This window comes from Muntiacus reevesi, chromosome 13, assembly GCF_963930625.1.
Source record: "Muntiacus reevesi chromosome 13, mMunRee1.1, whole genome shotgun sequence".
In the NCBI taxonomy this organism is placed as follows: domain Eukaryota; kingdom Metazoa; phylum Chordata; class Mammalia; order Artiodactyla; family Cervidae; genus Muntiacus; species Muntiacus reevesi.
The window spans coordinates 4534507-4652576 of record NC_089261.1 but is presented as its reverse complement, the minus strand read 5'-3'; the positions used below and the strand labels follow the sequence as shown (position 1 = coordinate 4652576).

General features: G+C 57.0%; 4 protein-coding genes and 1 long non-coding RNA gene across 8 annotated transcripts; 1 reads left to right on the top strand and 4 right to left on the bottom strand.

The window, feature by feature from the left end:
• Positions 1–34584: 34584 nt before the first annotated feature.
• LIF (LIF interleukin 6 family cytokine) lies at positions 34585–51495 on the bottom strand. Of its 3 annotated transcripts, none has more exons than XM_065904717.1 (4): positions 51476–51495; positions 40751–40871; positions 38848–39026; positions 34585–38091 (listed from the first exon to the last, which is right to left on the bottom strand). In XM_065904717.1, the coding sequence occupies exons 2-4, from the start codon at positions 40767–40769 to the stop codon at positions 37681–37683; spliced, it is 609 nt and encodes a 202-aa protein (XP_065760789.1). In that variant the 5' UTR covers positions 40770–40871; positions 51476–51495; the 3' UTR covers positions 34585–37680. The 3 variants fall into 3 exon arrangements, with proteins under 3 accessions (XP_065760789.1, XP_065760788.1, XP_065760790.1); XM_065904716.1 differs by lacking the exon at positions 51476–51495 and adding an exon at positions 43028–43111; XM_065904718.1 differs by lacking the exons at positions 40751–40871; positions 51476–51495 and adding an exon at positions 40224–40719.
• A 5415-nt stretch (positions 51496–56910) lies between these two features.
• OSM (oncostatin M) lies at positions 56911–60096 on the bottom strand. Its single transcript, XM_065904715.1, has 3 exons — positions 59959–60096; positions 58222–58355; positions 56911–57653 (listed from the first exon to the last, which is right to left on the bottom strand). The coding sequence occupies exons 1-3, from the start codon at positions 59990–59992 to the stop codon at positions 57099–57101; spliced, it is 723 nt and encodes a 240-aa protein (XP_065760787.1). The 5' UTR covers positions 59993–60096; the 3' UTR covers positions 56911–57098.
• LOC136145934 (uncharacterized) lies at positions 59852–60916 on the top strand. Its single transcript, XR_010658869.1, has 3 exons — positions 59852–60107; positions 60187–60310; positions 60688–60916. It is a non-coding gene; the product is annotated as an uncharacterized lncRNA (long non-coding RNA).
• A 13198-nt stretch (positions 60917–74114) lies between these two features.
• Positions 74115–78818, bottom strand: CASTOR1 (cytosolic arginine sensor for mTORC1 subunit 1). 2 transcript variants are annotated; one of them, XM_065904146.1, is made up of 9 exons: positions 78555–78818; positions 77914–77984; positions 76528–76715; positions 76291–76423; positions 75898–76024; positions 75336–75449; positions 75085–75167; positions 74886–74980; positions 74115–74635 (listed from the first exon to the last, which is right to left on the bottom strand). In XM_065904146.1, exons 1-9 carry the CDS (start codon positions 78665–78667, stop codon positions 74567–74569), a joined length of 993 nt encoding a protein of 330 aa, XP_065760218.1. In that variant the 5' UTR covers positions 78668–78818; the 3' UTR covers positions 74115–74566. The 2 variants fall into 2 exon arrangements, with proteins under 2 accessions (XP_065760218.1, XP_065760219.1); XM_065904147.1 differs by having other exon boundaries at positions 75898–76021; positions 78555–78815.
• Positions 78819–81063: 2245 nt separating this feature from the next.
• On the bottom strand, positions 81064–109833 carry TBC1D10A (TBC1 domain family member 10A). The gene is made up of 9 exons (XM_065904505.1): positions 109525–109833; positions 91901–92000; positions 87763–87870; positions 84316–84422; positions 83605–83719; positions 83460–83525; positions 82649–82838; positions 82374–82528; positions 81064–81885 (listed from the first exon to the last, which is right to left on the bottom strand). The coding sequence occupies exons 1-9, from the start codon at positions 109731–109733 to the stop codon at positions 81439–81441; spliced, it is 1497 nt and encodes a 498-aa protein (XP_065760577.1). The 5' UTR covers positions 109734–109833; the 3' UTR covers positions 81064–81438.
• Between the last annotated feature and the right edge of the window lie 8237 nt (positions 109834–118070).

Genomic DNA, 118070 nt, shown 5'->3' with positions numbered 1-118070 from the left:
CCCACTGCAGTGGCAAAGGAAGTACTCAGTTACAATTACTTTCCTGTTGGCCTGTGAGCTTGGATAATTGCTTTGCGATGTGTGTGTGTGAGAGAGAGCGCGAGCCTCATAAAGTAAGCCAAGAAACAGAAGGGCCAGGTCTGGCCTAAAGGGAAGTGTCAGGAGAGGGAGGGAGGCTGGTGATGCAAGCCTGCCTTTGAAGTCACTTTGTTTGTGAAAAGTCTGCTGTGCGCCTCTCTTAAGGAAACTCCGCTGGAATGAGGTTTCTGTGCATGTGGGGTTTAGGGCTATTGTTTTTGGCTCCGATGTTCACCTCAAGCCCTAGCTAGGACATGTATAAATCCCATAACAACAGCCTGACATGAAATTGCTCACCCTCGCATTGCATCAGGGGACTTTTACTCAGGCGGAGTTTGAATGCCTCATTGTTTAATGGGACAGGAAGTTTACTCTTGATGCAAATGAAGAATCTTTTTTTTTTCTCCTTACCTCCTTGGAAGATTTTCACAGAGGCCTGTCTTGTCATCCCTCGCTCCTTCCATGGGAGCAGCTGCACCCAAGTTCCTTCTCAGAGTCGGGTTTTCTTAGGACCGGAGGACCAGTGTGAGGCAGGCTTCTCCGTGAAGGGGACACTGGGAGATGGGCCAAGGGCCCCCCAAGAACACAGAAGGGTGGGGTATCCTGAAAAGGGCTGGATTTTTCTCTTTTCAGTTTCTTTAATCCTGATCTCAACCTCGGTTGGCTTCTTCTACACAGAGAGAGGGAAGCCCCATCCCCAAACCTTTTTAGGTTTGTTTTTTTGTCTTAAGCTACACCACCTGGTGACCAGCTCACACTGGGGTCATGGGGCTAGGACTCTGGCATTCACAAGAAGATGCCTCATTCAGAACCATGATCCCATCTTCCACTGGAGCAAATCCCTTAGAAACTTCTAGAAAAAGCCTTTGGGGGTTCCCCATCTCTGCACACTCTCTAGGCAAATTCTCCAAAGAGCATTAGAGGAACCCTCTTAACCTTCTGCTGATGCCCCCTGACCAAGAGACCGGCCAAGAGAGACCCTCGAAGAAAGAAAGGGTTCACTACTTTCAGTCAAAGGAAACCAGATCAGGATCATGAGGGGTGACTGGCAGGAACGCTGACCCAAAGCCCTAATTTACTTGGTTCTGTATTTCCAGAATCTTTTTTTCCCCTATACATCCAAAAAGAAATCATTCATGGGAAGGAGGGAGGGAGGAAAGAAGGGAGAGAGAAAAAGAAAAAACTCACAGGCTATGGGCATATGCCCTAGGGAATAGCCTAAGGTTGCAATTCCATTGCAATTGTCTTCTGCCCCCCAACTTCATCAGCATGTTCCCAATAGTCACAATGCTACCTGACAACATATATCCTAGATTTTGTTTGTTCGAAATGACAGGATTTTCACATGTCTATATACATGTATGTGGGTATGTTTTCACTGTACCACGTCAAGTGCAATTAAGCAAGAAGGAACCACCTCCCTCCTGGCCCAGCTCTTGTTCTCTCGCTGACTTTCACCTTGGTGTCGCCTGCAGATCATCTCCCTTAGAGATTCTGATTTAATCAGGCAGTGCTGGGATCTGGAGGCAGATTTTTTTTTAGGCTCCCCAGGTCACTGTAAGGTGCATCCAGGGTGACCATCCACTGACCGCAGCCAGCCCCTGCACAGCCTCCCTGCACGGGCCCACAGTCAGCCACACGCCTTGCACAACTTCCCTCTTACTCAGGCACTGGCACTTCTGTGGTCCTCACCCTGGCTTCACCCCATCGGGGATCTGGCATCCCCTGTGACCATCAACCATGGCAAAAAAAAAAAAAAAAAGTTCTTCTGGAAATGCCCGCAAGCATAATTTCACATTCGAAGTTACTCCTTCACACTCAATAAAAACGACTGCGTTTGTAACACATCTGGTCATTCTTACATGATGAGGTGGGAAGCACCAAGCTATGTTCGGTGGCACTTGACTGCCTGGCTGCATCCTTCCTTGGCGAGTCCATGCCCCAGCTTCCTCAGTGGGCAGTGAGACTCCATCCCATGTAAGGCATACATCATGATCTGCTGCCAGCCTTCCAGGCTCAGGGCCTGGCACATCAAAAGGCTCAGCAAACTTCTGATGAAACAGAGACGACTGGGTCTGCAGATTCTGGGTGCTTCCCCAACCTAATTTAGGTCTGGAAATTCAAACAACTGGGTTGAGAAAAAGATGTCCTGGTGATTACAAAACCCCATCTCTGAGAACACAGTGAGGGATAGAACTAGCCAAGGAAATGCAGCAATGATCAGCAGATATGCATAGATTTCACCCTCCCTGCCTCTCCCCCTTTCCAGCTTTTTTTTTGGGGGGGGGGCCGGGGGCAGGGGGAGGAAGAGCCTCTCCTGTCTTCACAAGGCCTTCTTCCCCATGAGTGCATCTGCACGTCTCCAAATCTCTTTGTAAGGATGCCAGTCACTGAATCTGGGGCCCACCCTACCCCAATATGGGCTTCCCTGGTGGCTCAGACGGTAAAGAATCCACTTGCAATGCAGGAGACCCAGGTTCAATCCCTGGGTCGGGAAGATCCCCTGGAGAAGGGCATGGCAACCCACCCCAGTATTCTTGCCTGGAGAATCAGAGGAGCGTGGTGGGCTACAGTCCATGGGGTCACAAAGAGTTGGACCCAACCGAGTGACTAACACTACTCCAACATGGCCATCTTGACTGGATGACATCTGCAAAACCCCTACCAGGTCACACTTACAGGTGCCAGGGGTTAGGACTTTAACCTCCCACAACATCCAGAGTGCTGGTCTCTGATCAGGCTACACCTACAATTTTGGGTCCAGCTCATGAGCCATATTTTAAGATGTCCAGTGTAAAAACTGCTTACATTTGTGTGATATGAGGAGCAGTTATGGGATCTATATTCAGTTTAGATCCAGGAAGCATTAAGAAGAGTACATGTCTAGAAAACCATAATTTGAAAAGATACAGGCACCCCAATGTTCATTGCAGCATTATTTACAATAGCCAGGACTCGAAAGTAACCTAAATGTCCATTGACAGAGGAATGGATACAGAATATGTGGTATATAATGGAATATTACACAGTCATGAAAAGAATGATTAATGCCATTAGCAGCAACATGGATGGACCTAGAAATTATCACACTAAGTCAAAGACAAATATCATATATTGCTTATATGTGCAATTTTTTAAAACAGTAGCAATGAACTTATCTAAAGAACAGATAGAATTACAGATGTAGAAAATTTATGGTTGCCAAAGGGTAACAGGTGGGGGGGGGATAAATTGGGAAATTGGGATTACTACTACCCATATAGTAGGTAACGTGTAAGAACCTACTATATAACACAGGGAACTCTACCCAACACTCTCTAGTGGACTATATGGGAAAAGAATGTTAAAAAGAGTGTATATACGTACACGTATAACTGATTCACTTTGCTGTACACTTGAAACTAACATTATAAATCAACTGTACTCCAACAAAAATTTTAAAAAGGAAAAAAAATAAAAGAGTAAATGTTTGTGATCAAACCAGTCAATCCTAAAAGAAATCAACCCTGAATATTCACTGGAAGGATCGAAGCTGAAGCGCCAATACTCTAGCCACCTGATGCGAAGAGCCGACTCACTGGAAAGACCCTGATGCCGGGAAAGATTGAAGGCAAAAGGAAAAGAGGGCCACAGAGGATGAGATGGTTGGCTGGCATCACCCACTCAATGGACTTGAGTTTGAGCAAGCTCCAGGAGATAGTGGAGGACGGAGGAGCCTGGTGTGCTGCAGTCCATGGGGCCACAAAGAGCCGGACTCAGCAACTCAACAACAGTATGTTTGCCTTCACTTAGCTCTGGCCTTTGTGGTACACCTAATCTGTACTGATTCAGAGAGACACACATTTTGGCTTAACAGAATTTTACTCAAATATCCCAATGATCTCTGGATGAAGGCCATCTACCAAGGGCTGTCTACCCAGCCGTGGGTTAGCTCATCCTTCACTCCCCCGATAAACGTGTACCAAGGCCCAGTATGCAGCCAGGCGGCAGGCTCCTGGCCAGACGTCGGGGGCAGCGACAGGTCTTGCTCGCAGTAGGCTCACCGACTAGCGACTCCAAAACGGTCCGGGCCAGCTGGGTGGGCAGATGCTTTCGGTGTTACCCAGGACGTTCTCTGCAGAGAGGGTGTGGACCACCGCATCCCCTCAGAGCTAAGGCACTGCAGTGTTCATGATCCCTGAGAGGCGAAATAGAGAGGAATTGGAGGTTTGGAGCCGGCAGCGCAGGGGCAGAATGATTGAAGAAAACATTTTAAAGGGTTTCAATGAGCCCAGAGTGGTTTTCCCTGGTGGAACACGTGCAGAGAAGCGGGTTCCCTCACACCATCACGCAGAGGAGGGCTTTTATCTGACAAGCCGGAGGCTCCTCTCCCCACCGACCCTGCGGAGCAGACAGACACTCAACAAACGGCTCGAAGCCACCAGGGCTGCCAGAGCTCCGCGGCGGGGAAAGGAACCGGCTCCCCACTCTCAGCAGACAAAACAGCCGGGCCTGCCTGCTTCCCCTGCTGCCGGGACTCCCGGCCCCGAGGAGCAGAGCGAGAAGCTCCGAATCAAGTGTTTTTCAGCAAAACCAGGGCCCCGGGTGGAAGGGAGAGGCCTGCACTCTCTACGGCTGCTCCTCCATAATGAGCCCGAACAAAGCCGGTGCCAGGGGGGTTAATCTGCGGTGAGATAGGGGAGCCACGCCCGGGCTGGAGCGGGAGCCCCGGCCGGGCATGGCGGCCCGGGAAGCTGGGCCCGCAGAGCCCAGCCGCTGGCCAAGGTAAACCTTCCTCTGCGATGCCCAGGGTGGGCGGGCCCAGCCCTCCAGGGAGAGAAACCCCCTCTTTGCCTGAATGCTGCCCTTTGACCACGTGAGAAGATAAATACATTTTTTTTTTTTTAAGAAAAGAAAAAAAGAGATCTGTCCTCGGTGCTAGGAAGCGCCCGGTACAAAACACCAAGGAGGTCTCGCAAAACAAGGAAACCATCTGGTCGCCATCACAGCGCCCCGCCCCGCACGGTCCATCCGCGCCCGGCGTTCCACGCACGCGCAGCCGCACTCGGGAGCACACGTCCGCACACGTGTGTGCATACGTACACAGGGGCGCGCACACCACCGCGCCAGCGATCACCCTGTTTCACCCTGCCACACACATTCCCCACACATCTCCTCACACATACAGACGCATGCCTTCACACAAAGATGCATATACACCCACACCCGTGTACACACACCCACCCTCACACAGGACACACATGTGCACCGTCATATACAAACGCGTGCACGCACACCTTTGAACACAAGGCCCACGTGGCCTCATCATGCAGTGTATTCTCACACATACCTGCATCCACAAACATCCACTGTGCACACACAAACACGGGCCCTCCATCCTCATGCATGTATGCACGCTTATACGTGCACACACACACTCCCACATAAATGCACCTTTACACAGAAACGCACATGGGGGTACACATTTTCATACCACAACATGTCCTCACGTGCAGCAAAGGTTCGCACCCATATGCGCATCCCCCCCAATATAAACACACATCCTCTAATGTACAGCACAGAGAACTCTGCTCAGTGTCACGAGGCAGCTGCACGGGAGGGGAGTTTGGCGGGGAATGGACACATGGGTATGTATGGCTGAGTCCCTCTGTGGTGCACCTGAAACTATCACAATGCGGTTAATTATGCACGCATGCTCAGTCACTCAGCCCTATGCGACTTTGTGACCCCACGGACTGGAGTCCGCCAGGCTCCTCTGTCCATGGGACTTCCCAGGCAAGAATACTGGAGTGGGTTGCCATGCCCTTCTCCAGGGGATCTTTCCTATTCAAGGATCATATCCATGTCTCCTGCATTGGCAGGTGGATTCTTTACCACTGAGCAACCTGGGAAGCCTGTTAATCCGCTATTCTCCAATATAGAATAAAAAGTTTAAAAAGAAAAAAGAAGAAGAAACTAATAAACTGTGAAACAAGTTAACAAAAACAAAGAAAACACACCTTCACACCTGGACGCACACTCACCCTCATGTGCACACACCCATCCTTTGCTGCTGCTTCCCCGGGCTTCCAGCACATCCAGGGGAGAACCAATGAAATCCTGGTACTGAAAGCAGGTCATGTTGTTGCTGGTAAAAGGGGGTATTTTATGAGGTATCTGGCTCTACCCCCGGGGGCCCTCCCTTTGTGAAGTCTGGCCAGTTGGAGGAAAGAGAAGCTGCAGGAAAGCAGGTCCAAAGGAACGGAACCTGAAAGAGCTCCACGGCTGCTGCCTGAAACATCTGGAAATACGGGAACGGGCATGAGGAAGACAGCCCGGCGCCAAGCCACCTCCTGGCAGGGGCGCCAAGAGCCGCCCCGGGAGCTGGAGCTCCTCTCTGAAGCCGGCCCAGCGCAGAGGCTGAAACACCAAAACGTGCTCTGAATTCTCTTCCCACCAACCAACACCACCTGGCCCCAGGGTCTCAGTCTCTAAGGCGAGAAGCTCAGGGACTGCGACCAAGCCCTTACTTCTGGGGAAAAAACTGTAATGTCGCGAGTGCCAGGCACCTCGCTGTGTTCTACACACGCGTCATCTGGTGCTTGTTAGCATGCCCATTTTACAGGAAGGATAACTGCTCAGAGAGGGTGTCCGCCTTGCCAAAGATCACAGAGCTGGCGGGGAACAGGGTGAGCCACTTGTCACCTAACCTCCATGCTCTCCTGCCAAAGAGGAACAAGTGTTCATCTGGCCAGCTCTCCCCCACCCACAGGAGCCAGGAAACCCTGGGACTGAGCCGCCGGAAATGGATGACCTCAGCCAGCCTCCTTGTTTCACAGACGATGGGGAAAGTGGAAAGGGCCAGGGACTGGCCCAAGGTCTCGTCCTGCGCGTCCCATCCTCATTCCCGGACTTCACTCTCCCCAGCAGCCCCCAGGAGGAGCTGGGGAAAAACCTTCAGAGACATCCCTGGGGAAGACAGCTGGAAGGCAGGGGCGGCAGGGCTGTAATGGTGTGGTGATGAGGTGGTGACGATGGGACTGCTTCCCCCTTTTGAGAAATGCTCTGGCGTCAGACAAGTCCTGGGGGGTGGAGGTAAGAGGAATTTGGCAGGATCTGGTTAGAAGCCATCTGGAGGCCGACGTGAGTACCAGAAAAGCCTCTGCGGGGCCAGTGTGGGCTCATTCTTGAGTGTGTGCACAGCCCTCTGCTCCCAGAGGCTCTGCAGGGACCAGGGAGAGTCAGAGAGTGGTGGCTCTACCCATGATCCCAGGCCAGGCAGGGACACACTCCCCACCTGTCCCGCAGCCTTTGTCCTGGAGGACCAAGCCGGGCCGCCTTACACACTTGCCTGCTCGCCTGGAAACAATCTCACGTCATTGCCTCGAAGGTGGGGGAGGGGGGTGATCCTAGCACAAGTCACCATTGTTAAGCAATTCTGTGCCGCGACTGTGATCAGCGTCTTACCCACATTCTTGCTTCATCCTCACCACTGCGCGGTGGAGGTGGAACCAACACTGCCCTCCCACCCCCATCCCATTCCCACTCCAGGACGCTGAGACCCAGAGAAGTTTGATGAGGTCTCCCAAAGTGATAACGATGGAGCCAGAACTCAAATCCTGAGGTAGCCGAGGTCCTGGCCCACGTTCCCGGCCACGACGTCGCGCTGCACCTGTTTCACTATTTCCTGGCGCCTCGAGGGACACCTGAGCATCCCTTAAGCCAAAAAAAAAAAAAAAAAAAAAGCCTGAATCCGGGCCATCACCTCTCCCCATCCCCACCCCCGGCCCACTTTCCCTTCTGAATTGGGGGGGCGGGGCTGGTCAGAGGCAGACCCCAGGAGATTCCACCCGTCCCCTCGTGTTGGCCTCGCTCATCCACGGATGAGTCAGCTGGAATTTTTGGACACCCCGGGCTCACAGCCGCGGTACCAGGAGCTGTCAGGGGGCTGGAATGCGCGGAATGCGGCTCCCTGGGCTCCCGCGTGCCCCCGCCCCACCCCGCCCCGCCCCCAGGTTGGGAAGGTGAATGACACAGTGTTTGTCAAGGGCTTGGGACAACAGGTGCACGCGAACAGGAGGACAAAGACCGATTCTTTCCCGCGGGGCTGCAGCCACAGTTTCACGTCCCTCCCACGCACGTCCGCGTTCCAGGCCCGGATGCTCCGCGCCCCGGGCTCCGGCGAAGGGCAAGAAGCCACTGATTAGGAAGCAAAAAGTAAAAGAAAAAAAAAAAACACGTCCCGGCTTCTCGAAAGACTGAATGTTCGACCTCTGCCCAAGTCTGACTCGGCCCTTCAACGCCACCGTCCCCAAATATACGACTTGGAGTTTGTCGCCTACCTGCTCACAGGCCTTGACAAGGGCTTTTCAGCACCTTCTCAGCGCGCGTGAAGGTGGGGGAGAAGGCGGCCGCAGCCCTTCCCTCTCCAGCTTGCTCTCTAGAGGAAGGCTGTGAGCGTGAAATTACAGAATGGGCTCAGGTGAGGAAGGAGACAAACCAGGTGCAGGGTGCAAATGGGCAGGCGGTTCCTTTAAAATGAAATCTAACCCTCCAGGGCTGCGCTGTCTACATTTGTCACGTGTGTCTGAGGCCTTAGCTCAAGTCAGCCACCCAGAGCCCTTGTGACCTGCCTGTCACTTTGCCGGTGGATCCTGGGTCACCTTCTGAACTCTGCCTGCCTGGTGAGCCCCTCGGGGGCCAGGAAGCCTGGTTGTATTGCACACTCAAGGCTCATGGGAATTCCGTCTAAGACACGAGGCCCAGATCCCTTTGATTTCGAAGCCAGGCACTGGGGAGACACATAAAGAATAATTCTTTAGAGGATGGGCACCCCCACGCTCCAGCTGACTGTAGGAAGGTCAGGAGGAAGAGGGGCTGTGAGCAAAGAAACCATGTTCAGGAAACCCTCCATGCCGGAAGTCAGCCCGGGAGCCCCACTGGACTCAGAAAGGCCACATCACACACACAGGCTGGTTAGGAGAGAGGAAGGGTTGAGGGCAAAAAATCTGACTGATCAGCCTCTCCTCCGGAAGTTCGGGCCCACAGATGTTGCCTCGATTACCTATCGCAAGGAACAAATGCCAGAATTCACCCAGGCCCTTGCTGACGCAGGGTGCTGGAGAGAGAGAAACCGCTGGGCTGATTATCTTGGCTTTATCCTCCACATCTGTTTCAGCTCAACATCTCTGCTTCTCGTCTTTAAAGAGATGGCTGCAAGGCTAGAGAATCTCAGAGCTGGAAAGGGTCTGAGAGACCTCACATCTCACCTCCTTCTTTCGGAGATAAGAGCTGTGTCACTTGAGAGGCCGTGACTCACTCAAGGCCACACGGCGTGCGGGGTGGGGGTGGGGGCTGGGATTTCAGCTCTTCCTTCCCAGGCCAGAGCTTTTCCCGGTTCTCCAAGCTGCCTCTTGGATCCCGCCAAGTCGTTCCCACGCTGGCCTGGTTTAGGCCTCATTAGTAAGAAAAGCTGGCTGTGGTCCTTTCTCATTCCCCTCCCACCACCTCTCAAAAAAGGAAGGAGATGCTCTTCCAGAACAGAGCCAGGATGGTTTTGCTTGTCATCTGATGTCTGGGAGTGCCCATGCCAGGCTCCACTCCAGGGCTGCAGCTCCTTGCCCTCACATGGTGTCAAAAAGAATTCACCCTCCTGCCAACCCTGAGCATAGGAGGCCATTTCTCAGCTGGGAATCAAGCCACCTTGAGGGCCAAGACATCAGAAAACTGTGCTCGGCTCTTACAAGCTGTGTGCTCCTTGGCCAAGGCCTCCCCTTGGAAGGCAGGTGCGCCCCAAGGAGTCCCAACCCCATTTCCTGGCTGCTCACCTCCACCCAAGCCGAGAGTCTCTCTGGAAGGTGAGCCACATCCATTCTGGAAGGGAGGATTATTCCTACCTCCAGTCCTTTATTTATTTCCGGCCACACTTCCAGTAGTCATGTACGGATATGAGAGTTGGACTATAAGGAAAACTGAGCGCCGAAGAATTGATGCTTTTGAACTGTGGTGTTGGAGAAGGCTCTTGAGAGTCCCTTGGACTGCAAGGAGATCCAGCCGGTCAGTCCTAGAGGAAATCGGTCCTGAATATTCATTGGAAGGACTGATGCTAAAGCTGAAACTCCAATACTTTGGCCACCTGATGCGAATAACTGACTCCTTGGGAAAGACCCTGATGCTGGGAAAAATTGAAGGCGGGAGGAGAAGGGGACAACAGAGGATGAGATGGTTGCATGGCATCACCAACTCGATGGACGTGAGTTTGAGTAAGCTCCAGGAGTTGGTGATGGACAGGGAGACCTGGCGTGCTGCAGTCGGTGGGGTCGCAAAGAGTCGGACACGACTGAGTGACTGAACTGACTGACGCTACATGGTTTATGGGACCTTCGTCCCCTGCTTGCAGGCGGAGTTGCTTCAGTCAGTCAACTCTGCGACCCTACGGACCATTGCCTGCTGGGCCCCTCTGTCCATGGGATTCTCCAGGCAGGAATACTGGAGTGAGTTGCTATGCCCTCCTCCAGATACTCTTCCCACTCGGGATGGAACTCCCATCCCTTGCATCTCCTGCACTGGCAGGTGGATTCTTTACCACTAGCGCCACCTGGGAAACCCCTTAGTTTCCCTCCCAGGGGTCAAACCTGGGCTCTTGGCAGTGAAAGCACTGACCACTGGACCACCAGGGAACTCCCCTTCCCCATTTTTTTTTTAACAGATGTGGAAATCCAGGCTCAGAGAGGTTAAGTTACCTGCCCATGGTCACCCAGCTAGTGAGGAGCAGAGTAAGAATTTGAACTCTGGTCTGACTCTCAAGCCCATCTCTTTCTGTAGCACCCCTCCATGTGCCCCAAAGGAGCTGGAGGCATCTCAAGACGCTCTTCCCGTGCTCAGAAGTAGATCCCCCTGGCTTGCCTGAAACCCCCCCACTGGAGTCATCCGCTGTTGACCCCAGCCTTTTTAGCAGGAAAGGCCAGGGATGGGCAGAGAGAGGATATACAAAGGTTTGATCATGGTAGGACCAACCTGGGCCCCAGGGGCAAGGGCTTGGGGGGGCAGGGGAAGTGGCCCGAGGGAGAAAAGGCTGACTAGGGGGGCCCAGAGGCTGGCAGGACAGGGCATGAGGGAGCACCGGTGGGGATGAGGGAGGCTCCCTCCAAACCCCACAGGGCCGGCTCTGGGGCAGGGACTGGCTTTGGGGTGGCAGGGCCCAGCGTGACTGGGAGGCATTAGTCAGCGGTGGAGGTTTATGAAAGGAGGAATTGTCCAGAGCCTCCTTACTCACCAGGCCAACTGGGCTGTCCCCAGAGACCGGGAGCAAGGCCGGTATCAGAAGGGGACCGGGAACTCCGAGCTGCTCACTGCCCCGGTTGAATGGCCCCAGCATCGGGGGGCCACGCGCGTGGGGGCCCTGCCTCACAGCCTATGAGTCACAGCCCTCGGCTGGCGGGCTGAGTACCTTCATTGTCCTCTCGGCCAGGGGACAGCGGGGCCCAACTCCCTCCTCTTAGGAGAAGGGACACCCAGGGCTGACTCACCAGCTTATCACCCTGCTGCCCCCCCCCCCCCAATCCGAGGCCCCCGGTATATTCACCTACCATCCCTTCTTCAGTCTTTCATACAGTCATTCTTTTTCTTATTGTTGTTTTGGATCGATCTTTATTTTTCCAATTGCAAAAGTAATCTATTGACTGTTATTCAGCCTTAAAAGGGAATGAAATACTGACCTATGCTACAGCAGGGATGAACCTTTAGGGCACTATGCTAAATGAATAAGCCGGCTGCGAAAGGACAAATTCTATGAGTCCATGTATGTGAGGTTCCTAGAATAGTCAAAATCTTCAGGACAGAAGTTAGAGTAAAGGTTGACGGGGTCAAGAAGAGAAGGCACCAGACTTTGTGCTTTAAAGGTGCAGAGTTTGAGTAGGTAAAGTGGAAAGTGTTCTGGAGATGGATGGTATTGATGGTTGCAAAACAAATCTGATGTACCGATACTGTGTATGTTCATTTTTAAGTGAACACACACTTAAAAATGACTAAAAAAACCCATAAAAGTTTATATTTTGTATATTTTATCACAAAAGCAAAAATAACCTATTATTCAAACGATACAGAAAAGTAAAAAAAGTAGAGACTTCCCTGTCGGCTAAGACTCCGAGCTCCCGGTGTAGGAGGCCTGGGTTCGATCCCTCGTCAGGGAACTAGATCCCACATGCTGCAACTAGGAGTCTGCCTGCTACAACAAAGACTGAAGATCCTGAGTGCTGAAACTAAGACCTGGCTCAGCCAAATAAGTAAATGAATCAAAATTTTTAAAAAATGTTTTTAAAGTAAAAGGCAAACGTCCTCACCCCCAGCCTCTGGAATATTTCAGACCTACTTCTGTTCCTGTAGAGTCATGGATGTCAGTTTAACAAAAGTCAGTCTGTGATGGGAAGGGCGCCCACCACACTCCTGGTCTCTCTCCCTTTGAAGGACACGCGCATCTCACTAGCCCCAGGTGCCGGCCCAGGGCCAGGTGGCCAGGTCGATAAGCTCCCTCCGGGGAGAGCTCAGCTGTGTCTCCCGTGGTGCTTAAACCCTCACACGCATGAACTCAGTTCATTCTTCCACCAGGGTGCTGAGGAAGGGGTCGTTCACGCCCTCCTCAAAACCCAGTTCATAAATGAAGACTCAGAGGCTTTCACAGTTGAGGGATGTGCCCAGATCGCATCACTAGATGGAGGCAAAGCAGGAGGTACTTCCCCTGTGAGCCATTAGATTTTACTACAGACAGAAGGGCCACGAGCAGAGTGATCGTTTACAGCAGGGGTCCCCAGCCTCCAGGATGAACTGGGGTGGGGCTGATGTCATGACAATAGAAATAAAGTGCGCGGTAAATGTACCTGAATCATCCCGAAACCTTCCTTCCCCCCACCCCGAGTACAAATTGTCTTCCACGAAACCGGTCCCTGGTGCCAAAAAGGCTGGGGCCGCCGGATTTACAGAACATTTGCTCACTTCATAGTAATCCTTTAATTTCTGGCTTCCCTGGGGTAGGGCTCCTGTGGTCTTGCTCACTGACTGGTCCTCCTCAAGCCCTCGAACACAGTAGGTGTTCAACAAATATTTGCAGAGAGAATAGTTCTCATTCATGTCTCTGTCTGATCATCCCCCACGGTCCTGTGAAGTAGATAATTAGGAAATCTGATGGCTCCGGTCTTAGTCATCCAGCTAGCGGGCGAGATGGTCACACGGCCTGGCTGGGCCACTGAGGTGGAGCCCTGGGCTTCTGGCTCACTTCCCAGGCCTTTCCAATTCTGCTGTCGAGGCCTGGGCCCCTGATATTACAGAACAAAGATAATTAATTGGGAGCAGGAATGCTTTGAGTCATAACCAGCAATAATAATAATAATAATTGCAGTCATACTCATTGCAATCTTTAACTCATGTAAACCTGTAGCAATAGCACTGATGAGGCACTAATGTTATCTCAGGGCTTCAGTTAGGCCTGAAAGTTCAATTGTAAGTGCCTCAACATCACACATAGCTCAGAGGCGGCAGAGCTGGGATTCAGGCTCCATCCGGCTCCAGAGCCCAGAGGCCACACATCACTAAACACTTGAGGACCGATTAGCATCGTTGGCTGGACCCATGGCACAGCCAGGCTGAACTTTGGTGAGAGATAGGGCCGAATCCCACCCTCATTCATTCTATTGGTCAGCTAAGCCACACCCGTGTGCTCGACCAAGTGTCTGTCCCCAGGAAGGAGGCTCGCCCTGCCCCAGCAGAGCCTTTGGCCTGGTGGGAGAGGCCGATGTCATAATTACATGGCTAATTGTCTCATTAGAGCAAAGATGAGTACCACTCGAAGGGTTTGGGTTCCGCCAACCTCTTAGGGCACAGGCCTGGCCTGGGGGCTGGGAACAGCTGCCCTCGGGAAGCTGACATCTCTGCTGACATTTGAAGGGTGGGCCAGGATCAGGTGAGCAAGGTGGGAGAGCTTTCCTAGCAGAGGGCAGTGGCGTGGCTCTGACTCAAACAATGCCGGTGTGGCTGGAGCTGGTGAGGGGATGGAAAGGAGCAGGGGGGTGTGGGGGCTGGCACCTGAGTGCTCCCCTAGCAACCAGGGCTCCTGTAATCAGCTCACTGGCACTATTATCCTTCGAGAGCAAGGGTGAAAGGGAACATTAAAAATTCCCATTCCTTAGGTCTTCCCTGGCAGTCCAGTGGTTAAGACTCTGCATGTCTACTGCAGGGAGCACAGGTTCGATCCCTGGTCAGGGAACTAAGATCTCACCAAAAAAGAAAACTACCTTTCCTCCCCCGTTGGTGGGGCTGATGGGTCCTCCCATAAGCATTGACTCCACTCCCCACCGTGGGTCCCTACAGCTGTTTGCACCAGACACCACGCTCTTGGTCCTGTTTGACCCTCCTGACCATGTGGAGGGAGCAAAGGTGAGCAGGGGTCAGCCCCCCACACCACCCCCCACAGCAGAGGAAATCTGGGCAGGAAGAAGGGCCCTGCCTCTGAGTGAGTGAGGCAGGGCAAACCCAGGGAGGATGGGATCTGAGCTGCACTTGGACCAAAGCTTGGCCCTCGGGAAGGGGGAGCAGGTTGAGGACTTGGGGAACACCTCAGATGGTTAGCGGTGAGTGTCCCCTGGGGGCTGGGGCTGATGGAGCTGAGGCTGGCGCGTTAGTGAAGGGATGGTGACCGGGTGTGCAGGGGGATCAGGTCTAAGGACCACTGCCTGGACGATCACGGTCAACATAGCCACGACAGACACACACCGCATCCTTCAATGAGCCCAGCGGAGCAGATCCTTCTGACGATAGCATTTGTTTGGAATTCTGTTCTAATTATACACACAAATGATGTACAATATGGGAAAGACTGGACGCAAACACACACAACGGGGAAAGTGTCCAAATCACTTGTAGCACACACACCCCCATCCCCACCCACCCAGATAGCCCTGGTCAGCCCATCAGAGCACATGCTCCAAGGCCAGTGCTGGGAGGGGGAAGCCTGGGGAGGTAACAGGCCTGGGGACAGACGCCCGGAGGGCTTTGAGAAGTGGGTGAGGTTCAGACAGGGCCTGCAGGAGGGGCAGGGTCTGGAAAGACCAGAGGGCTTCCAGGCAAGGGGACGGCACTGCTGAAGCCCAGGGCTGAGGGGGTGGGTAAGGCGCATGAATTAATGGCACCTTCGCATGTGCCAGCCTCTGCTCTCACGAGTATCACGTGTGACCTCACTGGATCTTCCCACACCCTGTGGGGAGGAGACAAGGGAAACCCCATTTTTAGGGCGAGCAGATAGAGACGTGGCCGTGGTCCTAACCCAGGGCTGGCTTGGTGTCGAGCCCAAGGAGCCAGGAAGCTGGGGGGTGGGCGTTGTGCTGTGGGACGCGATCCCTCTGAGCTCCACCCTGGGACCCTGGGGTGCTGGCCGTCCTCGAGGGGAAGGCGAGGGAGCTGAAGCACCCGGGCCAGTTGAGGCCGGTGAAGGCAGGGGGGGCTGCCTTGGGTTGTCCGGTCCCGTGCTGCGGCAGCTTTATCAGGGCGCTGCAGGCCCAGACTATCACCCAGCGCATCTTCAGTCCGGCTTCCCGAGCAGGGCCTGCGACCCTGGAGGAGATAAGGCAGCCCTGATCACGGGGCTCTAACCGTTGAAGCTACTGCAGAGCCGTCGGCTGGCTGGAAGGGAAGCCCCTCCAGGGTCTTCTGACCGCCTACCCAGGCGACCCTCCCGGCCCCTGGGGACTAGGGCAGAACCCAAGGAGGAAAACCGCAGTGAGAAGGATCCTCTAAACCTCCGCTGAGCGTGCCTTTTGGTTCACAAAGCGCTTCTACATTCCATTGTCAGCACAAAACAGAAAGGTGGGCCCGGGCGCCAGGCGGGGGTGATCCAGGCCTCAGGTCTCCCCTCTTTGCTGGCCTGTGACCCCGGACCTCACCTCTGAGCCTCAGTTTCCCCCTCTGTCCGGTGAAGGCAGCAGCGCCATTTCTCCTTTCCTGTGGCTCACGCTGCGTGTCCGGCCAGCTGTGGCTGCCTCGATCCTGGCCCTGCTGCCTCCTCACCCCCTCCCGCCAGGGTGCTACCTTTGTGCCGTACCAGACACCCGGCCTTTGCCAGGCGGGGAGCTGACTCAGACCTCGGTCCACCAACATGCTGCTGGGGTGGACGGGCCCAGACAGCCAGGGGATTCTTGTCCCGACTCCCCTGCGGCAGCCAGGCAGCGTTTGGCAGGCCCGGCTGGGGCCTGGGTGAGAAAGAGGGAGCGGGGAGGGGAGCCCCCGATGAGAAGGCTCGGATTTAGCCAGCGCAGGCTTTTGTGCTCTGAAATGCCAGGCCAGGGCGGTGAGCTCTGCCAACAAGGAGATTGGCCTCCAACAATAATGTTTTTCCCCGGGTTTCCAGAAAGCATCAGCTGCTTTCTAATTCAAACCATCAGGAAGAGGTTCACATGTGCTGAGTCTCAAAACCCCCGAGAAAGAACACGGCTCCCCCTTGGCAGACAAGTGCTGGCCCGGATGGGACGGGGCGGGGTGGGCTGGGCACGGCCAAGGGGTCCCTGGAGCGAGACTGAGTGCCTCCCTGGGCCTCCGTGTGTCCAGCCCAGGCCTGCAGCTGGGATGTCCCCAGGGCTAGCTTGTTGCTGGCCACTCTACCCACGTCCACAGGGGTCACTCCCCGCTTGTGCCGGAAACTGCCAGGCATTGGGGTGGTCGCCGTAGCTGTTAACTGCAGTCCACACTGACCGAGCACAATTCTGCCAGCATTTGTGCCAAGCGCTCTGCAGCCACAGTCTCTGGGCCACCTGCTATTCTTCCATTCTACAGGCTAGAAAGATGTTGGTCTCAGCCAGGTGAAGCTCCCCAGCAGAAGTGAAGAGCCAGGCTTCCAGCCCTGGGTCTGCCTCCAGCAGTCCCCTGCCAGGCCTTGCTGCTCGGCACATAAAAGATGTAAGACTCGCCACTTCACAACTACTAAGTTGGCAAGAATCAGAAAGTCAGATAATAACAAGTGATGGCCAAGATGTGGAGAAATCCATCATTATACACTGCTGGTGGGAATGGAAAATGGTTCAGCCGCTTTGGAACACAGTCTGGCGGTTCCTCAAACAACTAAACATAGAGTTACCATATGACCCAGCAGTGCCACTCCTGGGTATCTACCTAGGAGAAACCAAAACATATGTCCACACAAAGACTCATATGGGAATACTCATAGCAGCATTATTCATAAAAGCCAAAATGTGGAAACAAGCCAAAGGGATAAACACACTGCGGTCTGTCTGTACAATGGAATATTATTCAGCCATACAAAGGAGTGAAGTGCTGAAACGCGTTACAACATGGATGAACCTTGAAAACATGATGCTGGGTGAAAGGATCCAGTCATAAGACCACATGTTGTATGATTCCATTCATATGAAGCATCTACACTAGGGAAATCCACAGAGACACAGAGGAGGTTAGCGTTTGCTCAGCGGCAGGGATTGGGGGTTAGGGGGACCATGTGGGGTGGGTGATGACAGCCAAAGTTTCAGGCTTTCTTTTTTTTTGGTGGGGTGGGGTGGGTGGGTGGTTGTTGATCAAAATATCCTAAAATGGACTGTGATGGTGGTTGCCCAGCTCTGTGAATACACTAAAAATCATTTCAATGGGTGAATTGCATGGTATGGAAATTCCATCTCAGTAAAAATGTTTAAGAAAGAAAGGATTTAAGGTGACGCCTTTAAGGAGCTCACAGGTGAGAGAGGACAGCAATGAGAGAAGCGCCAACAATTCCATTCATGACCCTAAAAAGCACAGGTCATTCCACCTCAGACCCTGAGGACATAGCGCTCTGGGAAGAGGGGAGGAATGTCTCTCACCCCAGGGAGCTGGAGCAAAGGGGGAGGCAATCCAGGGAAGCTTCCTGGAGTAGGTGGCACTGGACTGCATCTTGAAGAATGAGTCAGACAATAAAGTGAGGGGGTGGGAAACGAAGTCCCAGGTGAAGGGGGCAGAAGCATACCCAGAAAACGTCCTGCGGGGCGGCAGTGGGGGATGAGCTGAGAGAGGGTTTGGGCCTGGCACGGTGGGAAAGGCAGGGTCTCCCACCTGCCCCCTCCCCGTCCAGTGTTCCCTCAGACAAGCCCTTGTCTGTCTCTGGGCCTGGACTCCAACAGACACGCTCCTATCTCTGAGGCTGTGAGTGGGTCTCAGAGCTGGAGATTGACGAGGGCAGACTGATGAGAGAGAGGAGTCAGAGGGGGAGGTGGCCGGATATCAGGGCCTGGAAACCGGGGGACCGCGCTTCCCAGCCTGATGGGAAGCCCGCGGGCCACGGCCCCCACCCCCGCCCTGACCTCCCCGGGAAGCCTGAGAAACACGGGGCCTGAGGGGAAATCGAAACAGAAACGCAGGTGTCTCTCCCTGGGCAGATTCCAAGAAAGAAGAGAAAAGGGGCTGGTAAGGGAGAGACCCTGTGAGCTTTGAAGTGGGGAAGGAAGCAGGCCTTGGAGAGGAGGCGGAAGAGGGGGGTGTGTGAAAGGCGGGCAGGTGCCCTGGGTTTGGGTGCCCTCCACCCGGCGTGCGGGTGACCCCGGCTCCGGGAAGCTTCAACGGGGAACCAGAAACCGTGCGAGGGAGGCGCTTCCCAGAGGCGGTGCCCGCAGCCTGGTGACTTCTCACACCAACGGGCGCCTCTGCCGCCCTCGGCCGCTGGCTCTGCCCCTCGGGGTGCTAAACTCGGGCCCGAGGGTCTGGGCTCAGCTGCAGCACTAAGGCGTTTTTTAATGGAGATGTAGCTGATGTGCAAGATTGTACACGTTTCCGGTGTACAGCACAGCGATTCACAATTTTTAAAGGTTATGCTTCATTTGTAATCATTATAAACTATGGGCTATACTCTTCATGTGGAACAATATAGCCTCGTAGCTTAATTTATTTTTCAAAATATTTATTTCTCTGGTTGTGCCGGTCTTAGTCACGGCCTTCAGGAGGAGAGTTGAAGCATGTGGGATCTAGCTCCACAATCCGGCATCAAACGCAGGCCCCCTGCATTGGAACCTCAGAGTCTTAGCCACTGAGCCGCCAGGGAAGTCCCTATTGTAGCTTATTTTATATATAACTGTTTGTACCTCTTTATCTCCTACACCTATCTTGCCCTTCCTCCCTTTTGTCTCAACACTGGTAACCACTAATTTATTCTCTGTGAGTCTGTTTCGTTTCTCTATATTCACTAGTTTATTTTTTAGGGTCCACATAGAAGTGATATCATAGAGTATTTATCCTCATCTGACTTATTTCACTTAGTGTAATACCCTCCAAGCCCATCCATGTTTTTGCAAATGGCAAGTTTTCATTTTTTTTTAGGGCTAATTATTGAACAGTATTCCACTGTATGGCTCTACTACATCTTCTTTATCCACTCATCTGTTGATGGATCCTTAGGTTCCTGCCAGGTCTTAATTGCGGTCTCTGCCCCCTCGGATTACTCCTCTGTGAAATGGGATGATGACAGCTGCTCTCCCTCTGCTATCAGGGGATAGGAAGACAGTCACATACGTGAAAATACCCGGCCCACAGTCGTAACCTCTTATCCTGTTCTGCGCAGCGTCTTCTCCTTTCTAAACCTTCCCATCTACTGTCACCTTTGTGCATCATGGCACTAAGCAAAAAAAAGGCCAGGCTGTCTTCCTACCCACTTGACGGGAGACAAAACTGAGGCTCAGAGAAGCCACGTGACCAGGAGCATCACGTGGCAGCAGGAGAGCCCAGGGACACGGGGCTCCTCGGGTCTGACCTCACCGCTAGCGGGCCCTGCTGTCTGCCAGCCCCTCTGGCTCCCGAGCTGGGGTGCTGAGATCCTTCTGCTTTTCACAGAGACAGGAGACCACCCCACACCCCAGGTCAAGCTTCGTGATCACGTGGAGGGGCCTGAAACTGGGAAGATTCACAAACATTTGAAGGCGTCTCAAGCTGATGCTGGCTTCCCAGGAGGCTCAGTGATGAAGAATCCACCCACCTGCCAAGAAGGACACCTGGGCTCGATCCCCGAGAAGATACCCTGGACAGGGGGAGGAAGACTCTAGTCTTCTTGCCTGGGAAACCCTATGGACAGAGGAGCCTGGCGGGCTACAGTCCACAGGGTCACAACAGAATCAGACACGACTGAGGGACTGAACATCGACAGCGGCAGCAAGCCGACGCTCAGTTTAGCCTAGTTCCCAGGCCGGAACTAGAGCAAATACTTGCAGGTCATGGGAACGTGAGCAGGGGTTTCAAATCATGGTGAAAAGGAACACTGCGAATACACTGAGCTTACGGGCGGGAGCAGGCTACCTGGCCGGGAGCTCCCCGGCCCTGGGGAGCTCAAGGGAAGACCTGACAGTCAGTTGGTGGAGCTGGTTCAGAGAGCAGGGAATTCTGAGGGAGGTGAGCTTGCAGCTGGTCTTCTCAACCTTGGCGCGGTTGACATTCTTTGAGGTGAGGACCGTATGGTGGGTGCTAAGGGCCTTAGTACCCGTAAAATGTTTAGCAACGTCTCTGCCCTTCATCCCTAATGCCAGCAGCACCGCCCTCCCCGATTTTTATGACAATCCAAAATGTCTCCAGACATTGCCAAATGTCCCCTGGGGCAAAATCATGCCCCCCATTTCCTCCTTTCCTGGTTGAGATGCATTGGCTTAATTATTTTTACTTTTTTCTGGCCACATCACGCAGCATGTGGGATCTTATTTCCCCTGCCAAGGACTGAACTCACGCCCCTGCAGTAGAAGCACAGAATCTTAACCACTGGACCACCAGGCATGTTCTCTGAGAAGCACTGGCTTAGATGACCTTTAAGATCCCCCAAGAGCCCATGATTCCGTCATTCTGGACAAGGAGCCGCAAGAGTCACTCATTTTCAGGCCCCCCCACCCCCGTGGCTGCATTATTATGAGCATCTTACACGCATCATCATGTCGTAATCAGCCTTGGTCATTCCGTCTTCTTACACCATTCTCCCCCACTCCTCTGCCTGGCTGACTCCTGTTCCTCCCAGATCCAACGTCACTCTCCCTGGAGTCCCTCCCTGCCCCCTCATCTCATTTATGTCCCTGTTGAGTGTTTCAGCCCAGCTCCCCACTGCTCTCCTAAATAACAGAGCATCTGAGCGCCTCCACCTCTGTCTTCCCACTGGATGGGGGCTCCTGGAGGGTCACTGAGTCTTGCTCACCTCTGAGACCCCCCATGGTATGGACTCCACACACACACACACACACACACACACACACACACACACACACACACACACACACCCCCCTAAGGAGAGAGGCTGAGTGTTCAACTCACTGCACCACTAAGCCAATCCCATCAGTGGTCAGTGGGGCTTCTGTGACTACCCTGCGCTGCTCTCAGGAGGCCCGAACTCCCGCTCAGGAAACTACCAGGTCCTTTTCTTCAAAGCTGGAGGGAGGTCCGTCTGGGATACCCAGGGAAGCCAAGCTAAGTCCTATCCAGGGGGTGGGCAGGGCAGGGCAGAGGGTATTCCGATTAGGTGGAAGTCAAGGTGCAGGGTGGTGGGAAGCCCACTGCCCTTCATGGGCTCAGGCTGGGCCTGGGGGTCCGGTGATCAGACTTCAGTTGGCCAGGTGGCCTCTGCCAAGGTGCTTAGGGCCCCAGAGGTGTCCTTTGTCAAGTGAGGAAGATTTGAACTATGTTGGTGGTTTCTGACCTTTTACGGATGTTTTCATTTTGTTTTTAGCAAAAGAAGCCCCTGTCCCTAAGGAAAAATCTCACAAAATGGCCCAATAGAGCTCTGCCTTCTCAGTGCTCCCAGTCCCCGCCCCCCGCCGAAATAGCCCTGGGTCACTTCCCCACCCCCCCCCCAGGGCTACTCGGGGCCCAGTTTGAAACCCACTAGGGTTTCTCTGAGGTCTTTCTAGCTCCCATGGTCTGTGGTTCTATAACCGGCCCCACCAAATGGTGAAACACAATCAAACGTGCCAGGGACGGGTGGGGGGGAACGTGCATGTGATGGCCCCTCGGGGTGTCTCAGGGCCCAGGGGATGGCCTGGGACCGGCGTTATCCTCCAACTTGCTGAGATGGAAAATTCCGGTCATCTGAGTACGGTGTTTACTTCTGTGGGTCTCGGGATAAACAGGAATGCACAGTACCCAGCAAAGATAAACGTATGGAACTCATTACCCCAGAGAGGGTGACAGGCCGAGGACGTGAGCACACCCAGGCAGGCCCCGCTGTCTCTGGATGACAGACACCCAGCACTGGCCCCAGCCCGGCAGCGGCCACGGTCCCCAGACAACAGCTGTCAGGAGGCCAGGAGGCTGCAACTCTGAGATGCTGCACAAGCACTTTCTCATCCCTTTGAGGTTTGCCGTACATTCTCCCCACCCCACCCCCATTTGTTTTAAACTGATTAAGAAACCAAGGTTCAGGGAAGTAGCATCACTTGCAAGTGGCTGAAGCCAGAAGTAGCATCACTTGCAACTGGCTTCTCTGGCACGTTGAGGGGCTCCTCCAAGTGCCCCTGAGCAAACCCAGACTCGATCTCCTAACCTGGACGCTGCGGGTGTTTGATGGGAAGGTGTTTGCGTTCCCATGAGCACAAGTGGTTGCTCAGGGGTGGGGATTGAGTGAGGCGCTAATGACAGAGAAATGGATAAAGACGTGGCCCCTGCTTCATCAGAAGGAAGAGGGGCTGAGGCTTTACTGTGCCAGGCGGCTGGGGGTGGGGGGTTGGGGAGGGCAGTGAGGGTTTGGAGAAGGTTTCATGAAGAAAGGGGTGTTGAGCTCATCAAGAGAGTGAACAGTCAAGCGGGAGATGGAGACGGTCGGGACAGTATGCCCCCGCTGGACCGCCACAGAGGTCCCTTAATGCAACTATTACTTAGCACAGGCCGGATACTGTTATATGTTGTACATCTGTAGGAGAGGGGAGAGGCACAGAGGTCCGGGAACTTGCCCAAAGCACACAGCCACTCTGCGGTCCTGCACTCCCCTGCTGGGGACGCCATGTGGCCCCCATACACGCGAGTCGGTTCACATTTGTGAGTGCCGGTCATGGAATAGTCCTATGTGCACCTCTGATAGCGCCAAGGTAGAACGGCGCCTCAGAGACACACATGAGTGTTGAGGAGGGCTTCCCTGGCGGCTCAGTGGGAAAGAATCTCCCTCCCAATGCACCAGACACGGTTCGATCCCTCATCCAGGAAGATACCACGTGCGGCAGCGCGGTGAAGCCCTGCATCGCACCTACTGACGCGCATGCGCCCTAGAGCCCCTGGTCCGGAATTAGGGAGCACCGCCCCCGTCCACAGCTGAGAAAAGCCCAGACACAGCCGCGAAGACTCAGCACAGCCCAAAATAAATAATAAATAAAAATTTGAAAATAGAATGTTGGGGAGACGCCAGCCTGGGGGTACAGGGGAAATGCTCACAGGAGAAGAGGCCCGCGTAGGAGTCCAGGTCAGGGGGATGGAGTCATAAAGAGAGAGAAGAACGCGAAGGATGCTCCAGGCGTGGAGCACGGAATGCTGGATGCACAGGAGCAGGGAAGCGCGGATAAGCGCGGCGGGTCCTGGAAGCACAGGCAGTTTGGTTTTGCCGGAGCGTAAAGCAGGAGGTGATGGGGAACGAGCCTTGGGGTGGGCGAGCGCAAGCTGAGGCCGTGGACTTGATCCTGAGGCTACCGGGGAGCCACCGAGGGCTTTAAGCAGAAGCCGCGTGGGCCGATTTGTGTTTCAGGATTACTGGGGCCCCAGCCTTGAATCAGGGCCCCGGGGCCGGGCCTAGTGTGTCGGGGGCATCTCTACAGGGACCGTTCCAAGGGCGCCTTGTGCCTGGCCTGGAGGTCAGCTGCGGCCCCTGGCTTAACAGGTGGGAGACCAAACTGCGCTTTGGGGCAGGAGGACCTGCGCCTGGTTGGCTCCGCTCTGTCGCCCCTTCTGTTCGGGAAGCCCAGGTCGTGGGAAGTCTGGGGAAGTGGAAGAAGAGAGTCTGCAGACAGAACTCAAGTGGGGTAGGCAGACGGAGGCCTCTGGGAAAGATGCCTTACAGGACACTCAAGGAAGCAGGCGGCTCAGTGCTCCCCACCGTGTCCACGGAATACGTTCTAGAAGATCTATGGAATGCTGCACGCACCCCTCCCACCTGACCTAAAGGCTCTGAGAAGTCCCGCAATGAAGACATCTTTTCGATTTTGTTTAATACAGTGTTTCCCAAAGTTTTTGATGTGACATCCTTTCATTCTCTGAACACCAGTGAACTTCCCCTGAGGGTGAAGAGCACTAGGTTTCGACGGTCCTCCTCCTCCCCGGGGCCACACTGGTCCTTTGCAGGGACACCCGCCATATCTCTGTGCCTCCGTTTCCTCCTCATTGTCTCCTTTTAAGGAGTTATCATCTGTATTATGGGTTTCCCAGGTGGCGCTAGTGGTAAAGAACCCATCTGCCAATGTGAGAGACGCGGGTTCCATCCCTGAGTCGGGAAGATGCCCTGGAGGAGGGCATGGCAACCCACTCCAGTATTCTTGCCTGGAGAATCCCGTGGACAGAGGAGCCTGGCGGGCTACAGTCCATGGGGTCGCACAGAGTCAGGTACGACTAAAGTGACTTAGCACACACGCACACTTCTCTGCTATGGCGTGTGGCATGTCTTCTGTACTACACGGCCTCCTTTTAAAAGGGATCTTGTTTTTATTTGTTTGTTTTTAGTGCCGTCTATGGGGTCGCACAGAGTTGGACACGACTGAAGTGACTTAGCAGTGTTTGTTTGGCTGCAGTTGGTCTGAGTTCTGGCATGTAGGCTCCAGCTCCCCAACCGGGGCTCGAACCCGGGTCCCCTGCGTTGGGAGCTCGGAGTCACAGCCCCTGGACCCCCAGGGGAGTCCCTAAAAGGGGTCCTGTGTTTTCACCACCCCACCCCACCCCCAGGGGTTCTAGTCCCCGACACAGAGCCAGGCACTGAATAAGTACATGAATGAGAGTTTCTCAAATGAGACCTGACTCTTCAATCGGGTTATTAGGAAATTAAGCAAATGAATGCCTATGAGATGAGTTTTACATTAGTAAACTTTATAACCCTGCTCACCTGTAAGGAACTAGTTTTTCATATACACTGTAATCCAAGGGTCTCACCCCCCACGAACTTGCCATGCGTCTAAAATTCCACCATTAGTCACTCATTTGCCTTAGGGCGCTGGAGACCCCAATTAAAATGTAAATGTGTGACTTAGCGGTGTCTCCACTGGGCTGCCAGCACCCCTGGCACAGCATCGTGCCATCATCATTAGTAATTTGTGCAACAGATCGATCCAGCAGAAAACCAATCCAGGTGAAAGAATTAAGAGCTGAGAGGCTCCTCAGTGGGAGAGGGAATAAAACCATGTTTCCGGGGGTTCTGGGGCACAGGGAGCATTAGCGGGGCTACACGGCAGGCCTGACGGCCGTCACACACCCCCATCAAACACCGCTCCCCTCCAGACAGGGCTGGGCCGGGTTCCTTACCTCCTAGGGTGTCCAGGCCAGGCCCTTGGAGGGGGACAAGCCAAGACTGGGAGGAGCCTCTGGCCCACTCTGCCCGGGGCTGCGGGTCGGCCCAGGGGGTCTGAGCTACGCTCTGCAGGAAGCCCCCTAGCGAAGCCCTGCTGGTCCCCTGGGCTGGCCACACGGCTGAGCCCAGCTTGGCCAGCTACTGGTTTGGGACAGGACACTCCTGGGAGTGGGCACAGGAAAACAGGAAAGGGGCAACGGCTGGCCACGGTCAGAATTCGGGCCTTCCTCCCTGCTCCCAGCTCCCCGCCTCACCCCACTCCCCCGAGGTGGCAGCCCTGCTGGCCAGCGGCTTCTCTCTAGACCAGAGGAGAAAATGACAGGCCCACCTCTTAGGGTCTGATGCAAAGGGGCTTGAGAAAACGCTCCCTCTTGGCCAGAGCCGACCCCTTCCTGCCCTCAGCGGCCCCAGGAGGCGGCAGGTGGGGAATCAGAGGTCCTTCCCCATCACGGTCTGGCTCACGCGTCTCTTCCCGTCCCCAGGTCCGCCACAGCCTCCTGGTACTTGCCTCTTCTGCTGACACCAGCCTGCGGACACGTGGTTGTGATCATCCTCTCTTACCCCCGGGACAGCAGGGATGCAGCATCTGTACATGTAGGCAGTTCATGTTTAGTGACCATCCTCGGAGCAAATGAAGGAAGTAAGAACTGGGCCCAGTAGGCTACCCTGGCGGTCCAGTGCTTAGGACTCGGAGCGTCCAAGGCAAGGGGGCAGTGATTTGCCCACTGGTTGGGAAACCAAGATCCCGCAAGCCGTGAGGCTTGGGCCTGGGTCCAGAGCAGGGGAGGGCCTTTGCCAAGGTCACTTGAAAGTCAGCAGAGAAAAACAAAATTTTTTAATTAAAAAAAAAAGAAAGTCAGCAGAGGGCCAGGTACAGAACCCTGGCCTCCGTTCTCTGAGACCAAGGCTCTTTCTGATTTCTTGCAGGTTGTGGCCACAGGATAAATGCAAGGCCCCACCTTCCTTTGCACGTACTTTCCCACACTGCCCAGAAAGGGGAGCAGTTCTTTCATGGGCTCTAGACACACTCCCACCACCCTGAAGCAATCGTTTCCCAACTTAGGCCAGGGTTCAGCATGCTTTTTCATTAAAGGATCAGATACTATTTTAGGCTTTGCAGAACAGTCAGATCTCTGACTCTTGTTATAGCACAAAAAGCAGCCCGAGACAATGTGTCAACAAACAGGCAAGGCTGTGTCCCAATAAAGATTTATTTGCAAAAGCAGGCAGTGGGCCAGAGTTAGCAAATAAGAATACAGGACATCCAGTTAAGTTTGAATTTCAGTGAGGTGTATTTTATCTGCAGCCCCAAGCTGGTGGGTTGCAGCGTGCTGGCCCCGGCAGAGATTCTGGGTCGGTGTGAACCTCGGAAGTGACAGGGAAGGGCGCCATCAAGGAGTGCCTGCCCCGTGGCAGCACTGGGCTGGGAGGCGCCTCCTGTGTACCATCTCCTTTCATCTTCCCAGCTACCCTCTGAGGCAGGATGTGGGGTCCCCAGTTTACGTACGAGGAAATGGGACTCAGAAGAAAAGTAAGGAGCCCAGGTTCCCATACCTGGTGAGGAAGAGAGCCAGGATCCGATCTCGGGGCAGTCTGGCTGAAAGCCTGCGCTCCCCTAAACCAATCCCTCTGATGCAAAAGCCAAGGCTCAGAGAGGAAAGGGGGCGGGTCTGGGGCACACAGAACCAGGACGAAGGCCTCCTGGCCCCCCATCCTCGGAGCTGCCCACCACTTCTGTGCGTGAACTCACCTTGTTGTTGACCTCTCAGATCACTTCCTACATGTGCGTGTACCTGCCTGTGCTCACACAACACGAGGCCTGAAGCCATGACCAGTTTTGGGGGGCTGCATCTTGTCCGGGAGCAGATTAGATGCTGAGAGATGAGGGGTTTGTTTCATGGAGTCATTTTGAACTGGGCGGAGCCTCTGCGTGATTGACACCGGGGCCCGTGAGTCCTCGCGAGGGGGGCCGTCCTGTGGTTTATAGGATGTTTAGCCGCAAGCCTGGCCTCTACTCTCGATGTCAGTGAGGGGCACACCCACCAGCTCCGTGTGACAACCGGCAGTGTCTCCAGGTGTTGCCGATCGTCCTGCGGCCGTGGGGAGGGGAGGGTTGGGATGAAATCGTCCCAGCTGAGAATTACTGATCTTGACTAACTCTGAGATATGTGTGTGCATGCTAAGTCGCTTCAGCAGTCATGTCAGACCCTGTGACCCTATGGACTGTAGTCCGCCAGGCCCCTCTGTCCGTGGGATTCTCTAGGCAAGAATACTGGAGTACGTTGCCAGTTCCTCCCCCAGAGGATCTTTCTGACCCAGGGATCGAACCCACGTCTCTTGCATCTCTTGCATCATCAGGTGGATTCTTTACCACTAGCGCCACCTGGGAAGCTCCAACTCTGAGATTTGAACCTCCTTGAAAATCTCCTGAGGTTACCCGTGCTCACCCATCCTTCAGGGGCCCGCAAACCTCCCCAGGTCTTTGGCAGAAACATTCTGGCTATCCCGACCAGTGTGATGGGGAAAGTTAAAAGGTGGGAGAAAGACTTTATCTTGGCCAAGCTGTGGGCACAGAATCAGCCCAGCCAATGCAGGCCGGGTTCTGGAGGCAGCAAATGATGCCTGGAGCTGGAGGCTCTGGGCCCGGTCTGTACCCCGAGCACCCTAGGCTTGTTCAGAGGCCCACTCTGGGCCTGTCCTCATGGACCCACTCAGACGCTGAAAGGTGGTCCGGAAGGGGGTCTGTCTGTCCCATGTGTTTCCACTCGGCCCACCCAGGTCCATGCCTCCAACAGGTGTTTGGGGGTCGCTCCTGCGGGCCCCTCGGAGGGCGGGGAGTGGAGGGAGTGGGGGGCCCAGGGCTGCTGCCGGGGGAGGAGGCCTGGATGTGGGACGGGGGTGTGGGAGTCCTGCCACGTGGGTGGTGCTTCTTCTCTGCCTCGGGCTGGTCTGGTGGAGAGAATGACCTCACCTGCTTGGAAGAGGCCTCGGTGGTTGCTTGGATCTGGGGTCGGGGAGGGGTCCTCAGGGCGAGACGGAGAGGAGCTGGGGGCTGAGAACGCCTCCCCCAGGCCTGGCAGTGGCCCAGCGTGGCTGCCTGTGGTCTGGCCCTGGAGTGGGGACAGACCTCCGCCAGGGCTGGCACCCACTCAGCGGCCTCTTCCAGGGAAAGTGAGTGGGGCTGACGTGGGGGCTGACCTCATGCCCAGCCCCCACCCCCTCCTCCAGGCTTCCCTGGGGGTTCACTGCTGCTAGCAAGCGGGACCTCCCCGGGGGAGGGGGGTCCCTAGTGGGAGGGGCAGTGACTAGAGGATGCAGCAGGCTGAGCTGAGTGGGGGGTCCTGGGGTCCCCAGCCCTGGCCAGGGGTAGGAGGGGAAAGATGAAAAGGCCCCCCTTGCACCCCAGTGCCACCTCTGCAGCCTCCAGGAGAGCTGAAGGAGAGCTGAGGTTTCCCTCAGGAGGGTCGCCGTGGCGGGGGGCTTTCGGAAGGTCTGGAAATCAATCTGGAACAGTTGGTCCTTGTGCTCAGGGTAGGAGGAGGCAGCTAGGACTAGGATAATCAGATGCTACCTGACTGGCCCACCCTGTGTGTCGGGCATTATGGCCTCTACTCGCAAAGGCCATCGGCGAGTCACGAGACAGAGGAGGAAAGTGAGGCCCCGCGGATGGCAGAAACGTGCCTGAGCTCCCCCAGCTGGAAAGGGCTGAGCCAGGATTCAAACCCAGGGTGTCTGAGCCGTGGCCCCGTGCTGGGCGCTGCAGGCCAGCCCTGGAAGACTCCAGTGGACAGGATCCTCGGAGCCCCACACTGAAACGCAGCTTCCAGCGGGCTTGTCCGAGGCGGGGCCACGGCTCTGTGTGGTGGTTGTTCGTCTGGCCGCGCTGGGTCTTCGTTTTGGCATGAGACATCTTTAGTTGCGACGTGTGGGATCTGGTTCCCTGACCAGGGATCGATCCTGGGCCACCTGCATTGGGAGCACAGAGTCTCAACCACTGGGCCACCAGGGAAGTTCCAAGATTCTGTATTTCTTTGCTCCCAAGAGCTGTGGACGGGGCTGGTCTCATTTTTCATCGTGTAATGTGGTTAAGTGCCCAGCACGGGCCTGTTGTTATTATTATCCATATAAAGTGCCTACTGCATGCTCTGTGCATAGTAGGTACACAACCAACAGTAGATATCATTATCCTTGTGAAACATGATCATATAAAGGAAGAGCTTGGTGAATTCTAGAGCCCTGTGTGAATATACTATTGGAGCTAAAATGGACTTAGGACGGTCAAACAGAAGGGAGTCGAGGAAGACTTCATGGAAGAGGTGACATTTGAGCTGGGCCTTGAAGGACCAGAATTTCCCACATAGCAAAGGAGGAAAGGCGTTCTCGACAAAGGCAAGAGCCCGAGCAAAGGTGTCACGCAGTGATCAGATGGGACCTTTAACAGAGCACCACGCCACATGGCCAGAGGAAGGGAGGCGGCCGCGTCCGGGAGGTCAGCGGAGAAGGTGAAGTTGGGCAGGGCCGGCAGCATGATTTGCAAAATGAAAACGCAGGGCTCCTTCGAGGGGTAGACGGGTGTGTGAGTGTGCTGGGGCGGCTATAACATTCCCACAAACTGGGTGGCTTGAACAGTTTCCTCTCTCACAGTTCTGGAGGCTGGAAGTCCTAAATCAAGGGGTTGGCAAGCCTGTGCTCCCTCTCAAGGCTCCAGCGGAGGATCCGCCCCACCTCCTCCAGCTTCTGGTGGCCCCAGGCATTCCTTGGAGTGTGGCTGCATCTGCCTTCGCCTGGCCCATCTCCTCTCCTATCCCCTGTGTGTCTCTTATAAGGACACTTGTCCTTGCGCTGCGGGCTATCTCGAAAACTCCCGAGATGAGCTCACCTCAAGATATCCCTAACTCAGTGACATCCACAAAGATTCTTTTCCCAAATACGGACATGACTGCCCAGGTTCCAGGGATTCCGACGTGGACGTGTGTGTTCCCGGGGGTGGGTTGGGGGGGCACCGTTACACCCCTGCAGCGGGCGATGCCCCCTCTCCAAGGCGGTGGAGGGGGAGCAGAGCAGGTGGAGATGGAGGGCTGCCCGCGTCTGCTCTTGGCGGGTGAATCACCCCTCTTTGAAGAGCCGTCCTCCTGGGGAGCTGGGAGTATTCCAGCTGGCCTGGTGGGGCTGGAGAGGTGGGGCCCCGGTGAGCAGTGGGGCCAGGAGAAAACCTGCTGACAGGTAGGGCCCTCCCCGGCTTTGATTCATTGACCGTCTGGGCAGGAGCTGGACGGAGCCTCTTGGAATTGCAAGAATGCCTCACACATATTTTCCTCCCAGCCAGCGGTTTTGTTCTCAGCCAGCGGAGAGGGCCTGTCTGCTCAGCCTCTCATCCCCTCTCCCGTCTGCGACTCCCCCCGCACGCCGCCCACCGCTCCCACCGGGGACATCCTCTCCTCGCCGCCGTCACTGAGGCTGGAGTGGGCAGGGTCTGACCGCGTCCTCATAATTGAAATATTTGGCCCCTGAAGCCCGGCCAGGGCAGGGCGGTGCTTCCCCCAAGTCAAAGCGACAGATTCAAGCTGGGCTCTGCTCGGGCTGGAGGGCGCACGGGAAGTGTCCTGGACGCAGAAGCTGGGGGCCCCAGGGGACCCGAGTAGCCTCGGAAAGAAGTGGGGAGAGAGGCTGGAGGTCCACGGACCCCCTGAATCCCCGTCTTCATCACAGCGCCTCCATCCCACCCCGTCTCCTCATGCACACCTGGCATCACTCTGGCCTCACAGAATCTTCCAGGAGGAAGGAATTCATCTGATGTCCATTAGATGATGTAGGCATGTTATACATCAATAAAAATGTTTTTGGAAATTCTGGGGATGGGGGAACTTCTGAGGCACACTCAGCACTCTCAGGACTTGGAAGTTCACTCCTGGTGTCAGGCCAGGGCCTTGGTCTGTAACTGTGTCACCTGGGGCTCTCACTGAGCCCCGTCCCTGGAGTTGTGGTAGATATGGAGCCTTTGCTTTTGCAAAGACCGAAGCTGAAACGGCCCCCAGACATTCACTCGCTGCGGGTGGGACCCATCACATCACCCTCTTCCCCTGTGGGTCTCCAGGGAGGAAGCCCCTTCAGAACCCAGTCCCAGGGCAGGCTGTTTTCCATGAGGCTCAAGAAAACCTCCTTCTTTCTAACGATGGGAATTGCATAATAGATCACATTTCCCTTTTTCCTTCAGCTCCCAGGAATCTCAGAGCCAGCTCTGACACGCAGCCATGGCCATCATGAAGCCCCTGTGACGGGAAACATGCATTTTCTTTGTCTCTGTGGACTTAGTTTTCTCTTTGCTTCTGTCTTCTCCAACGCTGATCCTCTTTATCAGTGTTTTTATGACGTGCCTTCTGGTGGAAGATGCTCTCTGTGCTCTTTAGGACAAAGAGGACTATAAATAAGGAAATAAATATTAACTGTTTCCATTATGATGTTAATTTTACGGCTGAAAATGTGGTTCCTTAGCATGAGAACACGATTCCCCTTACCGTCTAGTCTGAATTTAGGGCAGAGGTGACAGAGGAAAGTCTTTTTTTTTTTTTAATTGTGGTAAAAGTCACAGAATATAGAACATACTATATTAACCATATTTAACTGTACATGTCAGTGGCCCCGAGTCCATTCACATTGTTGGGCAACCGTCACCATCATCCATCTGACCTGGGAAAGTCTTTCTTCCACCCGTAACCCTCGAGCTCCTTGAGTATATAGCCTGGCCTGTAGAGTCTTGACCAGGTGAGTGGACAGATGATGATCATAAGGATGAGCAAATATAAAGAGCCTCTCTCAACAAGCTGTCTTCTCTGTCCCTTTGCCTCCTGGGGCCTCAGTTTCCCCATCTGCAAAATGGACTTGTTGGGGGTATCTCTTGACGAGTAAGAGAAGGCACTGTAAGCCTGGAAGTGCAGGGCCATCACAGGGCCTGTGGGACTGCGGCCCCAGCAGCCTCTTGGGATGAGAGGGGAGGGTCTCTGCTGTTGACCTGCTGAGAGCCAGGGTGGGAGAAGCTCAGCTGGGTACCCAGGCTGCCCTGGCTCCTCTCTGGGCTGGCCTCCTCCAGGCCTGCAGCTCAGGGTAGCATCAGAGGAATGATCCCACGAAAGTTTGTCTGCCAAGCTCCCCCCGCTTCCTCAACCTGGCCCCCCAGCCTGGGACTCAGCGTTATCACTCACTCCTGCCCTCCCTGGGGTGAGGACCCCCTCTCCCCTGCAGAGATGGCCCCAGGATCTGAGCTGGGTTCTCCTTTCGCCATCTCCTCCCACGGATTCATCAGATTCATCACAGTGCCTCTAGCTGCCTGCCTGCGGGTGCCTTTTGGCAGCCTGCAAAGTCGATAGAGAGACGACATCGGTCGCTGTCCCTCTTGCAGTTTCACAGATAAGAAAGCTGAGCTCACCCGGGAGGTCACAGGACTGCACTCACCGCAGCAGGAGGACCCGGGCCTCGAGGGCACGGCCTTCCCAGGAGAGCGAGGATCAGGGAGGGGGTGCTTTCTTTCTCCCCTCCACCAGCTGTTTCATCTTTTACGGGAGGGTCACCCATGACCAATTAACCCTCTTTGGTTCCTCTGGCCAGGATGGAGCACGGCAGGGCAGAGAACAGAAAAGCTTCCCTCTCCCGGGGTGAGAACTCCCCTCGGAGGTGAGGACAGACCCCAGGGCCGGGCCCAGCCAGCCCCCAAGACGGCACCAAGGACCTGACGCCACTGCACCTCCATCCTGTCTGGGCTCTGGCGTTCACTGCGTTTCTCTCTAGTAAAGTTTTCTTTCCCAAAGCGTCAACCTCGTCTCCCATGAGAGAAGGAGAGCTGGGGGACGCTGAGGGCTGTGGCCTGGGGAAGGGATTCAACCAATCCCCTCGCCCCTACCAGGACTTTCAGAGGGAAGCCCGCAAACAGCATGGGTTTGGGGGCTCCCAGGGGGCCCCCAGCCTCTCCCTCCCGGGCAGGCGCCTCCCTCAGAGACCTGGCGTCTTGCGTCCTGGCGGGCTCAGGAGGACGGAGAGGTGGAGGAGGGGCAGGCGGCCCTTCTTGGCCTCTAAGGTACACTCGTATCTCATGGGCAGATTTCAATCCGGCAAGATTCCGCCCCCTCCCCACCCAGATGTGCCGAATTGAAACCTGCCCTTTAACAAGGTGGAGAAGGCAATGGCAGCCCACTCCAGCGCTCTTGCCTGGAGAATCCCAGGACGGCGGAGCCTGGTGGGCTGCTGTCTATGGGGCCACAGAGTCGGACACGACTGAAGCGACTTAGCAGCAGCAGCTTTAACAAGGCGTGGAGACGAGGCCTCCGTGATCCCCGCCAGGCGAGGCCAGTGCTGCTACGAGTCCAGGCCCTTCACTGCACAGACAGCAGCCGCGAGCAGAGGGTCTCGGCCCGCTGGGCAGCGGGGGCGGCTCTCCACCTTGGCGCAGGACCTCCTCTGTGCCGTTTCCATCAGTGAGCACAGACACACACACGCACACACTCAGTCACTGTCCCACTGGGCTGGGAGCTTCCAGGGACATGAACTCTATCCTATGCACCTTTGGAAGCCTACACGCGACCTGTCATTGACAAACGTTCCTGAAAGAGCACGTAGGTGGGTCTCAGAAAACTGCCCAGATCCCTAAAGGAATCTCAGCTGGGGGAGCCCCGGACCCAAACCCCAGAGCAGAGGACCTAGAGACACTGGGGACTGCTCCGGAGCCCCTAAATCTGTGGCCATCCGGTTCCAGACTCTCCTGTTCCCCAAGGAAGGGGTCCCAGGCAGCTGGGAAGGTTACAGGGAAAGGAGGTCCCCAGGTGTGAGGCAGGAACACGGGTGCCAGTGGGAGAGCCGGCAGGGCCTCCCGGCGACACCCGCCTTGTCTGAACGCGCCCACGTCCTACCCACCCTGCCCCCAGCCACGCGGACACCCTGGCCCAGTGGAAGCTCCCCCTCTTCCCACCGGCCACTCCGGCCCCATCTCCCCACAAGAATACAATCCAGAAAGCTTGCCAAGAGCAGATTCTTTATTAATTTTTTTTCTTTAAAAAAAAAAAGTATTCCTTCAGTATAAAAAATAAATATCTTAAATATGGACATTGAATAAATAAAAATAATCTGTCAGTATGAAACATTCCCACAGGGTACATTCATCAAAGAGGAATTTGTCCCCCAAGGCCAAGTCCTCTCCAGTGGAAAGGAGGGAGGGAAACAGTGAAGAACGCACAGAGCTCGCCATGTGGATGGGAGCGATGCCCAGGTATGGGGTGGGTGGGGGGGAGCGGAAGGGGGGAGGTGGGGGGGATCCAGAAGTGAAAGGCGTCTGTACCATCTGAAGGGAAGCTGATTTCTCGCTTGGTTCTGGCCTCCAGCCCCACGCGCGATGTCTGTCGTGGAGAGCCCAAGGCAGAGCTGGACTTCTGTCTGGGGGCACGTCCCCAGGGAGGGGACAAGAAGAGGGGGCAAGGACGAGGAGGAGAGACAAATAAATAGTGGTGCTTCCTCATTTTACATTTCTTTTTAAATAAATAAGGTCCCCAATACCGCTCTTTCAATCAACTGCAAAAAAGAAAAAAAAAACAAAACGACAGTCCCACCCTGCTGCCCTCTCCTCCACGGGCCAGGGGGTCATGACCCAGGATGCAGGTGGGGGTCAAAACCAGCAGATGAAATAAAGGAGGAAGTGGACAGCTTCCTGCCCTGCCAAGCTTTTCCCACACAAAGGCTCCAAAATTCAGAGATGCTGTGCAAAGTGGGTGCCCATCTGCCAGACGGGGTCTGCAAAGAGCACTGAGGCGGGGGGCCGGGGTGGGAGGCAGAGCCGGGGCCGGGCCTGGGGAGGGGTGGAAGTGGGGTGAATCGCTGGTCCCCCATGCCTTGGAGGCTGCCCAGGTGGGCCTGGCACTGGAGTCTGTGTCCAGGGGTGATGAGATGACGGGAGGCCAGGCGGCCCCAAGCCTTCCGAGCTGCATTCACGGGAGGAGCAGAGTGATGGGGGGGACAGCAGGCTGAGAATCTGGACAAGGCTGGGGGTGACCCTCATTAAGACGGTGTCGGAAAGCATGTAACCCATGGTGGTCTGCTCTGCCACCCGCCGCAAAAGTCTCGCCAATGGGACGGGCAGCTCCCACCTCCAGCCCCAACCCCGGGTCTTGGGTCCTGCCTGCCACCTGCCCACCTTGCCATCCCGATGGACACTTGGTACAGGTAAAGTGCTTATAGGAGACAGAGAGGTGCAAAGTGAGTGCAAAAGTACCATCACCGCACTGGCTGAACGGCAAGGCTCACCGCCCCGCTCAGGGTTTGAGAAGAAGCCAGAACCCTGATCTGAGCAGCTGCCCCAGCTCCCAGACCGGAGGGCGTTGCTCGGCTCGCCTGGCCCCAGCACAAAGGAACAGGATCGGGTTCCCTGCCTGGGAACCCAGACATGGGTGGGGGTGTGGGGGGAGGTGGGGCAGGAGGGACCACAGCTTCCTGGTCTGCGTCCCGGGGCCTCCTCGTCCTCCTACCCGGAGCAGGGGCCTCCTCCCCGGGGCCGCCCCGGCTTCCCGCGAGGCAGCCAGGCCCCCTCGCCCTCTGCGGGTGTTCGGGCCACCGGAGAAGGTGCCTCCCACTGGGTGCGGGTCAGGACAGTTCCGGGGCCCCTCGACTGCTGGTCTAGAGGTGGCCGGGGCAAAAGAAACAGCGGCAGCTTGCCTTGCCCAAGGCTTCGTCTCTGCCATGAAGGTTGCCTCCAGCAGCACAGTCCTGGGGGCACCCAGAACACAGTGTTGAGTGAGCCCCTTTGAGCCAAGGAACATGACGGCCCCCAGAGCCGGTCACAGTTGCAGTGGGGGTTGGCGTCGGGTCCCCTGCCCCTCACCCAGACTGACCAGTTCTCTCAGCTCCTAACCCTTCTCTGAGCTTCACCCGTAAGGCTCACCCTACCTTGTAACATCTTTGACTTCCAGACCAGGTCCTTGCAAAGGCTTGGCCCCCAGCTCCCATAGGAGGAACCATCATATTATTTCCGTTGGAGAGAGGGGAGCAGGGAAAGCCGGGTGAACTTTTGCCATTTGAAGCACCAATAAGTTAATATAAATAGGGCATCAAAATAAATAGACAATCATGCTGAGTCAGGCACACGGCACTCTCGGCTCTCAGGCTTCCTGAGACCCTGGCCTCAACTCCCGCCGTCCCCCTGCTCCAGGGACCAGCGACGGATGGCCTCTGGTGCCCCTGGCGAGACCTCACGGGGCCTCGGTGGGCCTCAGAGGGGAGCTGCCACTCTGACCTACTCCATCCGCCCGCCCTTGCCCACAAGACTCTGGATCCCCTCAGAACCTCCTCACCTGACTTTGCAGCCTGCCTGCCCCGAAGCATCCCACCTCCAGGTCCAGCCCCTAGATCCCGCGGCCAGCGAGGATGGCAGGACAGACTTTGGGCTCAAGCAAGGGGAGCCCGTCAAGCCTTTCAAGGGCCTCTCTTCCTTCCCTGGCCTGCATGTGGCCTCTCTCTGCCTCCCCGGGAGCCTGGAGGGCCAAGTGGGCCTCCTTCTGGAACCTTCCACCTGACAGCTGAAGGCCTGAACTCCCCAGCCACACCCAAGCAAGACAGCATCTCAAACCAGAGCTCCAATTCTAGACTTCCAACTCGCCATACCTGTAGGGGCCAAGAATCCTTCTAGATCCCAGCCCCTCTGGGCTGCCTGAGCTCCAACCAGACCTTTCAAGGTCAGCCGAGGCACTGATGGTGGCCATTCTGCTGGGGGGGTGGTGCCCCCGACCCCTGCTGTCTCGCCCTGTGGCCAGGGTCATCAGAGACAACTTGTGCGGTTTGCTCACGAAGACCCTGGCCGAGGGGACGAGTCGGGGGCCGAAGTCTAGCCCGACACCGAGCACCCGGCTGCAGTCTCCCAGAAGAAGGGGTGCCTTCCTTTCCAATTGGCACCACATATAGGTTCTGCTTCTGGGAGTTCTGCCTCTGCTCGGCTTCATGGCGGCCCACCCCGAAGGGGAGTGGACCGGCCAGGAACCCCCCTCGGGGGTCTGCCAGCGGGCCCCACTCGGGTCTGGCGGTGCTCCGGGCCACGGCCGCAGCTGGAGAGTCCCCTACTATCTAAGACCTCCCGTCTAGAAGGCCTGGGCCAGCACGGCGATGACCTGCTTGTACTTCCCCAGGAGCTGACAGCCCAGCTTCTTCTTCTGGAAGACGTCCTTGCCCGAGGTGTCGGGGCCGTAGGTCACGTCCACGTGGCTCACGTGGTACTTGCTGCAGAGGCGGCAGAGCACGTTGCTGAGCAGGCCCCGCAGGACGTCGGCCGTGGCGTTCAGCCTGCTGTGCAGGCCGTGGGCGTAGGGGTTGAGGACCTTCTGGTCCCGAGTGATGTTGCCCAGGGAGGCGCCCAGGTACGCGATGATGCGGTACAGCTCCACCAGGCGGGCCTTCTCTGTGCCGTTGGCGTGGAAGGGCGGGAAGTCGGTCACGTTGGGGCCGCACAGCTTGTCCAGGTTGTTGGGGAAGGGCTCCCCCTGGGCCGTGTACTGCGGAGCAGAGGGGAGAGGGGCGGTGACGTGGGAGGCAGGGGCGGCTGCTCCGGCCCTGCCGCCAGCCTGCGCTCAGACTCTGGGCGTCGGTGCCACGCCCCCCTATACACACACACACACACACACACACATACACACACACACACACACACACACACACGGGCTTGAGAACCCAATCACTTGCCCTGCAGGCATCTCGGGACTGTCCCGAGAGCCAGAAGTAGCGGTGGGCGTGAATGCACTTGGTAAAGCCTCCAGCCTCTATCCCACGCAAGGAGGCACCCTCCTCATCACCCGAATCAGGACCACAAGGGAGAGAAGGGAAAACACCAGGTCTCACCTCCAGCGCGAGTGCACCACACACACTTGCCCTTTCACCCACCGCATTCACCCTCTTCCTGGGCGGCTCCGCACCCCGTCACCCACAGCACCTCCCCAGTCCCTTCCACCGCCTCCCTCTGTCTCTCATCCGCCTCTCCCTCCACCAGGTGGATAAATCCCAACGCTAGAAGTGCCAGCCCTGCCTGCTGCCCCTTCTCCGGGCGTCTCTGCCCCCCTCCATTGACCTAGGCACCCTGGGAAAGAGGCCGGGCCTCGCTGGGGGGACGGGGAGGATGCTGGTGGGGGGGTCTGGGTGCGGTGGGACAAAACCCCACGCCCTTCCCTTCTCTGACCAGCCGAGCCAGCCCAGGTGCCTGCTTGCAGACCCCAGCCCGTCCCTGCCTCAGTCCTCGGCCCCGAGGGGAGACTTACATAGAGGATAAAGAGGCTGTTGGCGCTGCTGTTGAGCTGCCCCAGCTGGTTCCTGATCTGGTTCATGAGGTTGCTGGGACACGGATGCCGGGTGGCACAGGTGGCGTTGACCGGGGTGATGGGGAGGGGGCTCCCGGCCCCCTGTTTCCAGTGCAGAACCAGCAGCAGGGGCACGACTCCTGCGAACAAGTGGGGGGAGCCATGAGCAGGGCGTGGGGGCGGGCGGGGCGGGCAAGCCGGCTTAGGGGAGAGGTTGCGACTGGTCCTGCGGGGATGTTCCCCTCTCAGGCTCCAGCTCTCTCCTCCCCAGACCTGGCGGTTTCTGATTTTCACGATGTCCCTGCATCTGCCTCTCCAGATCGCTAGCTCTCCCTGTTTATCACTCCCTGCTCTCTCCTGAGGGGACCAAGGGGGACAGGACGTGAGCTGTTCCTATCAGTTGGGAACTGGGTTCAGAGCGATACCAACCCTCCAGGCCTCTGGCTGGAGGGGACGATGCCCCAGGTCTCAAGGAAAAGATCAGTCCTTAACTCCCCAGGAAGGTCCAGATTCCTAAGTGTTACTTCATGCTCCTGTCTCCCAGAGGGGGCTCCCACGAGGCCCACGGGGAGCGGGAGTTTCTACTGACCCTCATCTCCCCAACTTGTCTCATGATGTGGGCTGACTGGTCCCTTTGTCCCCTGATCCTGTCACCTTCCCCAGCTTCTCTGTGGTCCTCCTCCTCCAAATGTGGCCAGTCCCCTATCTGGGACCCTGGACTCCACCCCAGGGCTGCAACTCTGCCCCCTTCTCCAGCGCCAGGGCATCCTTCAGAACCTCCCTCTCTTGCTCCTGGCTGCTCCTGGCCTCCACACTCCACCCCCCGCCCCCCCCACTCACACTCTTGTTCACTGGTCCCCGTCCCAGGTTGCAGGTTAGGACAGGAGAATCCTGGGGTTCCACAGACGCCCCCAGAGCCTTCGAGAGGGAGAGGGAATGGTGCAACCAGGAAAGAAACAAAGGGAAAAGGTCGCAGGCAGCCAGGTGGGCAGGGGAGGGAGGGAAGTGAAAGGTGAGAGGGAGAGGGGAGAGCTGTCCAGGCCTGTCCAGGAGTGCCCCTCCCCGCCGGGGAGGGGAGGGGGCTCCTACTTGCCACCCACCCACCTCTGCGTGCCAGGTGACCCTTCAGCAAAGGCTGAGGTCAGGGGACCTGTGAGAGCTGGAGAAGCGAGGAGATTGGAGGAAGGGGAGGCGCTCTGGAGTCCGTTCCTCGGCTGGGACAGTGCAGCCTCGACTTCTCTTCTGGGTGCCCTGTGCCTCCCAGCATCTCCAGGCAGGGCTCAGGTCCCAGGATGGCTGGCGGGGGGTGCGGGGGGTGCCCCACACCCCAGGCTCACCTAGCACAGACCACAGCTTTCCGGGCTCTAGCAGATGGAGGCGGCACCTGCTCCCGTCCCGGGCCGGAGTTTGCGAGCTGCTCCGGCGGCCGGCGCCCCTCCCAGGGAGCAGCCGGGGACGCGGTTGGAAAAGAAAGCGGAAAGAAAGAAAGAGAAAGAAAAGAGAGAGGGTGAATCCCGGAGAAAGCTGAGCGGGAAGAGCAGCGGCAAGAGTGGCAGGAGCAAGGAGGAGGAGGAGGAGGAGGAAGGCAGCGGCGCCCCCTGCCTGGCCCGCCAACCTGCGGGGCCCGGGGCGGGCTGGGCGCGCGGTGCCGGGACCATGTGCCTGCGCTCGCTCCCGGCGGCCGCCGCCACCCGGCGCCTCCGGCGGCCCCGGGCTCCCGGCTGCGCGGGCGCCCCAAGTGTCCGTGTGTCTGCGGCGGGTGGGTGTCCCGCTCGCGATCGCCAGGGGCCCCAAGTTTGCCGCGGCGCCCGCGGCTGGGGCTCCCGGCGGAAGCCAGCCCGGGGCGGGGGGCGGGTGGATTTACCTGCCGCCAAGACCTTCATTATGGGCTGCACTCCAGAGGGCCTTGAAGGAGACCTCAGATGCCGGCAGTTTTCAGAGGTTCATGCTCAAATGGGGAATTTGCCTGATTTATATACTGGAGCCTGTGTTGTAAGACAGAGAGAGAAACAGCTATATTTAGCAGGGATCCCCGGTCCAGGAAGTTGTTTGAGGTGCATCATAGGAAATTATGAATGGAAGAAAGTGAGAGTGAAGGGGGGGGGCAGTGAGGGGGGAGGGTGGGGAGAGCAGACTTTTTCCCTCTTCTAAGAATTTGATTGATAAAATTATAATGAACTCTTCAACAAAACACCCTGCGGTTTTCATGAGCGGCTTGCCCTAGGAGTTGTTTGAAGATGGGGAGGGGAGGGAGGGTCCCCGAGTCGTCAGGGGCCCCCCTCCCCCGGGGAAGTGGGCGCCCCAGACAACCCTGACTCACCTGGGTTTGGGGAGGTGGCCTGAAACTAGGCAAAGAGATGGAAGCTGACACCTGCAGCCCCCTGGCCAAGGGGTTTGGAGGGGGACAGTGGGGAAGAGGCAGGCTGGGGCTTGGCTGAGGAGGAGGTTCCAGGAAGAGGGGCTGGGGCCCTGGCGTGGACTTTAGACGGCAATAAAGCGAAACTGAACGTGGGCCCTGGAAGCCACTGCGGGGATGGCCTCCTCCATCCTGCCCGCTGCCACCGGGCAAAGCGGGGCTCCCACAGAGACAGGTTGCCCAGGGTCCCACATGGTCAGGCCTCCTGAGTGCCATCAGCAAGCCGGCGCTGCTGACCACGGGGTACCGGGGGGGGGGGCGCCAAGAGGGGGCTGGCAAGATGAAAGCTGAGGGGCTGCTGTGACTGCCTTCTCTGGGGAGACCCTGGGGAGGAGCTTCGGGGAAAGTGTGGTGTGTCTGGCGTTTGCCTAACCTCTCGGCACCCTTCTGGGGAGGGTGGTCCTGCATTTCCACGTTGAAAGGACATTTGAAGCAGACACTTAGCCAACTGAACCCGGGCTTGCTCCTCGGGATGCGGAGAGATGGTTGGGGAGAACAGAGCGGCTTGGAGGGCCCTTGAGGCTCAGCATCAGAGCAGGGTGATGGCTCCCTAAAGGCGCTTCCAGAGCCTCTTAGGCAGAGTCACGGATTCTGGCGTCTTTGGTGGCAGGTAGGTTCAGAAATGAATGAGGGGCAGGAAGGAATGGTGAGGGCTAGGGAGAATGAGCATGGCAACCCCTCCCTGTTAAAAAGCATTCAAAAAACAAAAAAACAGAGGTGGGGGAGTGCTGGTCAGGCACATATCTGGGACCCCACTGCCAGGGGCGCCCCCGTCTTTTCTGCAGGAGATTCTCCTGCCCTGGGATCCACGGCCCTCCCACCTGACCCTGAGCAGCGAGCCTGGCGGGAGAGTTGGTTCTCCAAGGCCGGGGAGCCCTGCAGCCTTTCCTTGGCTCCCAGTTTCCTCAACCATCCCCCCCAACCCCCGCCCCGTGCCCCCAGCTCCCACCTCTTGCCACATCCCGGACCTGCCCAGCCACGCGTTCCTTCCTCCCGCTTCGTGCCAGGACGAGCCCTCCTGCGGCTGCCGTGCACCCTCCCCCCACGCACGCCCTGCCCGCTCCAGGCTGCTTCCTCCCGCTCGCCCTCCCAGCAGGGCCTGGACGTGGGGCTGATAAAACTGCCCATCCCAGTGGGCACGTCCCAGCGGGGAGGAGGAGGCTGGCAGGGCCCTCACTGGCTTTCCTTGCCCTTCCTGTCCGCTCTGCACCTTGTGTCTCCCCACCTGGCACTTAGCCCCGCTGTGTGTACACTCCAGGACACCCCAGGTCACCTCCCTCTCATCAACCCCCACCCCGAGTCTCCCCTGCCCAGGGACCTGACCACTCAGGGATCACACGCACCCCTGACATCTCCCAGACCCGTGTCATTTGACTCCGTCTGACTCTTTGGATGGGGACCCCCAGATGCATTTGAGGCCCCCATCTCTGGATCCTCTGGTTCCCCGAGCATCTCACTAGGTGCCCTGGGTCTCCCTCCTGCCCCCCTGCCTTCCAGGGCCAGACCCTCCAACCTCCTTCCAAGCGGACTCGCCAGGTCCTGCACTGCCCTCTCTGGCTGCCCAGACCCACCTCAGCCCTATAAAACACCCCCCGAACGCCATGTCATCTCAGCCCCACCCCACAGGAAACAGGAAGTGGGGCCGAGTCTACAAGACACTTCACCGCCGCCCCCCATGCCCTGACAGGCCCCCTCCCGCTGCCTCAGTTTCCCCTCTCCCGGTACCTGACTGGGGCCGTGCTCCCCAAGTGCTCTGGGCCCCTCGGCACCCCAGGCCCGGCCTCCCTCTCCTGTGCATGTCCAGCCACCACCTGCGCCGGGCCTCTCGGGGACGAAGGCCACGCAGGGTCTCAGAGCCGCCTGCAACGTGGCCGCGGTCCCTGGGAATCGGCGGCCCAGGCCGCGCTCCAGGCCAGCTTTGGTCTCCTGGAGTTTGTTTTCTTCCCTCCCTCTCTACGCTGCTGTGTGTGTGTGTTCCCCCCCGCCCCAGCTTCCTCACGGAAGGCAGCCTCCCTTCTTGGCCGCCTGCTCCCAGGGTCGTGACCCCAGGCCCCACCCTGGAGTGGCAGCCCCAGCCCGGCCCCTTCCAGCTGTGACTTCATCCCCAGCCTGTCCTGCTCCTGCACCGCTGGGCCTGCTGGGGATCTGACCCGCCTCGGGTGAGGGGGACACCCGGGCCCACGCGGCTGGGGCCGGGGGCTGCTCCTCTGGGCGGCCGCGCTATCCACCTGCTCACCTCCTTTCTCCAGGAAGCAAGTCCAGGGCCGGCCTGAGGCCTCCCTGGGCCCCTCAGAGCGATTTCTCTGCCACTCACTTTAGCACATGTGGCCACCGGCCCCTGCTTTTCTGTTGATCCTCACTCACCAGCCACAAGCCTTAGAATGTCAGATGTCTTATTTTCCGATGGGGAAACTGAGGCTCAGAGAGGTGAAGGCACTTGCTCAGAGCAGTACAGAGAGTTAACAATAGAATGGGGCCTGGGCCCCCAGCCTCTGGCCCGAAAGAGGGCCACATCGATGCTGGCAGCCCCTCACACTGAGAGGGGAGTGGGGAGTGGTGGGCTGCGCTCGGGCCGCTTCTTCCAGGAAGCCTCCCCTGGCTTCTCACAGCCCAGAGGGGTTGAATCTGCCTCATCCTGCCCATTCTCCTTTCAAGTGGGAATAAGACTCATTCCTCGCTGTTTGAATGCTTGCGAAGGGTCTGATCCTCCATTTGGACTCTTGAAAGCACCTGGCTCGGGGTTATATCAGAGCAGATGCTAAGTATTTTTTAAAAGCATTTTAGTTTACAAAAGCTGTCTGTGCCAGGTCTCTTGTGCCGAAAAGACAATGAAGTCTGTGGGTCGGAAGCATGGACTTCAGCCTCAGTCACATTCCGGTTAGAGGTTTGGGTCTGCCAGTGTTGAGCTTAGAGACTTTGAGGAAGTGACCACCTCCTGGCCTCAGTTTACTCATCTGTAAAATGGGTACAATGGCATCTATGTTGTGGGTTTGCTCTGCAGGCTCAGGCTCATCGCAGGTCTGGCCACCCAGCAAGCCCCTTTACTTGTCAGCATCATTCTCCTTTACTGCTCCCCTGTTCTTGTCCCCATTTTACAGATGAGGAAACTCAGGCATGCTCCAGGGCTAAAGGGGGAATGTGGGGCAGGAGAGGAGCCTGTTCATTCTCTCCTGATGGATAACAGAAGCAAAACAGCCTTGAGCCTCCAGCTTCCAGGGTGCTCCAAGAAGATCAGATGCGTTGTTGGGCGGGGGGGTGGCATGGCGGTGGGCTCTCTCCCTATGGCCCATCCTGGCCCCTGACCACCCCCATCCCAGGCCTGAGCTGAAGAAACAGCGGCTGACCCGGCCTCACCGCCCCCAGGAGCTGATTCACCCCCACCCCCCCCCCGGCCCCATCCGAGAAGGAAGGAGACATAGCTCAGCTCAGAGGGGCTTGAATCACCAGCCGCCCCCTGCAGAGCCCTGGGGGGGGAGTTGCGGGGGCGGGGGACAGCCCCCTGCCTGTCTGTCTCTTTCCTGGGCCCCGGGGCATTCAGGGGAGAGGGCAACGTGGCAGTGGCCATTGGCAGGGGGTGGCAGGGAGGTACCCTTGCAGCCGGGCATCCTGTGTGGGCAGCCAGCAGCAGTTACTCACCAGGTAAGCAGCTCACTGGGCATCGGGGAATTCCCCAAGATTAGTGACCCAGAAACTGAGTCCTCCGGGCAACCCCCACCGCCCGGGCCAGCCCCCCTCCTCCCTTCCCATATCTCTTCCCTGTCCCCAGCTCAGATCTCAGTTCTCTGAAACCCGGCAGCTGCTGCCACCATCAGCTCACACCCCTCTCCTGGCCCTGCTGCTCCCACCTGGGAAATGAGCCCAGGGGAGGAAGTTGGGGGTCAGAGGGAGTGACCCGGGACCGTGGCTGGCAAGGGGCAGCCAGAGGAGACAGGAGAAGCCCAGGGGCTCCTGGCACAGTCCTGGCAGCTGGGTTTCCTGTCCCCAAAGGCAAAAGCACCTTGTCATTTGGCACTTGAGAGAGGATGTATTAGTAAGTACACCTGCGGGGCCGCCCGCCTCCACCGTCCACACGCTCTCACGTAAGCTCTCGTGTACTTTCCTGTGGCTTCTGGGTCAGCTTTGCAAGTCACCTTGGGCCCTCCGGGGCCTGGGGTGGTTCTGGTACCCGTGGTAAGGGTGTGGCTCAGAGCCAGGCAAGCTTGTATTTGAATCCTGCCCACGCTGCAGTTGGGACGACTGGCTTTCTCTGAGTCTCAGGTCCCCCTCTGGGAGTGGGAATGCTGTTAACACTGGCCTCATGGGTTGGTCACGGGGATGTTCAGGGGGAAGCACACAGTGCCGGCCACGTGGCAGCTTTTCTCACCAGAGCTCCACGGTGGACACAGGAGGGGCTCAAACCCCAGCCTGAGTCAGGGGCTTGGATTGCGCCTGGGTCTGGGGCTCAGTGTACCACCTGTGGTCTGAGAGTTAAGCCAAGGAGGACTCATGGGTCCTCTCAGTACATAGAGCGTGGCGTGGATCCTTGGGGGAACAGGCAACCTCCCAGAGCCTCCGGGGGCGGGGGAGGACAGGAATACTTCCCTCCTCGGGAATAAGCGGTACTTCCCTTCCAGCTGCCTTTGGGGCACTTGAGGTCCAGCACCGGGGCCTCTAGTCTGCTCTTCTCACCCTCACCCCATCAAATCTCGGTCAGGGGCCAGCCACACACCCTCGGGAGCCGAGCAGGAGCTAGAAACCACCCTGGTCTCCTGCCAACTGCCCCCAGCATCATCCTGACATTTCCCGACCCGTTCTGCGTCAGGAATCACCCCCTGGAGGTGAATCAGAGTGACTGCATTTTTTTTTTTTTTCTTCAATTCTGATAGAAATGGCAAGGGAAGCAGCAGCCCACAGAACTCTAATCATCAGTGGGGTCAGAGCCTTGCCTCTGGGGTCCATGCCAAGTTGCACAGGGCCTGATGCACTTGGGGCTCTGTCCTCCTTGTCTCCATCTATAGAACAGGTGTCTCTCCTCCCAGATTGTTTGTGCATCAGCCCTTCATGCATGTGGTGTGTTAGCCTCTGCAAGCACTTTGACCTCCTTCAGGGTTCTCCCCGAATTTCAAACTAGCTTGAGACCATCACAGGCAGAGATAGAGAGCAGTATTTTCCCACTGTAGATCTCTGCCTCTTAGTAGATGACGGATTCAATCTACAGAGTTGCCGCCAGCACTCTCAAAAGAAAATGGAATAGCGAAATCCCTGGGCATCGCCCAAAGCAAGGGCAAGCGCTGCTCTGTGAAACTTTTTTTTTTTTCCGTTGCCTTTATGTGTCATCGTGTGCATCACCTCTGGTTGCAAGGCGCAATGTGTTTCTAACTGTGGGTCGTAGTCAAAAACGTTTGCAAGCCGCTGGTATCGATGATGAAACCCAGGCCCTGAGGGGCTGAGGAGTGACGCCCTGGTCACTAGGCAGCAGGCAGCCTGGGGACCCGGACTTAACTCCTCCGCAGCCATCCCTTGAGGACCAGGAGTGGCAGGAGGTGCAGCAGGCAGGGTGGGGCTGGGCGGGTGCTCAAGGTGAGGGGGGCAGAGGCCTGGCATCACCGATGCCAGTGCCAGGACAAAGGCCCTCTCCTCCACCGCCCACTCCCTTCCGCAGCCTCAGACCCCCAGGCTCCCCGCCCCGCCCCGCCCAGGTGGGGCCCCGGAACAGTCACAGGCCCGGAACAGTCACAGGCCCCTCCTCGTCAGCCGCAGAGCCCTTCATCCTCGCTGCAGGCAGCGGGAGGGGTACGCGGCCCGGGTCCCAAACCCAGGGCAGCCCTCAGACAGTAAAGAATCTGCCTGCCATGCAGGAGACCAGGGTTTGAACCCTGGCTCGGGGGTATCCCCTGGAGGACATGGTGACCCACTCCAGTACTCTCGCCTGCAGAATCCCATGGGCAGAGGAGCCTGGCGGCCTACAGTCGATGGGGTCACAAAGAGTCGGACAGGGTGGCCCCCAGCCTCAGAGGCCCAGCCTGTGTCTGGGAGCACCCGCCGGGCTCCCCGCGGGTCTGTGCCTCCCAGCCTGGGTGGGTATTCGCAGGCACGTGTGTGTCTGTGTGTTCGGTGAGGCCCCTTGTGCGTCTGCACATCTGTGTCGGGCTGCGTGTGTGTGTGTGTGTGTGTGTGTGTGTGTGTGTGTGCGGCTGGGAGGGAGCCGGGGTGGACGCACCCCTGGCTGAGCCCCTGTGTGATTCCGCGCGCGTGTGCGTCACCGTGTGCCCGGGACCTGTGATTCTGAGCCGGTCTGCGCGTGGCAGGGGTCTCCGGACACGTGCGTGCGTGCGCGCGCCCCCCGAGTGCGTCTCCAGCGGCCCGGCTCCGCACCCGCCAGCCCCCGCCCCTGGGAACCGTGCGGCCTCGCGTCACGTCACGGGGCCACCAGCAGCTGTTTCCTCCCCACCCCGCCCCAGCGCCGCCCCCCTGCCCTGGCCACCCTGACTCTTGGCTCAGGGACAAAGCTGAGGTCAGAGCTGAGCTGACAGCTTCCTTCTCCCACTGGATTTTCCAAAAGAGAGAGAGAGACCACAGCTCGGCTCCTATTAAATAATCGCGGGGCCGAGGTTGGGGGTGGGGTGCGGCCGGGGGTGGGGGGTGAGGATGTTTCACTCAATGATTTCCTGAACTCGGAGGCAATAAACAGGACAGGAAGCAGACCCGCAGACCCACTCGGCCTGAAACAGGCCGCCCTGAGGTGGAGCCTGGCCTCCCTCCCCCAGCCGAGCTCCAGCTTGCTGGGCCACCCTGACCCGACCCCAGAGATGATGTCAGGGAAGCGGCCGGGCCTTCTCCTCGAACCGTCCCCGGCGCCTGTGGGGACTGAGGAAGCGTCCAGAGGATGGTGGGTGGGAGGTGATGTGAGGCTCGGGCCGGGTGATAAGATGGAAAGAGCAGAGAAGCCCAGTCCCAGCAGGCAGGGAGGACAGAGGGGACGAGGCCCAGCTGGGGCTGGACTGCCCTCCTCCTGGAGAGAGAAGAGAAGATGCGCTCCCTGAAGTCAGGGGAGGGGGGACGGGACCAGGTAAAGGAGGGCCAGGCCACCTCCTGCATCCTTCCGGCAACCACCTGACGCCGCCATCCCGCGCCCCGCCTCGCACCCTTGGGCCACTCCAGCTCTGCTTCCTCCGCTCTCTGGGGCACGTGGCTGGCCCAGCACAGACCCCATGAGCATCTGTCCCACTGGATCCCCCGAGCAAGCAAAGCGCCCACCAGACTCTCCAATTATCTCCAGCCCGGACCCCTATTCCCACGGGAGACCTTTGAATCCTGGTTTTACACACATGGAAACTGAGAGGCGAACGATTTGCCTGAGGTCACCCAGGGCATGATGTAGACAGCTCTCCAACCCAGGACCCCCACAACCTCCCTCAAACTGGAGCAGGAGGCCAAGTGTGGTCCAGGGCTCACGGGCAGCAAGGAGCCAGGGGGGTCCCCAGGCTGAGTCTCAGCCCCCCACCCCAACCCAGGGAGCCCCTCCTTCTGTCTGAACCGGCCGCTCAGCTGCTTATCAGCTGCAGGACTCCATGACACAATCCTGCTCTGATCTCCTGCCCAACCGGGCCTCCTCCACCCCCGCCCCGCCCCAGACCCTGTTTCCGCTTCCTCCCTTTCTGGGTGGGACCGAGTCTGCCCCAGGATCACAGTGAACTGTCTACAGAGCCAGAATCCTGCAAGCCCCTCCCTTGGTGGCTGTGGTCTCCCCGGAGCCCACTCTGGCCAGCAGGGTGAGAGCAGGGGACCCTCATAGAGAGGAGACGGTGGCCTGTAGATCCCCACCCTTAGGGTCCCTTCTAAGAGCCCACCTACCTCCTAAAGCGCCATTAGCCTGGGGAGCTTAAAGACCATCCTGGCTTCCGATGCCTCTGTGCCCCGACTTGTAATGGGAAAAGGCTGGAATGATGAGGCTGCAGGGGTGTGGGGTTGGTGGTCTCTGCAATCAGCCAGACCGAAAGTTCAGTCCTAGCTCGGCCACTCACTACCTCAGACAGGTGACCTCATTGCTCAGACCCCAGTTCCAAGAACATAAGGACAAAGTAGGACGAAGTGAAGTCGCTCAGTCGTGTCTGACTCTTTTCGACCCCAGGGACTGTAGCCTACCAGGCTCCCCCGTCCATGGGATTTTCCAAGCATAAATCGGGACAATTGTCAACCTGTAAGGTTAGCAATTGCCCTCTGAAAAACCAGGGCAGGCACTGAAGACAGGCCTGAGTGACTGACACTATTATTATCTGAGTTGTTAAAGGTGCTTCCCAGGTAGTGCTAGTGGTAAAGAACCCACCTGCCAATTCAGGAGACATAAGGGTTCCATCCCAGGGTCGGGAAGATCCCCTGCAGGAGGGCCTGGCAACCCACTCCAGTATTCTTGCCTGGAGAATCCCATGGACAGAGGAGTCTGGCGGGCTACAGTCCATGGGGTCATGAAGAGTTGAACACAACTAAAACGACTTAGCATGCACGAGTTGTTAAGACATCACAGGTGGGACCCAGAGAGGGGAAGTGACTTTTTCAAGGCCACACAGCAAATTAGTGACACGTCCCCAACAACCAGGTGAGCGGCTTGCTTCCCTCAGGTCCCCGACAAGGAGTCCAGAAGCCTGGGTTTTAGTGCGGATTAACTGTGAGGGTTCCAGAAAGGTTTTAGGAGTCTCGGTTTCCCCATCTTTAAAACTGGAAGAAGAAGGCCATCGGTCTCGAAGGAGCTGGAAAGACTCCCTTGAGGCGTGGACTACTAGGTGGGTGGTGGAGGGTAGAGAAAGCCTCCCAGGAGTCCTGCAAAGCTGGGCCCAGCTCACAGCCGCGAAGTCCCCAGCACTCGGCCGCTGAGCTCAAGCGCCAAGCTGCGGGCTGCAGCGCCCCCCACTGACCAGAGGGCCGCAGGCACCGTGGCTCAGGCACCATCAGTCCCGGGTCCGCCTGACTGGGTCAGTACCTCCCTGAGGGCTGGGCAGGGCGGGATTTGGGGATTGAGGAAGTGGGCAGAGATGCGGGGGGCTGGGAACGGAGAGTAGGCCGAGGCCGTCAGCCCCGGCGCGGGAGCAGGCGGGCGGAGGGCTCCCGGAGAGCCGCGCGCCCTGCTGAGCACCTGGGGTCGGGGGTGCAGAGTGCCCTGAGCACAGGCCACAAGGGGGCGCCAAAGACCACATGCAGCTTGGGGAGGGGGCTTCTGCGCCTCCCTGCAGCTGGAGCTCTGGGGGTGAGGGTGGCGGGGAGGGGAGGTGGGATACTGCTGCCCCTTCCCACCCACCTCAGGCCCAGGACCACCCACCTCGTCCCCACCCAGGCCGGGCCCCGGGGACAGTGTCCCCCACCCTCCAAGTGTCCGCCACCCCGCAAGCCTCTTCCCAGTCCTGGGGAACCGCTGATGGCGAAACTGGGGTCCAGCCCCTTGTCCAGTTATTTATGCCAAGGGGCCCCCACCACCTGGTGCCAGGCTCCGTGCAGACTACTTTCCTCCTTCCCCCCTCCATGGCCCCAGGATCTGGGGCCCCCACACCACAGTTCAGCCCATCTTACAGAGTGAGCAAAGCAGAGAGGTCGCGTCCTCTCTGGGTCAAGGTCAAAAGCACAGGGGCCGTGACCTTGACCGACCACACACCCCACAGCCTCCCATCAGAGACTTCACTTTAGCAAAGATTCCCTCTCTTCTCCCTAAAGGAGAGGCAGGTGGGGGCCACCCCATGACCCACTGCAGCCCCTTCTGGGGGGGACAGGGACCCTCTGCCTGCCGGGTCTCCATCCCAAGGGAAGCTAGGCCATCATGAGCTCAGACCCCTTCACTGTTCTGGGGAAAAGGGAACTTGCAGGCCCTTTGGGAATCCAGGAATTCACACCCCCACTCCAGAGGGGTAACCCCTTCAGAATGACACAAAGCTGGGCTCCCGGCCTCCCCATCCAGTACTCTCTCCTCTGCCCTTTAACCCCGCTGTGATCTTTAACCCCCCAGGTGTCTGCATGAATGACACTTTCACATCTGGTCCAAACTCTACCTCCCTGGGCTGAGAGAGCTGTGCGGGCACGTCTTACCATGCCCATTATGCAGATGGGGAGACTGAGGCCTGGAGAGCCAGGTGGGCCACCAGCTACCCCCGACACACAAGGGGAGGGATGATGCCTACCTGCGCTGAGGATGAATTGGGGGAAGCCTACCGTGGTTTGGGGCGTGCCGGACCCTTGGCTGTCTGGCGGGGTGCTGGCTGGGTCCTCAGTGGGGCACCATCGACGTGGGGCCGGGCCCTCTGCTGCTTCCCTTGCCTGCCGAACCTTCTCTGGAGACGTCTCCTCACTCCGCCCCCGACTTGACTTCCCGCCCAGGGCCGGGTGGCCCAGAGGCTCCCCCCACTTCCACCCCCCCACCCCCACCCCCACCAGCTGAAGGGCTGGGGGCCAGGGGGGCCGGGCAGCCCAGGTTCCTGGCCAGACTGCCCCTGACACAGGTGGGCCAGGCTCTTCGGGCCGGCCGAGGAGAGGCGCGCGGCCGGGGCTGGGGAGGGGGCGTCCCTGTGGCTGGGCGGCCCCTGCCCTGTGCTGCGTGGCGAGGCCGCCGGGGCCTGACTCACGGCTGACTGGGCCGCGCCCAGCCCGCCAGGGTGATCCAGGCCGGCATAAGGCGATGACTGGGCAGCCCTCCGCATGACCGGCCGGGGTCGGCTTTAGGTGTTTTGACTCAGACCTGCCATGGGCCGTGTGCACCGGGCCGTGTCCCCTCGTCCCCGTCCCTGGAGGAGTCACAGGGCTGCAGCCAGTCCCCACCCCCGGACACGGTGCCCCTCGAGCTGCCTCTCCCTGCCCTGGCACCCACCTCGGAGCCCCGGAGCCCCCGGGCCCGCCTGGCCCGCCTTCCTCGCCTTCCTCCACGGCCAAGGGCCCCCACCTGCCCAACCCCACTCCACCCCCAGGGAGACCTTCACCTCTCCTGAGCCGCGGAGCCCAGCCCTCAGGGACGCCCCAGGAAGCCAGCGGCTGGTCGAGCCGGGGTCTCCCCACTCTGACCGTGGACTGTGACCCTTTCCTCGGCGTGGAAAAGGCGTTCTGTGGGCACTCCGGGTCCCAGGCTTGGCAGGAGAGGCGGGCGGGAGCGGGCAGCCACAGGGACAGAGAGAGGAGGAGAGCTGCAGAGAAAGAAAACCAGCGAGGAAAAGGGAAAATGAGGGAGAGAAAAGAGAGGAGACGTGGCTCCATGATAGCCCCGCAGGCCTCGTACTCCACTGTCTTGGGGAAGACCTCAGCCCGACCTGGGAGGCGGCCTGGAAACCGAGTCTACCGAGGCTCAGCGGGGAGGACGCGGACCCCGGGGCGGGGCGTGAAGTCATTTCTCTGAACCTCCACGTCCTCTGCCGTCCTCTGCCGTCCTCTGCCGTCCTCTGCCGTCCTCTCCCGTCCCTGGAGAGAGACGCAAAGGTGGCGGGTGGCGAAGGCGTGGAGGCCCGAGGCCCAGCTCTGCCCGAGCCCGCCGGGAGCCTCTTCTGGAGGCAGACTAAGTGCCGGCCCGCATCCCTGCCGTTTCCCCGCCCTCCAGGCTCCCCCGTCCCAGGGAGCTTTCCATCTGTGTGTGTGTCGTGCAGGGTTGACTGAGCGGCTGTGACCGTCACCCTGAAAAACTTGAGACGGCACCGAAGACCCAGCTCCCGGTCGGTTTCAGCGGCAGGGCTGTCAGAGGCCTGGTCTCTCTCCCTGGCCCTGGACCAGCTGGCCTGTGGACAGCGCCTCCGCGGGGAGCTTACGCTGTTTGCGGGCCCGCGGGGCGCGGGGAGTCCATGCACCCTGAGGTGCAAAAGCTTTCCTAGAGCCTCCACCCCCGACCCCAACCTCACACAGCTGGGGCCGCAGGGAACGGGGAGGGGAGCTGAGAGGGCTTCTCCTGACTCCTGGCGCCGACGATAGAAATGACCCCCAGACGGAGGCTGCAGGCTGCGGGAGGTGCGCTGGGGTGCTGAGCGTCCCTGAGGGCACGTGGGGAGCGGATAGGTGCGGGCTTGGGGCTGAGCGCGGCTTGAGGCATCCGCGGGGCGCCGGCTGAGGTTGTGGCAGCCGGGTCTGCGGCTCTGGGGCCGAGCTGGAGATGCAGTACCTGCCACTGTGGCCTCCCCAGGAGACAGCGCCATGGAGGTGATACGTCCTCACTGACGGACCCCCGAGGCCTCCACCCCCGCGTCTGGGGGCTCCCTGATTTGCTTCCTGCCGGCTGGTGCAGCTCCGCTTCAAAGGCAACCCCAAGAGGCCTCTCCAGGGGCCTAACCACAGAGGGGAGGGGGCCGGCAGGGGTCCAGGCAGGGGCGGAGAGCCGCCACCCCGGGCTTACCCGCTCTTCCTGGCCCAGAACCGCCTCGGCCTCTCCGCAGGCTGCTGCAGAGCCGGATCCCCTTCCGCTCAGGGAGCCTGCGGTGCCTGGCTCTCGGGGTCTGCCCACCTCCCACCCACAGCTTCCCAGCAGCCCGGTCCGAGGAAAGACCACCCCCACCAGCACCTCTGCGCTGCAGCAGGGCCACAAAGACCGAGGCCGGCCGTCTGCCGCCGAGGGCACCTGGGGAGCACCAGTCTAGGCTGGTCTCCCTGCCCGACTCCTCACTGGGCTCCTGCTGCATGTTGGGACTGGGCAGAGAAGACAGAGGTGGTCTCTGTCCTTGGAGGCTCCAGGCCAGCGGGGAAGGTGGACAGGCAGTGCAAATGCCACACGAACTGAGGCCCCCGCTGCCCCGTTGGACACTTTTGAGAAAAGTAACCACGTTGCTGGACCAACGTGGTTCAAGCTCATCAAGGATGCGCTGACCAAAAGGAGCGCAGCACCGCAGACAGAGAGCACTGTGAGGGGCCTTGTGGGGGGAGGTCTGCCTGGACCCCAAAGTGGCTGGTGTGGCAGGAAGCTCAAGAGCAAGACGGAGCCCCAGTGGGGCGGTGGGCGGGGGGTGGGGGGCAGGCAACGGAGAGCCTTTACTGAGTACTTTGTAAACAGCCTGGAGTACAGAGTGCACACCCTGGCTGGGAGTCGGAGACCTGGAGTTCTAGCCCCAGCCCTGCACGAACTTGCTCTGTGACCTTGCGCAAGATGCTGTCCAGCTCTGGGCCCTTTTGGTAAATCAGCAGTACCCTCACTCACTGCACCCTGATCCTTGACTGCTCAGAGCGAGTTTTGCCCCGGCCCTTCCCACCACCTAGAGGCTCCACCCCTCCTGCAGTGCGTCATCCGGGCTGCAGACTGGACAGCGCCTCTTCCTGGCGCCCCGCTGACCACTCCCATCTCCAGACCCTCGCTCTGTTTCCTCACTGCTTTGCTTTTGCCGAGCTCAAGCTCGCACTGCAAACTCAGGTGCTCCTGTCGATTCTTTCGCGTGTCTGTCATCTGTCTGCCCCCTCTTCTGGGAGCTCTGTGCCCCGGGGCGACTCCTCAACTTGCCAGCAGTTACAGAGGTTGAAAGGTGATGGGAGGGTGCTCCCACCCTGACATCCAATGGACCTGAATTCAAAATGTGCCCACCCCCAGGACGTTGGCTCTAAGGACCTGGGCAGGTCACTCAAACTCTCTGAGCCTCAGTTTTCTCATCAGCAAAGTGGGTCATATCTACTCCAGGGTGTCCCACACGGAGTTCTCTTCCACCCCATGTTAAATCTTGTTCCCACCAGAAATGGGGGTGGCCAGGGACTGATCTAGGTCAAGTTCATCTGATTCTGTGAGCCCTTCCTTTGTAGCTGCCACTTTGCATGTCACTGGTCTATAGATGACTTTCCGGGGGCGAGGCCCTGAGCATCGGGGGGCAGCCAGGTGGAATCCCTACCCAGCCTGGGGCCCTTCAGGAAGCAGTTTCAAGCAGCTACCAGGTCATAGGCCACAGCTGAGACAAGATCTATTATTATCTTGTCTGTTTCACACAACACACCAGGGGCTTCCCTGGAGGCTCAGGTGATAAAGAATCTGCCTGCAATGCAGGAGACCTGGGTTCTATCCCTGGATCAGGAAGATCCTCTGGAGAAGGAAATGGCTACCCACTCCAGTATTCCCGCTTGGGAAATCTGGCGGACAGAGGAGCCTGGCGAGTTACAGTCCGTGGGGTCGCAAGAGTTGGACATGACTTAGTGACTTCCCTGAGAGCTCAGTTGGTAAAGAATCTACCTGCAATGCAGGAGACCCCAGGTTGATTCCTGGGTCAGGAAGATCCGCTGGAGAAGGGATAGGCTACCCACTACAGTACTGGGCTTCCCTTGTGGCTCAGTTGGTAAAGAATCTGCGTGCAATGTGGGAGACCTGGGTTTAAACCCTGGGTTGGGAAGATCCCCTGGAGAAGGGAAAGGCTACCCACTCCATTATTCTGGCCTAGAGAATTCCATGGACTGTATAGTCCATGGGGTCGCAAAGAGTCGGACACAACTGAGTGACTGTCACTTCACTTCACTGTTTCACACGACACCCACGGCACACATACCCCCAGCCGCTCACCCACGAGGACTGAGAACAACCCACATTCTCCATCTTTCCCCTGTTCTCTCTGGTTCCCAACGTCTGGTCCCCAGCTTCTCAAGGGAGACCCACTCAGAGAAAATGGGCCCCTTCTGTGAGATGCCCGCACAGTCAGAGCCCACAGCTGACGAGGGTGTGCGGCTTCCCTTCCTGGATCGAGCAAGGACCCCCGCCCAGCCCTCCAGTGGTGGACGCTTGTGGCCTGGCCACCTAGGGACCAACCCCCATCTCCAAGAGGCTTCCCCAAACCCCCCCTACAATGCAGCAGAGACACACAGGGGCTTTAGAAACCACGCAAATTTTAAATATATGCACAATATTAACATTAAATACATATCATAAATAAGCCTTATAAATAGAAAACAGATTTAAAAAACTGATTTTAAAAAAAGTCTATAAATTAGTCCTGTCCCTCCAAGGAATTGGCCCAGAAGCTTCTGGGACCCCCCCTCCAGGAGGGCGATGATTTCAGCACGAAAAAAATACCATGATGCACCACCAGGGAGCGCAGCCAGCAGCCGGGACCCAAGACCAGGCTCTCCTCCAGGCTAGGTCTCCTCCAGAGCGCGGAGCCTGTGCCCAGGGGCCGTCTGCCCCGTGTGTCCTTCTGCGTGGAGAGAATCTGATATCCACCCTGCGTCACAGAGTCCCAGCAGCTGACAAGCAGAGAGGGCTGCACATGGTCCCCAAGCCCTTCAAATCACAGAGTAAACGGCGGTCCTGAGAAGCAAGGTGGCCTTGATGAGGTCACAGTGAGTTAGAGGCCGACCTCGTACCGACACCCCCCACCCCAATCAGTGCTCCTTGCTGCGCCCTCTGCCCCATCACAGCTGCCTAAAGTGAGGCCTCCCAGGCTTCCAGGGATCTGGCCCGAGACGCGATGAGGCATAGTCGGCCAACTCAGGCCCTGACCCCCGCCGCCTTGGAGCCGGGCCACTAGGGAAAGGAGGAAGTACGGAGGCAAGAGCCATGCAAGTCATGAGAGGGACAGCCTGGCCGGTCTCCGGGGAGCGGGGGGTGGGGGGCCAACCTGGCCGTGAGTCAGCCTGTGTCATCCGACCCCTGAATCAATGGAAAGTTGGCCCCGTATGGACCTGACCCGGCCACCCCCCCAGGGCCAAGGAACCCAGGGCTGGGGGCGCTCCACAGCCTGACCATCTTCCCTGCAGCCCGGCCTTGGGGGAGGTAGAGGGGGCTGCCTGTCTTACACCCCTTAAAGTGCGCTTCAGAGAGGTGGGGAGCGGAGAGGAGATGGGTGGCGGCAGCCTGCCGTCCTGCACGCCACCTGCTGACCTTTCACCTGGCAGGGTGCCCCGAAGGCTACCGGGGCAGCTGGCCCTGGGGCGCGAGTCTCCTGAGCCCCGGGAAGGGCCACGTCCCGCGGGCAGCCCTCTGCAGGCCCCGGAGGGGGCTGTGTCTGCGGCTGCGGCCCCGTCTCCCCCCCCAGCCCCGGAGGACCTGCCCGGCCCTGCGCATGAAGCGGTGGTAGCCTTGCAGGAACTCGCAGACCCTGAGCTTGCGCTTGAAGGTGTCTGAGGGCAGCATGGGCAGCGGCGGTGGCAGCGGCGTGGGCCCCGGGCCCGGCTGAGTGGGCTCAGCAGCCTCTGGGTCCAAGGAGCCGCGCAGCAGCTGGGCCATGCAGTGGATGTTGTTCCCGAGCCCGCGGATGTTCATCTCCGCCTGTTGCTGGGCTGCTTTCGGGAGGTCCTGCTGAAGGGAGCTCAGCATGCGAAGGAAGAGGCCCAGCACGGTGTTGAGGGTCCGCAGGAAGTCCTGCCTGCTGAGCCTCCACAGGGCGTCCTCGCTGGGGAAGTCCCCCGGGCGCTCCATGCAGGATCCCTTCAGTACGAGATTGTGCAGGCCTTGGAGGTGGATCTGGGGAGGGCGAAAAGGATAGTCCAGAGGTGAGCCCTGGAGCCCCGACCACACATGCACGCATACTTGCTCAGCCTTGAGCTGCTGGACCACATGCGCCCCTCCCCCATCCAACCTTCCCATTGTACAGATCAAGAAACTGAGGCCCGAGAAGGGAGGGGACTCCCGGGTCACTGCAGGCAGGACTGGCGGGGGTGACCACACAGGTGGTGATGGTGGCCTGAGGTGTGTCATTCTGGAAGTGATGGGAGGTGACCTGAGCTTAGGAGGGCGGGACTGTTCACTGCGATATTCCGGTGCCTAGAACAAGGCCCGTGATAGGTGTGCAATGAGCACACCGGGCAAACAGATGAAGGAGATGATGGAGTTCACCCTCCAGGCCCACCCACTGTTTCCTTGATGTCTCAGGGTTAGACCCGGTATGGTCACTGTGGCACAGGAATAACGTGGAGCCTCGGTTTCCCTGCCAGCCCCAGACTGAGCGGGTCCTCTCTGGGGATCACTCCAGCCCCAGCTCCACCCATAGTTCTCTGAGACTCAGGTGCCCCCAGGGGGGCCGGGCACTCACATAGGGGTCCAGGAGCGTGCTGGGGTTCTGCATGAGGTCCGCCTGGCGCTGGAGCTGCAGGAGAAGCTCGTGGTACTTGCCCGAGCACTTGCCCGTGGCCACCACACACAGGAGCAGCAGCCTGAGGACCAGACCTGGGGCAGAGGGAAGATGAGGGGCCAGCTTCAGTCTCTGCCGGGGGGGCGCCCTGCAGAGGGGAGGGCGCTCACACGGGCCTCAGAGGGCATGGCCCATCCCTCATCTGCGTGGAGGCCGGGGCTGGGCACTGGGTGTGCCCAGGGACCCCTGCGAAGGCCAGCACCACCGTCCAGAGAGCCGCTGCCCTGCATCTGAAACAGTGGCTGCGATGTACCAAGTAAGCCTTTGAGAAGCGGAGGTGGGGCCCAGCCGGGGTCCAGCCTGCCAACCTCGGGAGCTGACCTGCAGAGACCCAGATGGGGCCCGTGAGACCTCTGGGCTAAGGATCTGCCATTGCTGCAGGCCCCCTCCCCGGGATAGGCCCCAGTCCCCCCACCCCTGCAAGGGGCCTCCAGAGGGGTTTGCAGCCCCGGCCCGGAGCTCTATCTGGAGTACCAGGAGGGTCTGCCTCTCCACCTGGAGAGGATGCGTGAGATCAACTCGTCTACGCCCCCTTCTGACCCACAGGAGAACCAAGGCGCCAAAGGAGAAGGGCTTGTTCGGGTCACCCAAGGCCACCCTCTGCCCCCATCTCTCCGGCCTCCTTCCTCTCTGGAAACGGCCACTTCTTTCATGCCCCCCCCCCCACCAAGAGATGCAGTGAGCCAGAGCGCCCCCCAGTGGGCGGGCACCGTCACAGCTTCCCCCCGCCTCCCCCCACCCACCCACCGGGCACCGCCAACCACGTGGTCGGAAGGGCCTGTGGTGCAATGGCCCGGAAGGCAGTGACACCACCTTCCCTTCCTAGGAACCGTGGTCCCTTGGGGAAGACTCTGCAGCCGGGGCCAGGGGGCTGGGCGCCCAGGAAACGCGAGCACAGGCACCCCCTGCCGCCCCCCAGGTACCTGCTGCAGGGCTGGGGCGGGGGGCGCTGGGGTGAGCCCCGAGCACGTGGGACCAGGGTGCCTGTGTGGGCGTGTGTCTGGGTCTGCGCAAGGCCCGAGGGAACCGCCCGCCACACACCGCCAGCCGTTGTGACCCGCCGGCCGCAGGGGCCCCGGGCTGCGTGCGGGGCTTCCCAGATGCTGCCCCCGAGGGCCCCGATGACGTCACGCGGCTCTGTGTGCCTGTCACCCTGTGGGTGTGGCTGTGGGTGCTGTGTGATTGTGGGGGCTCCCGGGCCCCCAGGCCCGGCTGGCAGTGCCCATCCATCCCAGGGCCTGCGAATCCGGGCAAAAAAAAGGAGGCACCCCACCGGCCTTCCAGACATCACACCGCAATCCTGCTCAGCTTCCCTGCCTCCTCCCTGCCCCAGCACATCTCCCGCCTCCCTCCTGCTTCCCTGGCTTCTCCCGCAGTGGTGATCTCCTTCCCTCACTCCTTTGCTCCCAGAGTCCACGACTCTGCATCACCTCCACCTGGAAGCCCTTCGAGGATACCCTTCTCCTGTGAAGATGCTGTGTTCTCAGTGGGTCCCTTTCTCTTTGCCTGACCCCCTGGCTTTCTCCCCTTGTCAGCATCCTTCTGCACGGTTCCCAGACGGCAGAGGGTGGCCCTGCTCCCCGCGGGTGCCCGTGAGCCCGGCCGGCAGGTGCCGGCGGGAAGGAAGGAAGTACTCACTGAGGAGTGTCCTCTGCATACTCTGTGCCCGCATGCTGGGTGACCGAGCTCCGGCCTGTGCCCGCTGGGGGTGACACCTCCCTGCCTGGAGCCCTGAGGGCTGGCAGCCCCTTTATGCCCGTCGGGGTGATTGGCCAACACCTCGTGAGGTGGGTGGGGAGGGGGTGGGGTGGGGGGAGGGGAGGCCTTCTGGGAACATGACCCTAAAAAAAACCAAAGTTTCTACAGGCGGCCAATGGGCGCCCAGTGCGGTGGCATGCCTGCTCCTCCTCCTCCTTTCTTCGAATTCATTCTTCGAGGTCAGCCCCCCACGCCCAAGGATGATGCAAACCACAGCCTCAGCCTTCCTGGGGTGAGCAGGGAAGCAAGGGGGTCCATGCCCGCTGCAGGGGTGCCGTGTCCGGGATGGATGGGAGGGGTTGCCAGCCGGGTCCTTGGAGGGCCCATAGCCTGGTCCCTGCCCGGGAGCCGTCGGCCTTGCAGGCCACTGTGGTTGGGGGGTGAGGGGAGCGAGACATCTTCCTTCTCGGGTGCCCTTCCCGCCCTCCCGCGGGGCTGTTGGGACATCTGTGAGCGGAAACCACGGGGCTCTGGGCACAGAGCCAGACCCAGGCTGGCAGCCCTGAGATTGTGGTTCTGGCCCCAAGACCTGCATCCCTCAGTGGGGCTCCCTGCCATCTCCTCTCCCCCACGAGGCACCCCGCATATAACCAGTGTTCCCCATCCCAGGCCCATCGAACCAGGCACTTGGGGCAAGAGAAAAGGGAGATCAGGACTCATGCCCACTGACTGCTGTGTGGCCCAAGGCAGTTCGCTTCGCCTCCCTGGGCCTCGGAGGCCCCTACCACCTGCAAAATGAGGATTTGAAAAGTATCTCCCAGCTGCCTCACCGGGCTGCTGCCACCATGGACATAAAAGGCAAAGCCCCTTTGAAGGAAAAAGGAGCGATGAAGCAGTCCGATTCCAAGTACTGGCTGTCGGGGAGGCGGGGTAGGGGGCTGAGGGGATGGGGAAGCTGTGAGCTCAGAGGGGAAGCTGGAGGGGGAGTCGCCGTGGTGACGGTTGGGGACCAGGTTTCACTTTCTCTGAAAGATAGTGATCTCGAGTAGGTCCTCTGCTTCTCAAAGAAACGAGAGGAGGGGCCCCGGAGACAGCCTCCTGAGTCAACCTGCTGCTTCCCCACAGGATGAACGGAGGCCCCGTGAGCGCGCAGACGAAGCGGCCGAGGGCTGGCCCGCACACCACGCCTGGCCACCTCAGCGCCTCCAGTAGACCGGCTGGGGGTCCTTGGCCTGCACCCTGAGGAGTGCCGTGGGCAGGAGGGTGTCAAAGGCTGAGAAGCGGGGTGGGGCCCCTGGAGGGGCGTGGGGCCAGGGAGGCCTGAGCCTCTTGGGCCCTGCGGAGGCCGGATCAGGAATGCCAAGGTGGCTGGAAGGAGGGAGGCCGGGCACCCACCCCAGCACCCATCAATGCCCCCAAGGCCGTTCCCAGCAGCCCGCCCCTCTGCAGGCTCGTTTATGCAGTCAACAAACATTTATTTGGCCTGCTCTTTTCCAAGTGCTAAGGAACTAGCAGTGGGCAACACCAGCAGCGCCCCTCATCCCAAACCCCGGAGGCTTCTCCTCACCCCCCCCCCCCCCCAGCCTACTCCCTGGGCCTCGTCACACCCTCGCCACCGTCAAGGCCCAGTTCTGGATTCTCCTCCTGAGAATGTCACTTCCGCTCGACTCCCCGTCCCGGCGCCCACTCCCACGAGGCGGCTTCCTGGGCCCAGGCCAGGCCCGGATCCTTGTTCATATCACTCTCTGATCTCATCTCGCTGCAGCCCTGGGAGGGACAGTGGCCTGGCATGCATGCCTCAGCTCCCTTAATAGTCGTTTGCTTTTAAAAACAAAACAAAAAAAATGTACTTATTTGGCTGTGTTGGGTCTTAGCTGCAGAACGCAGGATCTTTTGTTGTGGTGAGTGGGTTTCAAGTGTGGTGCCTGGGCTTGGCTGCCCTGTGGCTTGTGGCATCTTAGTTCCCCAACCAGGGATCAAACCTGCATCCCCTGCATTGGAAGGTGGATTCTTAACCACTGGACCACCAGGGAAGTTCCCTGGCTCCTGGGAATGAGAGAAAAACAGAACCTTGGAAAAGCTCAGGGCTGGGCTCCATGTGGGAGAGCCAGGTCTGGCCAGAGAGCCTCATGCCCTTGCTGAGCGGCCTCCATGCTCAGGGGACAGCCCAGGGTTTTCACCCCTCGGTCCAGAGGCAGTAGGGTCTCCTGTGTTTATTTATTTATTTCTCCTGGGTTTAAAGAGGCCTCCAAGTCCCAGAGACATTGAGATCGACCCACCTGTGGTGTACCTTTTATAAAAACATTTAAGAGGAGGGTGCCTGCACATCTGAAAGAGCTGGCTCTGAGCACGGAGCTTTAAACTTACATGTGAGTTTGCTGGAGCTGCCGTAACCAGGTACCAGAGACAGAAGTGTACAACAGTGTTTGCTCACAGTCCTGGAGCTGAAAGTCCGAGCTCAACGTGCTGGATTCATCCTGAGGCCGCCCTCCAGCTCGCAGATGGCCGGCTTCTCGTCATCTCCTCCCACGGCTGCCCTGCCGTGTCAGTCTGTGCCCAGATCTCTTCTCCTTTTTAAAAACAATATTTGGGGCCGTGTTGGGTCTTCATTGCTGCATGGGCTTTTCTCTAGCTGTGGCCCACGGGCTCCTCATTGCGGTAGCTTCTCTTATTGCAGAGGACCTAGGGCTGGTGGGCTTCCGTAGCTGTGGCCCACGGGCTTTGCTGCTTCACGGCACGCGGGAGCCTCCCGGACCAGGGATCGAACTCACATCCCCTGTGCTGGCCGGTGGCTTCTTTACCACTGAGCCACACCAGGGAAGCCCCGACCTCCTCTTCTTCTAAGGACACCTGTTACGTTGCAATGGGGCCCACCCAACGGCCCCACTTTCCCCGATTGCCCCTTTCCAGGCCCTGGCTCTGTGCACACTCATATTTTGAGGTGCTGGGGGTCATGACGTCAGTGCACGCACTTGAGGGACGCAAATCAACGGCTTCAGGTAGAGGGTGTGGTTGGGGGGCTGCAGGGAGTGGGGACACTGGGGAGAAGCCCGGAGCTGGGTGGGAGGAGGCTGAGGTGAGACAGCCCCACAGCCCCATCTGAGCGAAGCGTAAGGGGAAGATGCGTCAGCGTTTCTGGTGAGGTCAGCGCCTGGTGACGTCCCTCCTGCCAGCAGGAAAGGCTTGCGACACGGCCCCCGTCGGTATAAATAGGCTCCGCGACCACAGGACCCAGGCTGTCCCCGCTTCCCAGGCCACGTCAGCCAGGTCCGCGTGATCCGGAGGGGAAGAGAGGGCCCACTTGGTTCCTCAGAACTGCTGTTTCCTCGCCTTTCTGATCCACCCTCCAGCTGGGGATTCACCCCCACTTTAAACTCAAGGAAAGGATTTGATGTGACATAGGGCAGCTCAACAGTGGACGCAGGAGGCCCCTGGGTGCAGAGGCCTGCAGGCTGTGGGCGGAGACCCACCCAGGCTCCGATCTCCATCTGCTTGTGGGCCTGGAATTCTTGGCCCAGTCACACCCCCCTTTTCTGAACCTCAGTTTCCCCTCTTGCCACCACAGTGCCACAGTTAAACAACGGAGAAGACAAACAACCCCATTTTTTAATTAAAATTTTTTTTTTGACGTGGGCCGTTTTAAAGTCTCTATTGAATTTGTTACGATACGGCTTTTCTTCTGTTTTGGTTTTTGGGTGCGAGGCATGTGGGATCTCAGCTCCCTGACCAGGGGTTGAACCCACACCCTCTGTGTTGGAAGGTGAAGTCTTTTTTTTTTTTCTCAAAGTTTTTGTTTTGTGTTGGCGTATAGCCGATTAACAATGTTGTGATAGTTTCAGGGGAATGGGGAAGGGAATCAGCCAAGCCTATGCAAGGTAGGCTAAGTCTTAACCGCTGGACCATCAGGGAAGTGCCAACAACCCAATTTTTAAATGGGCAAGGGAATTAAAAAGACTTTTCTCCAACCCGGATATAAATGGCCAATAAGTATGTGAAAAGATGTCAGTGCCATTAGCCATCAGGAAAATGCACGTCCAAACTACACCGAGATGCCACTCCACCTCCACTAGGGCATCTGCAGTCAAACACAGACAATACGTTTGACTTATTGGACGGGGAGAAGTCGGAGCCCTTGTGCACTGCTGGTGGGAATGAAAGAGGGTGCATTCAGCCTCTTTAGGAAAAAGAATGTCTCTTCCTCAAATGGTGAACGTAGAAATCTCAGACAACCAGCAGTTCCACTCCTGGGTATGCACGCCAGAGAACTGAAATCAAGTGATCACACAAAAGCTTGCACACAGACGTTCACAGAAGCATTCATGCACAATAGCCCGAATGGAGAAGCAACCCAATTGTCCATCAACAGGAAATGGATTTTAAAACGTGGTCTGTCCATACGACAGAATATTATTCAGCCAGAAAGAGAGATGAGGTATTGATGCATGCTACAACATGGATGAACCTCAAAATCATTATGCCCCATGAAAGTCAGTCAGAAAAGGCCACATATGATTCCTTTATATGAAATGTCCAGAATAGGTGAATCCATAGAGACAGAGAGTGGATTAGTGGTTGCCAGGGGCTGGGGGGGCTGGGGACAGGCAAGAAGTGATAGCTTATGGATAGGGTTTCTTTGGGGGGTGGGGATGAAAATATTTTTTTAACTATCAAACAGATGATTTCACTGTCTTATAAATGTACTTAAACCACTGAATTATGGCTTTTATTATAATTTATTTACTTTTTATTTGTTTATTTATTATTTTTGGCTGGGCTAGAGCTTCACTGCTGCGCGGAGGCTCTCCTCTGGTTGTGGCCAGCAGGGGCTACTCTTGATTTGCAGGTTTCTCGCTGTGGTGGCCTGTCTTGTTGCAGAGCACGGTAAGTCCTTGAATTATATACACTTATTAAATGCACTTGATGGGCACTTCCCTGGTGGCGCAGTGGATAGGAATCTGCCTGCCAATGAGGGGAACGCGGGTTCGATCCCTGGCTAGGGGAGATCCCACATGCCTCGGAGCAACTAAGCCCGTGTGCCACAAGCACCGGAGCCTTCGTGCCCAGAGGGCTCCGCAACAAGAGGAGCCCCCGCACCGCCACGAGGAGCAGCCCTGGCTCACGGGAGCTGAAGAAAGCCCACACGAGGCAACGAAGACCCACAGCAGCCAGAGATAAACAAATAAAGTAAATGTAAATGCACTCGATGATACGTGAATCACATCTTAGTTGTGAGAGTGCAGGGCCAAATGCTGCCTACGAACTACACGGGCGGTACCGAAATCCCGTGGACAGGGGCACGCCGACGCCCGGCCCGTAGCGAGTGTCCGCGAGCCCTCACCCACCAGCCACTGGGGCAGACGGCGGCGCAGATCTGCATGTCACAGGGTGACTCTGAGGGCGGTTGGGAAACTCACGTTACATAAACGCCGGGTGAGCAAGGCTCTTCCAGGGCCCCTGTGAGGTCAGCGAGGTCACCCTTGGCCTGGGGGTCATCTGACTCAAGACCTGCCAGGGTGCTCCTGGGACCTGGTGTGTCCGTGGGGATGGGGCTGCACGCCCTCCCCTGCACCCAGTGGTCCCCCCAAATTGGGCGACTGGCCCCCGCTTCCAGGAGCCTGAGCACCTATTCAGGGGAGTGCAGAGAGAGAAGAGGGACTTGCTTCCCTGCAGCAGCCTCACCTTAGCCGTCAGCTGTCAGCCCCCAGGCCGGGCCCTGCCACAGGGAACCGCCCCCCCAGGCCAAGGCGAAGGCTACTGGGGGCTGCTTCATCTACTCTGAGGTGTGATGGACAGGAGCCGAGCCTACAGATGACCCCACCCCTGGGCCACCCTCTTTGAGCCGAGGGTCTCCTCTGTGAGGTCCTGGGACAGGAGAGATGACCACAGAGGGTCCGCAACCCTATGAAGCGCCATAGGGTCCCGTGGCAGCTCCAAACACTGAGATGTCGCCGTAAATAAAAGCAAACCTAAACATCCAGCCTCCTGCCAATGCAGGAGACAGAAGAGACTCGGGTTCAATCCCTGGGTCGGGAAGATCCCTTGGAGGAGGGCACGGCAACCCACTCCAGTATTTCTGCCTGGGAAATCCCACGGACAGAGGAGCCTGGCGGGTCACAGTCCGGGGTTGCAAAGAGTCAGACATGACTGAGTGACCTGGCAAACATCCAGGAGGATCAAGGAGTCCAGCGAATGGAGCCCTGGCTTTTCTCACGATGACAACCCACGAGGCCTATTTTGAAACATCACATTCTTGCCAAAAATGTTTTGGTGCTCCAGGCACGTGCTGTGTGCCCAGTGGTGACAATCAGGCTCATTTCTGCAGCTATTCTGGGGGCCGGGACCAGGCCTCTCTCCTGGGTCAGCTCCCTGCATCCTTGAAACCCTCTAATGAGGCAGAGCCCATGGTCCTTGCCCTGCAGGTGGGGAAACTGAGGCCTGAGAGGTGGGAGCTTGCGGAAAGGTGCACAGCTGGGAGCAGGCCAAGACGCCACAGAAACAAACGCCAGCGGCTCCCAGAGCGGGGAGCTGGGAGGTCCGCTCTCACGGGGTTGGCTGCCTGGGGACGCTGGGGGCGGAGGTGGGTATTTCCAAGGCTCTGCACAGACATCGCTGAAATCGTGAATTCCACAGTGAAACCTGTGAAATTCCAGGTTTCGTTGGCAGAAAGGCAGAAAAGAAATGCTACAAATTCCAGGTCGAGAGAAATGTAAGGGCAAGTAGGACCTCATGGAACAGTTTACAGGATGAAGGGTGTGGCTGGAAGTTGAATGGGGAGGTTGCAGAGGGGCAGGGAACTACCCTGGAGATCCAGAGATTAAGAATCCCTCTTGCAGTGACGCCTGCAATGCAGGGGACGCAGGTTCGATCCCTGGTCATTGAGTAACTAAGGTCCCACCTGTAGCAGGCAATTAAGCCCGCAATGAAGATCTTGTGTGCTGCAACCAAGACCCAACACAGCCAGATAAATACCAAGCCACCCTCCAGAGGGGCTTGTACAACACAGCCTGGTCTGATCCTCTTGCTCAAAACACTCCCTGGCTTCCTGTTGCCTCTTGGATGAGGCCAAACTCATCGCCACAGCCCCCAGTCCCTGCCCGCCTCCCCAGCTTCACCCAACACCTCTCCAGCCTGCCCGCCACTCTCTGACGTTCTTCAGCCCCCAGAGGAGCTGAGCTCTTACCCCAGGGCCTTGGCACATGCTGTACCCACCGGCTGAACACCCTCCTCCGGAACTGCCATCGGACACCAACTTTCAGTTCTTCAAGTGACCTTCCTCTACCCCAGCCTAGCTTCCGCACCCCCGCCCCCATGCCAGACTACCACATACCCCCCTCTGTAGCATTCTTCAGAACCGTAAACTTCTACAACTGTGGGATTGTGTCCCCAGCCAGACTGTAAATTCCAAGAGGGTGTGCACGGCTGGTGGTGGTTCCCCATCGCCTGTCTCCAGAGCATAGCCGAGGCCTCGGAATGTAGTAGTGAAAGTGAAAGTGTCACCCGCTCTGTCCTGTCCAACTCTTTGCGATGCCATGGACTGCGGCCTGCCAGGCTCCTCTGCCCATGGGGATTCTCCAGGCAAGAGTACTGGAGTGGGTTGCCATTTCCTTCTCCAGGGGAACTTCCCAACCCCGGGATCGAACCCAGGTCTCCCGCATTGGCAGGTGGATTCTTTACCATCTGAGCCACCAGGGAAGCCCTGGAATGCAGTAGGTGCTCAATAAATCCTTAATGAATGGATGGATGCACGACCGTGCAGATGCGGCAACGGGGCCCAGGTGCGTCCCCAGCCGCCATGTAGAGACCCCTGCAGCCGGGCCTCTACAAGTGTAGGCCTGCTTCAACGCTGGGTGGGACCAGGCCTCTTGGAGCCTTTCCAGTGCCCTCTTTCCGAGGAACGTCAGAATCGCATCACTCACGGTACACCAAGGCATGTGATTCCTCCTTTTCAGGAAGCCTCAATGGTTAAAGATGCTGACTTTTTCTTTTATGATGATTTTTCAAAAGTGAATTCAACATCTATTCTTTCAGCTGCTGCAGATTTCAACACTTCCCTGCAAAAACAAACTAAAAAGGAAAAAGCCAAAGCATTTCTCCCACTTCCTTTCAAGAACGCATTTCAGGACAAATTCTACGTAAGCCTCGTAGAAAGGCGCCAGACTCCGTTGGAGGGGACAAGCCTACTGTCCCGCATTCAACCTCTAGGTAATAAAGGACCTGATGCATGTGTAGGGCACCAGGCCAGGTGCAAGTGATAAATCCCCAAGAAAGACAAGGCTTACTCACAGGTGAGTGAAATTACTGTGAAGCCTGGAGGGACCTGGAAGACTCATTTGCCAGGCTGCCCGTTTCTTGGTGCAGGAGTGAACGCTGACCCAACCTGATCGTCGTGGTACCCCGGGATCTAGCAATGCACCTGCATCGTGTCTGCTCCCGCCCTGCTGCCCTCCCCCGCCCCATCAGAGTCCTTCCCGGGACTGATGGTGAGAACCAGGAGACACGCCTCCCTGGCATGGCTGGAGTTTCTGAACCGGGATGTCACAGGTGAGAGCGGGGTCCTGCCACGTGGGCGAGAACGCAGCTGGTGCAGCCAGAGAGGCCGAGGGATGTTCCTGAGCCCCTGGTCCCTGCACGAAGTCAGGTTGCAGCTACACAGGACGTGCCAAGAGGCCAGTTCTGCTAGCTGAGCTGGCTTCCCAGTACCTCCGGGGAGTCCTCAGTCCTCAGGGTGGAGGGCGTGGAGGCAGGAAGTGGGATGGCTGAGCCTGCTCTGGGTGCCAGCTGCAGCCCAAGCTCACCAGCTTTGCTTGGCAACTGGAAGGAGATGGGGGAACAGGCTGGGGGCCCCATGGGGCTGTCTACAAAGTGGTAAACGCTTGAGGCAGGATTTGCTTTGCAGAGATGCCGATTACAGGCCCTGGAGGAAACGACCTGGGATGGGCACTGGGAAGACTTGCTTTCTTCCTCCTCCTGTTCTTGGGGACGTGCTAAGGAAACTCTGAGCATTCATTCTGATATGGAGACAGACCCCCTCCAGGTCCGAGGGGAGAAAAGACTTGCTCTGTCCAAGGGCCGACTGGTTGGTGGCCATTCAGTTGGGTGACAGATTGTGTCTGTTTGGGGCCATCCACAGAACAAGCACGTGAGGAAGAGGACAGCAGGGCATTGAACACAACTGCTGTGCACCCCCACGGTCAAGGAGGCAGAGCTTAAACAGGCCAAAGGTGGGAACAACCCGAATGTCCACCAGCGAATAATGGATTTAAAAAAGTGGTTATGTCACACACACTGCTGTGTATAAAATAGGTAACTGGTGAGCATCTACTGTGAGAATTCCTGACTAGTTCAGGGGGCTCTACTCTGTGCTCTGGGGTGACCTAAATGAGAAAAAGTGTTAGTCACTCAGCCGTGTCTGAGTCTTTGTGACCCCACGGACTGTAGCCCGCCAGGCTCCTCTGTCCATGGGATTCTCCAGTCAAGGATACTGGAGTGGGAGTTGCATTTCCTTCTCCAAGGGATCTTCCTGACCCAGAGATTGAACCTGGGTTCTCCTGCATCGCAGGCAGATTCTTTACCGTTTGAGCCACCAGGAAAGCCCAGCCTTAATGGGAAGGAAGTCGAAAAAAGGGGATATAGGTGTACATACAGCTGATTCACTTCGCCATAAAGCAGGAACTAACAACATTGTAAAGAAACTATACTCTGATAAAATTTTTAAAAAGTGGTTATGTCCAAAAAACATGATTCTGTCATGCATTGGAATATTATTCAGCCATTAAAAAGAATGGAGTACTAACACATGCATTCACCTGTATGTGCCTCAAAAGCATCACGCTGAGTGAAAAGGCTAGACGTCAAAAGTCACATATGAGATGACTGCATTTGTAGGAAATGTCCAGAATAGAAAAATCCATAAAGACACACTGGTGGTTGCAGGGGCTGCGGGAGGGGAATGGGAAGTGACAGCTGAGCGGTACAGGGTTTCCTCTTGGGGTGATGAGAGTGTTCTGGAATTAGAGGAGGTGATGGCTGCTCAACACAAAGCGCTCAATGCCCCGGAGGTAGCTCTTCACTTTTAAATGGTCAACTTGACATTGTGTGAATTTCGCCTCAATTAGGGGGAAAAAAATTAAGGCGGAGTTAAAAAACACCACTCCAGGAACACAAAGAGTTTGGGAAGCAGGAAGTGGGCTCCAAAGAGGCAGGAGGGAGTCAGGGGGTCTCCGCAGCCCCTCCTGGGTGAGTGCCAGAGCAGCGCCTGCACCCTGGGCTCGCCTTTGTCAACTTAGAAAAGGTACGCCTGGTGGTCCAGTGGCTAACACTCCATGCTTCCAGTGCAGGGGGCGCCAGTTCGATCCGCGACTGGGGAACTAAGATTTCACATGCCATGCAAGAAAAAAAGAAAAGGCACACCTAAATGTACAAGGCCAGGGTGTGCCAGGAGGGGACCCAGGCGGGGAGACCAGCGGGAGGCCCGGGGCAGCCACGCTGGTGAGGACAACCCTGGGCTGACTCGGAGCAGGGGGGCTGGGTCCCTATAGAGAGCTCAGGCTGAGGGGCGCACACACTAGGGGCCAGAAAGCAGAGCCAGGCTCCCTTGGGGCTGCAGGCAGAAGAGGAGGGACGGAAATGTGGGCAGAGGGGGAGGAGGGGGTCGGAGAGGCTGAGGGCGGAGGCGGGCGGGGGCCAGGCAGAGGGCAGGGGTGGGGAGGGCAGCACAGCGCACCGCTCCCCTGGGGACTGCAGAGGGCTGGGCCCTCCGGCCTCGGGGAGAGGCAGAGGGGCCTGGGGCGGTGTGAGTCCAGGAAGGAAGGTGCACACGAGGGTACACGGGGGGCAGGGTGGACATGAACACAAAGCATGCAGACGTGTGCGTGCACACACGGACACAGGAAAACGGGCCCAGCCACAGGTGAAAACACACGCAGAAACACGTGCCGCAAACGCTCACACACACACAACGGAGCAGATGCACATGCCAGCTACGCAAACACGGGACACGTGCTGGGACAGAACCAGGCACACGGCTGAGGGTTATGAGTAGCTGGGTGCACGTACAGCTGTGGACACCCAGACCTCCGACACGGGAGCACAGGTACACAGACACTCAGAAGCATGTGCAGACAGACAGACATACTCTGTGGCCAAAACAGACTCGTTTGTTTTGCACAAACAAGGCATGCACACCACAAGTGCACACCTCCCCTCCACTCAGCACCATGACCGACCCCTCCCCTCGGGGAAGGGAGCTCTGGGCACCCCCCTTTGAGACACCCCTGGATTCAGGAACCCCAGCACCAGGGCCCGCCTGGGAAAGGGAGACACAAACCGCAGCTGTTGCCCAACACCCAGCCCGGGGTCAGGGAGGAGCCAGGGCCAGGCCGCGCGTGCCTGCCCACGCACCGGCGGCAGACGCCCAGCCAGCGACGCAGACAGCCGGGATTGCGAGGGAGCTTGCAAAATCACCCGGGTCCCTCAGGGGTCAGCTACACTGTCCCTACCCACGCGCACCCCCTCCCCGCCCCGGGGACCTCCCCAGGCCCCATGGGCACTATTGGCCTTCTTTTTAAATTCTGCTTCTGCCGTGCCCAGCTGTGTGACCTTCACAGTTCTGCGCTTCATTTCTCCTGGTAAAGGGGGCCGATGGGAGGGCGTGGTGAATATGTGAATTAATGCAGCATGCCACACCCCGCCCCCACGTGCAGGGGGGACCACGGCCTCCCTGGGTGGCCGGCTGGCCTGCTGCAGACTGGGCTGTTCCTCCTGCCTCCAGCCTGGACCCGTCCCATCCAGTGGGACCAGCCAGCAGACCACGCTGGGGGAGTAGGTTTATCCTTCCCTCTATGCAGGAAAAGAAACCCTCTTTGCAGCAATTTTGCAAGCACAGGACCACCTGGCCCGGCCTGGCCAAGGCGGGTGAGGACGTTAAACCTTGAATTTCTGCTCAAATGCTTGGAGGAGGGCTGACGAGGTCACCTCTGTATGACCGTGGAAACCAGAAAGCGTGGAAATGAGCCTCGGGTTCTTCCCCCTGAGGTGTGCCCACCTCCTGTCCCCACCACCCAGAGCCCCCCGCCCAGGCTCATATCCCCCCAGCAGACGAAGGACATGGGGCTGGGGGGCTACCCGTGGGGCCCGCCCTCCCTCCCGGGTCACAGGCTGATCTTTGAGGACAAGCGTCAGGCCCTGCAGTCTGGGGCCTCAACCTCGCGCTCAGGAGCGGCCGCCCCGAGGCTCCGGGTGTGCCACTGAGGGCCCCCAACTTCAGTTATGAATGACCTCAAGCCCAAGCCTGGGCTGACCAAACCAACTTCCTTCGCCCTGGAACTCTCTGGGGCCTGGGAGGCTAAGAAGGTCAGTCCACGAGCCACCGCTGCCCCACCCCACTGGCCTGGGACACGGGCCTGGACCCGTCCGTCTGACGGCACCCACAGAATCAGCTCTGTGAGAGGGCCACAGTCACACCCTTGTCTCCAGGCAGCTGTGTGCTGCAGGCGCTGCCTGAGCCCTGTGGGTCTCAGCAGTTCCAGCTGGGTCTTAGTCTCCCCATCTGTAACCTGCCGAGAGCCAGCCCAGTGACCCCCAAGGACCCTAACGCCCCGAGAGCTAACAAACCCCCTCCACACACACACGTGTGGGGAGGAGATGCAGGCTGGTGTGCTGGCCTCGAAGCCTGGGCCTGAGTCAGGCCGATCCAGCAGGGCACCTGTGGCACCTGCCCAAGCCAGTCCCGAGGGCAGGCCCCAGAACTAACCGATGCTATGTTAAAATCCAGTTTGGAGGACCGGGAGAGGCCGGACGCACTTGGAAAGCTGGGGTGACAGGAAAACCCAAATAAGGCAGTGACTCACAGACAGACAGAGAGACAGACAGACCCCCCCCACCCCCCAGAGCTGGACAGGCGGCCAGGAGCCCTCTAGCTGCAGGTCAGGCAGCCCCGGGAATTCTGGTTCTAAAGCCCCCATCTCAGCCCAGGACATCCCTCCAGCCAAGGCCCAGAGTGGGCCCTCCAGGGAGAAAAGCAAGACTCCCCTCACCCCAAAGACAATCCACAGACAAATGCCCCCTCCCCAGGGCCCAGCGTGTATCGGACCCTGAGGGGGCTGCCTCCCGGGTCTCCAGGCACTGGGGAAACTGAGGCCAGGGGGAGGGGGGAAGAGGCTGGCCTGGGCCCCCGACCGCCACTCACCGGGTTGGGTCGTGCTCCCTGCTCCTCTGATCTGCAGCCCCCAGGTTCCCAGGGGCAGGGCGGGCACGCTGCCAGAGGCCTGGCCCTGCTCTGGCTTTTCTGGGGAGCCACCACGACCTCAGAGTACCCCGAAGTCACACCCTTCTTCCCTTCCCGTGCGCGGGCGGGTCTGGGCTGAGGGCACCCGATAACCTCCCCTGCGCATCTGCAGGGCCCCACCGGGTCACAGCGGAATCCCAGCCCGCGGAACGGGGAGGTGGCCCCACGGCGACAGGAAACCTGGGCCCAGGTTTGTGGAGCCTCTGGCTGCGGAGGCTCCGGGGGGCCTCCGGTCCCTGTTCCGTCTGCGTGGTTGGGCCAAGCCCAAGCCCAGCGCGGACTCTCAGTGGCCCACTCTGGCCGGCCCCGCCCAGCACTGCTACGGGAAAGCCCTGGGGGCAAGAACTGAGTGATCACTCCCACAAAGGGATGGCCAGAACTCAGACGTGGGTCCAAGAGAAAGCTGCCAGCAGGCCAGCCACAGCCAAGGTGGCAGGGGGGTCAGGGGGAGTTGTGGGACCCCCCCCACCCCAGACAGCAGGGTCTGGGAGCCTCTGCTCTGAACCTTCTGGGCTGTTCCGACCCAGAAAGGAATGAAGCGAGAGCCTGAGCCTCAGAGCCAGGCAGCCCCGGGCAGGAACCACGTGGTCCTGGCTTGGGTCACTCCCCCTGCAGGAGCTCCAGTCACTTTGTCTTGAGACCGGGGGTGATGGCTCTCAGGTGAGCACTGAGGGAGGTTCAGGCGAGCCCGGCCCAGAGCCAGTTTCAAGGGATGGGGTGGGAGAGGGGGACCAGGGACGGGAGAGTCCAGGACCGCAGGGGGCGGCCCCGTGGCTGAGGCTCGGACAACCCCAAGGACCACAGCCCGGTCTGCTCACTATAAGCTCTTTATTAACAAGTTGACTTAAAAAGGAAAGAGAGAGAGAGAGAAAGGTGTAAAAATACTTTTCTTGGAGGCCCCAGGAAGGGAAGGCACAGTCAGAACTCCTTTGCTGGGTCAGGCAACCCGGCTGGGGGCGGCGCGGAGAGGGTGGAGGCTCAGGCCTCAGGCAGGGAATGTGCAAACCCCGAGGCCCCGCAGGCAGTGATGGGTTGAGGGCTTCCTGGAAGAAGCCCCGAGCACCACGTCCCCTGCGTTGGGCAGACACGCGGCAGCCACGTTGAGAGCCGGCGTCTGCTTGCAGCTTACATACACAGAGCGGAAGGAGGGGGCCTCCCGGCGGGAACGTCCCAGAGCTGGAGCACACAGCTTTGAGAAGTCTCTGGAAGCCAGAGGGCAAGGGGAGACCCCGGAGGCTGCTGCTGCCCCCCGTCCCTGGAGCCTCAGGAGCCCAGGCCGTCCTGCCGGCGCTGGAGGACCTCGATGACGCTGCTGATGCCGTCCTCGGGCACCTGCGGGCCGGCGGGCACAGGGAGGCGTCAGGGCCGCCCGGGCCCCGCCCCTTCCCCCAGGGCCCCGCCCCTTCCCCAGGGCCCCCTCCCCCCAGGGCCCCGCCCCCTTTCCCCAGGACCCCCTTTCCCCAGGGCCCCCTTTCCCCAGGGCCCCCTTTCCCCAGGGCCCCGCCCCTTTCCCCGGGCCCCGCCCCCTTCCCCGGGGCCCCGCCCCTTTCCCCAGGGCCCCCGCCCCAGCCGGCCGGCTCACCAAGGCATGGTCAAAGTTGAAGGTGCTGATGTAGTAGGCGGAGATGTCGGCGGCAGCCAGGGGGCCGGCGATCTGGGCCACGATCCCACACTCATCTGAGGGTCGAGCAAGGGCGGTGTGGGTCACCTCGGTACCCCCCTCGCAACCCCCCCAGGCCCCAGCCCTTCCGCCGCCCCCGACACAAGGCGCGGCCCCTCACCGAAGCCCAGGGGCTGTCCGCCAATGCGCACCATCCTCCACAGCTCGCCCGAGGAGCTGGTCAGCAGCAGGTCACTGGGGAACCTGGGGCGGCAGGAGGGCGGTGGGCGGGGGCACCCGGGTCCCGCCTTGCCTCCGCTGTGAGCCCCGGGAGGAGGTCAGCCGGCTGACCTCAGCGTTGGACGCTCTAGCTGCCCCCTCCCTGGAGCTGGCCGGGGGCCTGTATGCCACCTGGGGTCAGGGGTCACTTACTTTTTCTGCGTCTCAGCATCCATGACGATGGAGATGTAGCCTTCGATGAGGGAGAAGGCAAAGAAGGTGATGGAACTGGATCCGGGACCGCCAGAGGCTGCCTCCCTAGGGGGGCTGCGGAGGAGGGGAGCCTCAGGTGCTGGGCCAGCTCCACCTCCCAGCCGGGCTCCATGCCCTCGAAGGGGCTGGCACAGGTGGCCCTGGGCAGACCCTCCTGGCCCCCTGCCCTCACCCCTCGTCTGAGGGCCCTGACCTGCTGGTATGGCTGGGGATGGGAGAGAATGACGAACCCTGAGTGTGACAGAGGATTTTACCCCAAGTCCAGAGGGCCTGACCAGGGCGCAGTTCGGGGGGCCCTGCCCATGCCAGGGTGGGCAGGGGGCTCCAGCTGTGGCTTCGGGGCCTTGCCTGGACCTCAGTGCTGGGCACAGGGGTGTCGCAGGCGGCCGGGAACCCCAGCCACCGCACAGGGCACAGAACTGCAGAACCCAGGGCTGGGCGGAAGGTGGGGGGAAGGAGCTTGGGACCAAGGTTGTGAAGACCAATGCCAACGAGGGCCCACCTATGCGTATAGAAGAGGACGTCGATGAGGGTGGTGGCGATGGCTGGCAGAGTCTCGGGGTCCAGCGTGAGGACGCAGAATCGGTTCTGTGGGCTCTGGATGGGGTGCACCGTGGGGCTGGGCCCTGCTGGGGAGGGTTGGTGGCGGAGGTCAAGGGGCGACTGTGGGCGGGCGCGCCCCCTGGTGGCCAGCCAGAGAGAGACAGCCTGGGCTGGGAGGAGGTCACGCAGCACCCGCAGGGACCTGCCTGGGCTCTCCCGGCACCCTCTTGTGAGGAGGGGTGTGCGTGTCAGCTGGTCTCCCCAAAGCCACAGCCCCACCTGCACAAGGGAAGGGCCCCCGATGGGAAGAGGAGCCCCCGCCGAGGCCCGGGTGTCAGAGGGCGGGTCTCACCATGCTGAGCACGGGGAAAGCCGTTACTGGAATCGTCCCTGGCAACCGGCACAGGCTCCCCGCCCACCTCTCGGTAAATGTCAAACTCCCGGGCCAGCGTGTGGATCACCACGGACAGGTCCTGCTCCCGCACCTGGGCCAGGAGAGGAACAACGCATGGGTCCCCAAGTACCCATGGGGTCCACCCTGCCCCACACGCCCCCTCCCCCCGCCAGCCAGCACCGGCGGGAAACTCACCAGGATGAAGTCTGTCTGGTAGGTGGACAGCATCAGGACCGACACGTGGTGCTCGGCCAGCGGCGCGATTACCGACCGGGCGATCTTGGTGACCCCGGCAGCCTGCACAGCCGCGCCACTGGGGGACGGCACGTTCAGCACCAGCCAGGTGGCCTCGGCCACTTGCAGGAACTCGGATGGGGGCAGCTCTGTGGGGCAGGGGGCACAGGCCTGGTCAGGGCCTACAGGGCTGGCCCCTGCCCTGTTTCCCTGTCTGAGCCTTATGGGGAGCTCTACCAAGGTCAGGTCAGGTCTGGAGACTGGAGCTGTCTTCCTCCCCCAAGTTCTGCTCCTGAGACCTGCATGTCTGCAAGGACTGAGAGGTGCTTCAGGTGTTGGCCTGTCAGGGATTGAAACTTCCCAGTTAGGATCGGAGCTCCGAATTCAGACAGAACTGGGTTCCAATCCCAGCCTCACCATCTACTTTCTGTTGACCTGGGGCAAATGATTTGACTTCTCTGAGCCTCAGTTTCCTCTTCTGTAAAATGGGGTGACGGTATGGCCCTCAAGACGAGTGTTCCGTGGGCAAACAGAGGCTTCATACCGTGTTGCACCACCAGGGGGAGCCAGCAGACCATGTTGGCTAGGGGATGCCCTTTGCTGAGCAGATGCAAACTTTCCTGCTGCACAAATAGGGAAACTAAGGCCTGAAGCAGCGCTATGCCTGCCAGTGAAGCCCCAGTGGTCTAGCCTGAGACTCCAAGCCTGTCAGCCTGGGCCAGGCTGGCAGGAGTAGGGAGGTAGATGTCTGCTCCAGGGATCAGGGACGGACCAGGCTGGAGTCCAGTCTGGAGCAGGGGCCACGGCCAGGGTGGCTGCTAATTGCCCAAGCACAGCTAGGAGGCCCGCCAGGACCCTGCCCTGGCTGGCTGCCTGCTCCTCCTGCATTCCTTCCCCAACCCTCTCAGACTCCTGGAGCCGCCAGACCAGTTGGGGAGGGGGTGACACACACCCGAGATGAGAGAAGTCAGTCGGGGGTGGGGGTGGGGGGGTGGTGAAACAGTCACAGTAAACCGATTCTTGCCCCAGAACTTGCTCTGCTGGCCGGCCAGGGGCTGCTAACCGCCCTTCACACACAGCCCCGTTTATAAGGCCCTCGAGGGACCCTATTAGATCAGAGCCGTAACTATTCCATTTTACATAAGAGGAAACAAACAGCTCAGAGAAGGGAAGTGACTTGCTTAAGGGCACACAGCCAGTGAAAAGTGGGAATGGGTTCGAACCCAGATCCATCCGCCTTCCAGGCCCCCAGCTCTTGCGACCATGGATCCTAGCATTCGGTGAGAATCCCGCAAAGAGACGAGCGCGGTCTCCTCCCTTACGCCCCCTCCCCAGCCCAGCCCCCACCTTTGAAGCCCTCCTCGTCCACCATGAGCGTGTAATCCTCGGGGGTCTCCGTCAGGCTGAAGAACTTGCACCTGGTTGGGGGCGGGGGGCATCTTCAGCCTGGGTGGGGCGGAGGGGGCGGGTAGACCCCGGCCGGGCGCCTCCCTGCCCCCTCAAGCCTGTTCTTTCCCCAGGACGGTGGGGTGTGTGCCCCACTTCCAGAACTGCGAACTGCTTTCCGCCTCCCCGACCTCCACGCCGGGACACGAGGAGAGGCTCACCCGCGGCTACAAACCCGGGCCGTCGAACCTTGAGCCCTCTAGACCAGCCCCTCTGACCCGACGGGAGGCAACTGGAAAAAGTTCCACGGAGCCGCCAGGAAAGAATGCCCCCACCTGACACCACTAGGGTTAAGCATTGACCATCCCGGGCTGTTTGCGCCTTAACCGGCCCTGGGAGGGGGCCTCACGGGGCCGGATAGGCGGCGGTCCCGGGGAGGTTAGGCCCAGGCCGGATGGCGGCCGGGGGCGGGGGAGGGAGGGAGGCAGGGAGGGCTCTCCCCGCCGGCTCCCGCTGGCCCCACGACGGCCCTAATCTCCCGACCCCGTCCCAGAGCGATAGTGCAGCCCACCCCCATCTGTGCCGCGGACCCGGGCGCGCACCGGCTTCGGCGGGGCAGGAAGAGCAGCTTGATGAGCGGGTGGGTGTAGAGCCAGAGACCGGGGCGGGCGAGGCTCAGCACCCGCACCCGATGCTCTAGGATGTGCAGCTCCATCGCGGCCCGCGCGGACCCGACCCCGCTGCCCGCAGGACCCAGGCCGTGCTGGGGGCGGGTCGCTGGGGGCGGTGCCGGGGGGCTTAAAGGGGCCGCTGCGCGGCCGAGTGCACGCCGCCAGCTACGCCAACTCCCCGAAGGCCACGCCGTGCGGGCCGGGCGGCCAATCCGGGGTGGCCACGCCTCCTTCTAGCGCCGGAGCCTCACTCTGCTCGGTCCGGCCTGCCCTGCCCGCCCCTGCTGGCTCCGCCCCACCGGTTTGGGCTCGGGAATCGCCCGCTGACCCCACCCCCTCGAGTCCTCCTGGGGGTGCCCCGGCCGCGCCTCCCCGCCTCTCAGGGCTCCGAGCTTTCCGTAGGACGCTCGCTGCGCTGGGGTCCCGAGCCGGCGGAGTCTGGGAGTCGTATCTGTCCTTGGGCCTTAGAATTAATTTCGCTGAGCCTTGGAGGCGTGCCTGGGACAGAACGCAGCCCCCAAGCTCCTGGAGCGTGCGAGGGGCGGGGTCCGCTGCCGCAGCCCAGGCAGCCGTGCGGTTCTCGGCCCTGAGAGCGTGCTGGTGCCTTGCCCCTCCTTCCTCTCGTGGCTCAGCGTGGGGCAGGGCCACCAGAGCTGGCAGGGGTGGTGGGGACAAAAGTCCCCCAGCGAGGGCTGCCCGGCACTAGTATTGACACACACCCTCCCTGCTTCGTAAGCCCTGTGAGTGGACTGACAAGGTGAAGCTTGACCTGGACTCAGTGGCCCCATGTTTCTCAGGCAGCTTCCAGAGCAGAAGGGAGGGCCCCAGCCGTTCTGTGAGCAGCATGTGGTGGGGAGGGAGCTGAAGGCCACCATGCTGAACACTTGTTTGGGCCAGAAATGCCCAAAGCTCAGCCTTTGGGGGAACAGGGCCATGCACCTGGGGCTCACTGGGTCCTCAGTTCTCCGCCGAGACATAAGGCTGCAGTCATGAGCAGGACCGACATGGCCTGAGCACACCTAAACTTCATGCTTCATGCCTGAGGAGGCCCCCAGAGCTGGCAGACGCCCCAGATCTGAGGCTGGTGAGTGCCAACGTGGGATCGTTTCCACAGCAGGGCTGGGCTCCGCTCAGGCATCCTCAGGCCTGCAAAGACCCCGGCACGCACAGGCATGGGCACAGGGAGGCTGGCTCCGCAGCAGGACAGAACGTGCTCCAGGGGCCCTTGCCTGATCCTCAGGCCCCACCGCCAAGGCTCTGAACCAAACAGGTTAGAGCAGGACTCGGGTCTGATGGACCCAGCAGGTCTGAGCAGGCCTCCCGCCCGCTCAGCAGTCTTTATGGTAGGCAGATGGAAGTGGGGCGGCAACTGCCCTCCCTAGACCCTCCGGCTCGGTGGGTCCCCACGGAACACCGCAGCCACCGCATCCTGGCCAGGCCCTTGGAGGGCTGGGGGAGGGCAGTGTCCTCTGAGGCCGAACCCTCGTCTCGGGCAGGTGGCATAGGAAGCCACGGGGGGAGCGGCGGGAGGTGAGAAGTAGGTGGTTTGCCCTGAAAGGTTCATGTGACCCTTGACCTCCTCAGCCTCAGTATCCCCGGTTCTGGGTTCTACCAGAACAGGACGTCCCAGGCCAAGGCTGCAGCCCTGCGATGCCTAAACGCTCCCAGGGAGGCTCTGCTCCTCCCTCCCTCTCCCCCCGCGCCCCCACCCCGGCCCGGCCCAGACTGGTGGCCTGCCAGGAACAGCCACTATTGTTTGACTGGAAAAGCTGCTTCCTCAGCAGAAGGGGGGCCTCTCCCGGGACACCCTGTCCTCACCCTTGCTGGTCGCCACACTGCCTGCCTGGGTCCTCAGTGCGGAGTCAGGTCACCCTGGTTGGGAGAGGTTGCGAGGGGCGCCGGGCCCCAATCTGGATCGGCTGCACCTCTCCCACTCAGCTCCTCTGCTTCCTCCTCTGTAAAACGGGGATAGGGACGAAGCCCACCCAGTCATCAGACAGCCAGCCCAGCCTGGCACGTGCTCAGCTCGGTAAGAGGCCAGTGGGCGCCTCGTATCACAGAGTCAGACTCCGCCCTGCGCCCCTCTAACTTGGATGGAGGCCTGGGCTGAGCATGGGAGGGCAGTTCTTCACAATCACCCACCCTTGGCACCAGCACCCGGCCCAGAACGAGTACCTTACTGGGGTCCGAAGTGGCACCCAGGCCAGCCCCTGGGGGAGGACTGTGGAAGGATTTGCGGAGCCCCTCCCCCTATGACGGGCAGGGTCAAGGCTTGGGGAGCAGGCCTTGCTCTGCCTGGGCCCTGGTGACCCTCACCCATGGCAGGCGGTGGCCGTGGGGCAAGGGGGATGAAGTAGGGGAAACTGGGTCTGGGGTGGGGGCCTCTGTAGGGTGTGGAGGAGATGCTGAGCCCTAGGGGTGGCACCCCCTTCCCAGTCCCAAGCTGCACACCAGCTCTCTACACAAGCCTGTTTATTTCTGTACAAAACCATGTTTCTATTTTACACAAAGAACCTCCCCCCCACCCCACCTCACATCCATGCCCTAGCCCTGGGGAGAATCCCCCCAGGAGGGGCTGAGTGAGGCCCCACCCATTGGCCCGCACTTCTGCCTGCCCCAGCTGGGCCGGCTGAGCTCTGCTCTGGAGAAAATAAATAAGGAGACTCAGGCAGAATCTGTGCTGGGCCAGCCAGACTCCCTGCCACCTGGGGCCAGGCACCGGGCCCTCGGGGGGCGGGCGGGCCCTGGAGTGTCAGTCAGTCGGTGAACCGTGTGGTGTGTGGAGACCCCAGCCCAGAGGCCTGAGCTGCCAGGGTTACAAGTAGGTGTCCTCACTCTCCTGGGATGTCAGGCTCTCCCGGGAGCGGTGGTGGGCTGAGTCCTGGGGGGCCAGGTCCTTCGGGGGCACATCCTGTGGAGGAGATGCATCTCCCGTGGCGGCCGCTGCCTTGGCTTGACTTGGGGCAGGGGGCCGGTCCTGCTGCCCACTCTCCTTCCCCGGCTTCCGTGGCTCCTTCTGCACCTGCTTGGATGTCTTGGACTTGCCTTTGGAACCAGAGAGGGGGGCGTCTGGGGGCAGGCGGATGGACGGTGAGGGCTGCAGGCTGGGCCGTGGGCCCGGCTCTGCCTCCAGGATGGCCTTGGCGCCGTGCAGCCTGGGCGGGGACGGGCACTGCAGCTCCCCCCGCGTCTCCTGCCAGCGCCGCAGCTGGATTAGGTGCTCGCGCTCGATCTGGCGCTCGGTCACTGGCAGCTCCACCACCTGTGGGGCGGCGACAGGCGGAGGGCGTCAGGAAGAGCCATCCCCTTCCGCCTCCCGGCCAGGGCCAAGCGGACTGACCACAGGATGGTGGTCACAAGCCCCAGAGTGAATGCCAGGTGAGGAGGCCCTTGAGGCCCCCCACCTCAGAGGAGAAAGCCATGAGTCCTCCCGCCTACCTATGTATCACCTCACTACAGTCCCCCAGAGACAAAGATCCACAAAAGAGAAAAACAGGAAAATAAAGCCAAGGCTGTGATGGGGGGTGGGCCGCACCTACTCTCATTCCCTCTAGGTGGATCTGGGCCTCTCTGTGCCCCATCTCCTCGTTCAGACAGAAGGACGAGGTCTGTCCACACTGTCCTGGGCTGCTGAGCACAAGGCCGCAGGGCCCCACCAGGGCCCTCAGGCTCGCCCTCCCTCCGGGGGTGAGGGGCAGGGGTGACCGTCAGTCCCCCCATCTCCGGGGTGAGGGGCAGGGGTGGCCATACCTCCTGCACCAGGAAGGCCTCCTGCATGACCTTGGGGCTGAGGCTCCGCAGTCGCTCGATGGTCTCGTACTGGCCTTGGCAGCCTTTGACCTTCTCGGGGGAGCCCAGTGCGTGCTTCAGCAGCACCAGGCCCACCCGGAAGATGATCTTGACTCCTGTGGGGGAGCGGGCGGTGAGTGCCGGCGGTGAGGGCTGCTCTGGGGAGCCTCTTTGCAAACAGAGGCCCCCGTGAGCTGGGCTGGCAGCAGGGCTGCTGCCCCAAGCCCGCCCGCTACCTTCACAGAAGAACATGTCCCAGACGCGCAGCACGGAGCTCCAGGGCAAGGTGCGCGAGAAGGCGCACATGAACCACTCGGTCATGTAGAGCAGCGGGTCGATCTTCTGCTGGCTGAGGTGCTTGTGGGCCACGGGAGACACCTTCTGCAGCAGCGAGAAGAGGATCTCCCCGTCCAGCTGGATGGCCTCCTGGGGGGACAGGGAACCACTGGGCCGTGACCGAGGGCCACGGCAGCCACCCCGGCTCCTCAGGCAGCTCAGGCCGCAGGGTGCCAAGCTCCCGCTGGGTGCCGGGGGTGATGACAAGCAGACCAGACACAGCTGGTCCCCCCACCAAGCGTGTTGTGCAGACAGACAGACAGACACGAACCACAGGAGCATCAGGAGCCGAGGGAGTGGAGGGAGGGAGGGGGCTAAGGTGCCCAGGGCAGGGCAGGAACAAGACCCTGGGGGGTGTGTGCCGGAGGCCCCCCCGTCAGGTCAGGGAACGCTCCGATGGGTTGAAAGCTGAGGGGAAAGAAAGGTTATCAGAGGAAAGAAGGGGTGGAGGATTAAGCCTATTTGAAGGCCAAGGCAGGAGGACTGTGGTGCCCTGGAGGAACTGGGAGGCAGAGGTGGAGAGAGGGTGGAAGTGGGAGGCCGGAGCCCAGAAGCCCTGACCCTGGCAGCCTGGGGACTCCAGCCTCAGGCAACAGGAGGCCGAGAAGGACTTCACGGGCAATGGGATGGCTGAGTTGAGGCCTGGAGAGGCTACAAAGGTGTCAGGTCTGGGGGCGGGTCTCAGGCCAGGGCCACGCTGCAAGCACTCACCAGCTTCTCACTGTAGTAGCCAGGCAGGTACTTCTCACAGATCTGCACCAGGCACCAGAAGGCTTGCTGTGGGCAAGAGAGACATGATGCCTGGCTGCTGGGTGTTCCTCGCCCGCCCGCCCGCCCGCCCACGGCCTGGGGGTACCTCGGCAGGCATGTGCATGAGCAGCACAGCAGCGATGGGCGCCTGGGCCTGGCAGTAGCCCTCTTCGGGTCGGTACAGCGTGTAGGCCTTCAGCACCCGGAACAGGTCCTGCTGGCTGCGGAGAGGCGAGCGGGGAAGGGCTGAAGGGTGGGACTCGCCACCCACAGGCCTCACCTGCGCCCCACTGGGCCAGACCTGACTCAGAGGCTGCATTTCCCTGCAGACTGTGGTCACGCGGGGTCAGTCTCCCACTGCAGCCCCTGCACCCTCCTTTGACAGGTGAGGGCGAAGGCTCAAAAAGAAAGTGGGGAGCAGGGCCAGGGCAGGGCGTGTGGCCCCCAGCGTGGCAGCTGTGGCCCCTCAGACAGGCCAGCCCCGTCCCAGGACTGCCTCGGTCCCGGCCTGGCCGCCACGTCTCTCCTCTCCTGCGTACCTTGTACCCACCCAGCTCTCTCCAGCCTTCTTTCTGCCCACTCAGTCTGTGCATCTTCCTGTTTTGAGAGGAAGGCCAGGCCAGGCAAGCCTAACACTCTGGGAAGTACAGGATGAAGCTGCCCCAGAACTAAGAGGACCCATCAGACTCAAACCAAAGAGGGAACTAACAGAGTAATCAGGACCCTCCAGCTTCCGGAACCCCCAACATGCCCCCAAATTTATTTTACCTCCTCTCTCTGAGGGAAAGGGACAGCCCACAAGGCCCAGCCTGCTCACCCGTGGCCCCCCCGGGACACAAACATCTCGTGGAAAGGGAACTGTCGGTGCAGGTCACGCTCAATCACATCCAGCCACTTGGGGTCCCCAGGGGACATGTCCAGCTCCTGGAAGCAAGGTCAAGAGCATCTCTTAGGAGTTAGGGATGGCTGGGAGGATATCACTGTCCCAGGTTGTGGAGGAGGCCCATCAACAGGGACAATGTCCACCCAATCCCATCCTGACTGGGCCTCCCCGAGGACAAGTCAGGAAGCTTGGGTGGGGCAGAGATGAGCGGAGCAGAGTCCTGGAAACCCTGAGGGGCTACCTAGGCTTCAGGAGGAAGACCCACGTGGGTAAGAGTGCCTGACATAGCTGTGGCTTGAGATAATCGCCAGGCACTTCATTCAGGACTCAAACACCTTGTTACTCCCTGAAGATGGAAGGCAGCTTGGAAGCAATGACTCCTACCGGGGAGCACCAGCCTAAGCACCACTTGAGACGGCACATGTGGGCCTCAGCGACTTCGCCTCAGCCCCCTAAAGACAGGTCCTATCATTACACTGTTCACAGGTGAGGAACTAAGGGTCAAAGACAAGCCACTTGCCTGATGCCTTGTGGCTAGAAAAATGGTGCAGCTGGGTCTGGAAGCCAGGCTGACTCAGAGCTGTCAACCCAACTCCTGTGCTACCCACCTCCATGTACAAGCAGTGCCACCTATTCAGGAAGCGGGTGTGTGCGTGTGTGTGTGTGTGTGTGTGTGTGCGCGCGCGTGCGTGCGTGCTGCACTGAGCAATGTCATGACGTCTGTCGAACCGTCAGCCTCAGAGCCATCTCTGGGTGCTGGAGTTTCAGCAAATTTTTACTCTTTTCTTTGAACTTCCGTGAACACTTTTGCATGAGTTCCATTTATGTAAACAAAGCTACTACACAAAGAAAGATCCTTTCTCGTCACTTGAAATGTCCTCTATCTTACTTGCTTGTTGGTTACAGGGGTATGTATTATTTGTCCAGACTCTCTGAACTGTGTGCTTAAGATCTGTGCACTTTACTTTTGTAAGTTCATACCTCAGCTTTCAAACAAGAAAGAAACAACTCAGTGGAAAGGATGCCTGGAGGGCTGAGTGGGGAAGCAGACAGAGCCTCGTTGTCTACGTGTTGGGCAGTGCAAGGAGGGTCCCAGGAGGAAGGCTGGGTCCTCAGCAAACACATCAGTGGGTGTAGGCGCAGGCCCCTGCCCGGCAGGCGACTTCATACAAGTCCCTTTCCCTCTGTGCCCCCTCAGTGGGGGTGTCCCAGGATTGAAATGAGGACCCTAGGGTGTCGGCTAACTTGACACAAGAGGGTGAACACTGAGACAAAAAACTGATGGAGTGTTGGAGGCTGGAGGGTTAGGGAGGGGCCCGGGGCCTGGACAGCGGGCCCTGGAGCAGGGGCCCATCTAAAGACACACACACGCAACCTGTGCGTGTGCAGCCCCCCTCGATGGGGGCCGCTAGTGTCCTAGGCACCCTGCAGGTCACGATGCTGTCCTGATCCTAGACACGGTCTTGAGTACAGTGCAGATCTGCTTTTGTCAGGAAGGAAAGGAGGGTCCCACAAGTTCTCCTGAAGGTTCCACTGAGGTGCAGACCAGGGAACCCAAGGCTCCTAGAACATGCTCACTGGGCTCCTCAGCAGCTCACGGCACTCAGCCACACAGGGTCACCACCCCTCAGAGAGGGAGAGGTGCAGCTGAAGGGCCTGCAGGGAGAAAGGGTGCCGAGAGTCCAAGGCAGGTAGGGGCCGCTGGGGGCAATGCAGCTACCACAGCCCCCCATGGAGCCGGCCGGAGAAGAAACCCAGGGAAGAAAAAGACTGGAAGGTCCTGTCCTGCCTGAGGAAGGAGGAAGAAGTGGCCAGCGCAGAGGAGGAGACGCTGCTGGGGTGTGGAGCCTGCACTGACAGCGGAGGCTGGGGTCCACGCGGGCCTCTGGGGGCAGGATCGCTGCCCCACAGCCCTCCACGGCACCCCTGCCTCTGGGCTCTTGTGCCCCGGCAGCCGGAGGCAGCTTCTCTCCCCATCCACTTCCTCCTGCTGTGCTCACAAACCACTGTTCTGGCCCCCAGGACTGCGCCGGGGCCCTGCCACTAAGCTTCAAAACATCATGAAGGGCTTTCTGGGCCAGTCTACCTCCTCCCACAAGCAACCTTCAGACCCCACAGAGGTGGCTGACCCTCTTGGGATGCACCACTCCCCAGACACACACAGCACAGACAGCTCTGCACTCTGCGGCTCCTCAGATGCGCTCACCTCTGCTAAGTGTGGAACCAGGAGGCTGAGCAGCCCCCGAGCTCCCTCGGCTCTGAGGCTGTGCTCTGGCAGCCAAAGGTAGCCTAGGGCCTTGGAGATTCTCCCACCCCACCCCTGAGCCTCCCACTCTGCCAGAAGGCAGCCCCCTGACATGGAAGTGATGTAGCCACAGGGAGGAAGACCGGAGCCAAGAGGCTGCCTGAGTGGGCATGATGTCGGTGCTCTGTGGGACAGCCGGATCCCTGATTCAGGCCTGCCCTCAGCCAGATGCTCCACCAACCCCCGTCTCTGGGCCACTCTCCCCGCCTCCCGGTCTGCAGCAGCAACTCCAGGAACAGGTTTGGCTGGAGAGGGCTGTTCACTGAAGCATGAATTTTGTCAACAGGGAGCTGCTGACTGACAGCACTCTCACTGCCTATCATCAGTCCCAAGAGCCTGGGAGATACCCTGAGGCCTGGGGCCAAGTCTGGCAGGTGAGCTGGGGCAACCCTGGGAAAGCCAACTGACTCCCTGAGTTCCCTAGAGGAGCAGGCTGGAGGAGCAGCCGGGGCCAGGGGGACCCCAAGAAGCCTCATGAATGGAGGGGTGTTCTTCACCTTGGCAATCTGGGGTGAGGAACAGCAGGAGGGGAAGGCATGGCTGTCAGAGGGTACCCCATCTGACCCCTGACTGGCTTCTAAACTCTAAGGACACTGGTTTGGCTCTGCCACCCCCGGAACAGACAAGCCCATAAGCAACATGGGTGAACCATGTCTAGCTGGCTTGGATGAGGCAGGAGAAAGAGTAGAGAATGGGAAGTCAAAAGGTGTTAGGGTCCTGTGACCCTGCTGGGAAACCCCCAAAGGCCCAGAGCTCAGGCCCCAGGTGGTCAGGGAAGTGCTCTTGAGTGTCCCTCCAAATAACCAAGAGCTGAGAGGTAGCCCACCAAGTCCAAGAGAGCAAACCTGGGTGGCTGTCAAGAGAAACAGCTGGAACTGGGGGCTGCCAATCTGTCCACTCCACTGAGGCCCGCTCAGAGCTGGCGCCTCAGGTGAGCGGAGCCCCCGGAGTCACAGACTGACCAGGCCTGACAGTTGGCTCTAGAGGGGAGAGGTCCCCTGAGCACAGAGGATCACCGCCCCCAGAAGATGTCCAGAGACGAGGAAGGGAGGGCAGGGGAGGGAAGAGCAACTCACGTCGAACTTTCCAGGGTTCTGCTGCAGTTTCACCTTGCCTCCTGACAGGTACTGCCAAGCACGGCCCCGCAGAGAAGGTGGGATGCCCTTCTGGCACCGCAGTCGGATCTGGAAGTCAAAAGGAGGCCGTGCCTGTGCATCCAGCCAGGCTGCCCCCTCCCCAGCCCCCAAGAGGCTGGTGCTCGTCAGTCCTTCAGTGAGCACGGGGGCAAGAGCGGGACAGGGGGGAAAAGAGGACTTCACCCCTGTTGCTCCAACGCTGCACTGGGTCGGCTGCCACCAGGTGATGGCAGTGGCCCCATGTTCCCTGGGGTCCAGTGACAACACAGGGATTCTTGACATCCACATGGGACTATGAATCCCCATCTCCATTTTCTGAATCCAAATGGAACCAGACAAGTTGGAGGAGCCCCTGGGATGTCACCAGGAAGGGATCTGTACGATGTGGAACATGGCTCAGCCGCAGGGAAAGCAGCTCACAAGATGACTCAGAATGTGCCCAGAGACATGTCCCGGGTGCTTTCATGGGAGTGTTTAAGCAGCCGTGTGGCAGGATACATCCAGCCTAGAGAGGAAAGATCTCAGCAGAATTCAGGAAGAAGACAGGAGCCAATCAGAATGGCTTCCCCTTTGTTTGGTCAAGAATCCCCCCTCTTCTGCTCTCCTTGATCCCGAGCTCTCACGATTTCCAGGCCGGGGTGGAGACAGCTGGTCTGGGTATGAGTTCTGATCCCAGGCTAAACTGGCGCCGGCCTTCCCCATCACGGGCTGGGAGAGGGGAGGGAGGAAGTGCCTGGGGAGCTCATGACCCAGAGCTAGTGCTCAATGCATACGCTTGTACTCTTCAACAGAAAAAAGTCTTCCACAGCCAAAACCCGGCTTGAGAAAGCATCATGTGTTTCACAGATGGAGAAACTGAGGCACAGAGTGGGGATAATATTAAGGTCATTCCATCAGGGACCATGCCAACTCCCAGACACACTGCACAGGCTGGAGGATCGAGCCCTGGGTGCTCACTTCTCAGGCCTCTCCAAGTCCCATGGGGAGATGAGCTTCCTCTGGGCTTGAGGGCAGAGTGAGGCTCGAAGGCAGGTGCCCTGATCATCCTCCTTGATCTCAGGCCAAGGGTCAAGGAGATTGAGGGCAAAGGCAGAGGCACCATTCCTCTGGAAAGAGGGTGGGGGACTATCCAGTGACACTGCCCTGGGCCCCTGTACTGAGCAGCCTGGTCTGGGGTGGAGATGGGGCTCAGGGCAGTGGGAAGTGGGCGGTGCTTGGGTGATGGGTTTGAATCCAGCGTTGACCTCAGCCCATCACCTCTCATCAACTGTAAGATCAAACTGGTAACAACTAGGATTCTATCAGAAGTGGTGCAGGGGGTCGGTGTTAACAAATGATGGCTTCCTCTCTGCCCCTCCAATCCCAGGAGGACACCTGACTCAGAGGCCCTGGGCCCCGGGCTCACTCCTAAGTCCCCTCATCTGGAAACCCCCTCAGAGAGTCCCCTTGGAGGCTCCCTGAGAAGGGAGCACAGGAGGCCCGGGCTTCCTGATGACCAGCGCAAACAAGAGAAAACTTTCCAAGGGTCAGAGGGAGTCAAGAACCAGGAAGGAGACAGGCAGGCAGGCTGAGGGCAGTGCGGGAAGAGCAGAATGGCTGGTCAGAGGAGCCAAGTTGCACTTCTGGGACTGCCTGCAAAGCGGGGAGAGGAAGGGAGCAGAAGGGACCCGCCTGACTCCACAGACAGTTTCCCGCTGCTGTGGGACTGGGGTCTCCTGAAGGAAGCCGCGTGGTCTGGGTGGGCTTTGGCGAAGGGGTGCACATGACCTAGAACTATAGGCCCTTCAGGCTCCCCAGGGGCAAGCTCAGCTGAGCCGGCCCCCACATATCACTGCAGCCCCACCACCCTCAGCCTGCTCAGGACCGAGGAGAGTCCAGGAATACCTTCAGTCCACTAAGCTCTCAGAGAGGCCCAGCCTCACCCAGGCCCAAGGGGGGGGAGGTGGGGATGGAGAGCTGGGAATACAACCAGCTTCCTTGGTGGTTCAGTGGTAAAGAATCTGCCTGTAATACAGGAGATTCAGGTTCGATCCCTAGGTCAGGAAGATCTCCTGGAGGAGGAAATGGCAACCACTCCAGTATTCTTGCCTGGGAAATCCCATGGAGAGAGGAGCCTGGCGGGATACAGTCCATGGGGTCGCAAAGAGTCAGACGTGACTGAGCAACTAACCTTCCCCCTCTGATCTCTGGCATCCTCCTCAGCTCAGGGTGCTGGAGATGATAACCTCTTAGGGAGAGGCAGAGGTGGGGAAGAGCAAGGGTAAAGCCACAGAGTGCTCAGCAAACAGAAAGCACAGGAATTGCCATTATCTGAGGTAAGGCCTTGGGAAAGGAGAGTTCTGATGAGAACTGAGAGAAGCCACACCCAGCTGCTGAGCTCAAGGAGGGCAGGGCAAACTTTAAGCAGAGCCCGACAGGGGAAGACAGCATTCCAACCAGCGCCCTGTCTCTCTGCAGGGCCTGACTGGTCCTGGGGACTCAGCATCAGGGTGGCGGGTCTGAATCCACTTCTGGTGCAGGTGTCGTCCTTCCGGTGCCACCACTTACCGACCCAGCTGGCGCGGCAAGGCAGTGAGAGCTCCGGGGCCAGAGCGGCAGGAGACAAGCGGTACACTAGGGTCCCTGGGGAGGGTGGAGTGCAGCCTCCTCTGGTGGCCCCAGCTGGGCGGGTAGCCCTGGTCTCTAACCGCAGTGCCAGGGAAGCAAAGAGGAAGAGGAAGTGATGCTGGCTGCTCTGCGGAGAGGAGCTCCCCACAGCTCCCCTCTGGAATCCCCATCTGCAAGGAGGTGGGGGTAAGAATGCCACAGCCATCTCCCTGCCAGCCACGAGTCACCTCCGCAGGTGGTGAGAGGAGCTGAAGCTCAGGATAAAGGCCCGAGGGCTGAGGAAGCAGGAAAACAGACCCCAGAGTCAGGCTGCTTCCGCAGCTGGGTAACAACTGCCTTAAAAAAGTGTTTAAGTGAAATTTTTTCTAATAAGCAAAAAATAAAAGCCCCAAAGTCCACACAGAACAGTAAGAAAGAGCCCCGGTCTGGGTGCACCTCTCCTCCCATGGGCACAGGGCTTTACAGGAGGAGCCTTGCAACAGGACGCTCATTCCCACTTGAGCAGGGAAACTGAGGCTGGGGGAGTGAGGTGATCGCCCAAAGTCACTCCGATAGCCATGGTCATGAAGAGTGGGGGCTGTGTGGCTGAACCCAAGCCCAAATGTGACCTTTAGCCCTGGGTTTCTGCTAGGCCCTGCAGCGGCTGTGCCAGCTTGGCCCAGACCAGCATGTCAGCTGACGATGCAGGCCAGGGGGGTCACTGTGCGCTGGGGACTTGTGCAGAGAGACCCCGGCTGTGGGACTGCGGACAGGCCTCCGCTCAGCCAGGGAGTAAGCAGACCCTGCTAAGGTGAACAACAGGATCAACACACGTGTGGTGGACAAGGATGCGCCTACAGTGTGGCAGAGCTGGCGCCTAAATACAGCCCACCAGAAAAGAACCACTGGTATTTTCATTTTTATGAGACCATTAAACTGTGAAGTCACTTTTCCTTTGAAGTCACTTTTCCTTCTTTTTGCTTTGGCTAGGGGACAAGAGGGAACTCATCGAATTAATCTAGAGGGTAAAGAAGGCCCCCTATTATGTTGCGAAGTGTGCAGGCACTAAAGTTAGACTCCTGGGTTCAAACTTTGACTCTGCCATCAGTCATACCTGATACCACCACCACCAACCTCACTGGGGTGCTGTAAGGATGACCCAGCTAAGTGCCCAGCACGCTGCGTCAACATATATTAGCCACTATTAGTATATCAAGTCCTCCCATGGCTGGTAGGCAGTAGTAAAGACTTGCCCGGGAGCACTGGAGGAAAGCTGCCTGAAGGGCCTTCAGCTGAGAGCAGCTTTGAAGTGTGACTCGAGGAAAGAACTCCGCATGAGTCGTGTTATCCGGGAAGACCAGCTTCTGTCCCCCCTTCCAAGCCCGTGGGGGACAGCGGGCGGCCGGAGACCCTCCTGCCCCTCCGTGCTGATGCAGCCCCATGCCTCCCCCACTGCAACTCCCAGCCCCAGGCCTAAGGCCAGGCCCCTCACCTTTTTGTGCTTCTTGGCCATCCACTTGTCCCAGTTGTTGAGCATGTCCAGCCACTTGGACTCCCTCTGCCTCAGCACCTCCAGGGGGACTTCCTCCAGCCTGTGGAGCAGAGGCCAGGGTCCGTCAGAGGTGCTGAGAGAGCAAAGGCCCTGGCTGAGGCCACAGGTTACCAGCCTGGTCAGTCCCCGTCCCTCCCCCTGCCCTTCATCCCACTGTTCCCTTCGGGGCTAACTCGCAAACCTTCTAACACAGACCCGAGGGAACACAACGCCCTCCCCAGAAGGCACAGGCTGGACAGACACTAGGTTCAAGTGCTCGCTGCCCCGTATGCCAAGGGGCAGGGGCCCCAGTGCCTGCACCTGTGCCCCAAAGCACAGCATTCGCACCCTGGATCTGTGCCGATAAACAAGCCTCTCCAGAGAACCAGCATACACGGTACGGAGCTGGACGAAAAACTAGTCAAACAAGTACAGGGATAACATGCTCACCTCTGCACTCTAACAAAACTAGTTACTCATGGTTTCCCCAATTACACCCTGGCCTTGTTCCCCTCTCAGCCTTTGCTCATGCCAGTCCCTTTGCAGGAACACACTCCAAGTTGTCTCTGCCTATCCAAATTCAAAATATACTTCAAAGCCCCATCAGACACCACTCAGATTTGCACATTTACTAACGGAGCAGCTGTCACAGCTATGCAGACAGAGCTCTAGGGCTAGGGCGTCTGGGTAAACTGTGGGGAACAGTCCTGTGACTAGAACAAGTCCCAGCCCTCACGGCACTGACATTCCACAGGCTCTGAACGCCCATGAGAGCTGGTGGGGAAACATCTCAGCTTGGAGACCCACCCTGGGCAGCCCTGAAGCAGCTGCGGCAGCTGGGCGACACCCCTGGCTTAGAGGGTGCTTCGAGTGAGTGGGCTCCTTACAAGGAGGGAGTCCCTGGAAGTTCCTGAGTTCACATAACCATGCGGCAAAGAGAAGGTGATTAGCATTTGAAGACAGCGTATTCTACATGTCCTTCCTTGTACTCAGCCTACAGAGCAATACTGGTAAGAAAACAATGAAAATACCGTGTATGTGTCCTTCTCTACACACACACACACTCAGAACTATTTTTAAAGTAGTAGATTATGGGCCTTTTAAACCTCTTTCTTGTGCCTTTCCCCAGTGAGAAAAGCACGGGCATCATCAGGGGTGGGAATCCAGGAAGGGCAATCTGCTCGGAGCCAAACAGCAAGTCAGTGATCCAAGTCAGTCGTAGCCAAGGGCCTGCGCTCAGCCCTGCCTAACCTCCCAGAACGCAGCTCGGGGTGGAGGCTCTCAGGAACAGGACACAGCGGGGCCAGGGTTTGGCCCAGGCCTTGAGTCTCTGATTCTCTTGCTACAGGAAGGAAATGCACTGCTAGAACTTTTACTGGTTGGACGAGCAGTGGGAGGGGCCCTGGCAAAGCACAGCTCCCAGACACAAACAGGCAGGTCCTCTTCTTCGGTTTTTTATCTGGAGAACTGCAGGGGCCTGAGAGCAGCCCTAGAGCTATTAGCCGAGGAGAGATGACGGCCCCTCCACACAGGCCACCGACCCACCCTCTCACCACCTGGAAGCAGAACCAAGGCACAAGGACTGGCTCCTTCCTATCCCTCCCCTCAGGAGAAAAGCAGAGACCACACCTTTACATCAGGTAATTTACAAGCAAATGTATGCATATCTCCAGGCAGCCCCCAAACACCCAGGGAGCCCAAACCAAAGGCCCAGCATCACAGGCCAGGTCACCTCCCATCACTACAAAGCACTCAGTCACACAAGTCAGGGGATGAGCCTTCTAGTTATCTAAAACTAAAGAAGGTAGCCACACGGAGTCAACAGGAAGTTCTGGCAGCTATGGATGTGGATAACATCTGATCCAATCCTCTCATTGAGCCGAAGAGAAAATGGAGGCTCATAAGAGGGCAAGGCTCTTGCTTGAGATTACCAGTTTCCAGAGAATTCCCATCTGATTAAATACATATCCATGTGACACTCTGACCCTCTGGTCAGTCTCTGCTGATAAGATCTGACAGCAGGGCCTCAGAGATACCCAGTCTCCCAACTACAAATACACAGGGGAACACGTTCAAGCTCAGTGTTCTTTCAAATGATGCCACATAACAGCTTTTGCAGTTTCAAAGACCCAGCATCAAACCTCAAACCGGAATTTCAAACGGGTACAAAACAAACGACCATATTTCCTGGATTCTAAGGCACTACTGATTTTAAACTACACCACTAATTTGGTAAGGTTGTCTCAGAAACAAACAAAAAATCCACTACTACTTTAAATGTACATGTCCATTGAAAGATCTATTTTTATTTTCAAAACCTTAAATTGGGAAATTTTGGAGGAAAGATGGTCATTTGAGTGGCCTCTCCTCCAATAGCAAAGGAGTTTATTTAACCACCTGCTGTACCCGGCACTCAGCACTTGACATTCTAACTATAGGTGAACTTCTTGTCACATACAGAATGTGTTCCTGAATGGCTGGACACTACCCATTTTCTTTAAAAATCAGAAGGTTCACAAACTCTCCAGTCTGATGGGTCAGGATCTCAGAAGGCATCTGACCAGACTGCTGTCTGATACAGAAATTCCTTCTGCAATAGCCCCTTGCCCTCTCTGAGCCTGTCTGCTATACAACTGGATGGCCTGCCTTGTGAACTGACCCTCCAAAGATGCCCAGAAAGGAGCCGTGATGTGGACTGGGGTCTGGGCATCTCTGCAAATGACATGACGGTGTGGAGGCCCTGAGGTGGCTTCCTCCTAACAGTGGGGGGAGAGTGTGTGCCAGTTTCCAGTGACAGGGAAGCTGACCAAATGACCAACTTAAGAGGCCAAACGGCCCATGGGGATGCTTCCGGTCTGAGAGTTTCACTCACTCTTGCAGAAAACTCCTCTGCCCTTAAGGTGGCCTGAAGGAGTCTCCGCAACCAAAAGAGTCTAATGAGGACGGTCTCTAGTGGAACTCCTCAGGGCTGGGCCTTCTTCATCTCCAGGTGAAGCCACCCTCATTGCTGAAGCCATATTGTTAAGTTTTCTGGTACCTTCTGTCTATTGCAACACCTCCTTCTAAGGCTGCACAATTCTCAGCCAGATCAGCCTCATACTAGGCAAACGTAATTATCCCTCGTCACCCACCCACCCCTACCTGGAATGCCTCTTCTTCTCCCCTCTCCAAGTCACAGCAACACTTTAGGGGCCCAACATAATAAAAATGACAACTTCAACAATAACAGCAGAAACAGTAATTATCATTTTAAAATCATTTACTACCTTACCAACATCTTTCAAAATACATATATATTACATAAAATACATATATATATATATACATATATTATTTTCATATACCTTTCATAATAACCCACCTCCACGTTATCTCCACTTTCCAGAAGCAGAGCCCTAGACTTAGGAAAGGTAAGGGCCTTCTCGAGGCCATGCTGCTTGTTAGTCTCAGCCATGTCTGACTCTCTCGTGACCCCATGACTGCAGCCCGCTGAGCTCCTCTGTCCATGGGGTTTCCCAGGCAAGGATACTGGAGTGGGTTGCCATTTCCTTCTTCAGGGGATCTTCCTGACCCAGGGATTGAACTTCTGCTTGGCAGGCAGGTTCTTTACCTCTGAGCCACCAGGGAAGCCTCCAAGGCCATGCAGCTGCATTCAAACCTAGGCTTGCCTCAGTCCACAGTGCATGCTCTGAACCCCAGTCACTCCCCAAGCCTCCACACAGCAGCTGTGCCTGCCCAGATCTTGTTAGCTGTCTTCCAACCTGAAGACCTTTATCTTGACTACTTACAACACCATCTCTCCAAGTTTTTAAACTGAAACTCACAGTATGAAATACATTTTGTACTGAGACTATACACATACACACGTAACCAAAATACATTTTATGAAACAATTTACTCCTACATGTACTAAAGCACCTGATATTTTCAGTTCAATTTTTGTATTATTCCATCCTACTTCCTACTTCTTTTTCTTTTAATACTGGGCACAATCCCCTAAAATCAATTTCAGCACTAAATCACACATCAATCACCAATTGATTTCAGCACTAAATCACCAATGAATCAAGGTGTGATGTGAAATGAGCAGTTCATTACAGCTTGGTCATGTTGCTCAGCCCTGTCACTCCCTAACTGGACTGGGCCTTGAGCTATGTAACCCCCACTGTGTACCTCACGGATACCAACAGATGCCTGCCTGGTTTTCTGCATGACATCATTACTTTCATCTATTGCCTTCAGGGCTACAAGCCACTGCTGCCTACAGCAATTGTATTTGTGCCCCTAGTAGCCCAGTGAGAGCCTCACAGATTAATTACTATTTCCACTGGACCCATGAGAAACCTGACCCAATCAGAGAGATTGTATGACTTGGGCAAAGTCACAAAGCTATTAAGTGGCAAAACCAGAGCTTTCCTTTGCCACAGTGACTCCTGTACTGCTTCTCCCGCCCCGGGAAGACTGGGAGGAAATCAGGCCGTTCTCCAGAGGCCACTGTGGGGCTCCATCTCTGGCCCTCAACCCCCTGGAGACAGTCTAAGCCTTCCTCCAGTGCTCTGACTGTCCTAGTGAGCGGCCTGCCCAAACCTAGGAAAGCTCAGTGAGGCCAATATGCTGGATGGGCAAAGCTCACAAGTACACCTCGACCACCGCCTCCTGGGTAGGGAGGCACAGAGGGGACAGAAATGTGCAGCCAGAGAGTGACTGAGCCCAGATTCTGTTGGGCTCTCAGCTAAACTAAGCTTAGCTGTGCTGTGCCATGCCACGGCCCAAGGCAGCAATGACAGCCCACTGATGCCGGGCTCCCCAACCTTCTCCCCAAACCCAGAAGATGAAGACTTCCAAGAGACAAGATGGACAAGACCAGCTCCCAAGGCTACCTGGCTACCGCGCTCTCTCCGCCTAGTCCTTCCAGTCATGCACTTTCCGCCCAAGCACGCCTCAGCCCCTCTGGCTGGCAGACTCAGCCAGGTGTGGTGCCTGTGCCCATGACCCCTTTATGCAAAGGTGTCAGATAAATCCTGGTCCCAAGGAACCACTGTAACCCCCCTCCGCTAAGCCTCCCTCTCCAAACCAGCCCAAACAAAGAGAAACACAGCCCAAGCATAAGGACCAAGGTCGAGACCTCGGGATGGATTCTCTTCATCTCAACCGTCAGAAAGGCCATGTGGAGTGTGGGAGACAGTAAAAACAGTGGGGACCTTGAAGCCAACCAACCGAGGTTTCCATTCCAGCTCTTCCACCTGGGAGACAGACCTTGAAGTCTCAACTTCATCTTCAAGTGGGACCACACACATAAGGTCTAAATGAAGAATACATGTGTATAAGGACCCAGCCTGGTGGGTGGCCAGCTAATGGTAGCACTGAGGTGACCAGTATTTGCAGCTTGCCCAGCACCTTCACATCCCTCTTCTCATCTGACTGGTCTACAGACACACAGAGCAGGGCAGGACTATCCCCATTTTACCCAGGAAGCAACTGAGACCCCAAGAGATTAAGTCGTTTACTCAGTGATAGACAGACTGTAACTCTTGGCTTCTGACTCAGTTCTGCCACTCTGTGAGCTTCCAGCTCGCCACCTGTAACATGGGTGCAAGGCCACCCGTTTGGAGGGCAGCAGTAAAGACCACATGAGACAGGAAGAACGGACGGACACACTTCCAGCACCCATTCTGCACCATTCTGCCAAGCACTACGCAGGCACACAATTCCCCAAGGAAGCACATGAAAACTCAAGTTTAGCAGAGCTGAGTAATCTGTCCAAGGTCACACAGTCTGGAAGTAGAGATGCCACTGAGCACTGAGCCATCCAGTAAGCACTTGGTGGCCCACATGTAGCAGGGCCTCAGTACCTGTTACGGTCCCCCCCTTCCTTTACCACCCAGGAGACAACCACTGCTCTCTGTGCCGAGACGGCAAGAGTGAGCAAGATGCAAGTGTGGAAAATCGGGAAGTGGATGCGCAATCACAGATCCAGGGACAACAAGGGTGGGGGAACTCCTCTCTCCCACCCAGAGCTGGAAAAAGGAGTGAGGCTAAACAAAAAGGCTGACCTACTTTGCACACTGAGTAACAAACTCTGGAGTTCATTAATCTAAGCGGTGGTAATGACTAAAAGTATAAACAGCCTTTATACCAGCCCCATAATCATCCATGATAGGAAACGAGAAGGCAAGAGAGGGTGGGCTGGTGATCTACAAATGGCCGACGGTCAGGGCTGGGAGGCCTGTAAGGTTCTGGAGTGAGTCCCCAGACAGCGAGGGAGGCCTAGGGACCAAAGGGTAAGTGATCTGCCCGAGGTCGCGCTGTGAGTCAGTGTGGGGAAGGAGGATGGTCTGCAGCAGCCTGGTGCACCCTCCTGCGGCCTGGCAGCCCCCGCATGGAGGCAGGGCAGTATGCAGGCTCCCGGTCTAGGTGAAAGAGTCCCGCTTGCTTCACTCTTCCCCAACACCCCGTGCAAGCTAGGTCTGGGCCTGCCTCCCTTTCCCACAAGGAATTCCCTGGCTTTGCTCCTTCCAGCCCTGGGTCAGTGCACAATAGTAAACAGGTTCTCTCCACCCATCTCTGGCCTCCATGCCCTGGGCCTCTGCCCAACTCTCCACTCGGCACAGCCCCACCCCCCTTGATGTCAGAGGCAAGAAATAGTTCCTTTAAGCACCAGCCTTGCTGGCTCCAAAAAGCAAGTAATCCCCCTCCCCTGACTCCCACTCAGCTAGGGAAAGGCAAAGACCAGAGCAAAAACCCCCAGGGCAGCTCTCTCTGACCAATGCAGAGAGGTATGGAGACTATTCGGTCTTCCCTGGTGGCTTGGCGGTAAAGAATCCACCTGCCAGTGCAGGAGATGCGGGTTTCATCCCCGGGTTGGGAAGATCCCCTGGAGAAGGAAATGGCAACCCACCCCAGTATTCCTGCCTGGGAAGTCCCATGCACAGAGGAGCCTGGCAGGCTACAGTCCATGGGGTCGCAAAGAGTCAGACACAACTGAGCAACTAAACAACAATGAAAATGAAGACTATTCTCAACTGGGGACATCTCTTCTCCAAGTCCCCACCACTACCGGGCATAGTATTACCTGAAAGTCCCCACTGGCAACTGGGTCCTCAGTTCACAATGTCACTGTGGGCACCATGACTCATATACAGCTCCCCTCACCCATCCTTACAAAACTGCTAGATTTGATTGATAGATCTTATCAATTTAGTCTTGACTCACTGTTTATCTCTGCCAAGACTCCTGCAAGGCTCCGTACTGCCCTCCTTGTTCAACATAACTTCAGGCCCTGGCTCCCAGGCCTTCCTAGTCCCTCTGCACATCCCCCAGCCCTATTTCTAGACGGCCTTCTCTCTAAGCTGCCCACCCTCACTCCTACCCCGACTCTAATTCAGTCCCACTTGTTTCCCGAGGCCTCATTCAGACCAGCCTCTCATCTCTACGAAGTCCCTGAAGGGACAGAACACAATCCGCACCTCATTACATTCCACACACATCTCTCCAGATGTGTTCCAGGCCCTGAATCTACAAAGTTGAATAAAATGTAGGTCCTGCCCTTGAGGAGGTCAATCTGGCAGAGGAGACAGACGGGGGAGTAAATAACTAGCCCATACAGAGGTGCTATCACAGAAGCGAGGAGGAGGGTGGAAGGCGCTAGGAGACTGCAAGAAGCCCCCAGGGTAGGGGTGCACGTGTTCAGGGAAAACCTTAAAGGGGAGCTGACTGTTGGGACGATCCTTGAAGGGTGACAGGAAGTGGCCAGGGTGAGAAAGGGGAAACAGCACATCAGGCAGAAGACCCAGGATGAGAAAGCACACGTTAATGGAAAAGAGCCTGGTGTGTTCGGGGAATGTGAGCAGTCCAGTGGAGCGAGTCTGGCTTCTCCACCTGACTGTCCCGTCTGCTCACTGAGGCAGCATTCCAAGAGAAGGTGTACTCCTGGGGGGCAGGGACTCTGCCAACCACTCTCCCCAGTGTGTCCTGACACTAGAACAGAGCCTGGGGCCTCTGTCAGTCGCTCAGCCGTGTCCGGCTCTTTGCAACCCCGGGGACTGTAGCCCACCAGGCTCCTCTGTCCATAGGATGCTCCAAGCAAGAAGACTGGGGTGGGTTGCCATGCCCTTCTCCAGGCCTGCTGCCTAGCTGGTGCTCAGTAAACGTCTGTTGACAGATTCAGTCGCTCTGTGACCTTGGGCACTCTAAGTTTCAGCTTTCTCCCCAGTGAGATGGGAATAGTATCCTCTTCCGTGAAATCAGATGGGAAAAGCATGAGCACAGAAACTGCTTGATGAAGGGTGCTCCCTCCCTGGCCTGAGTCCAGCTACAGATCCTCCCTGAAGCCCAGCACAGGGCTGAGCCCAGATGTGTTTGATGATGGCCTTTTACAACGTTACAATTCTATATTCAATTAACATAATTGAATGTCTGTTATAACCCTTACCAGGCACTTGCTATGGACCAGACATGGTGCTCAGCACTTAGATTATTTCATTTAATCCTGACAACAAGCATATGAAATAGGTCCTCTAATTATCACCTCCACCCCACCCTTGGGCAGATGTAGAAATTCAGGTTTTTCAGCAAGCCAGTAACTAGGCCCCATCCAAGGGGAGCAGAGGACAGCTCTGGGAGGTGTACTCAGGCCCTTCTGCTTTGTCACTCAGCTCTGGCACTGGCTGCTATCCACGCGGCTGGGTGGGTGCAAGCCCTCTTCCCAGGGAGCTTGGAACTCCCTGAACACAGAGCCACATGCTGTGTGATGCTTGGCAAGTCACTTTACCACTCTGGGATCTGGGATCTACCTCTGTAAAATGGAGATTATGATGATAATAACCATATCTCACGGAGTTAAACACGGTGGTCTTGGTGAAAGCCTGGTCCACCATGCAGGCGCTTCTGCAACGTGGCATGACCAAGTGACTGTGCTAGGAGGACGGAGGGGGTCACTCAGAGGCAGGACAGGGAGCCCAGGGTGAAAGTTCACAAGGAACACAGGAGGGTGGGGGTAATTGTGAAGCAAACTCTGATTTCTTCCCCAAGTGACTATCTCTACCCAAGAGGGCAGAGGCCCCAGGCAGCCCTACGACTGCCTGCTTCGAATGGAATCTTTCAGGAGACCCACCTCTGTTCTCGCTTCCGCTTTATCTTCACGCCAAAGAGAAGACAAGGCCCTCGCATCAGGCCCTCAGAGTCAGGGTCACCTGCAGCCCTGTTCCAGATGACTCAATGAGGAACTGACTGGGGGATTCCCAACCTGCCCTGCCAGGTCAGAAAGCTCCAGACCACAAGCTGAGTGGGACTGGCTCCCGTCTTGCCCCCAGGGTCCAAGGGTATGTAGGCAGAGCACAAGGCGGAGTATGGATCTTCAAACCCAGGCTGCCTTGTTCTCTCCCCATTAGGCCAAAGGCCTGAAGTAAACCTTAGAGGATAATTCACACTTGAATTATAAGAGCCACCATGTACCACAGAACCCTTACTTGGTGGTAGACACTGCTGGGAGCACTTTACCAACATCATCTCTTTAGTTCTCATAACCATAACTCACATGAGGCCAGTTCCCACTCCCAACGCCACCACCTGGCCCATCTGCAGACTCAGAGAGGTCACATGGATAGAAAGTGACAGAGTCAGGGCTTGAAGCCAGTCTGCTGGTGTCCTGAACCCAGGATCTCCCAAACTTAGGTTCTCCTTTTTTGAAATCAAGACAGAAAGGGAAGCATCCTCCAAATGTGGCTGGCTAGGAAGGACCACTTCTGGACACACAGAATCCAGGGCCCAGAAGGCAGGGAGGAGGAACAAGAGTTCTCCATACTATGTTCCTGGGCTCCCTTAGCATTCAGCTGCTCCCACCTCATCTTGCGTGAGGTGCTATGTGTGGAGGACCTGGGATGGGAAGTGTGCCATCCATTATAACAACTCAACAACAAAAACAAGACTTTCGTGGTGGTCCGGTGGCTGGAACTCTGTGCTCCCAATGCAGGGGGCCCAGGTCTGATCCCTCCTCAGGGAACTAGACCCCACATGCCACAATTAAGACCCAGCACAGTCAAATAAATTTTTTTTTAAAGAAAGAAAGAAAAAAGCCAAGAAAAACAACTTGAGAAACCCTCCAACCAGCTTTGGTAAGGTGGAAAATTGGAAAGGCAGAACCCTGGCTTCCAGGCACAGTTTCCTTGCTTGTTCAGCTTACATTTCCCTGTCTGTAAACAGGGCAAAATAAAACTTACCCTCCTGAGTTCCCACTGCTCCTGTTAGGATCACTGCAAGGCAATGAGAAAGAAAGCACTGTGCAGAGCAAAGAGCTAGACAGATCAAAGCATTCTTTGATTTGACTGCACTCCCAAAGACATGAGGGCCACTGGTCAGACAAACAAAGAGAGGTCCTCTCCTAAGAGAAACACAGCATGCTGCAAGCTCTGACCTCTGTGGGCTGTGCCCTGACCACCCCTGCACTTATGAGGTACCTGACAAAAGTGAAGATGAAAGTGAAGTCGCTCAGTCGTGTCCGATTCTTTGCGACCCCATGTACTAGAGCCTAGTAGGCTCCTCCGTCCATGGGATTTTCCAGGCAAGAGTACTGGAGTGGGTTGCCATTTCCTTCTCCAGGGGATCTTCCCAACCCAGGGGGAAGAAACTCCTCAAAGCCCTTTTCCTATACTCCAAGGGCAGCCTCGGTATGTTAGAAGCAGAAGAACTCTTCAACTTCATTCAATAAAGCTACCTTAGTTTATATGTAAGGGAAACTGAGGCTTAGAAAAATTAAGCAAATTTCTCAAGGCCACAGGGTTAGTTAGGGGCCCAGTGAAGCCTAGGACTTGGGTTTCCTGATCCCTGGTCAGCACTGTTTGTTTACACATGCTCCTAATCCAGTCACCTCATTTGATCCTCATCATCAGACCACACCTTTATCTCCTGGCCTGCTATGCTCCAGGTCTGCATCCCCAGAGCCTAGCACATGGCTGAACACGTAGCATGTGCTAGATGAAAAGCAAGGAGCATTAGTCCTACGGGCAGGTGAGAGGACACGCTTAACTCACAGACCACCAGGTGGTGGAGCCGGCCCTGGCACCTTCGTCCCTGTGTTCAGAACCCTTTCCCATACCAGCATAAATCCCCATGTCCAGCCAGAATCATCTCTGAGAAGAGCATGGTGGTGCCCCTAAGGGCTGAGGGGTTCATGTTCTCATAGGCACTGGACTTGCTTCCATTTCCCAGCTGAGGCACCAGCTCCAGGAACAGAATAAAGACTGGAGGTGGGAGGCAGTCAGCCCTCTGCTGCCAGGCTGCCTCCTCTTGATCAGCTTTTATTGTTGTTTAGTTGCCAAGCTATGTTGGACTCTTTGTGACCCCAGAGACTACAGCATACCAGGTTCCTCTGTCCATGGGATTTCCCAGGCAAGAATACTGGAGTGGATTGTCATTTCCCTCTCCAGGGGATGTTTCTGACACAGGGATTGAACTAGCATCTCCTGCACTGGCAGGCGTATTCTTTACCATTGAACCAGGTAAGAAACCCTCGAAACCCCTGATGAGTTTATGCTGTGCCTAAGAGCCTTATAAACATGCCCCCACCCTCCCCCAACCCACCGGCCAAGCTACACGCTGCCCTAAGGGAGGTTTTCCATGCCCTCAGGGCTTCCTCCTCTCTGCAAAGAGAGGTGGCTAGCTCTTCTGACAGCCTTCCTTGCCATCCAATAGGTCTACCAGTAGAGACCACAAAGTTCAGTTCCACTCACCCACCTCTTCCCAACCAGGCCAGCTAATCCGCTCTCTTACTGGAGAGATACAAAGAACCCCGTGATGGGCCCTGAGCGTGCCAGCCATGCCAGGCACCTTGGGGAGCCCAGGGCTGTGACAAAGCAGTCAGCAGCAGCCCACTGTCTGCTTCAAAGAAAGGTTGCAGATGGCCTTCCTTCCCTGTGGTCAGAGGCCCTGGGATGGCGAGGGCCACTTCAGCTTAGCCAAAGCCTTTGTAAGTCCCTATAGGTCCACACAGCTGATCAGGTACCATGCCCTACTTGCTGACTCTTCATCCTCTCGGCTCCAGAACCTTCCAGACCTCTCTACAGCCCTTCTGGGTTGTCCCAAACTTTCCCAACTGCTCTCACTGCCTGTGGTCCAGCTCCTCTTCATACCATCTTCCATGCCTGCACCAGACTGACCTTAATGAAACACAGGAGGCCTCAGTCTGACACTCAAGGCCAGTGACCTCTGCCCAACCCACTTCCCTCCCTCCCTACGCTTCACCTCATCCTCCCACCTCCCGCTCTTCCTGCCGCCTCTTGGCACACATTTCTCAAACAGCTGGCTCTTCTTCACATACTTCCCTTCTCATATCGCGGATTGCCCTTCCTTGCTCCTTCCGAAGCCTGAATCAAATGCCACTTCTTCTTTCTGAGCTCCAATGGGTGGGGCTGGCTGCTTCTTCCTATATATCCCCATACTACCCACAGGCTTCCTGCCCTGGGTGTGGGGGCCTCAGGGGTGGTGAGCACCTGGCATCCTACCTGCTACACCTTAGCAAGGCTTACTCACTGGATTCGTTGTCAAGAAACAGGTTCCAGTTCCAGTTCTGCCATTTACCAGCTGGAAAACCTTGAGTGCCTTCTTCTCAGAACTTCAGTGTACTCATCTACAAAATGGGATAACCACGCTTCTCAGGGGAAAGTGAGGGTTCATCATGGGTTGGTGTTCACTCCTGCTCACAGGGGATGGATCTCACTGATGCTCATCATCACAGCCAGAGATGGAAAGTAGAAAATGAAAAGACAGGACGCACCAGGTACTCCAATCTCTATGAGGAGGCAGAACATTCACTGAGCACCTACAGTGTTGTCAGGCTCTTTGCAAGCATCAGTTCTTTTAACCCCCACAACAATCCTGCAAAGTCAGTGTTATCATAACTATTTCACAGTGAAAAACTGAGGCTCAGAAGAGTGAAGCAGTATGTCCAAGGTCACACAAACATCTGGGCTCAAAGCCTTAGGTGTGAGGGCGAACAGAGCACCTTCTTTCCCCTCCCTCAGTGTAAACAGACTGGGAGGCTGGACCGGAGCCAGGTCTCACTGGCCCCCCAAAGGTCCTGTTTCAAACCTAGATGCTGGGAATACAAAACATCAAGCAGGTCCCACTGCTTTATCTCTTTCCCACAGCTTAGAGTTTCCTAGCAGGCGGCACACAGGCACCTTCCCAGGGCAGCAGCTGGTGATCTGGCCCCCTCCTTCACCAAGTCAAGTCTTGTCTGAGGTCCTAGAACACCCACAGGGCTACCAAACCGGATTTTCCTTTGAAGCTGGAGGAAGAGGAAGAGGAGAGAAAATGAAGGACATGTGGCCCCAAGTCATAGACCAGGGCCCCACATGTGCAGTAGTCTCTTTCCAGATGGGCCACCCAGGGACCACTCCACATCCAGCTCTAGGCTCTCCTGGGAACAGTAACAGCTCAAGAAAAGAGGATGTCCTGAACTTACAAACTAGAGAAGGTGGTGGAAAAGCAGGGAGGCAAGACCTAGCCTGTCAGGAGGGCCCTGACCCAACAGTAAGTGGCAGAGATCAAACTATAGGGATGTCAACGGAGCCAGTTACATGATTTCCAAAGTCACAGTTGACTAGGAATAGTGGAGGGCCCAGGGGACAGGGGAACTGAATCAGCAAAAGACAAACTGCTGTTCCAGATGTTTCTCCCTGGGCCCAGTTCAGATCCATTTCTCCCCTAACAGGAAGCCAACACCCACGGGATCCCAGACAGCACAGCTCCTCACCTCATCTGGCCTGCAGCACTGAGCACTGAAGCTGGGTGGGAAACTCCAGTTTCGAGGCCAGTCTTGGCAATCACATAGGAAAAGGAGGGGGAGGGCAGGGACCCGCCCCCCTCAGGCCATCTTCCTCAGGTCAGAGACCTGGTATCCACTGGTATCTTTCTGTCCTTTCTTGACCAACTCCAAAGGGACACCCTCCCCACAAACAGGTCTGCTCCTCCTGTTCCCAAAGTCCTCTGGCCACCTGTCCCTGAGGAAGACCATTCTTTCTTCTCCTCCGGTCCATTTTGGGCTCCAACAGCTAGCTCAGCTACGAGCCAAGCTGAAGGAGCCAATGCTATCAGCACTTGGTCTGCACTCACACCACCATAGGGCCCTTCACTGGCTGGCTGCTTTCTAGCCTCTCCCCATCACTGGCTACTGCTCCATAGCAGGCAGGGACCATCTCAGGCCCCACAAAGGTTCCCTGCAGAGCAGACTCAAAAGATAGACAAGGTGAAGTAAAGAGAGCCTAGGGCTGGAAATCAGGAGTTCTGGGTTTACTTCCTGGCTTTGCTCTCAACTGACTGAACAGGTGAGGTTAATCATTTCCTTCAGGCCTCAGTTTACCTATCCATAGGAAGATGGCCATCTGTAAGGTGGCTCTCACCTTCCTGACTTGAAATGTTAACCGATCATTTACTTCTCTGCAGGCCTGAGAACAAAGTGAATAAGCCTGGTCCCAGGGAATTCCCTGGTGGTCCAGTGGTTAGGACTCTGGGCTTTCACTGCCAAACTGTCAAGGGTCTGTGTTCAATCCCTGGTCAATCCCAACTCAAGATCCCACAAGCTGCAACCAAATAAAAAAGGCCTGGTCCTAGTTCTGAAGCTCATCAGTCTAATGAAGTGTAACAAAGTGGTAATGACAACAGTCTTATCCTTGCTGGACCATCCCTGTGGACCTCCCACACTGCTGAGGGAGTCAAAAGTACTGAGTTAAGCCAGGGAAGGTAAGGGCACACAGGTTCCTGTTAGGGATCTTGAGTTCTGTCCAGGACTCAGTTTACTGCTGGGGACACCAGGCCATATTAATGGGTGGTAAAGGCAATGGAAACTGTCCTGACTTGGGAGTCAGTAACTCTGGTTTCAAGACCGGGTTCTGCCACTAGTGTACTGTGTGAGCTTAAGCAAGTTCTCTTCTCTGTGACCTCAGTTTCCTCATCATATAAGAAGTTAGGGTTACACTGGTCAAATTCTTAAGATCCCTTCTATGGGAGGGATATAAGTCTATGATTTTATGATCTACTCACAACAGGCACCAAGCAGTCACCTGAGGAGGTAGCTTCTGATCTACTTTCCTCCCCTACCCCACTAGCCCCTGGCAATTGCCAAAACTGTTTTAAGACAACCTTTGGCCCAGGATGGCTGAGACAGACCTTTAATCCAGAGCCAGAGTCCTAGCCATCTCCACTGCAGCCATCAGGGCTAATGTTTCACTTCTCTGGGCTAGCACATGGACTCTTAGCCTTCAACCACGAGACTGGGTTCAGGGCGGTCACTCTGAAACTTCCCATAACTTCCTCTCTTATGGCCTTGGGCAGGGACTTACTTTTGGCTATTTTTTTTGAACCACAATATTGACTCTACAGGGAACATCCAAGTTTTCAGACACCAGAGATTTTAGGGTGGCCAACAGGGTTAAGAAAGTGAAGCAGAGAGAGAGGAAGAGCCCTGGAATCCCACCTCAGCCCCAGCCCTATAGACACCAATGATGCAGAGGACGTCTGCAAAGCTCGGGTTTGCGGTTGGAGGGTGGGAAAGACAGATGTCTGGCTGCTTGGTTGGGGACTACAGCCAAAGGGAGGTGCTCCCACTGGGGCCTCTCTCTGTTCACAAATACCAGAGGTATGCCCTCATTTTCTCCTCAATTTTCAAACCCTTAGAAGGCAAAGAAAGGAAACTAACATTTTCCTAGGCCACTACTTGCATCAGGCACTGTGCTAGGCACCTTTGAATACTTAATCTCTATAGTAATCTTGGGAATAGGTGTTACTGCTGCCCTTTACAGTGAGTAAACAGGCTCAGAGATTCAAGCTCTTGCCCAAGGTCACACAGCCAGGAAGTGTGATTTCTTCCTAAATCTGGCCTTTTCCCACTATTTCACACTGCTTTGTACCCTGAGATCGAGTTAACTTCCTGATAAGCATGTAGTAGGATTCTTTTTTTAAGTAGGAGTTTTTATCTCCCAGAATTCACCAGCAAATCTGAACTCTTCCTTCCAAGCACCCACAAATGCAACTGGTAACTCCTTTCCCACTTTTCTAGACCTCATCTCTCCCAGGACCCTCATCTGGTATTTGCTCTTCAATTCAAAAATATACCCTAAGTCTTCTTTGGGTTCTCACAAGCTATTCCCTGGGGAACTGTGACAAAGCTTCAAGTCAGAGTGAAGGATCAAAATAAGGGGTGTTCTCTGAGTTCTGGACTAGGCTAGGCTTGGCTTGCTCTGAGCCAAGTGGGAAGAGGTTGGAGGAGACAGATCCAGTGGGTAAAAGAGAACTCTCCTTAGGGGAGGGGCCTGCATTTCTCTCCAACTTTCCAAAGAAGGAGGCCTGGTGAATATGAGGCTTTGGGACTGTGGAAAATCCCAGAAGTGAACTTTATGGGGTTGCTTGTGTGGGGTGGGGATCTTACAGATGGTTAAGGCTCTTCCATAAGTCATAAGAGAGGCTGAAGAAGCCTTAGACGATCACAGCTGGTCAGAGAAGGGGAGGAAGGACTCTCTAGAATAGGGTCATGGCTGAATGCTGTAGGCTTTCCCAGGGTATTGTGTGGCGCTCTCTATTGAAGGGGAGGTACATCTCAAGGGAGGCTTGTAAGTTCCGTGCAGAACACTGGTCTCAAGTGACAGGACAGCTGGAATGTGAGTGGGCTCTGGAGTCCATCTTTCCTAGAGGGATCACCAACCCATACATATGATCCCTGTGAGGACTGGGGGCAGAATGTGGCCGCTCAGCTCACCCTGCTTGGAGTGAAGGTGCTGCTCCACTGCCTCACATTGCTCTGCCTGCCAGCTGGGGGCCCCGGGGTGGGGGGATCTAGGTGTCCTACAAGTGGGGACCCTGCTGTCTCCTTGCCTGCCCCCTAGTCTGTGTTTGGAGAAGAAGCGCCGACAGTCTGTCCTAGAGGTGAGGTACCGTCCCCCTGTGGGTACTGGGACGGGGCAGTGCCTGCCCACCTGTTGCTGGTGACAGGGAGAAACCTGCCTCTGAGGGGGAGGGGGGCACTCTCTGTCCCTTCCATGAGGGGAAGTGACAGTCTATCCCAAGGTGGGAGGGAGGACCAATGTCAGTCTATCTAGAGGTCCCTGTGCCTTGAGATGAGGGTCAGTCTGTGCCCGAGCGCGGTGGGGGCAGGGCAGCCCGTCCCTCTGAAGCCTAAGGTGTCCCCCTGATGTGGCGGTGGCGCGTGCTGAGACAAGGACGTCAGGGGATCTTGCAGGGGGCAGGATACGGAGAATACCGCGCTGTTGGGGGAGGGGAGACCACCTGTGAGCCGGTCGGGAGCTGGCCGAGCCAACCAGCCCTAAGGCGGGGGTGGCAGCGCTGGGGTTGGGAAAGGTATCAGTCGACCTGTGAGCTCAGGTGAGGAGAGCACTCGAGGCCCTTCCTAGGGGCGGGTCAGTCCGCCGGGGGTGGGGGGAGGTGCGGGTGGGGCAAAGGAGATAAGAGATTGTTGTTCCTGGTTGGAAGGGAGACGTGTCTGTCCTTCCTGAGAGCGGCTCTGTCAGTGTCGAGGCACCGCCGCGGGTCCTGCCCCGGCCCCTGATCCCCTGGCTCCGAGCCCCGGCGATACTCACGCGCCCTCTGCGCCCTGCGAGCCCACGATGAAGCCGAACTTGTCGATGCGGCGCTCGGCGAAGCCGTTGGTCTCTGAGTCGGAGCCCAGAGAGCTGAGCTCGTCGGTGGCTGCGGCGTCGGGGCCCGGGGCCAAGCTCTCCCGGGTCCCCGACAGGCTCCCCTCAGCTGCGGGCGCGCGCGGCCCGTTCTCTTCGAGGCTCTTCGCCATCCTGGCCGCGCCCGCCGCCTCAGCTTCAGCGGCCACCTCAGCCGCCTCAGCCGCCCGACCTCCGCCGACGCCGCCGACGCCCCGCCCACGCGGCGCGCCCATTGGTCGCCGCAAGGCCGGGGGCGGGGCCCTAGGACTTCCCCGGCGCTTCCTCCCCGCAATGCCCAATGGGTGCCGCGGACCCCAGGGCCCGCCCACCTCCCCCAGGCTGGCGCCAACAGGCCCGACGTGAGGGGGCGGGGCAGCCGGCACCTGAATCCCTCCCCCCGAGCTGCCAATCACAGAGAGCTCACCTGAAAGAGCTTTAGGGCTTTTCCGGATTAGCCTCTGCCTGGCGTATACCTGCAGCATCGCTCAGGCAGAGACCGAGGGCGCCCTCTGGGAACACTCGCCCTCTCCTCGCGAGACCTTGGAGACGTGGGTGAGGATTGTTCTCCCATTCATTTATGAGTAGCTCTGAGGAGATTCGGGATGGTTTCGGGGACTCGCCCAGGGACATGGCAGCTTGAAGAGGTAGGCTGAGACAGAAATTCAGCAGCCTTTTCCTTCCCCTGCTCACTGCTTCTAGGGCCTATTAGGGAGACCTAATTAATAAGAATAATGACCAACGACTATTGAGCCACTCACTGCCCTGAACGAATTCTACCTACTTTCTCTAATTTTTCCAAGAGCCTTATTGAGATACCATAAAAATCGCCCATTTAAAGTATATAATTGTGTTTTAAGAATATTTGTATCGTTGTGCAGCCATCACTGTAACCTAATTTTAGAACGTTTTCATCACTCCAAAAAGAAATTCATTCCTATCCTTACCAGTCACTCCCCATCCTTCCTCCCCCAGTCCCTGGCAACCACTAATCTGTCTCCATAGTTTTGCTTTTTCTGGACATTTCATATAAATGGAATCATACAGTATGTGGCCTTGTGTCTGGTTTCTTTCACCTCAGATGTTTTCAAGGTTTATCCATTTTCATTTCTCTTGGGTAGATAGCTAGGAATGGAAATTGCTGGGTCTTTAACCTTTTGAGAAACTGGCAAGCTGTTTTCCAAATTGGTCACACCATCTCTTGCAATCTTTTAGCAAGGAGGTAGATAGTATTTTTAGGTTTCGCTGGTGGCTCAGTGGTAAAGAATTTACCTGCTAATGCGGACACTCAAGTTCAATCCCTGGGTCTCAAAAATTCCCTGGAGAAGTAAATGGCAACCCGCTCCAGTATTCCTGCCTGGGAAAGCCCATGGACGGGCTATAGTCCATGGTGTCACAAAAGAGCCCAACATGACTTAGTGACTAAACAACAGAGACTATTTAGTCCCATTTTATTTTTTTTATTTAGTCCCATTTTACAATTAAAGAAACTGAGGTGCAGGGAAGTGATGTCAGCTGCCTGAAGTCTCAGAACTAGCTTGTGGCAGAGTCAAGATTTGAATCTAGTTCTTACCAACAGCATTCTTGGCAACAGGTATTCTTGCCTGGAGAATCCCATGGACAGAGGAGCCTGGCAGGCCAGAGTCCATGGGGTCGCAAAGAGTCAGACATGACTGAGTGACTAACACTACCACCACTACTACTTACCAACAGCTTCTATTAGGAAGCACAGGCTAATAGTACTTATATAGACTTAGCTCCCAGCAGTCAACTTCCAACACAGGGATTATCAACTCGTAGAATTGTAATGGTAACTCCTCACCTCAGTCCAGTACTTCATGGCTCATAAGTCACAACCATATTGTCATTTGACACTCCCCTGCAGACCTATTGGGAGACAGGCTTAGAGAGGAGAAGAGACCAGAAGACCCAAGCCTGAGCTGCAGAGCCTGGGACAGGCTGCTAAGGGGCCCAAAGCAGCCCCAAGAAGGGCGGTCTTAAGCCATGAGTGACTTCACCAGCCGTTTCCTTAATGCCATGTGGCTTAGACATTCTTGAAGACTTCACTGTGCAGTCTTGACGTTCCATAGGCTTCTGATTTTCCATAAACAGGGCAATAACAGACACAGGGGTGAGCATGTGCTATTTGGTCTTAAATTCTCAGTCTGGGAGGATGTGTTCCACCTCTCTAGCAGTTCCAGAGTGGTGGGCTCTTAGTCCCAGCTCCCAGGAAGGGCAGAGTACACCTGGCCAGAGGATGAGGGCCTATCCCAAGGAAGGAAGAGAGAGTCACATGCCTGGATCAGATGTGGAGCCCAGGTCTGGCAAAGTATCCACAGCCCTTTGACTGCAATTCTGGTTCTACACACATATCCCAAATACGTTCACCTCTATGAGGCACCTGTACAGTGATGTTCACTCCAGGGGTATATGGGGTGGGGGTGAGGGTGGGCAGGTTAGAAGCATCCAGTGTCCTTCCTTAGGAGACTGGATAGATGTTTATCTCAAGTTAAGGCCTTGAGGCTCCAGCTTCTAATTTTCTTACATAAGACCATCCAGGGGGAGTTCCCTGGTGTTCCAGTGGTTATGATGGCACTTTCACTGCTGAGGGCACAGGGAACTGGGATCCCACAAGCCACATGGAATGGAAAAAAAAAAAAAAAAGACCACCCTTGGTTTGAATCTCTGCTGTCACTGTGACCTTGAGCAAATCACTTCTCTCTGAGCCCATGTCCTTACCTGTAAAATGTAAATAAATGAAAAAATGTCTCCTTGGAGTTGTTGCCTTGAGATTTTTAGTATGATAGTATGTGGTAAGCATCTGGCACATGGAAATACCCAGTCAATGGGAGCCAGGAGTGGCAGCATCTGTAGTTTGCCAAACACTTGCAAATTCATTATTGTCTTGAGTGTCTCCCACCATAGTCTGTGGCTGTAGCAGGGGAGTTTTCCTAATTTTTGGCTTGGGAGACTTCACTTCATGGCTGTGCCCTGATATTCTCATACAAAATTGTTTAGCTTGGGACTTGGCTGGTGGTCCAATGGTTAAGACTGAAATTCCACTGCAGGGGGTGGGTGGGTTCAATCCCTGGTCAGGGAACTAAGATCCCACATGCCCTGTGTTGTGACCAGAATTTAAAAAAAAAAAAAAAAAATTGCTTAGCTTCTCAGATCCTGTTTCCTCTTCTGAAAAATAGGAATGTCAGTAATTACTTGGTGAAGAGTTGGTGGACCATCTCCGAAGTCTTCAGCATACAGTAGGTACTAAATAAATGTTATAGTTCTTTACTTCTGGTTCCAGAGCTCTTTAAATAACTTATCTCATGTTACTCTAGTAACTCTGGGGGAGGGGTGGACAGAAGTGGAGGCGGAAGGAAATGAGGAAGGCTCAAGCACAAAGGTCCTGAAAGGGAAGCAGGTTCAGAAGATGGTATAGTTGAGTGGAGTAAGAAAGCAGAAATGAATGAATGGATGGTCCAAAGGAATGCCCTGCACAATCACGTGGTTCACTAGAGCACAAAATAAGAGGCCTTTGGCAACACTGTGAAACACCCTGGTAGACCAGCTGCTGTATTCTTTAAAGGATGAGAGATGCATGGCCAGACCTACAGGAATGTGTTGAAAACCTGTGAGTCTTATCTTACTGGCGTCATAAGTAGGAGTGTATGAGGCCCTGACACAGGCCTCTGGTCAGCACCACCATGGATCCTGGAAAATGCTCAGGAAATGTCAGTGTTCGCCAGGAGCAAACAGATGTCCAGATATCATAGTCTTTATAATGAGAGCAGAGCTGACGTTCATAAAGTAGATAGCTGGTGCCCAGGAGCCTGTGAAGAGTAAACAAACTATAAAGCTTCTTTATCCTTCGGTTCAGTTCAGTTGCTCAGTCGTGCCGACTCTTTGCAATCCATGGACTGCAGCACACCAGGTTTCCCTGTCCATCACTAACTCTGGGAGCTTACTCAAACTCATGTCCATAGAGTTGGTGATGCCATCCAATGATTTCATCCTCTCTTGTCCCCTTCTCCTCCTGCCTTTGATCTTTCCCAGCCTCAGGGTCTTTTCCAATGAGTCAGTTCTTTGCATCAGGTGGTCAAAGTATTGGGAGTTTCAGCTTCAGCATCAGTCCTTCCAATGAATATTCAGGACTGATTTCCTGGTTGTATGGACTGGTTGGATCTCCTTGCTGTCTAAGGGACTCTCAAGAGTCTTCTCCAACACCACAGTTCAAAAGCATCAATTCTTCAGCACTCAGCTTTCTTTATAGTCCAACTTTCATATCCATACATGACTACTGGAAAAACCATAGCTTTTTAGTTAATAAAGTCTCTCACTGTTTCCATTGTTTCCTCATCTATTTGCCATGAAGTGATGGGACTGGATGCCATGGTCTTAGTTTTCTGAATGTTGAGTTTTAAGCCAACTTTTTCACTCTCCTCTTTCACTTTCATCAAGAGGCTCTTTATCCCCACACTGAGGATAACAGTTAAGACTGTTTTGGCAGACAACACAAGTGGGGTTAGCCCAAAACTGCAGTTAGTAGGTCCCACAGCTTAAAAACATTCACTTTTTTGTATATAAGCTGCAGGAGCAGTTTGATACAGAAGTTGTCACCAAGAATGTCAGCCTTGTTGCCCCCTTTTCTCTTTGTCCTCCTTCCTGTGGTCACTTCATCCTCAAGCTAGAACTCCTCATGGTAGCAGCTCCAGGCTCACATGCTTCCTCCATCCATCCATCCAGTGGATGACTCTTCTGGTAGCTTCTGTTCAATGGTGGGAAAGGAGTACGACAAGGCTATATATTGTCACTCTGCTTATTTAACTTATATGCAGAGTACATAATGAGAAATGCCGGGTTGGATGAAGCATAAGCTGGAATCAAGGTTGCCGGGAGAAATATCAATAACCTCAGGTATACAGATGACACCACCCTTATGGCAGAAAGCAAAGAGGAACTAAAGAGTCTCTTAATGAAAGTGAAAGAGGAGAATGAAAAAGCTAGCTTAAAACTCAACATTCAAAAAACTAAGATCATGGCATCCGGTCCCAACACTTCATGGCAAATAGATGGGGAAACAATGGAAATAGTGAAACTTTATTTTCTTGGACTCCAAAATCACTGTAGATGGTGACTGCAGCCATGGAATTAAGACACTTGCTCCCTGGAAGAAAAACTATGACCAACCTAGACAGCATATTAAAAAGCATATATGTTATATACGGAATTTAGATAGATGGTGGCGATAACCCTATATGCAAAACAGAAAAAGAGACACAGAAGTACAGAACAGACTTTTGAACTCTGGGGGAGAACGTGAGGGTGGGATGTTTTGAAAGAACAGCTTGTATACTATCTATGGTGAAACGGACCACCAGCCCAGGTGGGATACATGAGTCAGGTGCTCGGGCCTGGTGCACTGGGAGGACCCTGAGGAGTCGGGTGGGGAGGGAGGTGGGAGGGGGGATCGGGATGGGGAATACGTGTAACTATATGGCTGATTCATGCCAATGTATGACAAAACCCACTGAAATGTTGTAAAGTGATTGGCCTCCAACTAATAAAATAATATTAAAAAAAAAAAATAAATAAAAAAAAAAAAAATAAAAAGCATATATGTTATTTTGCCAATAAAGGTCTGTCAAAGACATGGTTTTTCCAGGAGTCATGTATGGCTGTGAGGGTTGGACCATAAAGAAGGCTGAGCAATGAAGAACTGATGCTTTTGCGCTGTGGTGTTGGTGAAGACTCTTGAGAGTCCCTTGGACTGCAAGATCAAACCAGTCAACCCTAAAGGAAATCAGTCCTGAATATTCATTGGAAGGACTGATGCTGAAGCAGAAGCCCTTGGCCACCCGATGTGAAGAAACTGACTCCTTAGAAAAGACCCTGATGCTGGGAAAGATTGAAGGCAGGAGAAGGGGACGACAGAGAATGAGATGGTTGGATGGCATCACTGACTCAATGGATGAGTCTGAGCAAGCTCCAGGAGCTGGTGATGGATAGGGAAGCCTGGCATACTGCAGTCCATGGGGTTGCAGAGTCGGACACAACTGAGCAACTGAACTGACTGCTCAGTGTTGAGAAGGCTGTATTCCTTCACTCTGTACTAGGACACAGGTCTATATCTAATTTAATCATCACCACAGCTCAGAGGTAGGGAACACCAACTTGTTTAGTTGACCCCAGCTTAAGTAGTACCTTCTCTTTTCCAATGCTGCAGTCCATGGGGTCGCAGAGTCAGACACGACTGAATGACTGAACTGAATTGAACTGAGTACCTTCTCTGTACTATGATAAGGAATAAGAGTGTATCCTGTCCTGCATCATGGATTGTATGACTCGGGTACCAGAATTGTTCACTTACATGTATTTTAAAAATAAAGCAACATACACAGTTAAGATCAAATCCCCAAATCAGGCAAGTTAATAATCTTAAGAACTTACATTTCACTTTTAAAGAAGCAAACTTTTAAAATCTTACATACTAATTCGTGGACTTTTAAATAAGCTATATTACACTCACCCGCGGACGGCCGCCCAGACACACGCACCATGCACACGAGTGGGCGGCGGGCCCGAGAAAAAAGGAAAAAGAAAAAAGAAAAAAAAAAAAAGCTATATTGTATTTTTTTGCCTTTTTGATTTCTGTATTATAGGAATAAATGAAATATTACCTATAAGAATGGCTGTAATTATAGTGTATCGCATATTTCAAGTATTCTAATATAATTTTTGTACACATTCTTTTAATGCATAATTGTAGAATGTGAAATGGGTCTAATCATTAGTGGCCTCCAATGGGCCACATGGTTTTCATTTCAAGCAGCTGGTGGAGCTGAAATTCCTCAATGTCTACTACTCACAGAACCCTCTTCGTGCAAGCACCGAGCCAGGCCGTTTTCCCAGAAATCTCACAACAGGAGCATTTCTCCCCATTTCACAGTCTGGCAGGGTATGAGGATGCTGTGGTCACCAGGAATACAAGAGCAGCTTTACCCTTCCAGAGCCCTTGCTGGCCTCGGGGTATCCATCTTATCTAGAAAATGGGCCAGATAATCCCCGGAGGAATGCAACTGAGGTCAGAAAAGCTGTGCAAGCAAGGGGCAGCCTACATGCTGCAGGCTCTAAACAAGAAGTACAGAGAGCTGGGCTGCATGCCGGGCCTGTGGCCACTGGTGACCACAGGGCCGCCTGGCCAATGGGCCTTCTGCGACTGAGTGAGCCAGAACAGATGTTCATTCAGGAGCTCCGGGAAGCTGAGTTGGGCCCTGGAGGGCGGCTCAAAGGACCCATTCATTGACATTCCGCCAGCAGCATTCCCAACATCCAGGCGCAGCCTCAGTCATGGAAGTCCTGTGAGATCTGCCCATCTGTGGAGGAGAGGCTGGTCCCAGAGCCATACCAGGAAGAGAGGAGGGCTTGGAGTGTGGGACTCCCCCAGTTCTACTAACCCCCTTCCCTCCTGGAACAAGACCCAGGGGCTGTCCAGGGGATTTCTGGTGCTGGTCATAGAGAAGCAGCCAACAGCTGGCTCACTTCTGGCACCCAAACCTTGGAGCTTCCGGAAGCCAAATTTCAGTCCTGGCCCCCGGGGGAAATTTCTAGCTACCGGGCGGGAAGCAAATGTCAGAGTGAGGAGTAACATCCCACTGACCAAGTTACAAATGTGAGCAGTTTGTAACGGAGCCACGTAACTGGCACTGTCGAAGGGCCACCTGAGCCCAAGGTCTAGAGTTGGAAACTGAGCTTGGCGAGGCGGTAGAAGGAATGGTGACTAGAAGACTGTGACTTCGGGGATGGCCTCCCCCTCTGAACCTGGGAAATGACTTCTCAGGATGAAAGGGAAGGACTGCAAGGAAAAGGCACTGGGGACTCTCAGGGGAGAAACACCCGAGATCTTCAGAATGAAATTGACATTAGGTTTAAAACCAGGAAATGGTTATCAACAGGCTCTCACCTTCCTCCCTGTGAACACCCACACACAGCAGCACCCTCCTCCCTGTAACAGCACGACTCCGAGAATAACTGCCTGAGCCTGGCCCCATGAGTGGGCGAGGACTGCGACAAGTGTTTTGCACACATTCTCTTTTTATCTTCTTACTGTGTGACTGTGGGCATGTGATTCAGCCTCTGTGCCCAGTTCACTCACGTGTGAAAAAGAGCACCCACACCAGAATCACATGACTCAGGGAGTTCCCTGCTGGCCTAGTGATTAGGGTTCTGGGCTCTCACGGCCTTAGCCCTGGTCCAATCCCTGGCCAGGAGCCAGGGTCCTGCAAGCCGCACAGCACTCACCTGATTAAAATTGACCAAGTGCTTGAAACAGTAAGGAGTAGTTGGATAATTCTATAAAGTTTAACAAAAACAGTTCACGGCCTTGGAACAATGAAGTATTTTTAAAATAAATACAGTTTTGGGAAAAAAAAACCTCATCATATACTTGTGCTCACTCTGCATAAGCCACCTGCTCA

Coding starts and splice junctions, on each gene's coding strand:
- LIF (XM_065904717.1), bottom strand. Junction 38,092..38,847: donor ACAGCCTCTTTATCCTCTAT/GTAAGTCTCCCC, acceptor TCTGCTCCGCAG/TACACGGCCCAGGGGGAGCC.
- OSM (XM_065904715.1), bottom strand. CDS start 59,992: ATGCGGGCACAGAGTATGCAGAGGACACTCCTCA. Junction 58,356..59,958: donor TATGCAGAGGACACTCCTCA/GTGAGTACTTCC, acceptor CCTCTGCCCCAG/GTCTGGTCCTCAGGCTGCTG. Junction 57,654..58,221: donor GCACGCTCCTGGACCCCTAT/GTGAGTGCCCGG, acceptor CGCCCTCCCCAG/ATCCACCTCCAAGGCCTGCA.
- CASTOR1 (XM_065904146.1), bottom strand. CDS start 78,667: ATGGAGCTGCACATCCTAGAGCATCGGGTGCGGGTGCTGAGCCTCGCC. Junction 76,025..76,290: donor CTTTCCCCGTGCTCAGCATG/GTGAGACCCGCC, acceptor AACCCTCCCCAG/CAGGGCCCAGCCCCACGGTG. Junction 74,981..75,084: donor CGGACAGCCCCTGGGCTTCG/GTGAGGGGCCGC, acceptor CTCGACCCTCAG/ATGAGTGTGGGATCGTGGCC.
- TBC1D10A (XM_065904505.1), bottom strand. CDS start 109,733: ATGGCGAAGAGCCTCGAAGAGAACGGGCCGCGCGCGCCCGCAGCTGAG. Junction 83,720..84,315: donor GTGTCCCGGGGGGGCCACGG/GTGAGCAGGCTG, acceptor GCCTCTCCGCAG/CCAGCAGGACCTGTTCCGGG. Junction 83,526..83,604: donor TCATGCACATGCCTGCCGAG/GTACCCCCAGGC, acceptor TCTTGCCCACAG/CAAGCCTTCTGGTGCCTGGT.